Below are 144179 nucleotides of genomic sequence, written 5' to 3' on the forward strand. Positions count from 1 at the left end.
GATTGGTCATTATGAATTAATTGATTCATCAGTGGCATCAATCTATTCGCTAGTATCTTAGCAAATATCTTATAATCAGTATTTAAAAGCGATATTGGCCTATAATTCTCTGGTTTAACACCATCTCGATCTTCTTTAGGTATTAATGAAATAAAAGCTGTCCTCCATGAAGGAGGAGCTTCTCCTCCCCTTTGTATTCTGTTAAATAACTCCTTAAGTGGTACAATCATCTCATTTTGTAAATTTTTATAATAAGTAGTTGTCAAGCCATCTGTACCTGGTGCTTTATTCGCTTTAAGCTGCTTAATTGCAAACACTATTTCCTCTGAAGAAATTAATTGATTCAACTCTTCCCTTTGATCTACTGTAATTTCTAAAATACCGTGGCCCTGTAAATATCTATCTATATCTTTATCACTAATCACATCTCTAGAATATAACTTAGTATAATATTCTAAAAAAGCTTTTTTAATCAAATTTTGCTGATATACTTCCTTACCTCTATATTCTATTTTATCAATTATACGTCGTTTCTGTTTCTTTCTTAATAAATATGCTAACCACCTTCCAGGTTTATTAGAATTATTAAACAAATTATGTCTTACATATTGTAAATTAGTTGCCACCTGATCTGCCATTAACATATTAAATTGACCTCTTAATATATTTATTGACTCTTTTGTTTTACTATCTCCTGGATTGCCTACCAATAACTGCTCCTTCCTTTTAATTTCCTCTTCTAGTTCTTTTCGCCTTTTGTGCAGTCTATTTCTATATTTATTATTCATCTCTAATAAAATTCCCCTCATATAAGCTTTACTGGTGTCCCAAACTATCTCTATAGGTGTCCCTTTATCCATGTTCAAAGAAAAAAATTCCTTCATTAGAGTTTTACATTCATTTACATTTTGTTCATATTTAAACAAGTTCTCATTCATCCTCCACGACCTCCTGGCCTCTTTTTCCCGATCTAACTCAATCCATACCGGGCTATGATCAGACAAGGTTCTAGAACAAATTTTTGTCTTCTTCACTCTGAAAAACAAATCATTAGTAATTAAAATGAAATCAATCCTAGAAAAAGATTGATGTCTGTCAGAAAAAAATGTAAAATCTCTCTCTTTTTCATTGCGTTCTCGCCATACATCTCTCAATTCTAAATCTTCCATCAAATCAAAGAATGCCTTTGGCAGTTTTACACGATTGGAAATATTTCTAAGACTTCTTTTATCTTTCTGGGTATCCATCACTCCATTCCAATCACCCATTAATATATAAGTTTTATAATCCCAAGATGTTATTCTTTTATGTAAAAACTTATAAAATTTTTCTTGTTGTTGATTTGGTGCATAAACTCCTATTAAAAGTATTTTTCTCCCTTCCAATAAAAGTTCAATAGCAATATATCTTCCTTGATTATCCGCTTCAATTAATGTTGCAGATAAATTACTCTTTATATAAACAACTAGTCCATTCTTCTTTTCTGTAGCAGATGCAACAAAATGTATTCCCAATTTCGAATTTATCAAATATTTCTGGTCTAATGTTCTAATATGTGTTTCTTGTAAACATACAATGTCATTTTTAAATTGCTTCAAATAATGAAATATCTTTCTTCTCTTTTGTGGTGAGTTTAATCCATTGACATTCCAAGATAAAGTCTAATTGCCATTATCAGCAATCGAACTTTTGAAGCACCAGCAAATCATATCTTTCTTTGGGCCTTGCTCCTCCACTGTTTCCGTCTTGGTAATAGCAGATTGAGCCTGTTGAGCCTTTTCTTCTTGTTCCTTGCTTTGACAGCTGCTCTTGTCATCCTTGGCTCTTTGGAATCTCTGATCCCATCTTAGACACATCCAACGCTTGTAAACGGCTCTTCCATTACTATCACTTCTTTTCTTTAATTTCACCTTCCTTTCTCCTACCATCCGGAGATGGTGGACTTCAGCCAAGCACATAAGCATAAAACTCTTGTGCTTTACTGACTGTATTAAGACGATGTGCTTTCCTTCATAGTAAACTATTATACCAATTGGGATGTCCATCTATACTCAATCTGGCGTTTTTAAGTTCGTTCACCAAAAGCAAACTCCTTCCTACCTCTCAACATTTTGGGGGGAATTTCCTTTAGTATTAAAATGTCTTGGCCGGCCGCTTGAATCTTGTCTCCTTTAAAAAAAGCTTGTAAAATCTCATTTCTCACTGTTCTAGTAGTAAAATAAATAACAATGTCTCTGGGAAGATTTCTTTGTCTTGCTATCCAGGAATTCACACGATAAATTTTATCAATATAAAAGGCCACATCTGCTGGCCGAACTGCCAAAATCTCTGCAAAGGCCTCCGAAAAAATTTGCTTCAAATTCTCATTTTTACATTCTTTAAGTCCACGGATTCGTAAAGCAAGTTCCATAGCTCTATATTGTACCAAAACAATTTCATCATCAACTTTATCCATTTTACATTGAACTGCCTCAATCTTATTTTCCAATTTTAAATTAACTTTCTTTATTTCTTCTACTTCCTGCTCCAATAAAATCACTGTACTGCTGACACCAAACCTTCTTTAACTTCTTTATTTCCAGTTTGAATTTCTAACATCTGTTTTTTCATCTCTGACATTTCTTCTGTAATTAATTTAAACTTATCCTCTATCTGGGAAGTTTGCCAATTCATAGCATCTTTAAGAGATTCTTTCATAAATTCTTTCAGGTTATCCTGAAGTGCTTCCAAATTTAATGATTTTGTATCTGCTGTATGTGCTGGAGAGACTCCCGGTGTTAATGTTCCTGGGGTTTTTGTAACAGTTGACTTTAATTGTTTTGCTGCCATCTCTTAAAATTTCTCTTTAACTTAATATTACGTATAAACCTTTTAAGTCTTTTTTTTTTCCAGTCTCAGTATCTCTTCTCCCTTCTCATTACAATGTTTAAAAAAAAAAAAATTTTTTTTTTTCCAAGCTGGCCTCAGCTATAAACAACAGACAGTGAGACTTGTAACACTTTCGTTTTCAACTGTGTAGCTCATTAAAGAACGATCGGCATTTTCACTTTGAAATCAGATCCAAAACTTAAAAAAAAAAATAACAGGGAATTGATTGATTACTTGCTTTTATAATTAGAGCTCTCCTGTTTCTGTTCAGTCCGGTATTATCTTCTTTAAGTTAAAATTGGTCCCGGCTAATATTACGTATAAACCTTTTAAGTCTTTTTTTTTTTAAATCAGTCTCAATATCTCGATTTCTTCTCCTTCTCATTACAATGTTTAAAAATTTCCAGCTGGCCTTCAGCAATAAACAGTAGACAGAGAATTGTAACACTTTCGTTTTCAACTGCGTAGCTCATTAAAGAACGATCGCCATTTTCACTTTGAAGTCAAGTCCAAAACTTTAAAAAAAATAATAACAGGAAATTGATTGATTACTTGCTTTTATAATTAGAGCTCTCCTGTTTCTGTTCAGTCCGTATTATCTTCTTTAAGTTAAAATTGGTCCCGGAAGTTGGTCGCGGCAATTAGGTCTGCGGAGCAGGAAAAAGCCTCAGATCTGGAGCACTTTGAAGTTCTGAGGGGCTTAACCCTCTGAGCCCCTGGTATCTTCCAGGAGCTCTAGGGAAGCTCTACCTCTGCTTCCTTTTGCTCACCACCACTTCTTCTCCCGAAGAGGGGGGTTTCCGAACTGCTGGACAGCTGATTGTCGCTGTCTTAGCAGTCCAACATGATCCAGAGGTTGGTGACCAGAAAGATCACCTCCATTGCCAACGGAGCCAACCAGGAAGTCGAGAACGGCCTTTATTTCGTTGATTCCGAAGGAAGAACAAGATTGCAGTAAACCAGAAAATTATAGGCCAATATCGCTTTTAAATACTGATTATAAGATTTTTGCTAAGATATTAGCCAATAGATTAATGTCAGTCATGAGTCATACGATTCATAGTGACCAATCAGGGTTTATCAAAGGGAGACAAATGAGATATACTATGAGACAGATTGTAGATCTATTGGAATATTTAGAAAGGAATAGCCAAGTCCCCGCAGCATTCTTCTTTTGGATGCTGAAAAAGCCTTTGATAGATTGAACTGGCAATTTTTATTTAAAGTTATAGAAAGGATGCAGTTTGGAGACTATTTTATACAAGCAATTAAAGCAATATATCAGAAACAAACAGCACAAATAATAATTAATGGTAGTTTAACAGAATCTTTTAGAATTGAAAAAGGTACAAGGCAAGGATGTCCCTTGTCTCCATTATTGTTTATTTTAACTTTAGAAATTCTATTAAACAAAATACGTGGTTCAAATCAAATAACGGGAATAAAAATTAGACAGCAGGATTATAGATTAAGAGTGTTTGCGGACGACTTGGTTATTACTTTAACCCAACCTATTCAGTCAGCTATATACTTAAAAGATATAATTAATCAATATGGTAAGGTATCTGGCTTTAAAGTTAACCAACAGAAGACAAAGATGATAACTAAAAATATGAATATACATCAAAAAGAAGAATTAGAAAGAGTTACAGGATATGAAATTGTTAAAAAAGTTAAATATTTAGGAGTATATATTACAGCCTCAAATGTGAAATTATTTAAAAATAATTATGAGGTGTTGTGGCAGAAGATACAGAAGGAAATGGAGAATTGGAAGAAATTACAATTATCTTTGCTGGGAAGAATAGCAGCAATTAAAATGAATGTTTTGCCTTTTTTATTCTTATTTCAAATGATACCAGTACTTAAAAAGGATGTAAATTTGTGGGAATGGCAGAAAGGGATTAGCAACTTTATTTGGATGGGTAAAAAACCGAGAATAAAGCTAAAAATAATGCAGGATATACATGAAAGAGGGGGGTTAAAAATGCCTAATTTGAAATTATATTATGAAGCAGTTGTTTTGTCACTGATTAGTGATTGGTTTAATTTAACAGAAGAAAGAATTTTGAATATAGAAGGTCATGATTTGTTATATGGATGGCATGCTTATTTAGTATATGATAAGAAAGTAGATAATACTTTTAAAAGTCATATCCTCAGGAATGCTTTGTTAAGGGTTTGGAAAAAGTATCAATATAAATTAGACAATAAGATACCTATATGGACAATAACCAGACATGCGATAGAAAATATAAATATAGAACAAAAACAAGAGGGGATTGCATATAAAGAGCTTCTTTTTGTGGAAAAGGGTAAATTACAACTAAAATCTTTGAATATATTGAAACAAGAAGGGAAAACTTATACATGGTTTCATTATGGACAATTGCAATCTATATGGAGTATAGACCAGAAAAGTGGTATTGCGTTAACTGAGGAAAATCTGGTAAAACAAATTAGAGATCAAGGCCAAATGCATATTAAAAGGTTATACAATGCTTTGATAGAAATAGATTCAGAAACGGAATTAGTTAAAGATTATATGATAAAATGAGCACAAAATATACAACAACCTATAATGCTGGAAACGTGGAAGGAAATTTGGGTTAGGAATGTTAAATTTACTCAAGCACAAAATTTAAGAGAAAATTTTTATAAAATGTTTTATAGATGGCATTTAGACCCTAAGAAGTTGGCATGTATGTATCCGAATACGCAACCTAAATGTTAGAGATGTGATTGTGAAGATGCTACTTATTATCATATATGGTGGACTTGTAAAAAAATCAAATCGTTTTGGATTAAAATATGGTGGATTATGCAGAATATTTTGAAAAAGAAGATAAAGTTTATGCCACAACTGTTTTTATTAGGTATAATCACAGATTGTACAGTAATAAAGACTAAATTATTATTGAACTTAATATCAGCAGCAAGATTTTTGGTGGCGCAATATTGGAAGAAAGAAGAATTACCTACAATTGAAGAATGGACACTTAAAGTTTCAAATTTAGAATTAGAATTAGAATTAGAATTTTATTGGCCAAGTGTGATTGGACACACAAGGAATTTGTCTTGGTGCATATGCTCTCAGTGTACATAAAAGAAAAGATACGTTCATCAAGGTACAACATTTACAACACAATTGATGATCAATATATCAATATAAATCATAAGGATTGCCAGCAACAAGTTATAGTCATACAGTCATAAGTGGAAAGAGATTGGTGATGGGAACTATGAAACGATTAATAGTAGTGCAGATTCAGTAAATAGTCTGACAGTGTTGAGGGAATTATTTGTTTAGCAGAGTGATGGCCTTCGGGAAAAAACTGTTCTTGTGTCTAGTTGTTCTGGTGTGCAGTGCTCTATAGCGTCGTTTTGAGGGTAGGAGTTGAAACAGTTTATGTCCAGGATGCGAGGGATCTGCAAATATTTTCACGGCCCTCTTCTTGATTCGTGCAGTATACAGGTCCTCAATGGAAGGCAGGTTGGTAGCAATTATTTTTCTGCAGTTCTAATGATCCTCTGAAGTCTGTTTTTCTTGTTGGGTTGCAGAACCGAACCAGACAGTTATAGAGGTGCAAATGACAGACTCAATAATTCCTCTGTAGAATTGGATCAGCAGCTCCTTGGGCAGTTTGAGCTTACTGAGTTGGCGCAGAAAGAACATTCTTTGTTGTCCTTTTTTAATGATGTTTTTGATGTTAGCTGTCCATTTGAGATCTTGCGATATGATAGAACCCAGAAATTTGAAGGTTTCTACTGTTGATACTGTGTTGTCAAGTATTGTGAGAGGTGGGAGTATGGAAGGGTTTTTCCTAAAGTCTACCACCATTTCTACGGTTTTGAGTGTGTTCAGTTCCAGATTGTTTTGGTTGCACCACAAGGCTAGTCGTTCGACCTCTCGTCTATATGCGGATTCGTCATTGTCTCGAATGAGACCAATCACTGTTGTGTCATCTGCGAACTTCAGTAGCTTAACAGATGGATCATTGGAGATGCAGTCATTGGTATACAGAGAGAAGAGAAGTGGGGAGAGCACACAGCCTTGGGGGGCCCCTGTGCTAATTGTACAGGTATTTGATGTGATATTGCTTAGCTTCACCTGCTGCTTCCTGTTTGTTAGGAAGCTTGTGATCCACTTACAAGTCTGTTCCGGTACCTGTAGCTGGTTTAGCTTAGTTAGAAGAATGTCTGGAATGATGGTATTGAATGCTGAACTAAAGTCTACAAAAAGGACCCTTGCATAGGTCTTTGGAGACTCAAGATGTTGTAGGATGTAGTGCAGAGCCATATTAACAGCATCATCTGTTGATCTATTTGCTCGGTATGCAAATTGCAAGGGGTCTAACAGCGGATCCGTGATGGTTTTCAGGTAGGAAAGCACTAGCCTTTCAAAGGTTTTCATGACTACAGATGTTAAAACAACTGGTCTGTAGTCATTCAGTTCCTTGATGGTGGGCTTCTTCGAGCGTTTGAAGCAAGAAGGAACATAACACATCTCTAGTGATTTATTGAAAATATGGGTGAAGATGGGGGCCAATTGGTCAGCACAGACTTTTAAGCAAGAAGGAGTTATCTTGTCTGGGCCTGGAGCTTTTCCTGGCTTTTGTCTGTGAAATAGGTCCTGCACTTCCTTTTCTGTGATCACTAGGGGTTGTGAACCCAATGAAATGGGGTCAGTTGTAGGAGGCTTGGCTGTTGTTGGTGTGTCTGAGATGGGGGTTGTGGAGATAGGTGGCTGTAGTTTCCTTTCAAACCTGCAGTAAAACTCATTCAGGTCATCTGCCAGTTGTTGATTACCTTCAGCCTGGGAAGGAGGTTTGCCATAGCCGGTGATATTTTTAAGAGTTTTCCACATGTTTGCTGGTTCATTTGCTCTAATCTCCCTTGTTAGTGCATTTCTGGCCTGATTTTTATCACCTTTTCTGTAGGCTTCCTCTTTGGAATGTCGTAGCTGCTTAAGTTTAGGTGTAAACCAAGGTTTGTTGTTACTGTGTATTCGCAAGTTCCTTGTAGGTACACATAGGTCTTCACAGAAGCTGACATATGATGTTACAGTATCTGTGAGTTCATCCAGGTCTGCAGAGGTATCTTTAAAAATATTCCAATCAGTGCAGTCAAAACATGCCTGTAGCTTTAATTCTGATTCCTCCGTCCAGGTTTTCACTGATTTAATTATTGGTTTTGTGGCTTTAAGTCTTTGCCTGTAAGCAGGTACAAGGTGAATCATGCAATGATCAGAGTGTCCTACAGCTGCACGTGGTAAAGACCGATAGGCATCTTTTAGTGTTGTGTAGCAGTGGTCTAGAGTATTCTTGCCTCTGGTGGGACAATTGACATGCTGAAAGTATTTTGGTAGCTCTTTCCTTAAGTTTGCCTTGTTTAGATCTCCCAAAACAATGGCCAGTGAATCAGGGTGTTTGGCTTCAGCCTCCATGATTTGGTCAGCTAGAGTTCGTAATGCCTTGTTTACACAGGCTTGTGGTGGGACATAAACAGCAATTAGAAGAAATGAGGAAAATTCACGAGGCGAATAGTAAGGTTTGCAGTTGATAATTAGAGTCTCTAAATTGTTGTCACAGAATTTGTAAATTATATTAAAATCTTGACACCAGGTTCTATTAATATATAGGCATAAGCCTCCTCCTTTCTTTTTACCAGATGTTTCTGGAATCCTGTCTGATCGTTCAATTTGAAATCCTGGAATGTTCAGGCTGCTATTTTCAATTGATTCATTTAACCAGGTTTCAGAGAAGCATAGGACTGCTGAATTGTGAAAATCAGAATAGTATTTGTTTAAGAGGATTATTTCATCCATCTTATTTGCAAGAGAGCGTATATTTGTTAGGAAAATTGAAGGCAGAGGAGTTTTAATGCGACTTCTTAATCTGTTTAAGATCCCAGATCGCTTACCTCTTTTCCTTCGTTTCCGTCGTTTGGTTTTTTTAGTAATCCATGGCTCCGTGGGAATTGCCTCCTCCTGTGTTAGAATCTCCTCCGTGTTTGTAAAGACAGGCGGGGGTGAGATTAAAGAAAGCTGCTCCTTAAAGAAATGTTCCTTAATTTTCAGCAGATGGTCTCGTGAGTAGGAAATCCGTAGTGAGTCACAGAGAACAATTAGAAATAAAGAAACAATTAGAGAGCATTTCACCGAGGCAGCCTTCGCCGGCGCCATCTTGTGAAGAAAAATGGCAAAAATTTCTGCGTATTTGAAAGACTATTCACAAGAACGATATATAGTAGAATGGAGAAAATGGATTGATTATATTCAACAAAAGTATCAGACCAAAAAGTACCAAACAGCTTATGAGTGATGGTAGGGAATATATTATATTTGTGTATTTGTTTAAAAGGGGAAAGGGGAGTTAAGGGATTAATGGGGGAGAAGGGATTATGGGATATGGTTTTTGTAGTATTTTAGCGTATGTTTGTTAGATGTTATACCCTGCATTTTGCTCTGGGAAGTCTCTGGGGGGGGGAAGGGGGAGGGGGACGGAGGGGGGGACGGTGAAGGGGAATTTTTTTAAAAAAAAAACTTGTTTGTTGTAAAACTTTTTCAATTAAAAAAAAAAAGATCTGGGCCTAAAGAGGATTCCTTCCTGAAAAAGGGTTTGTTAATTGAGTGATTTTCCCAATGATAACTTTTTTTTTACTAATTGCTGCTACTGTTTGGTTCTGAAGGTGGAGTTTATAGTAGCATTCATCTCACTATTGAATAAAATATGTAAAAACTTCAGAGTCATTCCTTTATTAAAGCAGAAGAGAAACCTAGGAAATAAATCAACAAACAATTGTTTCCCCCCAGTTCTTATAACTGCTTCTTAAGCCACTTACATAGCATTCCCAATCCCAATCTTTTGTCATTATGCTTTGATCCTTATTTTCCTAGTAATAATATTTAACACACTGACATATATGCACTAAAGTGTATATAAAAGGGACAAAAGAGAGAAGTGCTGTTTTTTACTTAGGAAACAAAATTCAGGCACATAGATATAGAATGAAAGATATCCATTTTTGTAATTATATAATTTTGTAATTTATGAAAAAGAACTTGGTGTAGCCACTGACTGCTCATTCATTGAATGGAAATCAAACGTAATGTTCTGCTCAACATAAAAAGGAATTTTAAATCTATAATCATTCTACTTTTATTGTGCACAGTTCTAATCGGTATACTTTAAAAAAGATGTAGGCAAATTGAAACAAGTTCAGAGAAAAAGGGTATGAGGATGATGAAGGGACTAGAGAATTAGCCCCATGAAAAGAGATTGACAGATTGATTTTCTTTCAGAAGACAAGGTAATACTGTTGAAATATTTAAAACAACATCCCCAGAAAACTTGTTCTCTATTTTTTCAGAGTATGGGACATCGAGTAATAAATTCAAATTACAGGAAGAGGAAAAAATAGTTTCTTTCATGGCTGGGATTAAAATTGTTAATGATGACTGTGCAGTTTTGCCTTTAATATTCTAGGTCTGCTGTTATGTTAAAAGCTGGCATTATAGATATAATTCATTCTCAATATAAAATAACTCAAGTATGTTTTACCTGGGAAAATTAATTAGTAAGACATATTCACTGCAAGTCCTGCCCCAAAGGACATAATTTCTGCCCTTCTTTTGTGAAATAATTACATTTAGATTAAGGTGAACAGCTGGAAATTCTTAACTTCAAACATATTTTTTTGCAACTTGTTTTTTTTTTATTGTGCTGTCATTGTGTTCTGTTTTTTTCTTAGGTCAAACAGATTCATTATTGGCCTCAAAATAATGATTTGTCAGAATGTAACAGGTTATGACATATTTCAAGGAAGGAAGGAAGGAAGGAAGGAAGGAAGGAAGGAAGGAAGGAAGGAAGGAAGGAAGGAAGGAAGGAAGGAAAGATTACATATCATTGTTCAAGTATTACATAACCAGATTCTTTCCATAATAAATGAAGGTCTATTTTATTAGACAGTACTGGGCTTTTACTCATACCAATTTTTTCTCATCTCAGTTGATGAGGTGCATGAAGGTCAACTCATAGTCTTAAAAGATGAATTGAATCAATTTTCTAATGTTCCCTGAACTTTATGTTCAAAAGAAGCATCAGTTTGCCACTGAAGTGTTTATTGCTTACATGACATCTAGTGTGCCTCTCAGCCAAATTGGAATCATTCTCAAACAAGTACTGTGATACAATCATACTCCTGAAAGTGTTCAGTTTGGGGTTTTGTCTGAAGAAATTGATAAAGAAATGAATGCAGCCAAATTAAAAAAGAAAAATGGGTGGGTAAAGAGAACAAAGTTGGGGGAGAGTGGAAAATGGATTGATTTCAAAACTCTGAAAATTGATTTAAGTCCTACTCGAGATTCAAAAGCCTCCTGGGTATATTAAAAAAAGGAATGATGAAGAGGCATGACAATCATTACAAATTAGGATAGAATGAATGTCTGAAATATCATGCATAAGCAACAAACTATTTGGACTTTACTATCGTGTAAATGTTTTTGTTTTGTTTTACTTTTGTTGTTGTTGTTTAATTTTAAAAAGAGATTGCCTAATTCTAGACAGAATTAGCACTACCTGCGATAAAATGGCAAGAAATGTGCAAGACTTGCAAAGAAATATTACTTTGTAGAGAGCCCCCGATCATTGTTTCAGAAGTCATCACCTATATTAGTAATGACGAACCTTTTCGGCACCAAGTGCCCAAACCGGAATGCACGTGCACCAGGGGTGAAATGCTCCCGGTTTGGACTGGATTACCCGATCTGGCAGCAATAGTGGCGGGTGATTTGGAGAACCGGTAGCAAAAATCCCTGCCCCCCCATGCCCAGCTGAGGCGCAAAATCATCAGAGTTTTTTTTTCTTTACTTTTAAAAGCATTTTTTCTTCAGCCAAAAAAATGCTTTTAAAAGGAAAAAAAAAGTTGGCCATGCCCACCCAGTCACATTACCCCACCAGCAAGCCACGCCCATAAACTGGTAGTAACAAATTTTACATTTCATCCCCTGGCATGCACATGCATATGTGCACACCGGAGCACTGGAAACCTGAAGACCAGCTGGCCGGTGCGCGCGTGCCTGTTTTTTGGCCATTTTTCAGGCCATTTTCAGACCATTTTCCAGTGCTCCAGCACCTGTGAAAACTAGCTGGCCAGCATGCATGCGCTTGCCAGAAACCAGAAGAGCAGCTGGTGATGGTGTGTGTACCCACAGAGTGGGCTCTGCATGCCACCTTTAGCACGCATGCCATAGGTTCGCCATCATGGACCTATATCATTCTGCATCCTATTCAAGTCCATTTTCCTTTCAAGCCAGCTGGTTTTCTTCTATAATGGTCAGTCTGAACTTACTAAATACTCAGCCTCAATACGCTTGTCTTCTTAAAGTGTCACTTTTGTCCTAAAGATTTTGCTTTACAATTCTGCAAAGCTCAGGTTTTAATAGCATTTATATCCATCCTATAATTAAAGAGGGTACACAGCAACTATGTAAAATTCCAAACAAATCCACCCTTGATACTTGGCTATTGGATCTTCTGTAGCCCTGTGCTCTGGCTGCTGCTGAATGCAAGGTTGGCTTATAACAAGGCTGTTAATTTTTTATCATATCAAATAATACGGCATGTGATATTGCTGCTTTACAAGCCGCACTAGTTGCCAGTAGGCAATTCAGGGTGATGGTTATCTTCCATAAAGCCCTACATGGCATAGTCACTAGATATATAACCACCCTTCTCTCATGATTTATGCCCATATGGCGAGAGCCAACCAAGTGACCATGCTCTGGGTCAGTTGATCAAACAGGGTCTCTTTCTGTCATCACAAGAAACAGTATAGAATTCACTGAAATGAAAGGAAAAAACAGCGCAAGGAGTGCAGAAAGTTCAAATACACTCTATATAATCATGATTGATCTGTGTCCCTGTCTGTCTGATTCCATTGTTTCTCATTTCTGCTACATTTTCTGTTGAGTTACAAGTCTCTGTGTTGGGTCATTTGAAGGCTCATTATAAAGAGCTTTATAGATTTGGATGTCTTGTGCCTGGAATCATTAATGTTATTATTTTTTTATTATTATTATTCATACTTTTATACCGCCCTATCTCCCTAGGGACTCAGGGCGGTTTACAGCCATATAAAAAACATAAATATATACAGAGTAAAACATTAATTTAAAAAACTTATTACATAGGCCGAATATTTAAAATAGAGATATAAATAATAAAACCCCATTTAAAACCAGATTTAAAATTTAAACATTTAAAAATTTAAAATTTTAGTCCAGTCCTGCGCAGATAAATAAATGTGTCTTAAGCTCGCGGCGGAAGGTTCGAAGGTCAGGAAGTTGGCGAAGTCCTGGGGGAAGCTCGTTCCAGAGGGTGGGAGCCCCCACAGAAAAGGCCCTTCCCCTGGGTGTCGCCAGTCGGCACTGCCTGGCTGACGGCACCCTGAGGAGTCCCTCTCTGTGAGAGCGCACGGGTCGGTGAGAGGCATTCGGTGGCAGCAGACGGTCCCCTAAGTAGCCCGGCCCTATGCCATAGAGCGCTTTGAAGATCATTACCAAAACCTTGAAGTGCACCCGGAAGGCCACAGGCAGCCAGTGCAGTCTGCGCAGGAGAGGTGTTACATGGAGCCACGAGGGGCTCCCTCTATCACCCGCGCAGCCGCATTCTGAACTACCTGGAGTCTCCGGGTGCTCCTCAAGGGAAGCCCCATGTAGAGAGCATTGCAGTAATCCAGATGAGACGTCATGAGAGCATGAGTGACCGTGCATAGGGCATCCCGGTCTAGAAAGGGGCGCAACTGGCGAACCAGGCGAACCTGGTAAAAAGCTCTCCTGGAGACGGCCGTCAAATGGTCTTCGAAAGACAGCCGTCCATCCAGGAGGACGCCCAAGTTGCGCACCCTCTCCATTGGGGCCAATGACTCGCCCCCAACAGTCAGCCGCGTTGGAGGTATTATCCCAAATATTTCTCCTTATTTCTATGTGGAAATTCATTCTCTTTTTTAATAAAGTGTTTTATTTTTTTTAACACACATACAACAACATACAATGCATTTTTTCTGAATAGAATATTGGCCAGGTTTCATATTCATTCAACTTTTAGTTCTTTTCCAACACACCTTACATGCTTTCATTAATATATTTTCTCTCATTTTTATTTTCCTTCTTTTATTTATATTGTATATCTAATCTTACCCTCACCCTAAAATTTTAAACTTTTATCAAACTTTTTCTCCCCCCCCCCTTCTTACTCCCATTATACTAGACCCTTTTATTCCCATTTAATATTTGTAACCTTTTATATATTCTACTTATCAAAAGAAAAGAAAAAAAAGTAAAACTCAGTTTTTCTTCATAGTATCATTACCAACACTTTTAGTAAATTCTATAGTAACCTTTAAACACTTTTTATAACTTCAAATTCTATTATAACATTTAAATCATTTAATATATTGCCAGCTCATTTTTGTGCTTTCAAGTTTCATTATTAGTGCTTTAACCAATTACTATATTCTCAATCATTTTTTATTTTTCCTCTTTTTCTCTTTCTCTTTTTTTCCTTTTTCTCTTAAAGTTCTCTGCTCTTTTGCTTGTCCTGTATTTCCATCTGCTCTCCTCCTCCCCTCTTCCCCCATTTTTATCTTCTCTCTTTTAGTCCCAATATGGTCCTTTAGCTTTGTATTTTTTCCCTCCCTTCTTTCTTTTTCTCCTTGTCTCTTCCTTCCCTCCTTATTTATATTTGCCCTCCTAGTTTGCAATATTTTTCCAGTTACTCTTCTTGTTCCCCTTTTAAGTATTCCTTTTTAGCCACTGTCAATCCAGTGTAATCTTTTAAATTTTTTGTGCTTTTTCTCTTCCCTTCTTTCTCCTTTTGTCTCTCCTCCTTCCTCCAGAGCTGGTTGCAATTGATGTGGTTGAAGGAAGAGAACCAACCCAAGACCCTTGGTTTGTGGGATGTGTTACAGGTCAATTCTCTCCCAGCTATATTTAAGATCCATGTGAAACCCCTGGGTGAGGTCATCCATGGCAGAATTTAGGTATTATTAATATGCTAATTATGCTCAGTTATATATTTTAATCCTAGGCTGGCTAAGTGATATTTTTAAGATTCTGTCTCAGTAGCTAGAACTTCTTGGCAGTCTGGATGGGGCAGAACAGGTTTAGGCTCAACACTATGCAAGACTAGATGTGTGTAGATATTGGAGCCACCTGGATCTGGAAACTTAACTTTTTGAACACTATTCAAAACAGAATTTGTCACAATCTGGAGTCCTTCTTGACCAGGGGTGTCAAACTGACGTCATCACGGCATCATCACGTGATGTATTGGGACTTCCCCCCCTTTGCTAAACCGGGCATGGGCGTGGCCAGCACGTGACGCATCCGGCCTGTGAGCCAGGAGTTTGATAGTCCTGTTCTAGAATCTGCTAAAAGAATAGGTGGCAATCATGTCTAAAAGAAACTTTGTACAAATCCTTTGCACCTATACCTGAATTTGGGAGCCCTTGTCATTGCCTCTCATGCCGCAACTTGTATCTTGGCCATACCATGCACACTACCTATGTCTACTTTTGAAAATTATTTGTACACTACTAGTCCAGGATGAACTGATGCAAGCAGTTACGGGCTATGTGACACTGCTACTATTCTAACTCAACTAGTGGTTAGGTGGCTTCTGGCAATTCAAGGTGTTTGTGTTCATGTTATAGTCCTCCAAGGCATAGGACCTGGCTATTTGCAAGACCACCCATCTCCAATTGCTGGTCCCAATCTGTTAAGATCTGATAGGTTGATATGCTCTAGTTGTATCACATAAGCAGTGTCATCTTGTAGGACTCAACAATTGTTTTTTCAGTTGCCACACCTAATATTTGGACAGCATTCTCCTCAGATAGCTTTCACTCTGCTTTAAAAAGGCCTTCAGTTCTTGTTTCTTCCCTAGGCAATGTTTCAGAAGGATAGGCAAGATTATTATTATTATTTTTTTATTCAAAAAGTTTTACAAAAATTTTTTCCCCCTTTCCCCCCCTCCTCTCCCCTCCCTTCACAACCCCCCTCCCCCCCCCAACTTCCCGGAACGGGCACAAGGTATAGTTAAAATAAAACAAACATATGCTAAAAATTTCATCCCAACTTAATTATACCCTACAATCATCAATTCCTAACTTCCCCAAAAGCAATCAAAATAATACATCATAATCATTCAAAAACAGTCTGATAACTCTTAGTCTGATATCTACGTTGAATATAGTCAATCCATTTTTTCCATTCCTTTAAGTATCTTTCTTGCGTATTGTCTTTCAAAAAGGCTGATATCTTCGCCATCTCAGCCAAATTGGCAACCTTCAATATCCATTCTTCTATTGTAGGTACTTCTTTTTTCTTCCAATATTGTCCTATTAGTAATCTTGCTGCAGTTATTAGATTTAAAATCAATTTAGTCTCAATTACTGTACAATCCGTAATAATTCCCAACAAGAAAAATTGCGGCAGGAACTTTATCTTCTTTTTCAAAACATTTTGTAGAATCCACCAAATTTTTATCCAAAAGGCCTTTATATCCTTACAAGTCCACCAAATGTGAAAATATGTAGCGTCATCACAATTACATCTCCAACATTTTGCTTGCATATCTGGATACATACACGATAATTTTTTAGGATCTAGATGCCATCTATAAAACATTTTATAAAAATTTTCCCTCAGATTCTGTGCCTGCGTGAATTTAACATTTCTAACCCAAATTTTTCCCCAAGTTTCCAATAATATTGGCTCCTGAAAATTTTGTGCCCACTTTATCATACAGTCCTTTACCAAGTCCCTTTCAGAATCTATTTCAAGTAACACATTATACAATCTCTTTATATGCTCCTGAGACTGATTTCTAATTTGCTTTACCAAATTTCCCTCGTTCTGCTCTATACCAATTTTCTGATCTCCCTTCCATCTAGCACGTAGTTGCTCATATTGAAACCAAGTATAATTTTTCCCTTCCTCTCTTAATACTTGCAGAGATTTTAACTGCAAATTACCTCTTTCAGTATACAAAAGATCTTTATATGTAATCATTTCCTGATTCTGTTCTATGTTTATATTTTCTATTGTATGTCTAGGACTTGCCCATATAGGAACCTTATAATTTAGTTTATAAGAGTATTTTTTCCAAACACATGAAGGGCATTTCTTAGCACATGATTTTTAAAGGCCTTATCCACTTTTTTGTCATAAATTAAATATGCATGCCATCCATATAGCAAATCATAACCTTCTATATTCAAAATTCTGTCCTCTGTTAAGTTAAACCAATCACTTATTGCAGAGAGCAGCTGCTTCATAATATAATTTAAAATTAGGCATTTTAAACCTCCCTTTCCGAGAATCTTGTATTATTTTCATTTTAACCCTAGCTTTTTTACCTTCCCATATAAATTTGTTAATTCCCTTCTGCCATTCCTCAAGATTCTTATCTTTCTTAATTATTGGTATCATCTGAAAGAGGAATAAAAATCTAGGTAAAACATTCATTTTAATAGCAGCAATTCTCCCCAGCAAAGATAATTGCAATTTTTCCAAACAATCAACTCCTTCTGAACTTTTGCCATAAAACCTCATAGTTATTCTTATACAATTTCACATTTGATGATGTAATATAAACCCTAAGTACTTAACCTTCTTTACAATTTCAAATCCTGTTACTTCCTCTAGTTTTTCTTTCTGTTGTCTGGCCATATTTTTATTATCACTTTTGTCTTTTCTGATTTACCTTAAACCCTGAAACATTCCCATATTGATCAATTATTTCCAACAAAGATTTACTAGAATTTATAGGGTTTGTTAAAGTAATCACCAAATCATCTGCAAAAGCTCTTAACTTATATTCAAACTGTCTAACTCTAAATCCTCTATCTCCTTTACTTCTCGTATTTTATCCAATAATGGTTCTAGAGTTAAAATAAACAATAATGGTGATAAAGGACATCCCTGTCTTGTTCCTTTCGCAATCTTAAAAGGTTCTGTTAAGCTACCATTGATTATAATCTGTGCTGTTTGCTCTCCATAAATTGCCCTAATTATTCTTAAAAAACCATCTCCAAATTGCATCTTTTCTATTAATTTAAATAAAAAATCCCAATGCAATCGATCAAAAGCTTTCTCTGCATCGAGAAAAATAAATGCTGCTGGAATAAAATTTTTCTTTTCTAAGTACTCCAGTAAATTAACAATCTGCCTAACATTATTCCTCATCTGTCTCCCTTTTATAAATCCAGATTGATCATTATAAATTCTTAGCTGCAGAATCAACATTAATCTATTAGCTATTATTTTAACAAAATCTTATAATCATTATTTAAAAGTGAGATTGGCCTATAATTCCCAGGTTTAGAACAATCCTGTTCCTCTTTTGGTATCAATGAAATAAAGAGGTTCTCCATGAGAATTCCCCCTCCTAGTTGTATCTGATTAAATAATTCCTTAAGTGGACCTAACATCTCATCCTGTAAATTCCTATAATAACTAACTGTGAGCCCATCCGTACCAGGAGTTTTCCCCATTTTAAAATGTTTAATTACCAAAATAATTTCTTCCGAGGTTATAGGCCGATTCAGTTCATCCGTTTGTTCTAAAGTTAAATTTTTAACCTTATATTCCTTCAAATAATTATCAATATCCCTATTCAATATATTATCTTTAAGATATAAATTTGTATAATATTCTAAAAAAGCTTTTTTAATTTTATCCTGTTGATATCTCTCTTTACCTTTATATTCTATTTTTCTATAGTACGTTGTTTTGTCTTTTCCTTAAAGTGTATGCTAACCACCTACCAGGTCTATTTGCATTACAAAAGTATTATGTTTGGCATATTGTATATTTGTTGCCACCTGATCAGCCATTATCATATTAAATTGATTCTGTAGTAACTTTATTGCATCTTTAAGTTTTTGATCATGTGGTTATGTATTAATAATTGTTGTTTCTTATAAATTTCCTCTTCTAAATACCTACGCTGTCTTTGTTGCTTATTTCTCTGTCTATTATTAAGATATATTAATACCCCTCTCATAAAAGCTTTACTGGAGTCCCAAACCATTTCTATCGATGTTTCATTATTCAAATTATAATCAAAAATTTCTTTCATCTGCTTTTTACATTGATTTACATTATCCTGATATCTAAACAAATTTTCATTTAATCTCCAAGTTCTTCTACCCTCTTTTCCATATTGCAATTCCATCCAAACAGGACTATGATCAGACAAACATCTTGGAAATATCTTAGTTTTCTTCACCCTAAAAAGCAAATCATTAGAAATTAAAATAAAATCAATACGTGAGAAGGATTGATGCCTATCAGAGAAAAAGTATAGTCTCTTTCCTCCAAATTCCAGTCTCCATACATCTCTTAACTCAAAATCTTCTATCATATCAAAAAGGATTTAGGCAGCTTTGCATGTGCAGGTATCTTCTTGGAAGAAATTCTCTTGTCCTTTCGTGTATCTATTACTCCATTCCAATCTCCCAATATAATACGATTTATAATCCCATAGAATCAACTTATCATATAACATTCTATAAAATTTTCTTGTTGCTGATTGGGTGCATATATACCAAGCAAGAGAGTCCTTTTGTTTCTATTGTAAGTTCAATAGCAATATATCTTCCGTGAATATCTGCCTCTATTAACTTGGCTGGTATATCTTTTCTCAAATAAACCACTATGCCATGTTTTTCTCCAAAGCTGAAGCAACAAAATGTTTACCTAACTTTGAGTTTATTAGGTACTTTTGATCTGATAATTTAATATGCGTTTCTTGTAAGCAAATAACATCATTTTAAATTGTTTCAAATAATGAAATATTTTCTTCTCTTCTGAGCTGAGTTCAAACCATTGACATTCCAAGTCAAGATTTTATTTGCCATTACTGGGCTGCTGAAGCTTTTGAGCAATCAACTGAAGATCGTCCTCCCGTATCTTGACGTGCTCCTCCACCGCTTCTGTAGCAGAATCCTGAACTTTACTTTGAGTTTGTTGCTCCTTTTCTTTACGCTTAAGGGCTCCCCTCGTCAGTCTTTGTTCTTGTGGTTGTTCCTCCGATGGTAACATCACTGGAATCACCTCAGCTTCCACACCCATTTGAGTCTCTTGAATTCTTTTTCTATTATTTCTATTTCAAATTTCAGCACTGTAGAAAGAAAATCTTTGGCCTTAAGCACTGTGTCAATACGATATCTCCTTCCTTGATAATACACTGTCAAACCAACTGGAACCTCCCATCTAAATTGAATCTGGTATTTCTTAAGTTCTTGTGTAAAAAATGTAAAGTCCTTTCTATCCCTTAACATCTTGGGAGGAATCTCTTTCAAAACCTTCAACTCCTGTTCTCCTATTTTCAAGTTTTCTGAAAAGCAACTTGCAAAATTTGATTCCTCACTGTTCTTTTCAAAAATAAACCACAATGTCTCTAGGAAGTTTCTTTTGCCTAGCAATCCAAGAATTAACTCTATAAAATTTTGTCAATTTGATAAGCAACCTCTTGTGGATCAAGTTCAATAAATTCAGCCAGAGCTTCTGATAAAATTTTTTAAATCTTCCCTTTCTCCTCATTCAAACCCTAATTCTCAGAGCTCCTTCCATCATTCTATACTGCATCACCACCACTTGATCTTCATTTTGTCCAATTTGATTTGCATTCCCCCCATTCTATTTTCTATTTGTTGATTTGACTGAACAATTTCTTGCACCTCCTCCTCCACCACCTCCAGTCTTTTTGCCAAACCTTGAAAAGCCATCAAGATATCTTCTCTTATTTTTTTATTATTCTTTTATTTCTTCTCTTATTTTCTCATTATTATCCATAATCTCCTTAAACCTTTCTTCAGACACTTTCCCTTGCTCTTTAATCAGATCTTCTAAAGCTGGTTCAGAACCCCTTCTACCCCCAGTCTTAGGTGGTTTAGTAGCCATTTCAGTTTTTAAAATTCACAAAATATAAGTCTAGAAACTTCTCTTTTCCCCTTTAAGTATAGGAGAGCTCACTTCACTTCATTAAAATCCACACATAACATTTCTTATCTTCTTAGTTACACAGACTGTTTGAAATTCCATTCGTCACTTTCACTCCCGTTCAGGCGCCATCTTTAAGAGTCAATTAAAACAAAGAAAAAAAAGTTTCTCTTTTTTAAAAGGTAGAAGTCAGGAGATCAAAAATACTTGCAATCCAGTAATTGTCCGCTCGCACTCATTCCGTCTGCTTAAAGAGATCCATAAAGATAAGACAATTAGCAGAGATGGACACTTTCTTCTTTTCCTGCTTTTGCAGGCACGCACTGAAGTCGGAGCATGGCAGGAATATTTATGGGACCGTCGACCCTTCAGGGCTCTGCTTAATTAAAAACAAAGCCTCTGGGGAGGTCTACCAACACTTCCCTGCTGCTCTTATCTTTTCCCTTTCATCCAGGGAAAGAGATTAAAGCCGGCTTTTCCTGGCTTTTACGATGTTCAGTGCGGAGCCCCTTTAATTAGGAGCTCAGCGAAGAGGTGGAGCCACCGGAACGATAGGCAAGATTATTTAATTACCTGAATATATGAACTGTCTTTGTGTGATGTCTTATAATGCTTTATTTTATTTTCTGTTGTATTTAGTTTTTGGCATCTGCTCTGATTTACATGGTAAGTTAGGGAGTTGTGTAAATCAAAATAATAAAGAAAAATGCATTTGTGCTATTTAGGATAAGTTACAATGTGATGAGACTCTTTAACTTTGCAATGATAACTTTTCTTTTCAAATCTGTCTATCCCTATACATACATACATTTTTGAGGTTGTGTACTCTCATATCAGGTAATGCAATACATTCCAAAATAAAAAAACATGTTCCACTTCAAAACCTTCCTTTTAAAATATTAATTTGATATAAGTATACGGGAGCAACTAAGGTCATTTCCCCACTAGTGACTTATAGAATTTTCTACAATAGAACTGACCAACATGCACCCAATCAAGCAATCTTGTTTGGCCCTCAAAAATCTTTTGAAAAATGGCCAATCTATTGCCATCAAACATAATTGAGGATACACAGATCTTTGGAGCCACCCAATGCTTTCAAGCCTCATTGACACTGCAAACTGTATTGCTTCCACAATACTGCTGAGTAGCTGGTTGGTGTGCCAGCTACTCCTTTGAGCTCCACAATTATTTTTGAGGTATTAATCCTCTATACAAGTTGTACAGCCCTGCTCTAGAGTCATCTCACCATTGTTGGGCCACAGTAGCAATAGTGGTCACGGGCTTTCTATTGCTTCAGCAATGGCTGGCTGTTGCTATGAAGAAGTTGCTGTGAAGATGTCCCACTAAATAGGGAAATGGCTTGGTCTCTGCCTAGTGTTACCTCCATCATGGGTGGGGAAAAGACCAGAAGCAGACAGTCTCCAATTGAAGGCATTTTAATTTCAACACAGATCATTACTAGGAAAAACCGGATGCTAATCATTGTTGAACTGTAATTCTTCCTAATTTATGGAAAAGTTAAACCTTCCTAACCTTTGTAAGATAGTCAGGATCCTATGAATTTCATTGAAAGGAAGAAAAGTGAGCATCATGCAAAAATAAATACTGGTTATTTGCTGTAATTAGAGAAGATAAAGCACTAGTTTCTATTGGGCTGTGAAACTGACTAAAGCTGATTATGAAAATAACTAAATTGCTTGGTAAGTTTATTGTGAAATAGACTTGAGAATGGGCATTTTGGGAAATTAATGGAATTTACAACTCATTTGGTACCCATGCTTTTTCATAAATAAGGCTATCTGCAGTCCTAAAACCCTGAATTATAGGACCTTTACAAAAATGAAAATGGTGGAAAGATAAAATTTATTTATTATTTATTTATTTTATTTGATTTTTATACCGCCCTTCTCCCGAAGGACTCAGGGCGGTGTACAGGCATAATAAAACCGACAATACAATATACAAGTTTAAAATACGATTTAAAAAACTTATTTTAAATTAGCCCAATGATTAAAATTTACCATACTAAGAAAACCCCATTTAAAATTAATAAATTTAAACATTAAAATCCCAATTTAAGCCAGCCCTGCGCGGATAAAAAGATGAGTCTTGAGTTCGCGACGGAATGTCCGAAGGTCAGGTATTTGACGTAGACCTGGGGGAAGTTCGTTCCAGAGTGTGGGAGCCCCCACAGAGAAGGCCCTTCCCCTGGGGGCCGCCAGCCGACATTGTTTGGCGGACGGCACCCTGAGAAGTCCCTCTCTATGGGAGCGTACGGGTCGGTGGGAGGCGTGTGGTAACAGCAGGCGGTCCCGTAAGTACCCAGGTCCTAAGCCATGGAGCGATTTAAAGGTCATAACCAACACCTTAAAGTGCACCCGGAAGGCCACAGGCAGCCAGTGCAGTCTGCGCAGGAGCGGTGTTACATGGGAGCTAGCGTAGCTCCCTCTATCACCCGCGCAGCTGCATTCTGGACTAACTGAAGCCTCCGAGCGCACTTCAAGGGGAGCCCCATGTAGAGAGCATTACAGTAATCCAAGCGAGAGGTAACGAGCGCATGAGTGACTGTGCATAAGGCATCCCGATCAAGGAAGGCGCAACTGCGAACCAGGCGAACCTGGTGGAAGGCCCTCCTGGAGACGGCCGTCAAATGGTCTTCAAGCGACAGCCGATCATCCAGGAGGACACCCAAGTTGCGCACCCTATCCTTTGGGGCCAGTAACTGCCTCCAACAGCCAGCCGCGGCTGCAGCTGACTGAATCGGGTGCCGCATCCACAGCCACTCCGTCTTGGAGGATTAAGCTTGAGCCTGTTTCTCCCCATCCAGACCCGTACAGCTTCCAAACACCGGGACAGCACTTGACAACTTCATTGGGGTGGTCTGGGGTGGAAAAGTACAGCTGGGTGTCATCAGCGTACTGCTGGTATCTCACCCGAAACCACTGATGATCTCACCCAACGGCTTCATGTAGATGTTGAACAGCAGGGCGAGAGAATCGACCCTGTGGGACCCCACAAGTGAGGCCCCTCGCGGTCGACCTCTGCCCCCTGTCAACACCGTCTGCGACCGGTCGAGAGATAGGAGGAGAACCACCGATATACGGTGCCTCCCACTCCCAATCCCCCAACCGCGCAGCAGGATACCATGATCGATGGTATCGAACGCCGCTGAGAGGTCTAATAGGACCAGGGCAGAGGAATATCCCCTGTCCCTGGCCCTCCAGAGATCATCCACCAATGCGACCAAAGCTGTCTCCGTGCTGTATCCGGGTCGGAAGCCGGACTGGAACAGGTCTAGATAGACATCTTCATCCAGGTGTTGGGGCAGCTGTCGCGCCACGGCACTCTACAACCTTCGCAACAAAGCGAAGGTTGGAGACTGGACGATAATTACCCAAAATAGCTGGGTCCAAAGAGGGCTTCTTAAGGAGGGGTCTCACCACCGCCTCTTTCAAGGCGGCAGGGAAAACCCCATCCAACAAAGAAGCGTTGATAATCCTCTGGAGCCAGCCTCGTGTCACCGCCTGAGTGGCCAGTACCAGCCAGGAAGGACACGGGTCCAGTAAACATGTCGTGCCGTGAAGCCTCCCCAACAACCTGTCCACGTCCTCGGGAGCCACAGGGTCAAACTCATCCCAAATGTGCTCAACAAGACGTGCCTCCTCTCCCTCGCTTGGATCATCCCAAATTCGGTCCAGACCGTCCCTCAGCTGAGCGATTTTATCGTATAGATAACCACTAAACTCCTCGGCTCGTCCCTGCAAAGGGTCATCCCGCACCTCCTGATGTAGGAGAGAGCGGGTCACCCGAAACAGGGCGGCCGGGCGGTTATCTGCCGACGCAATGAGGGTGGAGGCGTAGGAGCGCCTCGCTTCCCTCATTGCCACTAGGTAGGTCCTAGAATAGGTCCTAACTAGTGTCCGATCAGCTTCGGAGCGACTGGACCTCCAGGTGCTCTCTAGGCGTCTTCTCCGGCGTTTCATCTCCCTCAGCCCCTCGGAGAACCAAGGGGCCGGACGAGATCTACGCCGGGTCAGAGGCCGCAAAGGCGCGACACGGTCCAGGGCCCCGGCCCGCTCCCAGGCCACGACCAGTTCCTCAGTCGTGCCGTGGGCCAGATCCTCAGGGAATGGCCCAAGCTCCGTCTGGAACCTCTCAGGGTCCATCAGGCGCCTGGGACGGAACCACTGTATAGGTTCCGTCTCCCTGCGGTGGTGAATGGCGGTTCGGAAGTCTAGGCGAAGGAGAAAATGATCCGACCATGACATTGGTTCTGTTACTAAATCGTCTAATAACAGATCATTTAACCACTGTCCAGAGATATAAATCAGATCCAGCATGCCTCCCCCCATGTGCGTAGGGCCATCATTTACTTAAAATAATGAATTAATTAAAATAATTAATTATTTTATTTAATTATTTAAAATAATGCATTAATGCAAATGACCATTAAAATGATTTACAAAACCACACAGTAAAATAGATTAAAGTTCTATAATGTCCAAAATTCAAGCAAGCAGATAGTAACTGTAAAATTTAGGAGAACATGAAATGGACAACAGGATGCATGATCACGATGCCTTAAAATATTGCAAGAAAGATTCATACTGTATGCCAATTATGAGATGAGAATCGATCCTGCTAGCACGCATGCACCAAAAATTCTGGATTGTTGATACAATGACTGTGATTTTATTTGTAGCTAATAGTAGACAGTAACTGCCTTAGCAAATACCACTTTTCTGTTTATACAAAGTATATGAAATAATGGGTATCCAATTGGGGACCTTCAGTGCAAATGCAGAATTGTTCCAATTGTTCAATCTTAATAGTTCCATCCAGTATTGCATCTATTATCTTAACTGTATCATCTTAGTCACAAATGTCACCTGATAGAAGTGCACAGATTGCAGGGACTTTTGCACCATGCAAAAGTAAAAAAAATGGATCCAGGTTACAATGATTTCTTGATGCAAATAGATTTAATCTGTGATTGTGCAGTTCCATGAGGACCTTTGTCTAAAATTCCTATTTTTGCCTCATACTTTGGCACAAAATTGTAAGGGTTGTGGTTGTGGTGGTTTATTACATAGCCAGCTAAACTCTGTAATATAATGGTGGTTTTATTTATACTCTGTTTAAACGTCATTTGGATTGATACTATGAGGTTCTCTGTCTCATATCTTCAGTCTTGTGTCTTTTTGACATTTGAATCTGTATTTAAATAATGGATGCATGTGGACACTATATAAAACAGTGGGGAAATCAAGGGGATCAATCATTGATCATTAAAAGGTTCTGGCGACCAGGCAACTCAGCTGGGATTGTCAGAACCCTTTAAAAGCATTTTTTTCTATAATCCCTTCAGCTGAAGAGGCTGTAAAAAATGCTTTTAAAAGGTTCTGGCGATCAGGCAACTCAGCTGGGATCATCAGAACCCTTTAAAAACTTTTAAAAGGCTCCTCTGGCAATCCCAGTTGAGTTGCCTGATCATCAGAGGCTTTTAAAAGCATTTTTTCTATAACCTCTTCAGCCGAAGAGGTTGTAAAAAGTGCTTTTAAAAGTAAAAAAAAAAGTTGGTCACGACCACCCAGTCACATTACCCTCAGCATCAAGCCACACTCACAGAACCAGTAGTAACAAATTATATATTTCACCCCTGGATCAATGTCTTAAATCAGTGCCCATTCCCCAACCTTTTAAGCACCAGGGACCAGTTCTGTGGAGAGTATTTTTTTTGTGGACCAGGGGGCGTGGTTCACATGTGGGCCTTGGATCCCATGCATGCGGGGATGGGACTTCACCCGGCCTGGCTCCTGATAGGCTGCACACTGGTGCCTTGGCCATGAACCAAGGATTGGGAACCAAGGATTGGGGACCCCCCCTTAAATCATTTTGTGTTTCATGGAAAATAAAAAAGTCAGATCATGATTTTAAGCATGCACTCCATACTGACAAACACATGCTCTATTTTCAGATCTATTCTATGTAAAATTAATTTCAAGAATCTGACATTTATCAGAAGCACCAGTTTAGCTTCCTTCTCTCTCCAGATGAGAGTTGCTTTCACAGAAGGTTGAACAGAGTCCCCAGACTCAACTCCAGAAGCATGTCAAGTGCTTCTAAATCCACCAAACTACATCTACTAAGAAGAGCAGCACGGGGGGAAAGTGATCGACGCTATCCTACGCGCTCTTAGTCTCGCAGGACTCAAGCGCAGCCAGAAATGCATTGCTGTCAAAAGTTGGGGATTGGCCAAACGTCCTTGGGAAGGGACCGAAGAGGGAGCTTTTGGCAAGAAAAACGTATTTTCGCCATTCGAAGAAGATCCTGCTCGGGACTGCTAGAAGTTTCTCACCTTTTTCCCCCTGAAGGAAACCCTGAGAACGACGTCTACCTCTCGAGGCTGCCCTCGTGCCACTCGTCCCGCCCCTTCCCCAGAGGGGGTGAAAAGATGGGAGGAGTGATGTGGTGGGTCGAGCCGGGCGGTGCGATCCACGAACTGGCGACTAGAGAAAGCGGACGCCTCCTTTTCTGCCGCCACCATCGCCGCACCTGATCGGCTGGGGCTGGTGGAGCAGAAGCCGCCTCCTTTCCTCTGGCTCCAGCAGGTCGCCAGGCTACCCGAATCGCTTCCCCATGGCTTCAACTGGCAGTGGCGTGGAGGAGGTTCGCGTCTCGGTGTTGACCCCGCTTAAGCTGGTGGGGCTGGTATGCATCTTCCTGGCATTGTGTCTGGATCTGGGAGCCGTACTGAGCCCGGCCTGGGTGACGGCCAATCACCAATCTTATCTGTCCCTCTGGGAGTCCTGCAACAAACTCGGCAACCCGGAGACCTGGCGCTGCAAAACTACCTTGAACAGCGGTGAGAGAGACCCCGTTAAATCCAGATTGCTTTGGGTGGCTCCCCATTCTTCCCCTCCGGCACCCCAAGCCCTAGTCTTTCGGACCCCACCCAATTCAGCAGCGCTCCCCCTCCGACGCCTGGCTGCGGTCACCTTTCCTGCTGCCGCTGCCGGGGTGGCCCCACCCCGGCATCTTCTTCCCCTCCCTTCTTCGCTTTTACCTCTAATCCTTACTTCTAACTCTTGTCTTCTCTCAGAAATGACTCTCCCCACGCGCTCTTCTCGCAATCTCTTTCTTCCCAAGGAGCTGTTCCTCCCACCTTTTAGCACACGCCCAAGCTTCCCGCTGCTCGGATGGGCTTCCATAGCTCCGCTGGCTGTTATGACCCTCTGCAAGCTTCCTCTTTACCCCGCCATTCGGCTCCAGCACTCGGTTGCTAGCCTTGCAAATTACCGGCGCAGCATCGCCTGTTTGGCAAGACCTTCTTCATTGGGTAGCCAGTTTAGAATTAGGTCTGACTTTGACACGAACACACCTTTCTTGACATTATGGCTGAAGTCTTGGGATTCGAAAAATTCTTCTCTCATCCCAGATCCTACATAGGATACGCCCTTTATTTAATGAAGCAATTACTTTATTTTTGTTTAAGTATTATTAAACAATCTTACCTTACTTCCTAACCAACTTCCCTAAACTCAATTTTCTATTCTAATCCTCTAGTGCTTCCTTCTGGATTTAGGGTTTCTGTCTTCTTATTTTTTCAGCAGTTCTCCCATCTTTATAGCTCCAAGTGAAACGGGGAAAAACCACATTTTTAAAAAAACGGATACTTTTGGAAAACATCTGCTTAAATAGATTTACTATATCATATAATCTAATAATATAGCATACTCTCTTTGTCTCAGAAATAAAAATGTTGAAGAGATTTTGAGGGGAAAAATAAAGTTTGCAAATCCTTTATATCAGGCGATCATTTGAAATACTTCATTTGCATATTTAATTATGGAATGTGTTTGAATCCTGTCTGATCAAGTGTGCAGGTCTTTGAAACAATATTTGGCTGTTATTTCAATTCAGGTCAGCGTTTGTACCTAGCACCTGTTTAACAATTCCTAAACCAACTGAAGGCAAAGTTTTGGCATTCAGCTTCCTTATGTAGCCAACATAAAGTCATATTTGATGGTTTTTTTCTGTCCATGTATGACCTCTTCTGTGCCTCATTTCTCAGTATTCTCTCCCTCCCTCACCCCCTCTCTCTGTGTGTATCTGTCTCTGTCTTTGTTGGCTGATTAGTATTTCTCGTATAATATTTTCTTCAGGGCATCCATGGGTGGAGGGAGAAGTAGGGGGACTGTCCCAGTGTAAAATCTCTGCCGTTTCAAAGGGTAAGGTTGATTTCTTCTCCCCTTCAACCAAATACATGGTTTGCTCAGTCCGCAAAACTGTAGTTTGGATTGTTTTTAATTTTCCACCGTATACAACAATTTTCATAATTTTTGAAAATATTTAGAAGTTAAATTGTAACCCATATTTAGTAAGTCTAACTCATGAGTTATCCTTAAGTCTCATTTTATTTAAAACCACATCATTATACAATAAAATATGGGTTTCCTATTGGTCCAAATATGTATCTTACATTTTGTTCTGGCACAAATGGAAATTCTTTGCATTGTTCTAAAGAATTTTGCTTGGAAACTATATTGGGAGTCATTTTCTTTTATTTATATCTGTCACTAGGCCCAAAACATTTGGTCTGAGGTGTCTTTCTATTGGGTCCATAAGAATATACATATATTTGAAAGAGGTATCTTGTACAGTTACTGGGGAGCCAACTTTGTATGAAAGGGGGTTTTTTCTTTTCTTTCTTCTCTCTCTCTCCCTCACTTTCTTGCCCTAGTCTACCCCAACACTGAAATTTATGTAGGAATGTTATCCCAGACATCTCCTTAGCAACAGGGTTTCTTTGCCCCATTTTTTCTCTCCTAAATAATATCCCCTTGATTGCACAAATCTTTCAAAAGAATTGGTTGCAAATGTGGTGGGGAGGGACTGAGTTTCAAATCTAGCATTCCTTTTCCATCCCCCATATTCTTTTCTTATCTTTAAATAGATTAGTAAAAGCTAAATAGTGATTAATAGAGTGTTAGGAAATGTTTTATTTCCTAACTGCTTCTGATAATCATCCACCTTTTTAGCTGAGGAACTGAAGGTGGTAGCTATGGGTGGTAGATACAGTTATGGGCTCATTCCAATTTTTCAGAATCTGAAATTCTCTTAAGTTATATTGTGGAATGATTGTACTTATGTTTGTTTTGTTTTTAACATATCCTAGGATTTACAAGTTATTAGGAATGAATATTGAAGCTAATTGAATAAAACTGTTCATTGTATTTTGGCTGAAAGTCAGGCTTTGATAGCACTGTACAATCTGTGAATCTGCTCAGTTGACACATCCACATGCATATACGCATATGCTCACCCTTCAAGGACACTAAATCCTGTCTATGTATTGGTAAAGATTCTTATTGCGCTTGGTGAGTAATGGTTCAGGTCCATTATGCTTCATTAGGTTAGTTTACATTGATGCTTATTCTTCATTATTACATATTCTATTTTCTCATCCCCCTTCCTGCACAGCCTATTTTGCATATCAAACCTCTTTCCAGGAAGACATTGTAAGTTGTATAACAATTGGATATGCTGGAAAGGAGCAGAGGTTTTCTGTGAAAATGCTTTTTAATTAAGGCACAGAAGCAAGCAATATTGTGAGTGGAAAAACAGAACCAACCACAGGGCTCTACCTTAAAATATTTGCTTTGTTTTCTCTTGAAAAACAGCAGCACAAAGGACATTATCAAGGATAGGAATACACTAGAGCCTGCTAAAGCATATCAAAGCTTTAATTGGAAAAAAATCCTCTCTTAATTAAACTTGAAGCCCTGATTGCTCACAGAGAGGGCAAATCCATTGTTTTGAATCAGAAATGGTTTTTGTCCAGGTTTGCAATTCTCTAAGTAATAAACTCTGATTTTACAGGGTTTTTTTATAATGCAGACTGCACATCAGTATATTTCTATTAATACAGAAGAGGTGGTTGTGTATATGCTTTAGAAGTTTAAATAATTTAGGAGAAGACCAGTTATAGTTTATTTTCCTGAGAGTAAGAATGACCTATTGCTGGCACTGGTGGATAGGAATATTTGATAGATTAGTAAAAAATACAATCCCATTTTAATATACCATTTAAAACAAGAAAAATATACCAAAAGGTTTTGATGAAAATCATGTATCTTTTAATTCAGAGCAGCCTCTTGATACCTGTGAACTATAACTGTAAATGAAAATCACTAATTAGGATTTGATGCAATTGAGAGCAATAAGATTGTCCACAGGATCCATTCCTATGTTACAATTGAATGCCTGTACATTTTCTTTCTTGCAGCATTTAAAATGTACATAATGTAGTCTGGGTAGCATAATTGTACAACACTGTTAAATCCTACGGTGCAGAATCCTACATTTCTGAGTGATGCTTAGTGTCTTATATTATACATCAGCTATCCAAACTTTGATGTATCAAGAATAATTACAATGATTAAATGTGGTCTTTCCAGAAACGATTATTTTGGTGTAAATACATATAAAAAGTCTATAGTATGCTAAACTGACAGCATAAAATATGCAATAATAAACAATAATAAATAGTATGATAACTTTTTATAATACATTGTTATTTGGAGTGGGTTATCTTGTGTGTTATTGTACAATGTTTATGCAGCATTTAGATTTCTAGAAATACATTTCTTATTTTTAAGAAGTTGTACTGTGCAAACATATATCAATGAATACTTTAAATGTGGTAAATTAAAAAAATCTTAATTATTTTTGATTAATCATTGCAGCCAATTATTTCTTTAAAATAGTGGAATGTGAAATATTTCAGATTCAACTTTCATGGGTATTATAATACAACATGGATTATACCTGTTGGTATAAGTTTCTGTAAGTTTCTGTTTGTATGTGTATTTATGAAAAAGATTTTATATTTTAAATACCTGATCTATTATAAAGTAGGTATTTATACATCACTCTGATTTTTACCATTCATAGTTAGCAGGAATCCTTGTTTTACATGAGACCCATTACACAAAAGCAAAATTGATAATACAAAGCAGTTCCCTTCTCGATGAATAGATGGCAATGGATGGCAATGGATATTTGCAAATAGCTCAGCAAGACTGGTAGTCACTCTACATTGCTCTTTCCTGCTTACTGTAAAAATCTTAAAAAATGTAAATTAAATTTTGTTAAGGCTGAAATATAATACCTAGGAAAAACAGAGTTAATATAAAAAACCCCAAAGCATCTGCTATATTTAATTTTAATTTTTATAGTTTTTTTAAAAAGCTTTCTAGAGCATAGTATATGTGTGCGCACGCACACACATATACACAAATGCACAAAAACACACACACACATTCCCATATACATGCCTAAATCAATCAATTTGATGGTATGAAATGTACTGTATGATGGTTTTTGCGCTGAAGGCCATGGACTGTAATCTATAATGCTGGTCTAGTGAGGTAGATTTTTCTCATCTTTCCAGTCTAGGACTGAAGGAAAGTCAACAGCTCCAGTTTGTCTAGCCAGCTTCTTTATTTAAGATAGGATTAGACTTTGATATCTCTCCATTTGTAGTACAACAAAGAACTGCCAAACTATTGTTTTTTGTTAATGATATATATATATATATATATATATATATATATATATATATATATATATATATATATATATATATATATATATATATATATATATATAGGTCTTTGGTTATTCGTGTTTTCTCCCACGTAAAATTAGAAGTGTCTTGGCGACGTTTCGACAAAGTCTCATTCGTCATCTTCAGGCTTCAGCTTCGTGTTCCTAGAAGCATGAAGCTGAAGCCTGAAGATGACGAATGAGACTTTGTATATATATATGTATATATATATATATATATATATATATATATATATATATATATATATATATATATATATATATATATATATGTGTGTGTGTGTGTGTGTGTGTGTGTGTGTGTGTGTGTGTGTGTGTGTGTGTGTGTGTGTATGTATGTATGTACATACATACATATATATATATATATATATATATATATATATATATATATATATATATATATATATATAGATCTTTGTTTATTCGGGTTTTCCCCCGTGTAAAATTAGAAGTACCTTGGCGACGTTTCGACAAAGTCTCATTCATCATCTTCAGGCTTCAGCTTTGTGCTTCTAAAGCTGAAGCCTGAAGATGACGAATGAGACTTTGTCAAACGTCGCCAAGACACTTCTAATTTTATGTGAGAAAACCCCAAATAACTAAAGACCTATATATATATATATATATATATATATATATATATATATATATATATATATATATATATATATGTGTGTGTGTGTGTGTGTGTGTGTGTGTGTGTGTGTGTGTATATGTGTATATATTTGTGGATGTGTGTGTGTATGTGTGTGTGTATGTATGTATGTATGTATGTATGTACATACATACATACATACATACATACATACATACATATATATATATATATATATATATATATATATATATATATATAGATCTTTGGTTATTCGGGTTTTCTCCCGCGTAAAATTGGAAGTGTCTTGGCGACGTTTCGACAAAGTCTCATTCATCATCTTCAGGCTTCAGCTTCGTGCTTCTGGGAGCAATGTGTGATTGCAGCTGTTTCTTCCTTTTTAACTGCTAGTGGGGGTTTGAACTGATTGGGTGGGAGCTTGGCTGTGCTCTGATTGGATGAGGGTTTTTTGTGCTCTGATTGGCTGGGGTGTGTGTCCTGTTTGGGTGGGGGCTTGGTTGTGCTCAGATTAGTCTGAATTGCAGGGGGATTTGAGCTGGTGAGCTGCATTGCTGTTGTTTGGCTTCGTGGTCGTGGTCATGCTACATCTTCATAGTGGGTATCAATCTGCTGCATGTATGGATTGGAGGGGTTTGAAATGGCTAATGTTGCAGCTGCGGTCTGGCTTCTGGTCCTTGGTCGTGCTTCATGATCAGTGTGGGTTTGGGTCTGCTTTCTGGGTGGATGTGTGGTGGTGACATCCTGTGTGGCCCTCGTGAGTGTGGGTCTGGTGTCATTCCTCATGTTAGGGACTCATTTGTCAATAAGGGCGGGTTTCCAAATGGCTGGTAGGCGGGAGGTATCATCTCATTTGTTCATGCTGTGTGGGCGTTTTTCTATCTCGATGGCTTCTCTGATTATTCTGTTGTTAAAGTGTTCAGTTTTGGCGATAGTTCTGGTCTTTTTAAAGTCAATATCGTGTCCTGTGGCTTTAAGGTGTTGGAACAGGGAAGAAGTTGGTTCCTCTTTTTTGACTGAGTTCTTGTGTTCTTCAATGCGTGCACTTATTCTTCTGTTGGTTTGTCCAATGTATGTGGTGGGGCAGGCGGTGCATGGGATTTCATATACTCCTTGATTTTCTAACTCAATTTTGTCTTTGGGGTTTCTTAGGATGGTGGATATTTTTTGGTTTGTGCAGAATGCTGTCTTGATGTTGTGTTTGTGGAAGATCTTGCTGATTCTGTCTGTGGTGCCTTTTATATATGGGAGGAGGGCTGTGCCGTTTTCTTGTTCTCTGTCTTGGATTTTAGTGGGGGGTTCTTTTTGGATTAGTTTGGTAATCTTATTTCTCTGGAATCCATTGGATGTTAGTATGTTAATGAGAGTGTGTAGTTCGGTTTTTAGGTGTTGTTCGTCAGCTAAGCGTTTTGTTCTGGAGATGAGTGTCTTGGCTACGGAGTTGATCTGTGCTGGGTGGTGGTGTGAGAGTGAGTGCAGATAGCGGTTTGTGTGTGTTTACTTCTGGTAGATGGTGTGTCCTAGGGAGCCATTGGGTTTCCTGTAGACTAAGACATCTAGGAAGGGAAGTTGGTTGTTAACTTCTGTTTCCATGGTGAACTGTATTTTGGGGTGTAGGCTATTGAGGTGTGTGAGGAAGTTGTCAAGTTTTTCTTTCCCGTGTGGCCAGATTATGATGGTGTCGTCTACGTATCTGAGGCAGAGTTTGGGTTTCTGATCAGATTTTTCTAGAGCTTGGGTTTCAAAGTGTTCCATGTAGAGGTTGGCAATGACAGGTGAGAGGGGTGATCCCATGGGTGCTCCTTCTATTTGTTTGTATTTTTGTCCGTTGTAGATGAAGTATGTGTTGGATAGGCAGTGGTTGGTCAGATCTAGGATGTGCTTGGGGGGGGTTATATTTGTTTTGGATAGCTGTCAAGGCTTCTTTGACACCCACTATGAAGATGTAGCACGACCACGAATCCAAACAACAGCAATGCAGCTCACCAGCTCAAATCCCCCTGCAACTCAGACTAATCTGAGCACAACCAAGCCCCCACCCAAACAGGACACATCCCCATCCAATCAGAGCACAAAAAAAGCCCCATCCAATCAGAGCACAGCCAAGCTCCCACCCAATCAGTTCAAACCCCCACTAACAGTTAAAAAGGAAGAAACAGCTGCAATCACACATTGCTCCCAGAAGCACGAAGCTGAAGCCTGAAGATGACGAATGAGACTTAGTCGAAACATCGCCAAGACACTTCCAATTTTACGTGGGAGAAAACCCGAATAACCAAAGACCTACATATATATATATATATATACACACACATATATATACATATATATATACACACACACACACTCTTAAAATTGCAAAAAATCCCAATTTTGTACCATGCACAAAATAATGTAACATTTGTAAGATTGCTTACTCTCTTTAGTCCAAAAAAAGTAAACTAAATATGGCTTTTTGAATTTTTTTAACCTCTCACTGCTAGTTGGGTATAAAGACTATATATAGCAGGAGTCCCCAACTTCTGGTCCATGGACTCGCACTGGTCCCAGGCATGCCAGAAACTGGGTAGGGCAAACAAGTGAAGCCCTATCTGTATGATGCAAGTAGCACACAAAACCATGCCCCCTCATGTCCATGAAAAAACCTCTCTCCATGGAACCAGTCCCTGGTGCCAAAAAGTTGGGGGAGGCTGATATATATAGCACCTGGGAAAAAGATGTTGAGACTCCAGAAAGAGTGCAGAAAAGAGCAACGAAGATGACTAGGGAACTGGAGGGTAGTACATATGAAGGACTGTTGAAGGAATTGGGTATGTCCAATTTAATTAAAAGAAGGGTTGGGGTGACATGATAGCAGTGTTCCAATATCCAAGGGGCTGTCTTAAAGAAGAAGAGATCAACTTACTCTCCAAAGCACCAAAAGGCAGGACAAGAAGCAATGGATTGAAACTAATCAAGGAGAGAGCCAACCTAGAACTTAGGAGAAATTTCCTTTCAATTAAAATAATGGGTTGAACAACTCCCCTCCAAAAGTTGTAGGTGCTCCAACACTGGAGTTTTTAAGAAGAGATTGGAGAACAATTTGTATGAAATGGTATAGGATTTTCTGCTTCAGAAGGTGGTTGGACTAGAAGACCTCCAAGGTCTCTTCTAACTCTGTTGTTCTGTTATGAAGTATCCTGACCTGCATTTGTGTCATCAGCTAGAGGGAATTACTTGATGAGCTTATAAAAATGTTCAGAGGAAAAAATAGGAAAAAAAAGTAATACCAATGGTTGTTATTAGTATCTCTAATCAAGAAAACCAAGGTTAGAAAACTCTAGAGTCAATGATAACTTGGCTTTTATTGGTAAATTAAGGAATGTAGATACTGATCAGCAGTTGTTGTAGTCCTGAGTATCACTGTGAAATGTTATGCGATGGCACAAGCAAATCATCCCTGTCATCATCAGGATCATCACCACCATCATCTCCAATGCCCAAAGTTCATTTCAGCAAGATCTCTCAAGATTTTGCTCAAGTCTCCCAGAGTCTTCCTATATAAGATTATTATACATGGCTTATCAGATTTAGAAAACTGGTAATTTTTATTATTATTTGAGGGAGCATCAGATAGATGCCATAACATTCATAAGTACTATATTGCCGACTTCTGAAAAGTGGTATAACTGTATTTCTTGATCCAATGAATAAATACAGTATATACACACATAGGAGTAAGAGATGCAGGAACTTCCTGTGGTTTTTTGCACTGAAAATATTTAACGCTAAGCTCCAGCATAATTTTGAGAGAATATACTGTAAGCAGTGCTTTGCTGGACTGGACCCCTGGTCTATCTAGTCCAACAATCTATTCTCACAGCGACTACCAACTAGTCCACTTGTCTCCCAGCAGAAGGTCTTCATAGTTAGTTACACTGCCATCAAGGTTATAGCCATTCTCCCATGACATCCATGTACGTCCAACCTTTCCTTAAAACCAATCAAGCTAGAAGCTAGCACTACTTTGGATAAAAATTTCCAAAGTCAGTTTCATTGGGTGACCATTGGCTCTATTATTCTGGAAAGGAGAAAACAGTTTTTCCTTGTCCACTTTATAAAACCATGCATTGTTATGTACACCTCAATCATAGCTTCTCATTCTACTCCTTTCTGTATTAAAAATGCCCACAGTTGATACCTTCATTGAACAGTTGACATTTAATCCAAGATCTAGTCACAATTTTTATCTAATGATTAAGAAGAAAGAATGAATAATCAATTACAACAATAGTACCTTCTTCAAATTAAGTAATTATCTTTTACAAATTCAGTCCCTTAGAATGAACAGCATAGGACCATCACTGCTCAGTCCTTCAGGGTTCAAAGCTATTCTTCATTTTCCCATTATAAAGAAAATTGCTCTCTCATAGCATTCATAAGAAAATGTACAACCATGGTTATGGTTTGGTTACACAAACCTTTGAAGCAGTTCAGATTACAGTTTTAAAGAGCTTGCTCCAAGTATTCCAATGGGCCTCCAACCACATGATAAAATTAGAATCTTCATTAATATTCCTAGGGTACAGTATGTGACTCTGCAGATAAAATGGTGCATCCAGATATAGTTATCTAATAATGTTCTGATAGCAAATTATCTCATCTTACACACAACTGCATGTTCTTTTAGAATTAAGTGATCTTGACAGATATAAAATATTGTGACTTTTGATCTTATTATCCAATCTTGCTTAGTTAAGAAAGAGATTGGTTAGATTTAAAACAATATGTTCAACATTTTGTGGTATACTATGTGTCTGTTTGGGAGCTAATTCTTCAGGAGAATACTTAGGAAATATACTTTGCCAATTCCATTAGTGAATCTTCATCCTTGCTTGATTTAATGTTTTGCATTTCTCAGTTTCAGTAGCAAGATTTCCAGTGACTCCAGTTCAGATATGACTTTGGCCAAACTCCTTAGAGAAAACAGAAACAGTTTTTTATGCAACAGTTCTTGGGCAATGCTTTGTTGTATTATGTGCCCTATTGCAGTAACAGGATAAGGCAGAGTGATTAACGTGGAGGGTGGAGCTAGTAGTGAGATGCTGTAATGCTAGTTTTGTCATTTTAACAAAGGCAACAAGAACCTATGAATGACTATCATACTAACTTAATAATTAGGCTTCTGATGTACAGTCATGATAGACTAGATGAAGAGATAAGCTTCCTCTTTTTAGATGGCAGACTGGCAGATATATCAAAAAAGAATTGCAAAATATTTTGTAGTTTCTACCACTACAGCATGATTGTCTAGCAATCTTGATAATGTTTTTTTTCTTTGACCCAATTTGCTTCCCCCTCTTTTTTAATTCATTTCTTACTGTTTTAATTCCCTTTGCTCTTTCCTAATTAGCATCTACTCTTTTATAATTGTTTCAGACTATGTATCTCTTGCACATGTTGTACATCTCCCTGGATTGTTCATTTTTGGCTGTTTTTTATTCAGAAACAATTAAACTACTTGAAAGCATATTTTTAACAAATAGAGGAATCTTCAGTGAAGTGTATACCAAAATAATTTATTTTGTTGGAATTGCTGCTGTGTAGCAGTTAAAATTTTAATGCCTCCTACACCTTTAAATACTTTTTAATTGGACTTCCAGAGTTTAAAAGATGCTTTTATTGCTAGTGATAATATAACTAGACTAAATATTTTATGCAGTTTATATTTAGAACCAAGTAGATAGTAACCTTGACTCACATTGTGTTTTATCTTTTGCAAAAAGATGATACAATATGATTTCTCTTCATATTAAGTCATAAAAGAGATTTGCAGCATCATATTATTTTATATAACTTTGCTTTCTTCAGTAACATAAGGAATGGGGATTATTGAATCGTAACAGGTGACATTCTGCAGTAATCCCAACAACTTTTCATAAATGAATCTAATATCTAATCAATGCATATAATATGAATTCAAATCAGTCTAATGAACATTTTTCAGTTGTACTGATTATGATATGGTAAAATTGTATTTCACTGAAAACAATGGGATTGAGGAAGTGAACTGACAGGAAAAACTTTGGTCACATATCCATGCTCCATATGTGGACAGTGGAAGGCAGAGGCTAAAAATAAAATAGAACACAATAGAACAGAACAGAATAGAATTTTTTTATTGGCCAAGTGAGATTGGACACACAAGGAATTTGTCTCTGATAACATAAGCTCTCAGTGTACATACAAACAACAAAAGTGATAGGTGATAGATCATAAAGCATAGTTGCCATTAATCATAAGATACAAAAACAATCATCATCATAAGATACCAAGAGGAAAAGGTAGTAGGAAAGATGAGAAGATGAGTGAAAAAGAGAAATGAGAAGATGAGGAAGATGAAAAGAATAATATAGAGCTTACTACATGGATAAATATCTTTAGGCCTAAGACAGTGTTATGGGAATTACCTTATTTTTCAGAGTATAAAATACACGTCCCCCCAAAAAAAGTGGATGGAAAAGTCTGTGCATCTTATACAACAAGTATTGTGGGGGGAGGGAGTTGGTGCAGTGCTAAACAGGTGTTCTAGAATGAGCCACGGTTGTGAATGGGTTGTAACGGTGGCGGTGAACAGACCATGGCGAATGGGCAGCGGAGAATGGGTGCAGCCAAACAGGCCCCAGTGAATGGGCAAACAGGCAGTGGCAGTAAATGGACCGTGGTGAAGGGCTGCGGTGAACGGACCAGATGAATACCCGATGGATGCTGGGAAGCAGAGGCAGATTTTTTTCCATGTTTTCCTCCCCAAAAGCTAGATGCGTCTTATAGACGAAAAAATACGGTATATGTTCAGCAGAGTGATGGCAATGGAAAAAACTATTTTTGTGTCTTGTTGTTTTGGCATGCAATGCCCTATAGCAGTGTTCTAAGAAGAGAAATTGTGAAGCAGTTTATGTCCAGGATGTGAGGGGTCTGTAGATATTTTCTCTGCCTCTTTCTGCTTCGTGCAGTGTACAGATCCGCAGTAGAAGGTGGGCTAGTTGCAACTGGTTTTTTATGAGTCAGGGACAGGGGAGGCAACACATAAAGGGACTTGAGAATCAAAATCTTTAAAAAAACAACATACAAACATAAAAACATCTTCCATTTGAATTTCAATACAATGTGTCGGTGTGTGAATTACATTTTTGGTGCAAAACAACAATTATCTATCATTAACTTATTTAATCATCCATTTTATCATCTAACTGTAATCAAATATTTTAATCAATTAATTTCTGAATAATCGTTCTGCAACCAGTATTTTATCACCCTATTATATCCATCATTTTAAAACAATTTTATCATTCATTTATATCCAAGTTATTATCATCAATAGTTTTTAACTTATTAAAAACTAAAATCTTCTTTATCATAATTTCCTTTCTAACCATTGGTAAAATAAGTCCCATACTTTATAAAATTGCTTATCTTCCTGTTCTCTAATTTCAAACATCAATTTACTCATTTCTGCACAGTCCATTATTTTCTTAATAATTTCATCTTGCAATGGCAGTTTCTCATTTTTCCAATTCCTTGCAAATACAATTCTAGCTGCTGTTATTACATTCACAATCAAATATCTCAATTCTCTAGTATAGGTTTCAGGTATAATTCCCAGTAGAAAAACTTCTGGTTTAAAGTCTATATGTTTCTTTATCATTTTCTCCAACCATGTATGTATTTTAGTCCAGTATCTTTTAGCTTCTACACAAGTCCACCACATATGGTAATAGGATCCATGTATCTGTTGACATTTCCAACATTTTTCAGATTTATTCTTGAACATTCTAGCTATCCTTGTCGGGGGTAAGTGCCACCTGTAAAACATCTTATACAAATTTTCTTTATATGCAGTAGACATTGTCATCTTATAATTTTGTCTCCACAGTTTCTGCCATATTTCTAAATCAATACCATGCCCAAAGTTTTTTCCCCAAGCTATCATAGTCTCTTTTACTTGTTCTTCTAATTTTATCTCTAATAGATAGCTATATAGCTTTCTAATTAGATTATTATCCATACCTGTTAGAATTTTATCTAGGTTGGTCAAATTATTATAGAAACCTTCTATTTTTGTATCTTTATTATATCTAGAGCGTATTTGCAAATATGTAAACCAATTCAATTTTATACCTTATGTTTCTAGCTCCTGAATTGTTTTTAATTCACCCTTTTCATTCAGTAGTTCATTATAGCCAACAATTTGTTCCTTTCTAAATATTAATGAACATGAAAATGCTCAATCGTTGATACCCAAAGTGGATTTTTTAAATAATGGTCTTTCTTGATTCTTTCCCAGTTTAATAATAAAGCCTCTTTTATAAAATGTCTTCTGAAATACCCTTGTAATTTAGCTTCTCCATACCATAAAAATGCATGCCAACCCAGTAATAAATCATGACCTTCCAATGTAAGAATTCTAGAATTTCCTAAATTTATCCATTCTTTTATCCATATTAAACTTGCAGCTTGATAGTATAACTCCCAGTTTGACAGACCAAAACCACCTCTTAACCTTACATCTTGCAACAATTTTAATTTTATCCTTGCTTTCCTGCCCTGCCAGATATATTTCATTATTATCTTGTTCAGTTCTTCAAAATAACCTTTTACCCAACTTAATTGGAATAGTCTGAAACAAATATAAAATTCTAGGCAATATATTCATCTTAATTGTTGAAATTCTTCCAGTCAATGATAATTGCAAATTCTCCCATCTTGCCAAATTAGATATAATTTGTTGTTTTAATTTATTATAGTTATTCTCTTTAAGTGTAGTGCATCTTGCTGTCAAATATATTCCAAGGTATTTAACCTTGTTTGCAATCTGCATCTCCGAGTGTTCTGCCAACTCAGTTTTTTGTTTTATTAACATATTTTTTTGTTAAAGGCTTTTTTTTTCTTTATTTATTTTCAGTCCGGCCACTTTACCATATTCTCCTATCTTATCTATCAATCTAGTTATAGATTCTAATGGATCTATTATGGATTTTAATCCATAATAAAGACTAAATCATCCACGAAAGCTTGTAATTTGTATTCTTCTTTTTTATTTATTTATTTGCATTTATATCCCGCCCTTCTCCGAAGACTCAGGGCGGCTTACACTATGTTAGCAATAGTCTTCATCCTATTTGTATATTTATATACAAAGTCAACTTATTGCCCCCAACAATCTGGGTCCTCATTTTACCTACCTTATAAAGGATGGAAGGCTGAGTCAACCTTGGGCCTGGTGGGATTAGAACCTGCAGTAATTGTAAGCAGCTGCTGTTAATAACAGACTGCATTAGCAGTCTGAGCCACAGAGGCCCCTTTTTGAATTTTCATGCCCTTTATTTCTTCATCCTCTCTTATATTAAACTTCCAGTGTTAAAATAAACAGTAAAGGTGACAGCGGAAAGCCTTGTCTTGTGCCTTTTTAAATTTGAATTGAATCTGTCAGTTCCCCATTAATCATTATTTTAACTGATTGTTTCTGGTATATGGCTTCTTTAGCCTTGATAAACTTTCCACCAAAGCCCATTTGCTCCAATTGCAAGAGCATAAAATGCCAATTCACATTGTCAAATGCTTTCTGTGCATCAAGAAAGATCAAGGCCATCTGTTTTTCCGGGTGGGCCTCATAGTATTCTAATGTATTTAAAACTATCCTCATATTGTCTTTAATCTACTGCGCATGCCCAAGATGGTGCCGCGTTTTTGCTGATGGGGAATGGAGCGGCGACCCTTCCCAGCTGGTCCGGGCCAGGGGGGACCTGTTTGACATCTTGGGTCCCCGACCTGGCTGGGGGAAAGATTTTGCAGCCGAGGGGAGTGTGGCCAGCTTCGGATGGCCCTGGACGAGGTCAGCAAGGAGGGGTAGTTTCCAGCGGCCTAGTCATCGGCCTGGTCAGCCTGGTCGGGCGTCCAGGCAAATGGCGCCAACGGCGGCTGCGGCGGCATCGATAGGGGGCGAGTATGGTGGCAGCGGCGGGGCGGCGTCCCCGATGGCGGCGACACTATGTTTGGCTGTGGTGGTGCTGCGGCACTCTGCGTGCCTTCGTGGTCTTCGCCGATGGCGGAGCCGGTGGCGGTGGCGAGGTACTCCTTCCGGATAGTTGGATGGTCGGCTGGGCCGGGCCAGGCAAATGACATCGACATCGATGGCGGCATCGGCGGCGGGGAGTGGTACTGGCGGTGGCGGTGGCGGTGGCGGCGGGGGGGTTGTTGCCCCCAATGGTGGCGGCGTTGCTTCCCCGCTGCTGCTGGTCCTCAGTTGACGACGGCGATGGTGGCGACGGGATCATCCTTGTGGAGCCCATGGATTTTACGGGCTCCCCCCCTCCCACGGACCACCCATGGACCCCCACAGAGCCTCAGGTTTTTCCATCGGCGGCGTGTTTGCGACTGCGATTTACCGAGGCAACAGTGGTGGTGTTGGTGATAGTTGTGGCTGTGGTGAATGGCTGGACTAGGTGGTGGCTACTGTAAACATCTCTTCCCACCCGAGACTGAATTCCATCATTGTTTCCTAGCCGGAGATCTGGCGATTACCATCTTGACCAGTTGAGACGGGACTATTCAACACTCTCCGAAATGCATATGTACTCGGTGGCGGATCTTCTTGGTCTGCGAGACTCCCCCCTCTCGCAGATTTGGCCCTCCACGTTATCGAGGGCCTGCCTCGATGATGGATTTTGGAATCCCGAGAGGTGGCATGCAGCAAAGAAAGAACTTAGGGGCTTTTTAAAATTGCGTTTTAATGGGAGGGGAGGGAGGGGGAGGTTGGGTTTTGGGGGAAACCCACCAGGGATAGGGATTGGGGTTGGGATGTGGCCAGATTTTGCGAGGGCTCGCGTCGTCGACATTATAGGTTCGGAGGCGAAGGTGGAGGCGGGTGCTCGATTCCACGAGGGCCATTCCATCAGCATGGTAATTGGGAGGGGCAAATATGGTGGAAGCGGGGGACCATATCATGTTCGGGGAGTGCGTGAGTGTTATTTGCGAACATTCTCGCACTCCGGTCCCTCGGACTTTTCCCGTTCCCCGGGTGGTTGGGATCCTCAGAGCCTGGACCTTTGGCTGATGTTGTGTAATGCCAGGTCCATTGTAAATAAAGTCCCCCTTATTTACGATCTTATACAAGAGGGAGGTACGGACTTGCTGGGCATCTCGGAGACCTGGTTGGGCACGGAAGCGGGGGGGTGCCCCTAGTTGAAATGTGCCCACCAGGTTTCCGTGCATTTCATCAGCTGAGGGCCCAGGGTAGGGGTGGAGGGGTGGCGGTTATTATTAACGAGGTTCTGTGACCAAGGGAGGTCACTGTATCTCAGATAGCCGGATGTGAGTCCCTCTTTGTGAAGTGGGGTCAGGGGATACAGGTGGGTCTGCTGATTATGTACCTGGCTCCCTGCGGCGTGACAGCAGCCCTGCCCGAACTGCTGGAGGTGATAGCCGACCTGGCAGTTGATACCCCAGACTTATGGTTATGGGGGATTTCAACCTGCCATTGCTCGGTGAAGCATCTGCTGCAGCTCGGGAGTTCATGGCTTCCATGACGGCCTTGGACCTGACCCAATTAGTTGATGGTCCCACTCACATTGGGGGAAACACTCTGGACTTAATCTTTGTCTCCAGACAGTGGCTGAATGATCTTTTTTTTATTTATTTATTTAATTTTGTCATAATAGTATACATAAACATAATCATAATAATGATATAATAATCATAATCATAATCATAATCATAATCTACATAATAATAAACATAATCTAGAAGTAAGGGATTTAGTCACTCAACCCTTGTCATGGTCTGATCATTCGCTCCTTCGGCTGGACTTTCGAACCACCAACCCACACCGCAGGGAGATGGAACCGAGGCGTTGGTTCCGTCCCAGGTGCCTAATGGACCCGGAGAGGTTTCTGACGGAGCTTGGGCCATTCACTGAGGACCTAGCTCACGACCCGGCTGAAGAACTCGTCGCCGCCTGGGAAAGAGCCTTGGACCACATCGTGCCTTTGCGGCCTCTGACCCAGCGCCGATCTCAACCGGCCCCTTGGTATTCTGAGGAGCTGAGAGAGATGAAGCGCCGGAAAAGACGCCTAGAGAGTGGTTGGAGGGCCAGCCGTTCTGAATCTGATCGAACACTAGTAAGGTCTCATATTCAGACCTACCTAGTGGCGATAAGAGTGGCGAAACGGGAGTATTTTTCCACTCTTATTGCATTGGCAGATAACCGCCCAGCAGCCTTGTTTAGGGTGACCCGCTCCCTTCTTACCCAGGGAGCTAGGGAGGACCCCTTAAAAGGTCGTGCTGAGGATTTTGGACAATATCTGCACAATAAAATCGCTCAGATCCGGGATGGGCTGGACACAGATTGGGTAGATTCGGACGGGATGACGGAGGTGGATCTTGAGGTTGTCACCTGGGAGGAGTTTGACACTGTGGCTCCCGAGGACATGGACAGGATACTGAGGAGGCTGAATGCAACCACATTTTTTTTGGACCCATGTCCCTCCTGGTTGGTACTGGCCACACAGGAGGTTACACGAGGCTGGCTTCAGGGAATTGTTAACACTTCTTTGAGGGAGGGTGTCTTCCCCACTGCCTTGAAAGAGACGGTGGTGAGACCCCTCCTCAAGAAGCCCTCCCTGGATCCAGCTGTTTTTGCAAATTACCGTCCAGTCTCCAACCTTCGTTCTGTGGCAAAGATTGTCGAGAGTGTGGTAGCACATCAGCTCCCTCAGTACCTGGATGAAACTGTCTATCTGGACCCATTCCAGTCCGGTTTCTGGCCTGGGTACAGCACAGAGACGGCGTTGGTCGCGTTGGTGGATGATCTTTGGAGGGCCCGGGACAGGGGTTGTTCCTCTGCCCTGGTCCTATTAGATCTCTTAGCGGCTTTTGATACCATCGACCATGGTATTTTGCTGCGATGGTTGAAGGGGTTAGGAGTGGGGGGCACCGTTTTTCGGTGGTTCTCCTCCTTCCTTTTCGACCGGTCACAGACGGTGTTGGCAGGGGGGCAGCGATCGACCGCGAGGCGCCTCTTATGTGGGGTGCCACAAGTGTCAGTCCTCTTGCCTCTCCTGTTCAACATCTCTATGAAGCCGCTGGGTGAGATCATCTGTGGTTTTGGGGTGCAATGTCATCTGTACACTGATGATACGCAGCTGTACATTTCCACCCCTAACCACCCCAACGAAGCCGTTGAAGTGATGTCCCGGTGTCTGGAGGCCGTGTGGGTCTAGATGGGGAAAAACAGGCTCCGACTCAACCCGTCCAAGACCGAGTGGCTGTGGATGCCGGCATCCGGGTATAATCAGCTGACTCCATCGCTGACTGTGGGGGGCGAGTCATCGGCCCCCACAGAGAGGGTCCACAATCTGGACGTTCTTCTGGATGCATGGCTATTGTTTGAAGAGCATACGATGGCCGTTGCCAGAGGAGCTTTTTATCAGGTTCGCCTGATGCGCCAGTTGCGTCCCTACTTAGACCGGGATTCCCTGTGCACAGTCACTCACGCTCTCATCACTTCCCGCCTGGACTACTGCAACGCTCTCTACATGGGGCTCCCCTTGAAGAGCACCCGGAGGCTCCAACTGGTTCAGAATGCAGCCGCACGGGTGATAGAGGGAGCGACACGTGGCTCCCATATAACACCTCTCCTGCGTAGGCTGCACTGGCTACTGGTGGTCTTCCGGGTGCAATTCAAGGTGTTGGTTACCACCTTTAAAGCGCTCCATGGCATAGGACCGGGTTATCTACGGGACCGCCTACTGCCACTGATAGCCTCCCATCGACCTGTGCGCTCCGATAGGGAGGGTCTCCTCAGGGTGCCCTCAGCCAGACAATGTCGGCTGGTGAACCCCAGGGGGAGGGCCTTCTCTGTGGGGGCTCCAACCCTCTGGAACAAGCTACCACCAGGGATCCTCCAACTCCCTGATCTCTGGACCTTTCGACGCGAGCTGAAAACGTTTTTATTCCATCTTGCAGGATTGGCCTAATGGTTTTTTAAAATGGGGTTTTTTATTGGATTTTATAGTTTTTAGCCAATTCGAATCTTTGTCTTTTAAATTTGCTCTTAATTTTTGTATCTCGTTGTTTTTACTCTGGCTGTAAACCACCCTGAGTCCTTTGGGAGAAGGGTGGTATAGAAATTAAATAAACTTAACTTAATGTGTCTCTTGGGCAGAAAGCCATTTTGGTCAGAATGTATAAAGTTATTTAAGTATCTTTTAAGTCTTTCCGCCAGTATTAAAGCAAAGATTTTGTAATCTGAGTTTAGCAAAGATATAGGTCTATAATTCCTAATTTGCTGCAAGTCCATCTCCTCTTTTGGAATAAGTGTTATATAAGCCTCAGTCCATGTTTCCAGTCCATGTTTTCTTCAACATTACTTTATTCATGACTTCTAGTAATGGGAGCCCCAATGACTCCTGAAATGTCTTGTAGTACTCTGCTGGCAATCCATCAGGACCTGGTGCTTTCCCCTTTTTTGACTTTTTAAGTGCTTCTGTCAATTCCATCATCTGTAAGTATTGTTTTACTTTTTCTTCTATATTTTCTTGTTCATATAGCTTCCTATAAAATTCTTGTACATTTTTTTTCTTCTAATCATTCCCATATCTGAATTGGCCTTGTTCATCCGCTAGTCATATAATTTTCTGGGATTCTCTCTCCTTTTTCAGTTTATAAGCTAGCCACCTACCCGGCTTGTTAGCATTTCCAAAATGATTCTGCTTTGCATTTCTAATTTTTTGTGCGAGTTCTTCTTTTTCAATTAAAGCCGTTTTATGTTTAAATCCATTTTCATTTTAATATATTTTTTATCCGAAAATTTTTATAAATCTTCCTCTAATTTCTTGTGGTTGGCTTCCAATGTTTTATAAGTTTGTCTTTTCATTGCGTTTCTTTTCCTTATGTACTTTATCATTAAACCTCTTGTGTAGGCCGTCATTGTATCCCATCGGTTCTGTAGTGTTGTGTCCTCTTTTTTATTTTCCTTGAATAAATAGTCCAATTCATTCCCCATTTTTTGTACAAATTCCTTATCTTTAAGTATTGTAGTATTTAAGGTCCATCTAGTTCTTATTCTTTGGCTTTTCCATTTCATTGTTATAGGATTATGATCCGACCATGTGCTAGTTTCTATATCAACTTCTTGAATATTGAGAGTCAATTCCATTGTCATCCATATCATATCTATCCTGGACCATGATAAGTGTCTATTCGAATAAAAAGTATATTGTCTATTTGTTGGGTTTCTTTCTCTCCAAACATCCTTTAAGTTTATTTCCTCCACCATCCTAAAAAAAGATTTCAGAAGGGTTTTCCTACTTTTTTCCTTGTCTTTTGTGCTCTATAATCAACATTTCCATGAACTACCTCATTAAGATCTCCCAACATGCAGACATTTTCATAATCCAATTCTGTAATTTTCCTATGAAGTTTTCTATAGAAGTCTTCTTGATTATCATTTGGCGCATATACTGCTACTATAAGTATTTTCGTATTGTTTTCTATTATTTCCACCATCAAAGTTCTACCATTTTTATCAGTGTATATTTTCTTCGCCCCAATCATATATTTTATATATAAAGCTATTCCCCTTTTCTTGCATTGTGGCAGTGAGGTAAGTACTTTCCCCAACTTTGGATGTATCAATAAATGTTCATGTTGTCTTTTAATGTGTACTTCTTGTAAACAAATTATATCTACCTTCAGTTTCTCTAATTTGTGAAATATTTTATTTCTTTTAGTTGCTGAGTTAAGTCCATTTATGTTTACTGATATCCATTTTCTCTCTTCCGTATTACACTTTGTAGTTAGGATTTATCGCTCTAGTTGATCTTGGTTCACGTTGAGGTCTAGCTTCCATCTTACTGCCCACTGCTCCTTGTTCTTTTCCAAGCAACACCAACAATTCTGTCTCCTGTAATTCAATCAAAGAGTACTTCTCTACTTGTATCTGTTTCTGTCTCCTTAAGGTATTCTGCATGGAATTCTTTAGCTTTATCTAGTGAATCAATTCTATGTTTTTGCTGTTGCCAAGTAAACATCAGTCCTTCTGGAACCAGCCATCTATAGTTCACGCCTTTCTGTATTAAAATTTTAGTCAAAAAAGAATACTCTTTTTGCATCTCTCTCACTCTCCTTCGAACTTGTTTCAGAACAACAATTTCCTTGCCTTTGTATTGCAATGGCTTGTCTCTCGCTGCCTGTAATATTTGCACTTTAATAGACTTTTTGGTGAATCTGATATGAACCTCTCTTGGAAGATTGTGCCTTGTTGCATATCTTGTGTAAACTCTAAAAATCTCATCAGTATTATCCATCATCTTCTGCTTGTCAATTTCCAAATCCTCAGACAAGATTTCTATCATCTTCTCTGCCAAATTTTCTCCCCTCTCTTCTTCAATATTTTGAAATCTAAGATAAAATTCCGCTCTATCCATCTCTCATCCTAAAGCTCCACTCTTATTGACCATCAATTGTGTTGTAAATGTTGTACCTTGATGAACGTATCTTTTCTTTTATGTACACTGAGAGCATATGCACCAAGACAAATTCCTTGTCCAAGACAATCACACTTGGCCAATAAAAAATTCTATTCTATTCTATTCTATTCTATTCTATTCTATTCTATTCTATTCTATTCTATTCTATTCTATTCTATTCTATTCTATTGTCTCTTTCGACCTCTTCCAATCTACTATCAGTGTCTCTGACATTTTTGTCTCTTTGTTCCTCTCTTTCTTCAATCCCCCTCATATTTTTTCATCATTTGATGTATGTTCTCAACTTTTTCATCTGTTTTCTCCATTCTTTGTTCAATTGTTTGTGTTCTTTGCTCATTTTTTTCTACTTTTTGTTCAATTTTCTCTGATTTCATTTCAATATTTCCCACGTCTGACTGCCACTTTTGGATTCCCTGCCAAATCGTTTGAAGTGAGATTTCTTTTTCCTGTTGAAGCATTGTTTGTATCAAACGTTGACTACCAGATGGTGAGAAAGCAGGTCCATATGTTGTGGCTTTCCTGCTCATTGTGATATAGAAAATATCCAAGATGAAGCCAAAAAAGGAAAAAAAAACAGAGGCAGGCCCAAAAAAAGAGAAAGAAGGGAGATAGAATGATGAAGAAAAAAAAAGGGAAAAAAATACAAAAATTTCAATAAGGGTTCTTCAGACTCTTGTATATCTTAATCCAGTAGTCTATCCCTATCACAGAAAGGGGAGAGGAAACCTAAATAACAAGCCATTGTTATTTAGTTATTTAATTAAAAATTAAAAAAACAGAAAATTGTCAATTAAAAAAAAAAAATCCACTAAAAAAGAAAAAACCCAAGTGAGGGGAGGACAAGAAAAAAGCAGAATCTCTCTTTTAACAATTCACCAATGTTTAAGAAACAGCTTTCTTCGTGAATCACTGTGTTCTTTGGAAGTAAGTCCTTTTTTTTTCAGGCTCTTACCACTAATAGTATCCGGTGGAGCACCTGTATAAACAATGTTTCCCAACAATGTTTCTTTGAAGCTCTACCCACTATCTAAATATAACAAGGTATCGAGCCCTCCAAGGTTAGTATACAAATTTATAAAATAACACAGAGAGATAATAAAAATAAAATAAAAAATTTTCAGGCCAGTAGATGGCAGTATTGGTTCATTCTTCATTGTTCCCCTCCCTTAAAAATTTATTACTTGCATAATAAGGCAAGAAAAAGAATAGAAAAAATAAAATAAAATATAAGAATTAATCCAAGAAGAGCTTTAACTGTCATTAATCCTTAAAAATACAAATTACAGTTCTAACAGACTTCAGTCTAGTTTCCATATTTTCTCCAATATGGGCATTCTCTCCAGAAAAATTTTTTTTTTAAAAAAGGCAGGATAGTAAATTTTTCCTTCAAAATCTTAATTTCGCTGCTCACTTTCTTTTTCCTCTATTTTATCTCCTTCTTTAATTCTCAGAGTGTTTCAAAAAGAAAAGTTTTAATAGAAAAATCTCTCACCACATCGGCACATTTACTTCCGTCTTTCTGTCAGGGAGCTGTCCCCACTTCAGCAGCTTGTTGAGCTGGATCTACTTCCCCGGAAAAAAGGGCTTTTCCTGGGTCCACCGGGGGGTGGGGTTTGTGGTATCCCTGGGGTCCAGAGGAGGTGCCCTAAACTATCACTGTCCCGACTGGATAGTGAGGTCCGAATTGGACCATCTGGATGAAGAGAATATCGCTGGTTATCCCGGAGCAACCAGGAAACCGGACGTGTTGCAACGACGTCAGCTCCACCTCCTCCTGAACCAAAATCTTAAATATACTGTAAATATGATACTGGTACTTCAGAATTCAAAGTTAGCTTAGTTACTCATACGTGACAACAGAAGGTTTGGGAAAGAGAAATCGGGTGGGTGAGAGAGAAACAGACTTGATTCAGATGTTTCATAACCACAGCTTTTTGTGTACTTTTTAAACAAACTAAAAGCAGTTCTTACACATTTTATGTTTTACCTGCACAGTAGCCCTCCACTTACAATCACAATGAATCCAAAATTTCTAACGCCAAGAAAGACAGTTGTTAAGCGAATTTTGTCCCATTTTAGAATCTTTCTTGCCACAGTTGTCAAGTGAATCACTGTAGTTATTAAGTTAGTAACACAATTGTCAAATAAATCTGCCTTCCCCATTGATTTGCTTGTCAGAAGGTTGCAAAAGGTGATCACATGGCCTGGGCTATTGCAACTGTCATAAATGCATGCCAAATATCTGAATTTTGATCACATGACCATGAGACGTTACAACTGTCATAAGTCACTATTTTTAGTGTTATTGTAACCTTGAATGGTCACTAAATGAATGGTTGTAAGTCGAGAACTTTGCCAATCTCACCATAGTTTTTTCTAATTTACAGAAACAAAGGATATCCTTTTGTGGATTCCTACCTCATAACTCATTTGATCAAAGTCTTGGGATGTCTCAATATGTCAAATAGAAAACGGCAGGTACTCTAAATCTACTTTCTGTTAATATTAAATGAAGAAGAATATAGATACAAGTAATAAAGATTAAGAAACTTTAGTTATGTGTGGTAAACAGAACTTTAAAAAGACACACAAAAAGAAACTTAAAAACTAAATTCATCTGCCTTGCTTTTTAACAGTTATTTAGCCTGTTTAGATTTACTGATTAAGGTTTCAGATCAAATGAAAGACAAATTCAGTTTAGAATAATATTGTGCCAAAAAAGTGTTCTGTCTCTTCCCACCATTCTCATTTCAATTGGAATGAAAAGAAACTGCTCTTTATTTTTATTTTTGTAAAGAAGAAAATTTTGTGAAATTTGAATCAGTGAAGATATAGTTTTTACCTTCTCAGCTGCAGTTAAATCTCAAAAGAAAAAAATTATGAACATATTCTTCTCAAAGATTTATTTCAAATAAATATATATTTAAAAAACATAAAAGTTAAGTTCATTTTAAGTTCTATTTCACTAGAATATCAGTTAGGAAAAGATGGTCTATTTTAGAACATGTGGAGTAAGACACATGGATACTTCATTTTTCAGTAAATCAGTATATCTGTTTAAAGGCAATATTGTTCAAGGATAGATAATGTACTAGTAGACTTGTCTCACTGTAACTCTCCTTTCTTTGTATAATTTTAAGGTTACTTGTTCTTATGAATTGTGGAATAAATGCCTACTAAACGTTCATTGAACTTTGGAGCAATTTCCTATACTCAGGAGAGGCAATACATAATATCATGTTGCATTCATTCTTTGTGTGAAGAATTATAGGCAACATAATTTGCTGCAGTGCTTTACTTCTCTTGTTAAATTGTTTTATAAACATGATATATAAAAAACATTATTTTATAGCATAAAAATTACAGTAAATGTTTTATAATTTTTCAAATGTTGCCAGGCCTATTATTTAGGTTATTTTTATGTTTACATCCTCAGATTAAGTTGTGCTTCAATATCAAATGTTACATGTATATACACATAAATTTCCAGATTCTAAATAGTCAGTTATTGATTACTCTGCATAGACTATATCTATATATCATAACTATATATATCTATATTCAAAAATCTATATCTATATTCAAGAGTAACATAATAATTTCTTCCAATACTTTTCACACTATGCTTCACACTTCACACAACTCAAACTTGGTCAGAAAAGCTAACTATTAACTATTTAATTTTTATTTTTTTATTACCCAGTCCCATTTAGGATTGTGTTATATGAAATGTAGCTGCTAAAAACAGTATATTTTGCTTTAATGCATTGGAATGAAAAGTAATGGCTGCTTATTGTAGAAAATATCCATATGAAAAATAGAGTAGAACAATTCATGCTTTTAAGAAAAATCCATAATGCATGTTATTCTAAGAAGCATTGAAACTGAAAAGATAAGAGATGAACAATTTAAGTTTCTAAAAGGAAAGAAAGGTCATTACTGAAGCATTGATAAACCAAAGCTTTGCAATAGAAGAGAAGCAGATCCCAGTTCATTTGATCAGTCTTACAAAATAGAATAGAATAGAATTTTTATTGGCCAAGTGTGATTGGACACACAAGGAATTTGTCTTGGTGCATATGCTCTCAGTGTACATAAAAGAAAAGATACCTTCATCAAGGTACAACACTTACAACACTTTTTTTATAAAAAAGTTTTATTTTTACATTCATATCCAACAACTCATCCAATGTACAGTCATATACAATTAGTCGGGCTTGCCCAGTCACCACCCCCTCCTTTTAACTCTCTTCCCTCTTCTCCCTTCTACTTTCCAGAGTTTCTCCCCTTCTCTTATCTACATCCTCTCCTCCCTCCACCCTACACCTTCCTTCTCCCTCTTCTACCCCTCTTCCTTCCTCTTCTCCCTCTTCTACCCCTCTTCTCCTCTTTCCTACCTCCTACTCTCTCCTCCTTTCTCCCTCCCCACCATTCTAAAATGGTAGCTGGACAGACCCGACCCTACATTAATTATATTTATACATCTTCAATAATCCCTGTACATTAACCATCACTCTATTCTCTACCCTCATCCCCCCCAGTTCCCTCCCCCTTGCCCCCCCCCCCGACTTCCCAGAACAAAATGCAGGGTATCAAAACTAACAATCATAATCCAAAATAAATCTTAAATTATAATCTCTAGTCACTCCACACATAATCACACTCTCAATTCCCCTCTCCTTCAAAAATATATCTAATACAAAATATTTCCTAAATTTACTCATATGCTATTCGATATTTTTTTATCTGATACTTATTTTGAATATAATCAATCCACATTTTCCATTCTAAAATATATTTTTCTTGTGTATAGTCTTTCAAATAAGCAGAAATTTTTGCCATTTCTGCCAGATTTGATACTTTAAGTGTCCATTCTTCAATTGTAGGTAATTCTTCTTTCTTCCAATATTGAGCAATCAAAAGTCTTGCGGCTGTTATTAAGTTCAAAATCAATTTAGTCTCTATAGCTGTACAATCCATAATTATTCCTAGTAGAAAGAACTGTGGAGTAAACTTAATCTTTTTCAGAATGTTCTGCATGATCCACCATACTTTAATCCAAAATGCTTTAACTTTTTTACAAGTCCACCATATATGGTAATAAGTGGCATCTTCACAATCACATCTCCAACATTTAGCCTGTACATTAGGATACATACATGACAACTTTTGGGGTCTAAATGCCATCTATAAAACATCTTATAAAAATTTCTCTCATATTTTGCGCTTGTGTAAATTTAACATTCCTCACCCAAATTCTTTCCCAAGTTTCCAACATTATTGGTTGCTGAAAATTTTGTGCCCACTTAATCATACAATCCTTAACCAATTCAGTCTCTGAGTCTATTTCTACTAATACATTATACAACCTCTTAATATGCTGTTGACCTTGATCTCTCATTTGTTTTAACAAATTATCCTCAGTTTGCTTAATACCTATTTTTTGATCTAATTTCCATCTAGCTTGTAATTGTCCATATTGAAACCATGTATAATTTTTCCCTTCTTCCCCCATCTTTTCTCTGGATTTTAATTGTAATTCCCCCTTTTCCATACAAAGGAGTTCTTTATAAGTAACTACCTCCATCTTTTGATATATATTTATATTTTCTATCATGTGTCTCGGGATTGCCCATATTGGAATCTTTCCATCTAATTTATATTGATATTTCCTCCAAACCCTCAATAATGCATTTCTAATTATATTATTTTTAAATATCTTATCAGCTTTCTTATCATATAATAAATAGGCATGCCACCCATATAACAAACCATAACCTTCTCTAATTCAAAACTCTTTCCTCAGTTAAATTAATCCAATCAGTAATTAATGATAAAACAACTGCTTCATAATACAGTTTTAAATTGGGCATTTTAAGACCCCCCCTTTCCCTTGTGTCCTGCATTATTTTTAATTTTATTCTTGTTTTTTTGCCCATCCATGCAAAATTATTAACCCCGTTTTGCCATTCCTGTAATTTAAAATCGTTCTTAAGTATCATTTGAAACAAAAATAGAAACCTGGGCAAAACATTCATTTTTATAACTGCTATTCTTCCCAGCAAGGATAGTTGTAACTTCTTCCAATTCTCCATTTCTTTCCATACCTTCTGCCACAATACCTCATAATTATTTTTGTATAATTTGACATTTGAGGCTGTAATATATTCCTAAATATTTAACCTTTTTAACGATTTCAAAACCCGTAGTTCTTTCTAACTCTTCTTTTTGTTGTATATTCATATTTTTAGTTATCATCTTTGTCTTTTGCTGATTCACCTTAAATCCAAATACTTTACCATACTGACCAATTATTTCTTTTAAACCAGCAGCTGAATATATTGGTTGAGATACAGTAAACAACCAAGTCATCTGCAAAAGCTCTTAATCTATAATCTTGATGTTTAATTCTAATTCCCTTTATTCGATCAGAACCACGTATTTTGTTCAAAAGAATTTCTAAAGTTAAAATAAAAAGTAATGGAGACAAGGGGCATCCCTGTCTCATCCCTTTCCCAATTTTAAAAGTTTCTGTTAACCCACCATTTACTATTATTTGTGCTGTTTGCTTCTGATATATTGCTTTAATTGCTTGGATAAAATAATCTCCAAATTGCATTTTTTCTATTACTTTAAACAAAAACTGCCAATCCAATCTGTCAAAAGCTTTTTCAGCATCCAGAAAAAAGAGTGCCGCTGAGACTTGGTTGTTTCGTTCCAAATATTCAAGTAAATTTACAATTTGCCTCACATTATATCTCATCTGCCTACCCTTAATAAATCCTGATTGATCATTATGAATTATTTGATTCATCACTGGCATTAATCTATTAGTAAGTATCTTAGCAAATATCTTGTAATCAGTGTTTAAAAGTGATATTGGCCTATAATTCTCTGCTTTAATACCATCTCGATCTTCCTTCGGTATTAATGAAATAAAAGCTGTCCTCCATGAAGGGGGAACATCCCCTCCCATTTGAATTTTATTAAATAACTCTTTAAGTGGTTCAACCATCTCATTTTGTAAATTTTTATAATAAACAGCTGTTAAACCATCTGTACCTGGTGCTTTACCGATTTTAATTTGCTTAATTGCTAACAAAATTTCCTCTGAAGTAATTAATTGATTCAATTCTTCCCTTTGATTTTCTGTAAGCTCACAAATATCTTGCTGATGTAAATATCTTTCTATCTCTATATCATCAATCATATCCCTAGTATATAACTTTGTATAATACTCTAAAAACGCTTTTTTAATCAAATTCTTTTGATACACTTCTTTGCCCCTATATTCTATTTTATCAATCATTTGTGATTTCTGTTTTTTCCTTATTAAATAGGCAAGCCATCTTCCTGGCTTGTTAGCATTATTGAACGTATTATGTTTTACATATTGTAAATTAATTGCTACTTGATCTGCCATCAACATATTAAACTTCCCCCTGGTTTACGTCAATTACCTGACCTTCGGACCTTTCGCCGTGAATTGAAAACGCACTTGTTTATCCAAGCGGGACTGGCTTAATTTTTAAACTTTTTGAATTTTAATAATTTTAATTGGGGTATTTTTATGAATTTTATGGGTCAAATTTGACGATTTTAAATTTTCGGCCATTTATAGAATATGTTATTTTAACTTTTGTCTTAATTTGTACATTGTACTGTTTTTATTCCGGCTGTACACTGCCCTGAGTCCTTCGGGAGAAGGGCGGTATAAAAATCTAAATAATAAATAAATAAATAAAATAATAAAAAACTGACCTTTTAATATATTTATTGATTCTTTTATTTTACTATTTCCTGGGCTATTTATCAATAACTGTTCTTTCTTTTTAATTTCCTCTTCCAATTCCTTTTTCTTTTTCTGCAGTTTATTTCTATATTTAATATTCATTTGTATAAGATTTCCTCTCATATAAGCTTTACTAGCATCCCAAATCATCTCTATAGATGTCTCTTTTTTCATATTCATAATAAAAAATTCTTTCATTTGCTTTTTACATTCATTTACATTTTGTTCATATTTAAACAAATTCTCATTCAACCTCCATGATCTCCTAGCCTCATTTTCCTGCTCACATTCAATCCAAACTGGACTATGATCAGATAGAGTTCTTGAACAAATCTTTGTCTTCTTCACTCTGGAGTACAAATCATTAGAAATCAAAATAAAATCAATCCTCGAAAATGATTGATGCCTATCAGAAAAGAAGGTCAAATCCCTCTCTTCTGTATTATGTTCTCTCCAAATATCTCTTAATTCCAAGTCCTCCATCATTTCAAAAAAAGCCTTTGGTAATTTCGGCCGGCTTGAAATCTTCCTTAAACTTTTTTTGTCTTTTCGAATATCCAATACACCATTCCAATCACCCATTAATATATATGATTTATAATCCCAAAATATTATTTTTTTATGTAAAAACTTGAAAAAAATTTCTTGTTGTTGATTCAGAGCATAAACTCCTATTAATGATGTCTTCTTTCCCTCCAACAAAAGTTCAATAGCAATATATCTTCCTTGCTTATCCACCTCAATTAATTTTGCTGATATATCCTTCTTTATATATATAACTAAACCATTCTTTTTTTCCAAAGTGGAGGCAATGTACTCCCAGTTTTGAGTTTATCAAATATTTCTGGTCTAAAAATCTAATATGTGTTTCTTGTAAACAGATAATACCATTTTTAAATTGTTTCAAATAATGAAATACTTTCCTTCTCTTCTGTGGTGAATTCAAACCATTAACATTCCAAGATAATAGTTTAAGTGCCATTATCGGCCAAAGGAAACTTTTGGAACACCAGCCGCAGATCACATTTTACTTTAGGCCTTGCTCCTCCCACTGTTTCCGTTGTAGTAGTTGCCAGTTGTTGTTGTGCCTTCATCTCTTGTTCCTTGCGTTTAGCAGCAGCTCTTGTCAGCCTTTGGTCCTTTGGATCTGAACCCGTCATAGGTATTTCCAACACTTGTAATAAATCTTCTTCCATCACAATCTGTTCACTTCTCTTTCCTTCACTTCAGCCTCCCTTCTTCTAGCTTCCAATGGGGGAAGACTACCAGCTTTTAATGCCTCAACATAAAATTGTCTTGCTTTTCCAACTGTATTGAGACGATGTGCTTTTCCTGCATAATATACTATTATAGCAGTTGGAATATCCCATCTATATTCAATCTGGTTTTTTTTTAAGTTCATTCACCAGGAAGGCAAATTCCTTCCTAGCTCTTAATATTTTTGGTGGAATTTCCTTTAATATTAAAATATTTTGACCAGCAACCTGAATCTTCTCCCCCTTATATGAAGCTTGCAGAATTTGATTTCTCACTGTTCTATTTGTAAAGTAAATAACAACATCCCTTGGCAACTTTTTTTGCCTTGCTATCCAGAGTTCACACAATATATTTTGTCAATTTGATAAGCCACATCTGCTGGACGGGCTACTAATATCTCAGCAAATGCTTCAGTCTCAGCAAATGCTTCAGGACACTTACAACACTTAATGATAGTCATAGGCTACAAATAAGCAATCAGGAAACAATATCAATATAAATCGTAAGGATACAAGCAACAAAGTTACAGTCATAAGTGGAAGGAGATGGGTGATGGGAATGATGAGAAGATTAATAGTAGTGCAGATTTCGTAAATAGTTTGACAATGTTGAGGGAATTATTTTTTAGCAGAGTGATGGTGTTCAGGAAAAAACTGTTCTTGTGTCTAGTTTTTCTGGTGTGCAGTGCTCTATAGCATCGTTTTGAGGGTAGGAGTTGAAACAGTTTATGTCCAGGATATGAGGGATCTGTAAATATTTTCACAGCCCTCTTCTTGATTTGTGCAGTATACAGGTCCTCAATGGAAGGCAGGTTGGTAGCAATTATTTTTTCTGCAGTTCTAATTATCCTCTGAAGTCTGTGTCTGTCTGTCTTGTTGGGTTGCAGAACCAAACCACAGAGTTATAGAGGTGCAGATGACAGACTCAATAATTCCTCTGTAGAACTGTATCAGCAGTTCCTTGGGCAGTTTGAGTTTTTTGAGTTGGTGTAGAAAGAACATTCTTTGTTGTCCTTTTTTGATGATGTTTTTGATGTTAGCTGTCCATTTTAGATCTTGTAAAATGGTAGAACCTAGAAATTTGAAGGTTTCTACTGTTGATACTGTGTTGTCTAGTATTGTGAAAGGTGGAAGTATGGAGGGGTTTCTCCTAAAGTCTACCACCATTTCTACAGTTTTGAGTGTGTTCAGTTCCAGATTGTTCTGGTTGTACCACGAGGCTAGTCATTCAACCTCCCATCTGTATGCGGATTCATCATTGTCTTGAACGAAACCGATCACTGTTGTGTCATCTGCAAACTTCAGTAGTTTGACAGATGGATCGTTGGAGATGCAGTCATTGGTATACAGAGAGAAAATGATTCTGGAAATGTAAAGCTTATCAAATAAAATAAACTTCAAGAATAAAAGTCATCAAGATGATTAAATATTGAGCAATGTTAATTTGCATATTACCAAAAATACTCAAAACGTATCTCTGAAACATATTAGTTTACAGTTAAATCAAAAATGCAGAACAATGTGGTTGTGGGAGTTTCATCACTTGAGACTTTCAAGAAGAGATTGGACTGCCATTTGTCAGAAATGGTGTAGGGTCTCTTGCTTGAGCGGGAGGTTCGACTAGATGACCTATAAGGTCTCTTCCAACTCTGTTAATCTGTTAATATGTATACACTGAAAATAGTGGGATTTAAAGCATTCATTATGTCTATTTCCTAATTAAGTCTGATCAGTACCTTTGAATATTTGAAAATAATTTGAAAATGAGCACTGCATCTTAATTTCATGTAACATGCAGTGTCTTCAAGTATTGATTAGGTATAAATCTACTTGAAATAGTGTTCAAATGTGTTCTAGAAGATTCAGATTATAAGTATATTCCCCAACTTTTGAGACCTAAACGTGCAAGGAAGGTCTACATATTACATCTACAACCAACTTCCTGGTTTTTTAAAAAATGTTTAAAATCTTTCCAAAATTTCAGCTGTGAAAATGTGAAATTAAATAATCTTTCTAATAAAAGTACCATATTTTTTGCACGATAACATGCACTGGACCATAAAACGCACATTAGCTTTAGAGGAGGAGAAAAAAAAAATCTGCCTCTGCCTCCTAGCATCCATCCAGTATTCATCTGGCTAGCGTCTTTGCAGCAAGCAGCAAACAACCTGGTCAGCTTCAGCACATTATTGCAGTACCAGCATGTGGCTTATCAGGGCTCCAGTCCATTGCTCCCACCACCGGTCAACAGAGCTGAGCTGCTGCCATCACCAGGGAATGCTGGAGCCTTCGCTGCCGAGCAGCTGATTGGTGGTTGGATTGGCCTCCTGGAATACCACTGATCAGCTGTTCTAGGCAGCAGGCATCGCCCCTGCCGATCACTGCCATCTATCTTTGCCATTCACCGCCGCCATTTGCTGCCACCAAATGGTGGCAATTGGCAGCAGTGGTGATGCCCATTGCCTAGAACAGCTGATCGGCGGTATTCCTGGAGACTGATCCAACTGCCGATCAACTGCTTGGCAGCGAAGGCTCCAGTGTTCCCTGGCAGTGAATGGTGGCAGTGGTGACAGGCGACAGTGACAGTTCACTGCCACACCAACCGCCCTCTCCCAACTGCAGTATTCGCTCTATAAGATGCACAGAAATTTCCATCCAGTTTTGGGGGAGGGGAAAGTGTGTCTTATAGTGTGAAAAATATGGTTGGTGTTCAAGTGAACAACCAAATATATAGTATAATTCTTTGGGTGCATCAGAAAGAGTAAGTGAAATAAAATTAACAATTGAAAGAATTTGCTTATTTGTGCCTTTGAGTCAGTTTTTAGGTCGTATTGGCTACCTGAATAAGTCCCTGCAGTTTTCTTGGCAAAGTTTTTCAGAAATGGTTTGCCAATTCATCTTTCTAAGAATTGAGAGAATTATTGGCTCAAAGTCACCCAAGTGGCTGTGTTTAAGGTGGAACTAGAATTCACAGTCTCCTGGTTTCTGGCCTTGCATAAGTTAAAGTGCTTTGTAAAAATTATACTTAGTCTGATATTCCTAAAAGAGCTAATTTCCTTCTGGAAAGTGTTAATTTGAATTATAGAACTCAATACACCTGTTGCGTCATCTTTTCAGAGAATTTTCCTTACCAGATTCCTCCACACTTTCAATAAGGCATTGGGAATTATACAGAATTGGCTATAAAATAGGCAGATATATGAACATTTTAACTAAATAAACAATGGTAGAGCTTCTAATGTTCTGGAAAAGTTCTTAAAAATTCACCAAGATATTCAGAGATCTGTCTGAATATCCCATACTAAACTCTATAGCACAGTCAATCATCAGAAGCTGACTCGGGGAAATGTTTTGTGACATTTTTATATCATAAATGTTTGATAAAATTTGCCAAATTTCAATTCCACAGAAGTCATGGGTTCCAGATTTTGATCTGATTTAAGTATGTTGATTTTCATGGAGTAAAGTAGAAACTCTAGAAACCAACTTCATCTTGAATAGTTTTTATAATCCAATGAAAGACAAAAGAGGCAATTCTGATTACAGCCTTATACCTGTATAATCATTTTGGCATGAACCTTTCATTATCCTTTGGCAATAGGAATATAATGCTTTGGATATAATTTAAAACAACCTTTTAAATAGGCTATTCTTTGATTAAACCATTGCAAATCAAATGAAGCTCCATTATGTAACTGTTTTAAGACGCATTGTCAGATGATTGTGGATAATCACAACATAAAGTCTAGAAGCCTTTTAGGAGAGAGCAAAAAATTTGGCAAAATATTTTTTAAATTAGGAACATAATTGCTTTGAAAGCTTCTGATTAGCGTTGTTACACTTGCAAATGTTGGCAAGTAAATGCATGATCACAAAAGTGCTCAGGGCAAACACAATAACATTTTCAAAAGCATGCTATCGTGTCATCTTAGCTCTAGAAATTTCGTACCTCTGTCCATGCATTTCAGTTAAATTAATTAGCCATATCTTTTGCTAGCATATTCTACATCTTTACTTTGTAGTAAATTTCCTGTGCCTGCTGCCTCATTTTATTTATTTATCTAAATATTTTAATACTTCAGAGTTCCCCAATAACTTATTTACTTTCTAAAAGAAATAAGTAAAATGGCATTCATGTGGTGTTATAACATATTAATTGCCCATTATTGTATGAATCTTCACTGAGGTGTACTATAAATATTGAACTGAATTTTTATTTGTTCATCTCATTTTTAAAAAAACATTCACTCCATAAACAATTGAAATAGAGAATCAATCAAAATGACAAAAGTCAATGAAATGGTTCCCAAATCTGCATTTTGATCTAAGATAGGTTTTTAAAAGTGTATAAATATAGAATATTTATAGAATAATATAAATATAGTATAAATATAGAATATTAAAAAAGCTTTCCTCTAATATAGCAGAACCCCTAAGCATAATCTTTGGAAAAACCTTCACGACCAGTTTATTTATTTATTTATTTATTTTATTTATTTATTTAATTTTTATACCGCCCTTCTCCCGAAGGACTCAGGGCGGTGTACAGGCAAAAGTAAAACAGGTAATACAATGTACAATTTAAAATGCAAATTAAAAAACTTATTTTAAAACTAGCCTGAAAAGTTAAAATATATAAAAAACTAAAACCCCATTTAAAATTAATTAATAGAGAAATTTAAAATTGATAAAATTCAATTCAAGCCAGCCCCGCGCGAATGAAAAGATGTGTCTTCAGTTCGCGACGGAATGTCCGAAGGTCAGGTATTTGGCGTAAACCCGGGGGAAGCTCGTTCCAGAGTGTGGGAGCCCCCACAGAGAAGGCCCTTCCCCTGGGTGGCGGACATTGTTTGGCGGACGGCACCCTGAGAAGTCCCTCTCTATGAGAGCGTACGGGTCGGTGGGAGGCATGTGGTAACAGCAGACGGTCCCGTAAGTACCCAGGCCCTAAGCCATGGAGCGCTTTAAAGGTCGTAACCAAAACCTTAAAGTGCACTCGAAAGGCCACAGGTAGCCAGTGCAGTCTGCACAGGAGCGGTGTTACTTGGGAGCTACGAGTAGCTCCCTCTATCACCCGCGCAGCTGCATTCTGGACTAACTGAAGCCTCCGAGTGCACTTCAAGGGGAGCCCCATGTAGAGAGCATTACAATAATCCAAGCGAGAGGTAACGAGCTCATGAGTGACTGTGCACAAGGCATCCCGATCAAGGAAGGGGCGCAACTGCCGGACCAGGCGAACCTGGTGGAAGGCCCTCCTGGAGACGGCCGTCAAATGATCTTCAAATGACAGCCGTTCATCCAGGAGGAGGACACCTAAGTTGCGCACCCTATCCTTTGGGGCCAGTAACTCGCCTCCAACAGTCAGCTGCGGCTGCAGCTGACTGAATCGGGATGCCGGCATCCACAGCCACTCCGTCTTGGAGGGATTAAGCTTGAGCCTGTTTCTCCCCATCCAGACCCATACGGCTTCCAAACACCGGGACAGCACTTCAGCAACTTCATTGGGGTGACCCGGGGTGGAAAAGTACAGCTGGGTGTCATCCGCGTACTGCTGGTATCTCACCCCGAAGCCACTGATGATCTCACCCAACGGCTTCATGTAGATGTTGAACAGAAGGGGCGAGAGAATCGACCCCTGCGGCACCCCACAAGTGAGGCACCTCGCGGTCGACCTCTGCCCCCCTGTCAACACCGTCTGTGACCGGTCGGAGAGATAGGAGGAGAACCACCGATATACGGTGCCTCCCACTCCCAATCCCCCCAACCGGTGCAGCAAGATACCATGGTCGATGGTATCAAAAGCCGCTGAGAGGTCTAATAGGACCAGGGCAGAGGAATAACCCCTGTCCCTGGCCCTCCAGCGATCATCCACCAATGAGACCAAAGCTGTCTCCGTGCTGTATCCGGGTCGGAAGCCGGACTGGAACGGGTCTAGATAGACATCTTCATCCAGGTATTGGGGTAGCTGTCGCACCACAGCACTCTCTACAACCTTCGCAACAAAGCGAAGGTTGGAGACTGGACGATAATTACCCAAAATAGCTGGGTCAAGGGAGGGCTTCTTGAGGAGGGGTCTCACCACCGCCTCTTTTAAGGCGGCAGGGAAAACCCCTTCCCACAAAGCGTTGATAATCCTCTGGAGCCAGCCTCGTGTCACCTCCTGAGTGGCCAGTACCAGCCAGGAAGGGCACGGGTCCAGTAAACATGTCGTGGCGTGAAGCCTCCCCAACAACCTGTCCACGTCCTCAGGAGCCACAGGGTCAAACTCATCCCAAACAGACTCGACAAGATGTGCCTCCTCTCCCTCGCTTGGATCATCCCAATTTCGGTCCAGACCGTCCCGGAGCTGAGCGATTTTATCGTATAGATAACCACTAAACTCCTCGGCTCGTCCCTGCAAAGGGTCATCCCACACCTCCTGATGTAGGAGGCGGGTCACCAAACAGGGCGGCCGGGCGGTTATCTGCCGGCGCAATGAGGGTGGGCGTAGAACGCCTCGCCTCCCTCATTGCCACTAGGTAGGTCCTAGAATAGGACCTAACTAGTGTCCAATCAACCGGGCGACTGGACCTCCAGGTGCTCTCTAGGCATCTTCTCCGGCGTTTCATCTCCCTCAGCCCCTCGGAGAACCAAGGGGCCGGACGAGATCTGTGCCGGGTCAGAGGCCGCAAAGGCGCGACACGGTCCAAGGCCCCAGCCGCGGCCTGTTCCCAGGCCACGACTAGTTCCTCAGTCGTGCCGTGGGCCAGATCCTCAGGGAATGGCCCAAGCTCCGTCAGGAACCTCTCAGGGTCCATCAGGCGCCTGGGACAGAACCAACGTATAGGTTCCGTCTCCCTGCAATGGTGAGTGGTGGTATGGAAGTCTAGGCGAAGGAGAAAATGATCGGACCATGACATTGGTTCTGTTACTAAATCATCTAATTCCAGATCATTTAACCACTGTCCAGAGATATAAATCAGATCCAGCGTGCCTCCCCCCATGTGCGTAGGGCCATCATTTACTCGAAACAAGTCCAAGGCCGTCATGGAGGCCTGGAACTCCCGAGCTGCCGTCGATAACAAGCCAGCTGATGGCAGGTTGAAATCCCCCATGACTATAAGTCTGGGGGTCTCAACCGCCACAGAGGCAAGTACCTCCAACAGCTCAGGCAGGGCTGTGGTCACGCAGCAAGGAGCCAGGTACGCGATCAACAAGCCCAACTGATTCCTATGGCCCCACCGCACATAGAGGGATTCACAGCCGGCAATCTGAGGAACAGTGGCCTCCCTCGGCTCTAGATCTTCCTTAATGACAACCGCCACCCCCCCACCCGTACCTTGGGCCCTCGGCTGATGAAATGCTTGGAAACCTGGAGGGCACAGCTCAACAAGTGGACCCCCCCCTCTGGGCCCAACCAGGTCTCCGTAATGCCCATAAGGTCCGCGGACTCCCCCTGAATAAGATCGCAAATCAGGGGAGCTTTATTAACCACGGACCGGGCATTACATAACATCAGCCGAAGATCCAAGCTCTGAGGATCATGGCCGCCCGAGGAACGGGTAGGGACTGGGGGGCCGGAGCACGTGATCGCTTTCAGACATCGAACACGTGCTCCCAACTCTCGATACGCCCCCCCCCGCCATATCTGCCTCTCCCACTCACCGTACAGATCGAACCACCCTCTAGTCCTGGAACAACGCCCTCCCCCCCTGCCTTCAGACCAGATGGAGTAGTGCCGCGAACAAGCACAGGGGCTGGATCCCTCCCCGACGGGTTCTCACCCCCACCCGTCAAATCCCTCCCCCCCTTAAAAAACCCTTATTTAAAAATCTATTTAAAAACACCCACAAATTCTTCTTGGCCGCATGCCACCTCTCTGGGTCCCAAGACCCTTCGTTAAGGTAAGCCCTCGATAACTTGGAGGGCCATTCCTGCCAGGCGGGGGAACCTCGCAGTCGTAATAGTTCGGCAGACGAGTATCTCATGGAGAAATGGTCCGTATAACCGCAAGAGAATGTCCATCCTTAGCCGTCGGAGATGTTACAGTCGTATCAGTAGATCGCCAAGACCCAACCTTAGATAGTCAGCCGTATGGGTCCTAGTCCGTAGGAGTCCGTGGGACCACAAGGATAAAAAGGTCTCCCTCTGATTCCCGGCAGCGCACCATCACGGGACAAAAACCCGTGCAGTACGATAATTGATACGACACTGCCAGTGCCATCAACGCCATCCATGCCACCACCACTAAGCCGCCAGATTATACCTCTGGGCCCAATATGGCCCCGGCGTGCCGCTGTGCCGCTGTTGAAATTGTCTAGGCCAAGCCACCTCTCAGTCGCTGATGGAAAGAGCAACTCAAAGAGAGGTAAGCCGCTGATGGTAATTGCGGTATTTAGGCAGGCCATGGCAAAAGTCAGCTGTGGGGAGAGAACGATGTTCCAGTCCATGAAGGGAGGGGAGGGGGCGATGTTCATGCCTGTGCAGATCCCAATCCAGCAACCAAAGTTAACTGGGACCCAAACACATGGTGTCCATACCACTATCGATGTCCTCCATCGGTGTTCAGGACGCTCCTCAGCTTTTGTTGACATCCACGGCCAAAAATGGCCGGAAAAACAGCTGAGTCATGCCGGGCGTCTCCTCATGCCCCCCCAACATGGCCGCCGCCATCCGCTGCTTGTAAACAAACTCCGGCTCCGTACTCGGCAGCCGAGAGCTCAATGTGGCCCAAAGACCTCGCTCTCGGTGGCCGGGAAGATCGCAAAACCGGAGCCAGAGAGCAAGCAGCTAGGCGACCGGCAGAACGGCATTGCGGCCCAAGGACTTCCAGCCGCCGTCTCCGCAGAACTCAGAACGCCGCCATAACGCGCGCATGCGCAGAAGAAAGGTTCCCTTCCCAAACTTTGGTCACTAGCCACAGTCATCCCTATCTTCAAAAAGGAGACCCCAGCTTAGTTGAAAATTACAGATCTATCTCTCTATGCTGTGTCACCTGCAAAGTAATGGAATGTATCATCAACCAATCCATTACCCTCCACCTAGAAACAAACAATCTACTCTCTAATAAACAATTTGGTTTCAGAAAAAAATTATCATGTAACTTACAACTTCTTCACTGCAAAAACATATGGACTACAAACCTTGATCAAGACAAAACAATAGATGCAATTTACATAGACTTCTGTAAAGCTTTTGACTCAGTGGTACATGACAAACTTCTCCTAAAACTAAAATCCTACGGCATCTCTGGATCCCTCCACAATTGGATAACAGCATTCCTGTCTAACAGACAACAAGCAGTCAAAATAGGCAGTGCCATATCAAATCCTGTTCCTGTCAATAGCAGCGTTCCCCAAGGCAGTGTTCTTGGACCAACACTCTTTATATTATACATTAATGATCTCTGTGACCATATTAAAAGTAATTGTGTTCTCTTCGCTGACGATGTCAAAATTTTTAACACTACGAACAATACAGCTACCCTTCAAAAAGACCTTGACTTTGTGTCAGAATGGTCAAGAACATGGCAACTCCAAATTTCAACCAGCAAATGCTCTGTCTTACACATTGGAAAAAAGAATCTAAACACTAAATACAAACTCGATGGACATTACCTTACAGATGACCCCCACCCTGTTAAAGACCTTGGAGTTTTCATATCCAATGATCTAAGTGCCAAAGCCCACTGCAACTACATCGCAAAAAAGGCTTTAAGAGTTGTAAACCTAATCTTACGTAGCTTCTTCTCCAGAAACACTACACTACTAACCAGAGCTTATAAACATTTGTTAGACCAATTCTTGAATACAGCTTGCCTGTCTGGAAGCCATACCACATTTCAGACATCAATACAATTGAACGTGTCAAAAAATATTTTACAAGAAGAGTTCTCCACTCCTCTGAATACAACAAAATACCTTATGCCACCAGACTTGAAATCTTGAATTTAGAAAACTTAAAACTCCGCCGCCTTTGACAGGACCTGTGTTTAACTCATAGAATCATCTGTTGCAATGTCCTTCCTGTTGAAGACTACTTCAGCTTCAATCATAACAATACAAGAGCAAACAATAGATTTAAACTCAATGTTAACCGTTTCAATCTTGATTGCAGAAAATATGACTTCTGTAACAGAGTTATTAGTGCTTGGAACGCACTACTTGACTCTCTGGTCTCTTCTCAAAATCCCCAAAGCGTTAACCAAAAACTCTCTACTATTGACCTCACCCCATTCCTAAGAGGTCTATAAGGGGCGTGCATAAGAGCACAAATGTGCCTACCGTTCCTGTCCTATTGTTTCCTTTCATTATATCCAATTAATACAGTTATCACATACTTATGCTCATATATATGATTATATATTATATAGTTATTTTCATGCTTATGCTGATATATACTGTTGTGACAAATAAAATAAATAAAATAGAATCTACTTACAGGTCAGTAGAAAACCTGGCAGATGATTTATTAATTGCTATGGTTTAAAAAAAGAAGAATAATTCAGCTAATTTAGATAAAGGTATTTGATTCAGGCCAGTATTTTTCAAACTTGCCAACTTTAAGATATATAGATTTCAGCTTTCAGAATTCCCAAGCCAGCAGTTCTGAAAGTTCAAGTTCATACATCTTAAAGTTGCCTAGTTTGAAAAACAGTGATTTAGACTGAACTGTGCTAGTCACCTCTTTTTTGCAGAATCAATCCAGCTATATCCATTCAATTAAGATATAAAAACTATTAACATATGTTTTTGGGATAGTAGTCTTGTCATCTTTTGATCATGGGACAAAACATGAAAAGAAAAAACATTTCACAGAAGAGATCATTTGTTTTTCATCTTAGAAAATAAAACCTACCTGCAAGAGAGGCCCAGCAGTTCAGTCTTCCTCTCTTGAACATTCATATTTAAGAAGGGCATATTGGACAGCTTAGATTTTATGGGGGAAGAAGCACTGAGGTAGCCTACAATCCTTGAACTTCTTTGTGTGATTAATGCATATCACTGTTGTTGTTGTTGTTATTGCTATCAACTATACCAGTGATGGCTAACATTTTTGTTGTCGCGTGCCAAAAGTGGGGGGAGAGTGGGAGATTGCACACGTGCCCACACCCATAATTCAATGCGACCCCCCCCACATGCACACGTGACCCTCCCACACTCCCCACGCTTTTGGCATGGTGGGCCCAGTAGGCCTGTTTTTCACCCTCCCCAGGCTCCAGAGGCTTTCTAGGAGCCTGAGGAGGGTGAAAATGGCCTTTCCCACCCACTCAAAGGCCCTCCGGAGACTGGAAACGGCCCATTTCTCGACTTCCAGTGGGCCCAGAAGGCCCAAAAATCAGCTGGCTGATGCATGCATGCATGCTGGAGCTGAGCTACAGCAACGCTCGCATGCCCACAGATATGGCTCCATGTGCCACCTGTGGCACCCATGCCATCACAGATCTATACATTGGAAGTGACTTTTGAATTGGGCCTTTAGAGTTACACAGAACATTAATTTGTACATATGGGTTGGGAAAATTTGACCCAGCATCCCTTGACCATAGATAAGTTAGTATAGGTCACTTAGAATTGTAGTTTTAAGGATTGAATGGGCATCTTAATTTGGGCAATGAATTGATGTCAAAGGGAACGTTTAAAAAACTGAAATGTCCTTTGTTACCACTTGGGAAGACTTTCAGATGCAAAATTCTGCCTTGATCCCCTCTTTCCCCTAAAATTCATAAAGGGCACTCCTTACAACTCAGAATACCCTATTCCTTCTCTCAATTTGTAGGACATATGAAAGCCCAATCTTGACTATATAGCTCATAATATGTTCCACAGGGTCAGATACCCACATTTCACTCTGAAACAGTTTATGTCTGTAGCTTTCCTTAATATGATAACATGTTTACATACTTAGATCTTCAGATTGTAAATTATTTGAAGAAGTTTCAATTGGTCCTGACTTGTCATTTCATGGTAAGAATTTTATATTGCATTTAGGGGAATGAGCTATCAATGTTTATTTTCCAAAAGTTTCAATTAAGAGGCTGTTCAGACATTCCCTTTGTATTTTCAATCCAATATGGAAATGGTGAGCAGTCCATTCCTTTTTCTAATCATACTAGTGTTAGAAAAAGTATCAGGTCCAAATCCAAGCTGGGAGAAAGGTACTGGAGATAAAATGGAGGCTGATTGGAAAGAAAGGTTCTCTTTATTGATGAAGCAGAACCACCAACCATATGTGATTCTGGACAATTGACAAAATGGAGTTGAGTGTGGGTGGGGTTTTATACCTTCTTTGGGCTTTGCATTTAAGTTTCCTGCTCCTTTGCAAGAACATGTCCTTTAATATTCTATTGGCTGTTGTCAGATTCCTATGGGATTATGGCTGGCAAAAGGGGAAATGCAAATCCTAGGTGCTGTCTGAGCTAATTTTGTCAACCTTTTGTTTGTTGCTTATCTGAGTTTCTATCTTGATCCAGTTTCTGAATGGATTACCAAATCTGCATTTCTAAAAGCTGGCCTCTTCAGTTTCTGCTTGGGACAGGGAAACGGGGGCTGGTTTCTGCCTCTTTTAAGATTTTTTTCCATTTGTTCTTTAAGAGAAATATTCTATCCAGCCTTGTTTTTAATTTCCAAAAATATTTCATTCTTCTGGGATGGAGGGCTTCCCACAATAGTGATATACACTAATTGCAACTATAGTCTCCTCGGTTAGAACATAGTTATTTGCAGCTTCTTATAAAAAAACTTTTGATAGTGGAGAATGCCAATCTCTGTTTTAAGCAATGGTATTTTGTAATATCAATTATCAAGACAGCTAGGACTTGAGGAAATTATTCTCTGCCCCTGAATTAACTTGAATAGAAATTAACTTGAAAGAAACATTCTACTATCCAGAAAAATTGAGACTCACAATCTGATAGTAGGTACTGGACAGAGAAATGCATAATTTTGTGACTAGTGTTAGGGGAACCTTTCACTAAATTGTTATTAAGTGTAAAAAAGGAGGGATAGAAAATTTTAAAACCTCATTATTCTCCAGCGCGCTACTTGGAGAATACAAGCATAGGTTGTTCCTTGTCTATTTGCCAGAGACTGAGTGTAGATTTTTTTTCCTTTGGTGACCACGCCTCCTCTGCTTGGCTGAGCCTCAGTTTTGTTCACTCAGTCTAGAGTGACTTGTGTTTTATTGCTCTGACAATTAGGCTAGGTTTCCAGCTTGGAATTTCCAAGGATCAGAACTGAAGATTAAATTTGATTTAGGGAGGATTTTGACAGACATCTTTTTGGGCTGTTTCCTACCTCCCTTGCTGCCAGTGGTATGTTAGTCATTCCTGAGGCTCCAGCTCAGCTGCCACCACCTCAGGATATCATTGGGCAGCTTCCGGAGTTCTGTCCCTCCCTGGGTGGCTCTTTCCCCACTTGTAATTACCGCCAGTGTGTGCGCTGGTTTCCTCAGTCCACTGGCACAATTGCAACCACCTTACAGCTCCAATTTATCAGGTTGGCTCTGGAGTCGCTGCCCAGTTCACTGCAGCAAACTCCGACCACACTGGTAAGGCTCTGCAGCACTGGGAGAGTGTATTGACTCTTGTGCCACCAATTTGGCTTAAAAAGACTGCGGAGGCACTTGGAGAGTCGGTTTCCTGCTATCGCACCATTTTAGGAGGAAGTTAGGTGCGGTGGCACCAAGAGAGCCTAATTTCGCTCTCACACCATTTTTTTTTTTTTTGCAACAGAGGCAGCCACATATGCGTTTGCAGAGCGATTTGATTGCTCTCACACTTTGAAGTTGCAGCTAGTAGTGGAGCAGTGGAGCAGCGCTGTGGGAGTTGTTTTGTCACTCTCGCACCAAGGAATACTGGATCACCCTGATCTACCATTAGCAGGGCAAATTTTTTATTGCAAGAGCTTGCACTCTTTGAGGAATTTGGAAGAGCTAAGAAGGGAATTATCTCTTTGTGTTAAACTTTGCTGTGGCTGAATGAGTCTGTCAGCTCCAAACTAGCCAAGACAGCATTGAAAGAGAGTTAATACCTTACTCTCACACCACTTCCTCTTCAATTTATCAGGAGGGCTGTTTCCTGACAGATTGACATTCTGGCCTCAAGTTTCTGTTGCCTGGCTCCTCCTCGTGGACCAGTACTGGTCTGAAGGCTACTGACTGGTCTGTATTACTGGGGCAGGGTTCAATGGCAGATCCTGATATGTCTTTGGACATGGAACAGGCTGATAGCACCCCCAGAGCTTGCAGAGCTCAAAAGCCTGGGTCTAAGAGTGCCAAGGCACCCACTAAGAAGGCTACAGGAAAGGACAGGCCTCCAACCCCTATGCCTGCAATGGGTTCCTCTGCCTGTGACAAGGATGCTAGTAGACATCATAAGGCCTTAGTAAAACAGTTTGCTAAGGCTTATCAGAAAGCCCAATCTAAGGGCCAGAGTGCTTCTCTCTCAGAGGCAGCCTTTCCTGGTTCAGAAAGATCAGTAATTCTATCTCAACCAATGGAAGGAGAGCCACAGACTTTGTCACCAGATGCTTCTGCTGAAAAATGCCAATTCCCTAGTGAATGTCCCCAGGAAGGGCCTTTTTCTTGGTCCTGTATGACTGTTCCTGAGCCTCGAGCAGCTCCTTCCGCTCGATGTATGCTTCCTGAAGTGACCTTCACCCTGACAGCAGTGGAACTCCACCACGGGGAGGGTCAAGGGGCAGGACTGACCATGGATATTCAAAGTATAATCTCGGAGGCGATCTCTAACGGAATCACTGAGGTCTTTTGACAAAGAGGTCAATTTTCCTCCTTGCCGGCCAACTTTCAAGATCAGGCCTATTCACATTGGGCTCATATGCCAGATTCTTCCTCTCATCAGGATTCAAGTCATAGCACAGATTCCTTCTTAGGGGATGTTGATCAAAGGGATATACAGTTTTCAGATGATGAGAGGATGCCACTGGACAAAACGGCCTTTACAGGCCTTTTCTGCCCCTCAATCTTTAAGTTGTTACTTCATAAAGCCAAAGTAAGAACCAATATGGGGGTTGTAGTGAGCCCAACAGAACACCCCATGAGGACCTGTTCACAGTGCCAACAACCAAACAGGAGGTCATACCTTGCCTGAAGCTTTTTGCTGATGTGATTCAAAGACAGGGGTATCAGCCAGGTTCTCTGGTTGCAGCCAGTGGGCATGATAAAATTGTACAGCGCCAGACCTCAGAGACCTACTCCAGCTTCCTTCAGTGGATGCCCCAGTAGCAAACTTAACCTCTTCTGCTATCCTTACCAATGACATAATGAAAGAATTAAAAACGGAGCATAGGAAAGCTGAAGTTTCCTTCAGAAAACCCCATCAAGCAGCAGCTGGGCTATTAGAGCCACAACATCAGCTTCATTTTTTAATCGTGCCTCCTTGATCTGGCTTCGCCAATTAGAGGAGAGATTGTCACCAGATGATACTAGTCTGTACCAGGACATTAAAAAATTGGTGGCAGCCACAGAATATTCGGCCAACGCATCTCTGCATGTGGCAAAATTTGCTTCTCGAACCTTGGCATCTTCTGTGACCTCCTGCCAACTTCTATGGCTCCGCCATTGGAAGGCAGATATGAAATCAAAGTGGAGGCTGGTGTCGGCTCCATTTAAGGGATCTAATCTCTTTGGAGATGCATTAGATCCAATACTGATTGAAAACAAGGATAAGAAAAAGGTGCTGCCCTCTTCCTATTAGGGTGGACTGCAGGTATTTTCCTTATTCCCAAAAGCAGCCCTTTAGGTCTGATCGTGGACCTAGTAGGTCCCACTTTCAGAGGCCCTATTCTCAAGGATTCAACAGACCATCAGACAGGTCATTTCATGACTGGGGCAGGTGCCAACCTCCAAATAAGAGACCGTTTCAAGATTCTGGCTACAGACCATTCAGGCGGAGCAAGTTATTACCACACCACCTTTCCCATTGGCGGCCAACTACATCATTTCCACAGCCAATGGGAATCATCTGCAACAGATGCCTGGGTTCTCCAGACAGTGAAGCTAGGCCTTACCTTGGAATTCCGCTTCAGCTCTCCCAACCACTTCCTCCACTGCCCGGTATCCAGGAATTGAGACAAAAGAGAATTGCTGGAGAAAGAGATCCAACACCTATTGGACATCTGTGCCATCAAGCCGGTGCCCACAGAGCAACACAGAACTAGGTTTTACTCAATTCTCTTCCTAGTGTCAAAGAGTTCCGGGGGCTGGAAGGAGATACTTGATCTAAAGCATCTCAACAACTTCATTGTATACAGGCACTTCAAAATGCACTCCCTCAGGTCCATATTGGAATCCATAAGGGAGGGCAACCTGATGACATTGGATCTCAAAGAAGCATACCTACACATTCCCATTAATCCCAATCATTGATTCACTATACTAGTCGCCATTTTCAGTATCATGCCATGCCGTTCGGCCTATCATCGGCCCCAGGTCATTTACAAAACTGCTAGCGACCGTGGCAGCTACCATCAGATTGTTCTCCTGTGCGCTGCTTGGAGAGTCCAAGCATGGGTTTCAATTTGTCTGATTGGCTAGAGACTGAGTTGGAAATCTTTGGCCATGCCTCCTCCTCCCGGCCGAGCCTTAGTTTTTTCAACTCAGTCAGATAGAGAGACTTATTTGAGTTAGCTCTTCAAATTGTTGTTTAGATTAGCTTGAATTGGTCATTTAAAAAAAACAAAACAAAACACTGCCAAAACAAAAATTATGCTGGCAGGGACTGCTCCAGGAGGAGAATCAGTGCTGAAGGCTGTGTTACAGTAGCGATCGGCAGCATTACCACGTGGACCAGTTTTGCCTGGTGAAAGTGGCCTACTGCTTTAAACTGCTGGGGCTGGGAGAGCCAAAGCTGCTTCGGTTCTCTTTATTTTGGCACGGAGGAGTCACGGCTCAGAAGAAAGGTGCTAATTGCCTAGTGAGGAGGCAGGTGATTTCCACAGCCATAGCTGCTGCTGGGAGAGGCTTCTGTTTTTCCTCTTTATTTTAGTGCGGAGGAGCGCTGACTCAGCAGGAAGGCACGCTGATCGGAAAACTGATAGTTTTGTGAGTGGTGGCCATTTTGTCTGCAGCTTTTGGAGCAGTGAGGAGAGATTCAGATGGTCAGGCAGCAACATCGCAGAGGGAATCACCTTCCTAGAGCCTGGACATTGCTGAGGAGCCATCTGAAGCACAAGTGAACCATGTTGCCAGTTTCTAGGCACTATTTCTGGCGTTTGTGACTGTGTTGCCAGTCTCATGCCTTGCTAGCACACTCGTGCTTTGCTGCTGCTGCTGCTGATGGTGGTGTTGCTGTGTGCAACATTACACGCAATACAAACTGTGTTGCTGGCTTGGCGTGATTTCTTGGGACCTGATCTGCACAGTGAGTAAAAAGTCTAGGATTTCCTAGCACATTTACCTCCAAAAGTTTTCTGAGTAATCTAGCCTAGTATTTTACTTCAATAATGACTAATACTAGTGATTCAGAAGGGTCTTTTTCCAGTCACCATCAGGCAGGGTGTTCTGCCCGTAAGAAGCCTAGATTACATTCCACCAAGGTTGCTGCCAGTACCAGGCCAAGCAGGCAAAATCCTCACCTGCAACAACTGAAAAAGATGCTCAAAGAAGGCAAAAGGCCTTGGAGAAGCATTTTGCAAAAGCCCAGAAACTGGCTGGGGCTCCTTCATCCCCAATACCTTCTGGGAGCCAGAGTGAGCCTGCTAGGGAGTTAAATCCAAGTATGCCAGCACTAGTGGCTCAGCCTAACTGGTCTCCTAATTTGCCTCAGGAGTCACAGGAATTTCATGCTGTTCCTTTCCAGGAAAGGGCTGATCAAACTTCTTTGGTGTCTACTTCAGGTTCAGTACCTGTACCTGATAACAGGCATTCTGCTCCATCTGCCACGTTTACGTCCACAGCAGCCGGCTATGCCCCCAGGGCAAGGGTTACCTACAGAATTGCATTTTGCTATAGTGCATACTATTACTCAAGGTATTGATGAGGCAGTTGCTCAAAGAGGGCTGTTGGCTTCTTTGCAGCCAGGATCTTCAAGGTCTGAATCTCTGCATCATCATAATTCTCATAGAGACAGGGGTCATGTTGAGGAATCCCATTACAATCCCCAATCAGATTATAGCGAGGCCTCATTGGAAGGAGAAGAGGAATTGGGGGATTTTGAATTTTCAGATGAAGAAGGGATTTCCCCAGATAAACCCACTTATTCGGGTCTATTCAGGCCCAATCTCTTTAAAACTTTGTTGCTTAAGGCCAAAGTGACAGCTAATATGGGTAGGATGGAGAGTTCTGCCACAGATCCTATGGAATCTCAGGATCTTTGTGCTAGCCTTTTTACAGAGCAGGTCACTACTCAGGAAGTTATTCCTTCCCCAAAAATTTTTGTTGATGTTATTCAAAGGCAATGGGAGCAGCCTGCTTCAGTCCCTGCACACAGTGGCATGGATAAAAATATGTACACAGATGAAAAGGAGCTTCTTCAAGTTCCAGCTGTAGATGCTCCTTTGGCAAATTTGGCTTCGGCTGCTTTTCTTCCTTCTGATACCGCTGAAGGGTTGAGAGCTGAGGTTAAGAAAGCAGAGTTAGCTACACACAAAACTCACAAGCTGCGGCTTGGACAATTAGATCTGCCTCAGCAGCTTCATTTTTTTTCTAGAACAACACTTCTATGGTTAAAGCAGATGCAGGCCAGGGTGTCTCCTGAGGACACCCGCCTCCAACAAGACATCAGTAAATTGATTGCTGCAACAGAGTATATGGCAGATGCGACTCTTAATGCAGCCCAATTTGCTTCTAGAGCTCTAGCACCTAATATCACCTCTAGACTTTTATTATGGTTACGCCAATGGCAGTCGGACATGAAGTCCAAATGGCGGTTGGCTGCAGCCCCCTTTAAGGGATAGCAGTTATTTGGGGAGGTGTTAGATCCCATCCTGGTAGAAGGGAAGGATAAACACAAGGTGCTGCCTCAGGCTTCTAAGAGATCAGACAGAAGATCTACTCCCTTTTACCTCAGGCAGCCCTTTCGGACTACTGAGGTGGGATTGTCCGCCTCCCAATTCCATCGACAGTATTCCCGCAGCATGGACAGATCACAGGACAGGTCAGCCTTTTGAAACAGAGCTCAGCAACTGCAATCTAGATGTCCCTATAGGGGCACAGCTGGGTGATCTTGCCGCCGTTCAAAGTGACTCATGGGCTCAGGCTCCCATTGGTGGCAGGTTATGGGTGTTTGCCAACCAGTGGCGGGTTACCACCACAGATGCTTAGGCCTTGCAGACTGTAAATCTTGGATTGACCCTGGAATTTTGTTTCAGCCCCCCCCACGACGATTCATTCAATGTCCCGTTCCCAGAGATGTCACCAAAAAGGCCATGATGGAGGTTGAGATACAGCATTTGCTGGATATCAAGGCCATAGAACTGTGCCAGTGGGGCAGAGAGGGTTGGGGTTTTACTCCATCCTCTTTCTAGTTCCCAAGAGTTCGGGCGGCCAAAGAGCTATATTGAACCTAAAGGAACTAAACGTTCGTATAAAGTACAAAAGGTTCAAGATGCAATCCCTTCAGCCGATCCTGGGTTGCATCAGATAGGGAGATCTCTTAACATCAATAGATCTCAAGGAGGTATACCTCCATGTTCCCATCAGGCTGTCCCACAGGAGGTTCCTGAGGTTTGCATATGCAGGCCACCACTGGCAATACCTTTGGCCTCTCGTCAGCCCCGTGAGCCTTTACCAAGTTGCTGGACGTAGTAGCAGCACATCTGCAGGCGCAACCTCTCCACCTGCAGTGTTATCTCGACAATGTACTAATTCAGTCATCATCCCTCAGGCAGGCAGAACTGGACCTTCAAGTCACGTTGCAAACGCTCCAGGAACACGGGTTTTCCATGAACTGGGACAAAAGCCAGTTGACACCATCCACCAGGCTTACTCATTAGGGGGCAGTCATCGACACTCAGTTATCGCAGGTCTTCCTATCCCAGGAACACAGAGACAGCTTGAGGGAGATGGTAGTTCAGGTCCAGTCCTTACAGCTAGTTCCCTGGTTGATTCTTTCCCAGTTATTAGGGAAAATGATTTCTTGCCTAGAGATTGTCCCGTGGGCTCATTTACATATAAGGGCCTTACAATGGCTCCTCCTGCCCAGTCAAAGATCAGGCGCAGCAACTCACTGGGCAAGATTAGGACTCCTCTACAGGTCATTCGCTCCCTGGATTGGTGGAAGTCAGCAGCTGTAGAGGAAGGTGTTGTGACCCAGGTTCCTGGACCCGGACTCCTGGACTCGGATGATTCAGAAAGTGAGGGAGAAGACCTGGCAAGCCCTGCTTCTCTTGAGCCCTCTCCCTCCCTGGCACCCACTCAAAGGGAGGAGGAGGGGCCGGCAAGGCCTGATTCTCTGGAGCCTTCTTCTGATTTGGCAACGCCCCAAGAACAGTTTTGGAGTGATGCAAGACTGCGCAGACGTGACTGGCGCGCGCAGCAGAAGCAGCGTTGGGATAAAGCCAAGTAATAATTGTCATGCAGTGACATCTGCAGAGACTATAAATAGGAGGCGGGACTTCCTGGTTTTTTGTCTTGGACAAAGCAATGAATTTGCGCGGGCAAACTGTATCAATGGAGGGAAGAATATATTCGTGAGTAATTCTGGCCTTATCTATAATTTCCTCGTTATCTCCAGAAACTTGGCAGGCCCGTGGGTAGACGTGGCCAGGACATATATCTATGTAAATAAAAGGAGAAAAGGAGGCCTCTGACTGACTCTTTGCTGGGAGTATTGGGGGGAGGGAAACAGAACATTTTGTCCAAGACCCCGACTAAAACATCTTCCACCAAAGATGGACCAGCAGCAGGTACAGCAGCAGTTACAGCAGCTACAAGCGGCTAATCAACAGCTCCAGCAGCAAGTGGCTCACTTGGCAGGCCAACTTGCTGCTGGGAATGTGCCTGCAGCCCCCCCCCGTCCTCCCACTCCTCCTCCTCGTCGCAAGTGCCCAATAACCGTGCCTGATAAGTTTTCTGGGCAGCCTGAGATGTTCCCGACCTTCTTGGGACAGTGCCAGCTCTACATGGCTATGCGGCCAGAGGATTTCCCAGACGACCGGGCTAAGGTGGCCTTCGTGATTAACCTTCTTTCCAGCTCGGCTGCTCGATGGGCCACGCCCCTCTTGCTCCAGGACAGCCCCCTGCTGGAGGACCAACAGCGTTTTTGGCAGCACCTGCGCACCATGTACGAGGACCCCGTTCGAATGCTGACGGCAACCAGGCGCCTTAAGGAACTCCGTCAAGGGAAACGCCTCTGCAGGAGTACATTGCTGAATTTCGTCTTTTGTGCCAGGACTCTGACTGGAATGATGCAGCGCTGGTGGACGCGTTCCAGGAGGGACTCTCAGAGGAATTGCAAGACGAGCTGGCCCGGGTGGAGGCGCCGTGGACCCTCGACAACTTGGTGCCCCTTTGTCTCCGCCTCGATGCCCGTCTGCAACGGCGACCGTCCCGTCGCACCCCCCGGGACCCGCCGTCGACATCTGCACCCCCACTTCCTGCACCACCAGCACCCCGGGTCGCCCCACGTTTTGTAACCGCTCCCATGGAGTTGGGAGCGGCCAGACCTCGCCTGACAGCCCAGGAGCGGAACCGGAGGCGCCAAGGGGGATTGTGCCTGTACTGCGGGGAGCCCGGCCACTTCGCCGCTTCTTGCCCCAGAAAGCGAAGTGGGGCATGCACGCCAGTCCCCGAATCACAGCGTGACCAATCGGGAAACGGAGCAGGCCCGATCTCGGGGAAACCCTAGGTCAGGCACGTACTAAGCCCCCACTGGACGTTGCGGAAGTAGACTCTGGGCCCCCTCGGCATCTGATTCTGGACACACGGATATGGTTGGGGAACCAGTCGGACGGGCTCCAGGCGCATGCGCTGGTGGACTCAGGGGCCACAACAAACTTTATGGACCAGGCCTTTGTGACCCAGTTTGCGGTCCCCGTGGTTCCGGTGGACCCTCCGATGCGGGTAGAGACAATTGATGGGCGAGAACTGGTGTCCGGCCCCATTAAATTTGCCACCCAGCCTTTGCGCCTGGCTATTGGGGACCATGAGGAGGCGATCCAGTTTTATGTCACGGCGGACCTTCATTTTCCCTTGGTCCTTGGGTTGGCCTGGCTTCGGACCCACGATCCTCAGGTGGCCTGGTCGCGGAACGCCATCTCTTTCCCGAGTCTGCAGTGCGTCGACCACATCCGCCACACCTGTGCCGGCCAGAACGTCCCCACCGCTGCCATCACCTTGCCTCCTGAGCTGACGGACTTCACTGACATGTTCAGCGAGAAGGAGGCAGACCGACTACCCCCGCATCGGCCCTACGATTGCCCCGTGGACCTTCTGCCCAACGCACCACTGCCTGTGGGACGCCTGTATTCCATGTCGGAGCCCGAGTTGGCCGCCCTCAGGGACTTCCTGGACAAAAATCTGGCCCGAGGGTTCATCCGGCCTTCAAAGTCCCCTCTCTCGGCCCCGGTCCTCTTCGTGAAGAAGAAGACAGGGGACTTGCGCCTGTGCTGTGATTACCGCCGGCTAAACGCCATTACGGTGCGGAATCGCTACCCCCTGCCGCTCATCCCGGAGCTGCTGGAGAGGTTGCGGGAGGCCACGATCTTCACCAAGCTCGATCTCCGGGGGGCCTACAACCTGGTGCGGATGCGAGAAGGAGACGAATGGAAGACGGCATTCGGCACCCGATACGGACACTACGAATACACTGTCATGCCATTTGGGTTGACCAACGCTCCCGCCGTTTTCCAGCACTTCATGAACGACGTGTTCCGAGACATGTTGGATCGGTTCGTGGTTATCTACCTGGCCAACATCCTGATTTACTCCTGGTCCAGGGAAAGCCACCTTTGACACGTCGGTCTGGTTCTGCAACGCTTGCGGGAGCAACAACTCAATGCGAAGCTGGAGAAATGCGTCTTCTTCCGGACTTCCATAGAATTCCTCGGGCATATCATCTCGCCCGAGGGCATAGCCATGGACCCATGCAAAGTAGAAGCTTTGTGTAGCTGGGAAGCCCCTCGTCGGGTGAAGGATGTTCAGCGCCTGCTGGGCTTCGCCAACTACTACCGGACCTTCATCCTGGGCTTTGCCACACTGACGGCTCCACTTACCCAGCTCCTCAGGAAGAAGGTTGTGTTCCGGTGGGGTCCCCCACAGCAAGAAGCATTCACCGCCCTCAAGAAAGCCTTCGTCACGGAACCCGTCCTGAGGCATCCCGACCCGCTCCGGCCTTTTGTGGTGGAAACGGACGCGTCCAATGTGGCTCTGGGAGCGGTGCTGCTACAGGCTCCGACGAATGGTGGCACACTTTTTCCCTGCGCTTACTACTCCTGGAAACTCAATCCTTCCGAGCGCAACTACACCATCTGGGAAAAAGAGTTGCTGGCTATCAAAGCTGCATTCGAGGCTTGGCGACACCATCTGGAGGGGGCCCAACATCAGGTGGAGGTCCGAACGGACCATCGGAATCTCGAGCACCTCACCACAGCTCGTAAGTTGAACCAGCGGTAGATCCAGTGGTCATTGTTTTTTGCCCGGTTCAACTTCTGCGTGACCTACATTCCCAGCGGTCACAACCGGAGAGCGGATGCCCTGTCCCGCAAGCCAGAGTATTTCTGCGCCAAGGACCCCCTTCCTCCACGGACAGTGCTGCCGGGAGAAGCCTTGGCCGCAGCACGGGAACCAGTGGACTTGCGGGCCCAGGTGCGAGAGGCGCAGCGCCAGGACGCCTGGTCGCAGCAAAGGAGAGCGGAGGTGGGCCCCGCGTCTCCTTGGACCTTGGAGGAGGACTTACTCAAGTTTCAGGGGCGATTATATGTGCCCACAGGACCACTCCGAGCCCTCGTCATGACCCAGTGCCACGACAACCCTGCAGCAGGACATTTTGGGTTCTTCAAGACCCTCCACCTGGTGACACGGACCTTTTGGTGGCCCCGAGTGCAGCATGATGTACATGCCTACGTGACATCCTGCGTACCGTGCCGGCAAGTCAGGGCCGCCACGGGGGCCCCTCCCGGGCTCCTCCAGCCCTTGCCGACACCCGACAGACCCTGGGGGGCGATCTCCATGGACTTCCTGACGGACCTGCTGCCGTCCTCTGGGTTCACCACGGTTCATCCCATGCCGCGGACTGCCCACAGCTGCAAAAACGGCCCGTCTCTTTCTGCAGCACATCTTCCGCCTCCATGGTCTACCGGACAGGGTGGTTTTGGACCGTGGAGTTCAGTTCACAGCTCGCTTCTGGAAGAGCCTGATGGCCGCGTTGGAGGTGCAGGTGTGTCTGTCGTCATCGCACCATCCGGAGACCAACGGGGGTACAGAGAAGGTCATCGGTATCCTGGAACAGTATTTCCATTGCTTCATCAACCAGCAACAGGACAACTGGGCCGATTACCTGTCCCTGGCGGAGTTTGCTTTTAACAACTCTCAGCACACCTCTACTCAGATGACCCCGTTCTTTGCCAATGTGGGGTACCATCCGCGGCTCTTCCCTCTGGCACCACCGGATTCTCCTGTTCCCGAAACGCAGACCTTTCTGACGGAATTGCATGCGGTCCAACAGTTGGTACGTCAGCAGCTGGATCGGGCAAAGGAGGACTACAAACGATCCGCCGACCGCTCCCGATGGGCAACACCCCCGCTGGCAGTTGGAGACCGGGTGTGGCTCTCCACCAAACACCTCCCGTCCGACCGCCCGGTAAAGAAGTTGGACCACCGATTCATCGGCCCGTTCCCTGTCGAGGCAGTCATCAACCCGGCAGCCTACTGACTGACCCTGCCACGATCCATGCGGATCCACCCCGTCTTTCACCGGTCCCTTCTGGTTCCTGAGGCCACACCGAGTCCCCTTCGGTGCCGAACAGCACCCGTCACTGTCGCCGAGGACGGGTCGGAGGAATACGAAATCCACAGCGTACGAGACTCCCGCTGGCTGAAGGGTCGTTTCCAATATTTGATCGCGTGGAAGGGATACGAGACTGATTTCTCCTGGGTAGATGCCTCCGACGTTCATGCCCCTGACCTGGTGCAGGCCTTCCTTGAGCAGATCCCAGCCCGACCGCATCCTGATCGTCAGCCCCAGGGGAAGGGCCCTGCGGTGAGGGATAGTGTTGTGACCCAGGTTCCTGGACCCGGACTCCTGGACTCGGATGATTCAGAAAGTGAAGGAGAAGACCTGGCAAGCCCTGCTTCTCTTGAGCCCTCTCCCTCCCTGGCACCCACTCAAAGGGAGGAGGAGGGGCCGGCAAGGCCTGATTCTCTGGAGCCTTCTTCTGATTTGGCAACGCCCCAAGAACAGTTTTGGAGTGATGCAAGACTGAGCAGACATGACCGGCGCGCACAGCAGAAGCAGCGTTGGGATAAAGCCAAGTAATAATTGTCATGCAGTGACATCTGCAGAGACTATAAATAGGAGGCGGGACTTCCTGGTTTTTTGTCTTGGACAAAGCAATGAATTTGCGCGGGCAAACTATCAATGGAGGGAAGAATATATTCGTGAGTAATTCTGGCCTTATCTATAATTTCCTCGTTATCTCCAGAAACTTGGCAGGCCCGTGGGTAGACGTGGCCAGGACATCTATCTATGTAAATTAAAGGAGAAAAGGAGGCCTCTGACTGACTCTTTGCTGGGAGTATTGGGGGGAGGGAAACAGAACAGAAGGATGCCTATTCCGAGAGCCTCCCAGACTGGTGATGACATCAGATGCAAGCCTGTTCGGCTGGGGAGCCTATCTGTATTCCAACGTGGTGCAAGGGAGGTGGTCCCAGAAGGATCTACTCAACGACATCAGTTGGTTGGAGCTGAGAGCGGCTCATCTGGCACTGCGCCACTTTCAGCCCAAGTTGTCGAATCATCATGTGCTGTTGCTGACAGACAATGTCACCGCCAAGGCACATGTCAACAGGCAGGGAGGCACCCGATCCAAAGTTTTCATGCGTGAAGTGAGGACTTTGTGTCTCTGGGCGAAGAAACATCTGCTGTCATTGTGAGCGGAGCACATTGCCGGGACATCCAATTCCATGGCGGACTGGTTGAACAGGACAACCATTGATCAGTCCAAATGGCGGCTCCACCCGGACCTCTTCCATTTCATGACAGCTCAATTTGGGAGACCGGTTCTAGACCTGTTTGCCAGTCCGCAGAATGCTCAACTGCCCCGGTTTTTCTTCCAGTTCTGGACACTGGCGGCCGAAGGGGTCAATGCCCTTCAGTGCCTGTGGCCGGCCGGTCTACTATATGCATTCCCTCCCATTCCTCTGATCCAGAGAGTCATACGGAAGATCTTGGAGGAAGAAGCAAAGGTGCTGTTGGTAGCACCTCACTGGCCACGGCGTCTGTGGTTTGCAGATCTGATGTCACTGTCCGTTTCCCATCCCTGGACAATACCACTACACAGGATCTCTCTCAGCCAAGGGACCCTCCAACATCAGGACCCTCAGTGGCTCAAGTTAGCAGTTTGGTCTTCCGAAAAGGACAATTTTCACCGACACTAATTTCTACCATTCTTGCTTCTAGGAAAGCTTCAACGATTCAGATTTATGATGATACCTGGGCATCTTTCTGTCGTTGGTGTACCAAAAAGAGCTTGGTTCCTACATCTGCGATGGTTCCACGAGTTTTAGATTTTCTTCAACAGGATCTCGAGAAAGGATTGTCCACCAATACATTGTGCTGTCAGGTTGCGGCCTTGGCAACCATTCTACCTGGTGAGGGAGCACTTCCACTTTCTCAGCACCCAAAGGTCCGCACCTGTTTGAAAGGGGCTACCAACCTGTTACCACCAATGATCCACAGATATCCGACTTGTGATCTGTCTGTGGTTTTGCAAGCGCTCACCTTACCTCTGTTTGAGCCCTTAAGGACTGTCACTCTCAGACTGTTCACGTTCAAAGTTGCCTTTTTAGTTGCGATTACATCTGCATGCAGAATATCAGAGCTGGCTGCCCTTTTGGTGCGTCAAGATTTGTGCATCTTTCACCCGGACAGAGTAATTCTTGGTTTGGACCTGACATTTGTGCCAAAGATAAATACCTGGTTCCACAGGGCTCAGGAAGTTATTCTACCTGACTTCTGTCCAAAGCCGAGACATCTACATGAAAAATGTTGGCATACTTTGGATGTACGCAGAGCTCTGAAGAGATACATTAAGCGTACAGCATCCTTCCGGCGTACGGAATCTGTTGTGACCCAGGTTCCTGGACCCGGACTCCTGGACTCAGATAATTCAGAAAGTGAGGGAGAAGACCTGGCAAGGCCTGCTTCTCTTGGGCCCTCTCCCTCCCTGGCACCCACCCAAAGGGAGGAGGAGGGGCCGGCAAGGCCTGATTCTCCCGAGCCTTCTTCTGATTTGGCAACGCCCCAAGAACAGTTTTGGAGTGATGCAAGACTGCGCAGATGTGACCGGCGCGCGCAGCAGAGGAAGCGTTGGGACAAAGCCAAAGAATGATGGTCATGCAGTGACATCTGCAGAGACTATAAAAAGGAGGCAGGACTTCCTGGTTTTTTGTCTTCGACAAAGCAGTAAATTTGCGCGGGCAAACTGTATCAATGGAGGGAAGAATATATTCGTGAGTAATTCTGGCCTTATCTATAATTTTCTCGTTATGTCCAGAGACTTGGCAGGCCCGTGGGTAGACGTGGCCAGAACATTTATCTATGTAAATAGATTAGAAAAGAAGGCCTTTGACTGACTCTTTGTTGGGAGTATTGGGGGAGGGAAACAGAACAGAATCTTTGTTTGTGTCTTTTCAGCCCACGTCTATGTGGAAGAAGGTGTCACCCTCTACCATTGGACGTTGGCTCAAGACTTGTATTGCTTTAGCCTATGAACATCAGGGCCATCCCGTACCACGACGCATCATGGCGCATTCAATTCACAGTGCGGCCACCTCAGCAGCCTGGGCTATGCAAGCTTCGATTCTGGAAATATGCAGAGAAGCCACTTGGGCTTCTCCTTCTCCATTTGTGAGGAACTACAAGTTGGACCAGTCTGCTTCTGCAGAGGCAGCATTTGGGAGATGTGTGTTACAGCGAGTCCTGCTGGCCGAGGGGACCCTGGACCAATCTGTCTCCCACCCAACGACAATTTAGTTTGGGTATATCCCATGCTTGGACTCTCCAAGGAGCGCACAGGAGAAGGAACGTTGGAGTTACCTTGAACATTCTTTCTATGTTTGCTGCAGGAGAGTCCAATCCCACCCTGGCATGTTGTGGTCCAGGGTCCAGGAGTGGTCGATTCTTCAGATGGACTGCGTCTTCTCCAATTCCTGGTCTTTGTTGAAAAAACTAAGGCTCGGCCGGGAGGAGGAGGCATGGCCAAAGATTTCCAACTCAGTCTCTAGCCAATCAGACAAACTGAAACCCATGCTTGGACTCTCCTGCAGCGCACATAGAAAGAACGTTCAAGGTAAGTCCAACATTCCATCCCTTTAAGGATCCAATGTTATTTAGATGACATTCTAATTAAGTCATCCTCCCAGTCGCAAGCACTAACAGACCTCAACACTGTAATCCGAATTCTTCAACAACATGGCTTTTCCCTGAACTTGAAAAAAAGCTACCTTCAATCTACCACCTGCATCCCTCATCTAGGAACAGTGATAGATTCTTCCAGGGGGCAGGTTTACCTGTGCAAGGATTGACAAATCAGCATCAAGTCCTTGGTGACTCAGATCACTTCCTGCAGGTCAGTTCCATTGCTTCTGTTCTCCCAGTTGCTTAAGAAAATGATCTCCTGTATCACCATCATGCCCTGGGCAAGTTACATGCGCGGTGTCGTGTCCCACTCCTCCTCTGACGGCCAGGTCTGGGAAGTCTGTATCAAGCGTGGCCACGAAGCCTCTGCAGCTTTGCCAAATTCCTGTCAGAGTTCTCAGGGCAGGCAGGAATCCAAGGTGTGACTTCAGCAACCAGATGAGACTTTGCCTGACTCAAGGAATGCCAAAAAGCAGATCCTTTATATAGGCCATGGGGTGTGGCTCCATGACTCAGCACTTATCCAGGCCTGCCCCTCCCTTCCTTTTGCTGATGTCGCTTGTCCATTCTCCGGAAGCAGGGATCTGTCCATTGTGTCTTTTCGTCCTCCTGCTCAGCTGCCGGCAATTCTAGCTTGTGGCTGGCTTCGTGCTCACACGCTGTAGGGAGGTTTGTTTGATCAGTCTGTCCGGGCATGGTGCCAGGGCTGGGGGCTGGAGGCATGCCAGGCCATTCTTCTTCACTATCAGTCTCTGGCTCAGATAGCAGGAGATGGGAGGGGCCCAGCTGAGGAGAGGAGGGCGGGCAAGGCACAACACCCGGCCTAAACAGTGATACTTGCTACAGGCTGCAGCAACTCCAGGACCAGGGTTTGAATGCCTCCAAAAGTCTGGCTATCTCTCCACTCTCTTCGGCAATATAGAGGGGATGTGTGTTCCAAGAGCCTTGATAGCTAACTATTCCCTGTCAGTCCGTCCATCCTGTTCCAGCCAATCCGATTCCTTCGACATTCTGTTCCCTTTCCAGTCCTCCGGCTCCACTGCCACCTCAGCTGCCTCTGGGCCCTCTTCCTCCAAAGGGGTACCTCACAGAGCCCCCGCGCCCGAGTGTACCACATCCAAAACCTGGTCTTCCTCTCAAGACTCTTCCCCTCATCAGTCTTTGTGGGCAATCTCTCTGCCAATGGCCTTCTACTCCACAGTGGGCACATTGGTTCGGCCCTAACACCATGCCACCTTGCAATGCCACCACTAACAATTCTGTCTTCTTGTGCATCCATGCATCTTTTTCCTTCTTCTCTACTTTATCCCTATTCACATATACTTTTCTCGCCACTTCCAACAATTTACTGGTATTCTTTCCTAAGGCTCCTTCCAACTTCTGCAATTTCTTTCTAATATCATCATAACTCTGTGCAATGAATCTCTCATTTAACATTCTCACATTGTCTGCATGTCTCGGGTCTACTTGTGTGTACAATTCGTAAGCCTCAATCAATCTTTGGAGGAAACTTTCTGGACTCTTGTCGGCTCTTTGTGTCACCAAGGAGGGCTTTGACATGTTCACCAGAGGCTTTCCTGCCTTACGGAGCACCTCTACCGTCAGGTTTTGGTACTCCCTCAACTGCGTCCTCTGGTCTTGTTCTATGGAGTTCCATCTGGGTTTTTGCTCTGGTGCCCTGTTCTGCAGTTCTTGCTGTATATCCTGTACGTTGGGGAATATATCTCTCACACACTTCCTGACTGCTGCTCTCCACTTCTCCTTTTCCTCAGGGGTCAATAACGTGTTTAGCAACTGCTGTATGTCTTGCCAATTTGGGTTATACGTTTGCATAATGGTCTGAAACAAGTCTGCCATCTCAGTTGGTTTAGTGGTCAGGGGCCCATAATATTGTCTCCAATTTAGGAGCTCAGTGGTCGAAAAGGGGATGTATTGAAAGCAGGGTCTATACTCCAACTGCCCTTGTGGGTTGACCACTTGCTGATCCATCTGCTTCAAGGGGGCCATGAAGTCCCGCTTAGCAGCTGCTTCCACTCTTGCAGCAGCTGACCTAGTCATCACCTCCACAGAGACGTCCATTCCTACAGCCCCTTCTTCCTCCTCTTCTTCGCTCATCTCACCACCTTCACCATCGTCCTCTGCTTTGGGTGGTATGGCCTGTTTCTTTTTCTTCTTTTGTCGCACCACTGGGTTGGCATCATCTATCACAGCTGCAGCTGCTTCAGCTTGTCCCCCATCTTGATCGTCTGCAGCTACTGCCACTGGCTGGGGCAAAGGGGGCGGTACTGGCGCATATGGTGGGGGTCTCAAAATCACTTCCTCCTCCTCAACTAATATTTCCTTCTTAGCATCGGATACCTTGGTCTCCGATACCTTCAATCCTTATATCTTTTTGACACAACTCTAAGCTTGTTGCCCCTGGGCCTAGCCACACATAAGCGTACCATTTCTGCCTGACACTGCAGTAAGTCATCTGCCCTTTCCTCTACCACTGTTGACCACTGATCTATATACTGGAATTGATTAGGGTATTTTTCTTCATTCGCGGCTATCAAAGTCAGAAGGTCATCTATGGTTTGGAAAGTTCCCTCAGGGGGCTACCCAACCTCCATATGTGGCCACTGCTCCTCACAGAAAATCTCTCCTTGGTGGCTTTAGGGTAAGGGACCATATACTGGGCATGGTTGAAGTAGTCATCAAAAACTTTTAGCATGCATTCCAGTGGTGTGCTGGGAACGCTACTACGCCCCCCCCATTCTAAGGACACTGCCACTGACCTTCAGAGCCGGACGTTCCAACAGTCACTGAGAGGAACTGCGATGGCTTAACCTCCCACACAATCTAACACGGACTTCGTTAGGACAGTCATCCCAAGTCCAGGGGAGTGATCAGGCCCCCTCTTCTATCTTCAAGTGAGATAGGTACTTTTCAATTTTAACACATACTTGCCTGAGGCGTCTTCACACTCATCCTGGCCAGGATTCAGTTCAGACCTCCTTTCCTTCTCTCAAGGGTTCTTGGACTGGCTATCAGCACCATCGGCCCCGCAGAGATGTCACTGCCATCTCCCGGAGGTTTGCTCCCCCATGGCACCTGGAAAATGTTCAGGAGTGGCCTCTCGTCTGGTCCAAGGGGTCAAGCCACCCTCAGCAAAATATCGCCTCGCCCTAATGTCCCATCTGGGGTGCTACTGAATCTGTGGTAGAAAGATGAGATTCGAGCCAACTCTTCAGGGAAGAAAAGGTTTATTGCACTGGTTCAAAGCAATGCAAAAAGCCTGAACCCCGAGGGGCGTACAGAGAGACATATTTATACCCTGTCTTATGTACACATTTCCTGAATAAGCATAATTCCATATATGGTTATATTCTAAACATTAGTATTTTGAGGAACTGGAAAAGTACAAGACAGACCGTTAAGGGAGGTTGCCATAATGTATGCAGATGAGATAACAGGATGCGGCTATCTTGGTCAGCATGTTTTGGTTGTATACAGTGTCTTGCTAATACAGCAGTTTTCCTAACTAGCACAACTGTCTTGACCAAGAATTGAGGCCTAGTGATCAGAACCAAAGTCAAGGCCTATTTTAACAGGGGTTGCTTTATGCCTTTCCCCCTCTTTCCCTCATCCTGAGGGTGATTCAGAAGGTGTTAGCTGTATACGCAGAGGTTCTTCTGGTCACCCTGAAGGTCACCCTGCATTAGCCATGGCGTCCCTGTTACACAGATCTTGAAAGTCTGTCCATGTCCCATCCCTGGAGGATTCCCCAGGAAAAGATCTCTCTCATCCAGGGTGTCATTCTACACTCAGAGCTTCAGTGGTTCCAGTTGACTGTCTGGCACTTGAGAGGATCCTCCTGGGGAAGGACAATCTCTCAGGGAGGGTGATATAAACTATACAGACTTCCAGGCATTCCTCGATAAACAGGATTTACAACCTTTTTATTCTGCTTAAATTTCATTAGACTACAGTCCCAAAACTACAATTTAGATCTCTAATTTTTAATCCTCCATATGCAAAACACTGGCTTTTAAAATCTCAGCTCAGAATTATTTGGCTATTATCTGATTTTATGCCATCAGTTGTAAATCTTGACACTCTATTATCTTTGCTTAACCATCCTGTTTTATATAATATATAACTGTCTGATTGGATAGTGCACAAAACAGTTTTAAAAACTGGTAATTACATTCAATTTAAATAAAACCCACTGGCTCAGACCCGAAACTGATAAAAGTCAAAAGGTTTAATTTTTTAATAGTAATTTTATTATAGATTACAATTACAACAGTAAAAACTAACATAGTACAAAGTATAAAAAAGAAAAATAGAAGGTGTAGAAAAAATAAGAATATAGTAAAGAAAAAGAAAAGAAATATATGAAATAGTGACTTCCCACCTTCATCATAAGTATGAAGTATTTTACCACTTTCTTTTAAAATACACCAAAATATACTTCTTCCCTGATCCCATTTCTTATAGAGTCTATAGGGTATAGTGCAGACACTATTAAAACTAATTTCTGAGACGATTGTTCAAAAATATACTTCAGTATATCAAGGGTGAAAAGTAAAATTTGTTACTATTGATTCTGTGGGTGTGGCTTGGTGGTGGGTAATGTGACTGGATGGGCATGGCCAACTTTTTTTTTTACTTTAAAAGCATTTTTAAGCTGAAGAGGTTGTAGAAAAAATGCTTTTAAAAGCCTCTGATGATCAGGCAACTCAGCTGGGATCGCCAGAGGAGCCTTTTAAAAGCTTTTAAAGGGTTCTGATGATCCCAGCTGAGTTGCCTGATCACCAGAACCTTTTAAAAGCATTTTTACAGCCTCTTCCGCTGAAGAGGTTGTAGAAAAAAATGCTTTTAAGAGGTTCTGACAATCCCAGCTAAGCCGCGCGATTGTCAGAGGCTTTTTCTTTTTACTTTTCAAAGCATTTTTTTGGCCGAAGAAAAAATGCTTTCAAAAGTAAAAAAACAAAACAAAAACCCTCTGATGATTGTGTGGCTCAGCTGGGCATGGGGGGGGGGGCAGGGATTTTTGCTATTGGTTCTCCGAACCACGTGCCGCCATTGCTACCGGATCAGGCAATCCAGTCTGAACTGGGAGCATTTCACCCCTGAGTATATCCAACTTTAAAATATTTTGCTTCATAATTGTGATTTGAGTTTGAGTGTTCTTCCCCTTTAATTATAATCTTTAGTTCTTCTAGTTCCCTCTAGTGTCTAATTTAAAGTCCTATATATTTTTTTAAAAAAATTCAAAACGCATAATCCCATGGGTAGCATTTTTTATCATTAGTTCCAAAATCTTATTTCAAATTTACCTTTGTGAAGTGCAATAATAACTTTCAATTTATAATATGCCTAGTAGTTATCAATCTTTGCTCTGTTTCCATTCTTAAATCATTTTTTCAATAGAAAATAACTTGAATTGTTATTATATGTCAGTCCAATAGAAATTGAAATCCCCAGCTGAACAATGCCTATAATACAAATAGCCAAAATGGCAAAAAATAGTGGATAATGTGAGAAAAACTTTTCTGAATTCTTCAATAGCCAACAGATTACAAAAAGTGAGAAATGGGGACATAAGGAAATTGATATCAAGTCCAGATGTTCCCTGATGTCTGCAATGCAAAATCAGTCTCAAAATGGAGATTATAGAATAAGTGTATTTGGTAGCATATTATTGTTAATTTTCTTCTAACACTCAGGGAGAAAAAAACCTGGTTTACTACCACAACTCAGAAAATACAAAGGCTGGTAGTTCTTAATTTGTGTCTTGTCCATGGGGACATAAGATCAGAAATAAACATTTGAAGTCTGTATGTTAGCAAAGCTGGGAGAAATATTATGTGATTAAATCAAATTGCATACTGGTTGAAGGGCTTGCAACCTCAAATTACTTTGCCCTGGGTTGTTGAAAACCTATTTCTTTGGAGACACCATTTTCTCTGTTTCATTAAAAAAAAAACTACCTTTAAGAGCTCAGGGTTAGGGTTTCCCTGGTTAGGACCTGCCAATGTGGAATTAATTAATTTGCAGGATTCATATATTTTCATTTCATAAAATAAAATGTGATTGTATTTTTTTTCCTATGGAATGTAGGTCAGACAGACAAATGTCAATCTTAAATGAAAAGCTTATAAGCTCTGTAAAGAGTGTATTTAGAGTTCTGCTGTCAAATAATAAAGAAGTTTATTTATTTCATACTTTTTATTTATTTCTATTCCAGTGAAGATCTCTTTATTTGAGTTATTGTCTAAATTAAATTCCCATCTTGTTACTTTTTCTTTATAGATTGGCAGATTGCTACTCTTTCTATGCTGTTGGGTGGTGCCGCCATAATTCTTATAGCTTTTTTGGTTGGACTAATTTCTATTTGTGTGGGATCACGGAGGAGGTTCTACAGGCCTGTTGCTGTCATGCTTTTTGCAGCAGGTAAGTTAACAGCTGCTCTGAAATATGTACAACATTAATAGCTGTTACTTGCTCAAAAGTAAAGATAAAACATCTCTGATAATCCAAAAATAATTTCTTCATTTCAGATTGTTCAGCTTTTGTTTGGCCAAGAAATCCCAAGATTTTCCTTCCAGGCCAACTCTTTCTACTATTTAAAGTTTGAAGAACATTCTTTATCAGCAGGCCAAAATCTCAGTGGCAACTAAATGAAGGAGTGCTTCTGCACCTATTTTTTCAGCCTAGATGTCATCCCTTCAATCTTAAGCATTACAAGAAATAAAGCACACATTGTTACTTGATAATAGTAGTATCTTATCTCCTCTGGCATTGCTTGCTTGACATTTTTAAAACAGATTGTAAGTTATTATAACAGATACCATTTCAGGTCTTTGTAGAAACTTAAGGGACTTTATTGTTCAAGGTACAATGTCAGTGTTTTTTAGCATTAGTTTTGGAAATAATTCATATAAAAACAAATAGGACTAAACTCATATGTGTTTATATATTTATGCTCCACAGAAAGCCTTACTTCCATTGCGTCAGCTTTGTCTATTGTTATTTATTTCAATAGACTTCATAGTATATAAATCCCTTATTTTTCAAAGGAAAGGGATTATATGAAGAAATTATTTTTAAGGTTCGTATGAAAACTCAAGGATGTTCTTTAGTGGAATATACTGTATAACAAAATCACCATTTGATAGGGATTTGAATATCCATTAAGTTAGCTAATAATAGTTTTCCCTTCCTTCTTGCTAAGTTTTCTAGCTGCAGCTTCCTTTCTGTCAATCATGTTTTTGCTGGCACTGAAATAGTAAGCTTGTCTGATATACCATAATAGAGAGAATGACAGAACTATCTAGTCTGCTAGGTGGATTTTTAAAAAGCAATTTAAAAGGAGGTAGAATCCAGATTCTTAGTATTTCAAGGATGAATATACCGTATTTTTCAGACTATAAGACACACCAGTGTATAAGATGCACCAAGATTTTTTTTTATTTTATTTTGTCACAACAGTATATATAAGCATAAGCATGAAAGTAATCATATAATATATAACCATATATATAAGCATAAGTATGTAATAACTATATTAATTGGATATAATGAAAGGAAACAATAGGACAGGAATGGTAGGCACGTTTGTGCTCTTATGCACGCCCCTTACAGACCTCTTAGGAATGGGGTGAGGTCAATAATAGAGGTAAGTAAGAAAAAAAAGGTTTTTGCCCTCCTCAGCCCCCAAGAGCACTCTGCAGGCCTCCCAAACCCTTTGTGTGCTCTGTTTTTTGCAAAAACAGGCCCCTGTTTTTGCAAAAAATTGGGCGAAAAACAGGCTTGAGTGGCTTCAGGAGGCCAAAAATGGCTGTATTCAGTGTATAAGATGCACCATTTCCACCCTCTTTTAGGGAGAAAAAAGTGTGTCTTATGCTCCAAAAAATACAGTAATTATAAGGAAAAGAATCCTACTGCTCTCTTCAGTTTCCATTATTTTAGTTAGATCATTTTAGAAGAAAAGGAATACATTAGGGTATCATTATATTAAAGCTGTACCTTTCCAATTTTCAAAACTATTTGCAAGGATTGCTTTGATCTTTGTTCCATTCACTGGGGAAAAAAGGAAAGAATTGTTTATTGAAAACGTATTTTATTTTAGTTGTTTTACTTAAAAATTTATAGTTCTTCAGCTGCTTTCATTCAGGCCATTGTATCTCATGTGCTTTGAAAAAAGCTTCAGTTATCTGACAGAACAAGGTGCATGAGAAGGATTATACTAGAGCAGGGGTGTCAAACTGGTGACTCATGGGCTAGATGCACAGATGCACCTAGCATAGGTTATGCCTACTCCAGCTCTGCAAAGGCAAAAAAACATAATGAATCATCGCAATACATCACATGACATGATTGCCAAACCTAAATTTGATTGGGGTGTGGGATTGTTTGTATCCTTAGGTACTCTGACATGAATTCAGTTTGACACAGTTTGGAGCTGAAGGGGAGAGCCGAGGAGGATAGAGCCTTCAGCCAAAACAACATAGCTAGCTGATCAATCAAGTACATTCCAACAACTGGCTGACCGGAGGAGGAGGAGAGAAGTTGCTAAGCAACCAGCTCTCATTGTGATTGGACAATGTGACAATTTGTTTTGGAAAATTGAAAAACTATTACTTATATTGGGGTGGAAAGCACGGGAACTTTCAGTATTGGCTTTCTACCAGTAGTGCCAAGATAATGTATCTAAATAAATTTGTTCTTTGAGGAAATGCAATGCCTCGGAGTTCGATTTGTTTAACATCCGTCTACTAGAGGAAAAAGTAGACTTCTCTTAAGCATTTGATTGATAACACAAATAATTCTAAACATTCAACAACTATAAAACTTGTAATAAACAATGCTGCAGAAGCTAGAAAAGAAAATAAACCATTTACTATCACATATTTGTTAAGAGTAAAAAGAGTGTGTGAGAGAAATTGATTCAGTGATGCCAAGAATATATCAGAACAGAAGTTAGATTGCTATTTTCTCTTGTTTTAGAAGTCCTACAGAAATAAATGAGACTGCCATTAACAATAGAAATTTGTTAACAATAAAAAATGCTTCAGTGCCTTGAGATAATTGGATTTCTGCTAATAAACAAGAACTGTGTTTTTTTTTCAAAATGTTTATTCAAATGTCTAAATTTGCATTTACCATCAAAGTGTTAATAAAAACCTAAAAGTTCAGGAATCCCTCCAATAGACTAACTTTCACAAAAGCTTGATTTTATAATCAAGAGAATAAAATGTTTTCTCCTGCAAAAAAACTGTCTAGAAAAAAAATAATGTTTTAGAAAAAATAACTTTGACTACTGCTGTGAAGGAAATGAAATGAATTACAGATATAGAATTAAATAATTTGAAAAGACAATTGAAGTCATTAATTCCCTATTCAGTGCAGGGATCTAAATGAAATCATCCTCAAGAGATTGTTGTTCAGCCTTTGACTGTGCTCACCCACAAAGAGAAATTCACATTTCCTTGATAAATGAATTAATTGTTCAAATGCTGTTTCCACTTAGAAGTGTTTCCTAATATTTATTTCTATTCTATGTTCCTAGTACCATACTTAATAATACTTTCCTGTATCATGCATTATGATGATAAGAACTTTTGACATCTTCCTGCTCCACCTACTCCCTTTCTCCTCCCCCTCCTCTGCCCCCTCTTCCTCCTCCACCTATATTTATGATTACATCCAAAATTACATTTGCTTTTCTAGCAGCCACACTATATTATAGTAATAAGCTTTTATTCTAGTATCTTTTCACATTTATATTTTATTTCTTTTTTATAAATGAAGGACTTTGTATTTGTCTGCATTCATTTATCTTTTCAAACCTATCAATATCTTTTTGGATTTTGTTTTACATGTATGATATGAAATGTGACAATATTTAAATATTTATTTATATAAATATATAAATATTTATTTAATTCAAATCATAATGATAATTCTGCAGCACATTCATTTAATACACATATATCCACCCAATCATTTGATGAGACATTGAGGAATACTATTCAAGTACAATTTTTTGTTTAATGAACCTGCCATCTAGTCCATATTTAACTAGCTGGCTAATCAGAATTTCATGGGTCTTTTTATCACTTTCCCAATGTCAAAATATACATTTTTTTTTTTACATTTATATCCCGCCCTTCTCCGAAGACTCAGGGCGGCTTACAGTGTATAAGGCAATAGTCTCATTCTATTTGTATATTTTTTACAAAGTCAACTTATTGCCCCCCCAACAATCTGGGTCCTCATTTTACCTACCTTATAAAGGATGGAAGGCTCAGTCAACCTTGGGCCGGGCTTGAACCTGCAGTAATTGCAGGCTACTGTGTTCTAATAACAGGCTTCTTAACAGCATGAGCTATTCCGGCCCATGCTTTTTCTACAATTTTTCAAGATATTGATAATCATAATTAGTGGTTTCTATTTCGCCAAGTTCTTTCCCCACATCTTTCAAAGTTAGAGATAAAATGTGTCCTCATCAAACCATTTGATACTTTACTTATTCTTCATGATTTCTCAAAGTTAATAGACTGAGGTTTAGGTAGACCATCAGCAAGTTCTTCAGTTCTTTTTTCTTGGTTGGATGGTTGCTAGATTTAAAAAAGATTTAACCCCTTTTAACAGGAATGCAGATATTAGTTGTCAGTATATATAGAAGATTAATAAAATAAGATTAATAAAATAACCAAGAGCATAGTGAATTGATGTATAGATATGATTAAATATTGTGAATGATCAGCGTCACTTAGCCAAATTTAGTAAAAATGGATATTTAAAAAACATAAATATCTACACATTTTCATTATTAATCTTCTGAACAAATTTGTTTAAAATTGTTTAGGTTATAACATTTTAATTAAAGAATTCAAATTAAGATAATGGAAGTTATGTGCTTTTTCTACATATAGGTATCTCCCAAATTGTGAATAGGTATTCACAATTTAATTATATACATAGTTCCATAGGAATTATATTTAAGTACTAGTTAATATATTTAAGTACTAGTTAATACAAGCCATATGCGATAAATAAGCTTTGCTTGATTATATTATTCCACTAACTTCCCTTCTGTTATAATAAATATAATAAAGCACTAATTTTGACATCTGTATTCTTAGCAATTATCATAAAAGTCTGAATCATATAAACAGAAAAAGAATAATGGAAGGAGAACAGGGATTGTTGTTTAGAATCCTCATAAGTGCTATTTTCTAATAATATATGATTTATATATAATAATAATAATAATGATGATGATGATGATGATGATGATGATGATGATGATGTTTTAATTTGTATACCGCCCTTCTCCCGAAGGACTCAGGGCGGTGAACAGGCAAATAAAATACAAACAGAAACATACACAATAATTAAAACAACCCTTAAAAACCTGATTCAAATTTGCCAGAAAATTTAAAATAACATTACACCCCATAAAAGTACAGAAATTTAAAAACCATCAAAATTCAATTAAAATTTAAAATTTAGAATTTAAAATCAGGCCAGTCCAGCCATACGAAATAAATAGGTTTTAAGTTCGCGGCGAAAGGTCCTAAGGTCAGGTAGTTGTCGAAGCCCGAGGGGAAGCTCGTTCCACAGGGTAGGAGCCCCCACAGAGAAGGCCCTCCCCCTGGGGGCCGCCAGTCGACACTGTTTGGCTGACGGCACCCTGAGGAGTCCCTCTCTGTGGGAACGCACTGGACCCTGGGAGATAGAGGCCGGCAGTAGACGGTCCCGTAAGTAGCCCGGTCCTAAGTCATGGAGCGCTTTAAAGGTGGTAACCAATACCTTGAAGTGCACCCGGAAAACAACAGGTAGCCAGTGCAGTCTGCGCAGGATAGGTGTTAGGTGGGAGCTCCGAACCGCTCCCTCAATAACCCGTGCAGCCGCATTCTGGACTAGCTAAAGTCTCCGGGTGCTCTTCAAGGGGAGCCCCATGTAGAGAGCATTGCAGTAGTCCAGACGAGAGGTAACGAGAGCATGAATGACCGTGCATAGGGCATCCCAGTCCAGGAAGAGACGCAACTGGTAGATCAGGCAAACCTGATAAAAAGCTCTCCTGGAGACGGTCGTCAAATGATCTTCAAAGGACAACCGACCATCCAGGAGCACGCCCAAGTTGCGTACCTTCTCCATCGGGGCCAACAACTCGCCCCCGATGGACAGCCGCATCTGCAGCTGACTGTACCGAGGTGCCGGCATCCACAGCCACTCCGTCTTGGAGGGATTAAGTTTGTTCCTCCCCATCCAGACCCATACGGCTTCCAAACACCGGGACAGCACTTCGACAGCTTCGCTGGGGTGGGCCGGGGTGGAAAAGTACAGCTGAGTATCATCTGCGTACAGTTGGTATCTCACCCCAAAGCCACTGATGATCTCACCCAGCGGCTTCATATATATGTTGAACAGGAGGGGTGAGAGAATCGATCCCTGCGGCACCCCACACATGAGGCACCTCGGAGTCGATCTCTGCCCCCCTGTCAACACCGTCTGCATCCGGTCAGAGAGGTAGGAGGAGAACCACCAATAAACGGTGCCTCCCACTCCCAACCCCTCCAACCGGCACAGCAGGATACCATGGTCGATGGTATCAAAAGCCGCTGAGAGGTCTATGTCGTGTCCCACTCCTCCACTGACGGCCGGGTCAGGGAAATCCGAATCAGGCGTGCCTCTGCAGCTCTGCCAAAGTCCTAGCAAAGTCCTCAAGGCAGGCAGGAGACCAGCAAGATATGTTCAACTTTGCCTGACTCAGAGAATGCCAGAAAGCAGATACTTTATATAGGCCATGGGGTGTGGCTCCATGACTCAGCACTTACCCAGGCCTGCCCCTCCCTTCCTTCTGACGCCGCCGCCTATCAATTCTTCTGAAGCGAGGGTCACTCCAGTCGGCAGCTGTTGGTAATTGACCTCCCTCAGGCTCACATGCTGTGGGGGAGAGGGAGGGGTCTAGTTGCTCCGTTTGCCTGGGCATGGAGCCACGGCTGGGGCTGGGAGGTGCTTCCTTCTCCTCAGCCTGTCTGGGCATAGAGCCAGGGCTGGGGCCGGGAGGCATACTAGGACATTCCTCAGCATTCGGAAGCAGATAAGAAGGCCCCGGCTGTGGTGAGAGCGGGCAAGACACAACAGTCTAATAGGACCAGGGCAGAGGAATAACCCTTGTCCCTGGCCCTCCAGAGATCATCCACCAGCGCGACCAAAGCTTTCTCCGTACTGTATCTGGGCCGAAAGCCGGACTGGAACGGGTCTAGATAGACAGCTTCATCCAGGTACTGGGGTAGCTGACATGCCACTGCACTCTCTACAACCTTCGCCGTAAAGCGAAGATTGGAGACTGGCCGGTAATTCCCTAAAACAGCTGGGTCCAGGGAAGGCTTCTTGAGGAGAGGTCTCACCACCGCCTCTTTCAAGGCAGCAGGAAAGACCCCCTCCCACAAAGAAGCATTTGTAATCCCTTGGAGCCAGCCTCGTGTCACCTGTGTAGCCAGTACCAACCAGGAGTGGCACGGATCCAATAAACATGTGGTGGCATTCAGCCTACCCAGCAACCTGTCCATGTCCTCGGGAGTCACAGGGTCAAAATCATCCCAAACCACCTCAACAAGACGGGTCTCGGAACTCTCGTCTGGATCTACCCAATTTTGATCCAATCCGTCCCGAAGCTGAACAATTTTATCGTATAGATAACCGTTAAACTCTTCGGCACGCCCTTGTAGGGGGTCCTCCCGCCCCTCCTGTTGAAGGAGAGAACGGGTCACCCAAAACAGGGTGGCTGGGCGGTTATCTGCCGACGCAATGAGGGAGGAAACGTAGAAACGTTTCGCATCCCTCAGTGCCACTAGGTAGGTCCTGCTATAGGACCTAACTAGTGTCCGGTCAGCCTCAGAACGGCTGGATCTCCAGACACTCTCTAGGCGTCTTCTCTGGCGTTTCATCTCCCTCAGCTCCTCGGAGAACCAAGGAGCTGGTTGAGACCGGTGCCGGGTCAGAGGCCGAAAAGGCACAACACGGTCCAAAGCTCCAGCCGCGGCCTAGTTCTTCAGTCCACAACTAGTTCTTCAGTCGTGTTCCCAGGCCGCAACTAGTTCTTCAGTCGTGTTGTGGGCCAGGTTCTCGGGAAACGGCCCAAGCTCCGTCAGGGACCTCTCCGGGTCCATCAGGTGCCTGGGATGGAACCAACGCATTGGTTCCGTCTCCCTGCGGTGGTGGGTAGTGGTCAGAAAGTCTAGACGAAGGAGAAAATGATCTGACCATGACAAAGGTTCGACAACTAAATCATTTAAAACCAGATCATTCAACCACTGGCCAGAGATAAAAATCAAGTCTAGGGTGCCTCCCCCGATGTGGGTAGGGCCGTCAATTAATCAGGTCCATGGCCGTCATGGAAGCCATGAACTCCCGAGCCGCCGAGGATGCCACACCGGTTGATGGCAAATTGAAATCCCCCATGACCAACAGTCTAGGGGTTTCAACTGCCAACCCGGCCAGCAACTCCAACAGCTCAGGCAGGGCTGTTGTCACGCAGCAAGGAGCCAGGTACGTGATCAGCAAGCCCACCTGAGTCCTACGACCCCACTTCACGTAGAGGGATTCACACCCAGCTATCTGAGGCACAGTGGTCTGCCTCGGCTCAAGACTCTCCTTAATAATAACCACCACCCCGCCACCCCTACCCTGGGCCCTCGGCTGATGGAATGCTCGGAAACCTGGTGGGCACATCTCCACTAGGGGAACCCCCCCTTCGGTGCCCAACCAGGTTTCCGTAATGACCATAACGTCCGCGGTCCCTCCTGAATTAGATCTGAAATCAGGGGGGCTTTATTAACCGTGGAGCTGGCATTACATAACATCAGCCGAAGGCCCAAGTCCCGAGTACTCTGGCTACTCGGGTAACGGGAAAATCCGGGGGGGGGGCGGAGCACGCAATCGCTCGTAAGCAGTGAGAGCGAACCCCCGAAACCTGATGTGCCCCTCCCCTTCTGTCATATCTGCCTCTCCCACTTACCGTATTAATAGCTCGACCCTGACAAGCTGGAATGACACCCCTCTCCGCAACCTTCGGACCTATTAAGTTACCGCCGCGAACACATGGTGGACCTAGCACCCTCCCTGATGGGTTTCTCCCCCCACTCATCCACCCCCCCAACCCAAACCCATCAATTTCCCTCCCCCCCTTAAAATTCCCATTAAAACTCCCCGGGAAAAAGTGATTAAAACAGTTCGTTAAAAATTCCCTAAGCCTCCTAGATTTAGCATGCCAACTCTCGGGGTTCCAAAACCCATCCTCAAAATGTGCCCTCGATAGTGTGAAGGGCCAAACCTGCGAGAGAGGGGAATCTCGCAGGGCAAGAAGGTCTGCAGTTGAAAATCTTCGCATAAATAAAAAGTACAGTACGGTTAGCAGTCCATCCAAGCCGGTCAAGATGTCATTACAGCAAGACTAGGCTCCCTGGCTGGCGAGATGGACCGTGGACTTCCAGGATTCCGTGGGGCCGTTACTCTCCCCCCAAACCCAAACGGCCCCACTTGCCCCAGGTCCAGATGACCAGCCATTCTCCTCCAAACCAGTCCATTCGGCCTCGATGTTAAAAGTCGATATATGGGCCTTGATGTCAGGGACTCCATACCCGGCAACTCCGGCTCTTCGGGCCTGACCTTCGTAAGGGCCTCAACCCTTCAGAATAAACCCAACAGATGAAAAGGCCATTGCGCCGCCAACGGCTGGGACTCCAAGCCGCCACCGCTGCCGCCACCGCCATCTTGGGCAATCCTGGGCCGAACTGCAGAGGGTCTAAAAGAGGACCAGCCTCACCTCCAACTCCTCCTTCGATGAGCCGGACCCTCCAGATGACTCATCCGACCCTCTGCCTCTACCTCTCAGCGACCGATCTTCTCCTCTCTCCTCCTCTCTGGCATTGATGGAAAAAACCCTCAGACGTCGATAGAAAAGCCCTCAGCTCCTGGGAGTAGGGGGAGGCCGCCGGCCGCCGCTGCCACCGCCGCCGGAACCCGGAAGCCAAGCACGATGGCCCAACAAAAGGCCCAACAGAAGGCCGAAGGAAACGCTGAGGGAAGCACCGAGCACCGAGGGAAAAAAGTCCGGCCAGGCCCCTTCTGACATCGATGGAAAAAGTCCGGCCAGGCCCCTTCTGACATCGATGGAAAAAGCCCTCAGCTCCTGGGGGAGGCCGCCGCCGCCGCCACCAGACCCGAAAGTCATGCAGCGACCGCCGCGGCCGTGACCGCTGCCCCAAGCAGGCCGAGGGAGATGCCAAGGGAGCTGCAGAGCCGCAGAGCCTACCACTGAGTGACCGCCGCCCCAGGCAGGCCGAGGGAGACGCCGAGGGAGCCGCCAAGCCTACCGCCGAGCCTATCACTTGTCCCGAGGCTCTCAACTCGGCCGGCCTCATCTCAAACGCCGCATCTGATGTTCCCCCGGCAGGGTCTGGGACCAGGAGGGCTAAAAAACAACCCCCCCCCGGTCCCAGGCCCCAGGAAAGGCCGCTAACCGCTCCGCCGAAGATCTTCACCATGGCATCTTGGCGCATGCGTAGTTCACAAGCATCATATACTGCTGAATATTTGGATTGATGTGTTCTTTGTGGATTAAATATAACTCATTGTGGTAATCTAATTTCGGTGTTACTTAATATCGGCTAAACAAAATTTAGATTATATATTACTTTAAAATGAAACTCACATTCCCAAAGGATTTCTATGCAATATTTTTTAAATAATGTGAGTTGCTTGTGAGGATTTTTAAAAAGATTTTCTTTTATTCTCTTAATTATTTTTATATATAATTATTTTCTCCTATTTTCTCCACAACAACCCTGTGAGATGGATTGGGCTGAGAGAGTGAGTGGTTCAAAGTTACTCAGTTGGTTTTCATGCCTAAGGTTGGACTACAACTCACAGTCGTATGGTTTCTGGTCTGGGCATAAAACCTAGACCTTTTGAGTCTTTTCTCAGAAACTCTCTGAAAAGTTTTGTTTATAAAGAAGAAGCCAATGTTTATAAAGTAGCAAGTTACATTTCCTGAAATATGTCAGTTTAAGTGGCAGATGAAATAATAAATAATAGACTATTTATTTCATAAAAATTCAACAGCCATGGTTTGTTAGGGGGAGTGTAATGTTTTTGGTCCATACATCATTGGATCCAGTTTGAAAAGTTTTTCACTGCTATATTGAAATTATTTTATTGTGTTTTAATCTCCTTGTGTCTCTGCTTTTCTGTTTCTGTCTCTGTCTTACACCTCTGTATTGTACCTGCTATGTAGTATTTTTATGATAGGGCTAAAATCATCTGTTCCTTTTATTGTATGTATTTTTATGCTTCTTTCTACATTTGAAAGATTACTGAATAACAACAAATATTCTGGTCATTGGAGCCCACAAATCTGCTTTTTACCTAAGGCAGGGGTGGTATTACTTTATGGTATCATATCAATTTCTTTGGTTAGCTGAAATGCTAATATTGTAGCAACAGCAAATGCTGGAGTTTTTGTAAACAATTTAATGTCAGACAAGTGGTAGAAATTTCCCTCTTGCTGTTTATGTACAAACATGCCCTAAATGTTTGTCCTAAATGCAAGTCCTAAAGATGCTTACAAGACAGGGAGGGTGAATCAACATCCCCCTTTGGAATAATCATTGAAAATGCAGAGATAAAAGTATTTTAGCAAATAAGAATTTTAGATTGATCATTAGTCTGCATTAATATTAGTATTATTAGCATTAATTGAGAAAATAAGTTACTATCTTTAAAGTGTTAGTGAAAACAACAAGTAGCATGTACAAGAATAAAACTGCAGATCCTATGATTCATTAGGAATTTTTAATATCAATATTTAGGATTTTCAAATTATGTATTGCCCTAGTCCTCAGTACTCTTCAATAGTCAGAGTTCTGCATTTTTGTATCAAGCAGACATAACTTCTAATGCCATATGGATTTTTATATAGTTCTACTACACATCAGAAATTTTTATATTCAGCATTCCCTAAAATGCATTCTCCTTTGTCTGCAATCCGTTCCAATTATATCTGATTTCATACACAGACATTACAAATATATGAAGTTTTATAAATGATTTTCAATTAAGAATGGCATATGGTAATATATTTCATTGCTGATGATAAAAACAACTTTGCTGCTTTGTAAAAAGAAAATTTCTAATTTAGAACATTGAAATACATTGTTTCTAATCCAGTCCAGGAAGGTTACTTTTAAAATATGTCCTGAAGATTTTGTGTTGAATTTGTACTAGATAATTGAGACATGTTATATCTGACTCCCTCTCCTCCTCCTCTTTTTTTTCCAGTGGTTCTTCAGGTGTGCAGTCTTGTCCTTTACCCAATCAAGTTCATTGAAACTGTCAACTTAAGAATATACCATGAGTTCAACTGGGGCTATGGCCTGGCTTGGGGTGCAACTATATTTTCATTTGGGGGTGCTATACTTTATTGTCTGAATCCTAAGAACTATGAAGACTACTATTAAAGGAAACTTCTTCTTTTGTAAGGAAAGGAATAAAACAAGGATTGTCCTGTCTTTTATAAGTGTTTTTAGTACTTTTGTAGAGTGCCAAGCTGTCTACTCCATTGATTTATTAGCCAATTCTTTTTGGCTATAGCTACTGCAAATAGCTTTTTAACCTCTCTTTTAAAAAAACCTGATACATTACATCTGCTACATCTGTAGTGAAATGAAAGTGGCAGCTATAGTAAGGAAGGTAATGGATATGAGAAAAAGCAGTTGTATTTGTTATAGTCTATTAGCACAAAAAATGTGCAATTCCCTCTTTAGATCATACATGATGATATATTTTGAAATATGCTGAAGTTTACCAACTTAGTCTCCTGTCTTGTATTGGTCCTGGGACTCTTACACAAAATAAATGACTGAATGACTAGATGCTGAGAGAAGAGAAGACAACTGATTAGTACATGCATTCAGCAATTCTCAAACAAGATGAGTTTGTACATTTTTCAGCCAGCTGTGGTATGTCAGTAAGACAAAATTTAGAACATATTCTTCATTTTATGTGTTTGGACGTTCAGCCTCAGCTGTAACCAAGTTCTAGAAATAATGTGGAGAATAACACAAATCTATTGAGAATTTTTAAAGGTGTGGGGAACGGGGAAAATATGCACGAGCTACTTTTATCTTGATGCCATTTCATTTCTAAGCACCACAGTGAAGTTTTCATGAGCAGTGTTTGAAAATGCTTTATAGAAGGCTGTTATTGATATCTCTGTAATTATAGAACTATGGAGATAGAACCTGACACTCTAAGCTAATGATTGCAGGCAAGAAGTTCTTAAATGACTGTCAATTTGTAAGAGTTTTCTGCAACTATTGGTTAGGTTTAAAATAATTAATTAAAATTAATATTGCTTGTCTACAGTTTAAAATAACAGCAAATAAGTGCTTGAAATGGGATGAGAAGTCTTCATCATAATCATCAAAATCAATCATGGATTATTATGTGGCAAATGAGACACAATGAATTTCAGGTATGCATGGTACCACATTCCCATGTTTTACTCTGGGCATGATTATATAAGAGGATATACATGGGGATTTTTTTTCCTTAAGATTAATTGCAGCTTCCTATTTTATCCAAACTTGATAAACTGTGGTAAATATTAACAATTAACCAATTTAAAATTATGGATTCCGAAACTAGCTTTTGCAAACAAATCTTAGTTAATGTTAACTACATTTTTTCAACAATAAACATTTAATTTAGATAAGTGTGACATTATTTTGGCTTTAAGTAAAAGATTCTCTGAAAATATACTCTGAGCAACACTAGGAAGATTGGGATGTCTGTAAAAATTTAAGCATCTCACCTAGCTTAGCTCTTAAGATGATAAATAATAGTTTGCCACAATGTCTAATGCTGCTGAGTGTTTGTTTGCCATAAATAAAATTATTTTGCAGATAAAAACAAACATTTTAAATGGAAACATGCTTAAAAATTAAGGCAATATTAATATAAATATATATATAAATTTCTGAGAGCAGTTGTTAATCTAACAAGATATTGTCAGTCTTTAATGATATATTTTGTAACATATATGACCATGGCTGTAAAGCCATACTGATAAATATATTTCATTAAGGAGTGGGGAATAATATTACTTTTAAGCTCACTTGAAGTAAAACTAGAAAAAAGAATTATAACACAATTTAGACATTCTATCTGAAAAAAAGTGCTAATGTGACAAATCCCTCTTTGGATATATATATAACCAAAGTTAATTTGAGATGGGAAATTGAAATTGATTTACCCAGTATAACATTTATTTTTGTTTAGAAATGTCTTATTTGGATATTTTTCAATTCTGAAAATATTTTTATACAGTATATATGGTTCTAATACACATTTTAAAACAACTATTTTTGTTATATGTAAATTAGAATGCACCCTAGCCTGACTCTCCTTTAAAACGTGATACTTAAAACAATGGAAATGCTGCTCTGTGTTATTGCTCTGTAATGCAGAATTTATTAATTTGAAAACCTCAAAGTAATAGACAATTACAGAAAGAAAAATGGAGTGTCCTGCAAAATATAAATCTATTAATAAATATGTTTAAATGTATAATTATTAACAAACAGATGTGGGTTTCTTTTTTTAAAGATCTGAACTATGATTTTTTACCTCAGTCTAGAACATTTTTATGCTTTACACTTTCTGGGAAACCTCCACTCATTCACCCTATGTCACTGAAGCTTTAAATAGTGTTGCTGTATATCCAGGTGGAGTAACAACCTGCATATTCAGGAGCAGGAACAACTGCCATGCCTTTGTACTCTATGTAAAACAAATCATTGGTGTTATCTGCTTTTATTTATTCTGCACCCTAAATTGGGCTGGTAAGTAGCTGAGAAACAAAAGGAATATTTCTTTGGAATTCCATTTTGAACCATTGGAACCACTGTAGAGAATGTTAAGAAGTAAAGAGTAAATGGCTCAATGTTTTTCATATGTGACAAAATGTAACTAGCAGATTGAAAACCAAAATGTGCCGAGCTACCAGTGACGAAGGTTAAAGAAACCAAAGTATTGTGAAAAAGTTATATGTAATAGTAGTCCACTATTACAAGAGAAGAGATGGCATTCCAGGATTGTAGAGATGATGGCATGCAATTTGAAGTAGAAATCAATTATTTCCATGTTGGCTAATCTTTTCCAGAAGTGGATATATTTTAGCCTATACTGTAAAATAGAGCCATTTTAATGCACATTTCTGAAATTGCTGAATGGTAGTGAAGAAAAACCCGGGTTAAGTTACTAGCAGAATTCCCTGAAAATGATGGAAAAGAAATTAGTCTGATAGCTTGGAGACTTGCTCCCAGAACTGATATTGCTAGGCTAAGTATATTGAGGATCTGATTTGATATCATGCAATTTTGGTTTCTTTATGTACAGCCACCTTTGAGTGTGTATCATTTTGTTTTTGACTTTCTAATCCAGGGGTGTCAAACTGGCAGCCTGCGGCCAGATGCATCATGTGCAGGCCACGCCCACCCCTGCTCCACAAAGGCAAAAATCATGATATGTCACATGGCATCATGTGACACGATCGAGTTTGACATCCGTGTTTTAATCTATGTGGATATCACTGATCTCTTATATTTTTCACCAATGCTACAGCCTAGGAATCTTGCTCACTTTTAAATATGATTCCCATCGGAATAAAATGGAAATAACAATTACTGAATAAATTTAACTAATTAGATCAGAGGGAATGTCTGTAGATAAAAACAGCTTGACAGATAAATTATTATTCAGTTTAGGGACATGTTTGTTAAATTATATTTCCAGAATAATAAATTAGAAAAGGCCATTTAGGACATAGAAGCCACCAGAGGTGAAATGCTACCGGTTCGCTCCAGTTTGGGCAAACCAGTAGTGATAAAAAGTACCGGTTCGGGCAAACTGGTAATTTAAAAAAGCTACTGGTTCCTCCAAACCGGTATTTCTGACGATCAGCTGTACAGTGCGGTTTAGCTTTCCTAGAAAACAGGAAATCTTGTTTTCTAGCAAAGCTAAATTGCGCGCCACAGCTGATTCCCCTCTCGCTTTTCTACTTACCTTCCCAAGCCTCCTATTGGTGCATACTACGTGTGCACACGAACATAGCATGCGCCAAAAGGAGGCTTGGGAAGGTAAGTAGAACAGCGGGGGGGGGGATCAGCTGGGCAGCACAGTTTAGCTTTGGTAGGAAGCAGGAAATCCTGCTTTCTAGCTAAGCTAAATCACATGCCACAGCTGATCCCCCCCTCCTCTACTTACATTCCCAAGTTTCCTTTTGGCACATACTGCACATGCGTGTGCATGCAGAGTGCATGTTTGGTGTGCAGTGCGCATGCGGATGCAGCACACGTTTGGCACACAGCGTGCGTGCACAGCCAGAGAACCAGTAGCAAACTGGTTTGGATTTCACCACTGGAATCCACCCTTTGTTCAGCACATGAATCCATGTTTCTATACAATTCATTTGTTAATTAATGAATCTTTAGAATGGTACATTATAACACTGAAATTTCATAATTGCATCTGTTCAGTTGATCCTTAAACATCCCTGCTAATTCAGTGGGTGGTACTAAAAGTCAGCTTTTGTATTTCCCTGGTTCAAGTACATGAAAGAACAACTTCTAAGAACATTTATGTGAATGAAGCATTTCTCTAGATCAGTATTTCTAAACTTTGTCCACTTTAAGATCTGTGAACCTTTTTTTGAATTTCCCAGCTGGGAATTCAATTGGGAGTTAAAGTCTACACAACCTTGCTAAGGTTGACAAACATTGATCTAAAGCTTTAAATCAGTGGTATCTTCCAAATGTGTAGCTTGGTCACTTTAAAGACTTTATCAAATTCCCTCCATATATCTGTGAATGTACATATTTCACTTCATTAATAATACCAATGAAGTGTTGCCTCTACAATATCTCACACAGTATAGTCATTGTGGCCAGGGCTGCCAGCCCTCCTCCTAGAGCTACCACTTCAGCAAGTCTGGGCCCCTGGCAGAGGCCCATGAGACCCCAATGAGCAACTAGTCCAATTGTGGGTGCAGGCAGCTGGCCACATGTCCTCCCAGGATATCTTGGACCCATGCCATGGCCCTACTACCCTGGGCCTGGCTGGTTCTATAGACACTGGGGACCCCCACCTCCATGAGTAGATTCCCTGCTGATAAGAGCCCCCTTTGACAGAAGCACAGAGGAGCTGGTGTTCTTCCTGAACCATGTGTGGACCTACCTGGGCCGATTTGCTCTGGCCTATCTGGATGAGGTGGTGATGGTGAATGTCCTGATGGCCAACCTGAAAGAGAAGGCAGCGGAATGGGTGACGAGTTGACACAACGAAGACACAATGGAGCTGGGAAATATTGATGTCTTCCTGGATGAGTTAGAGGCAGGTTCTAAAACAAAACCCAAGCCCAGAAAGCAGAGTTGGAAATATGGGATGTTAGGCAGGGGAGCCAGCCAATAAAGGAGTATATCAGAGCATTTTGGAGGGTTGCCAGGAAGCTGAGGCACTGGCTGGAGTATTTGCTAGTTTACCACTTCAGAGGGGGCCTGAACCAGGAACTATTCCATGCCTGCCTATTCCGGGGAGTGCCGAGAGTATCCGTGAGTAGTAATGGATGGCATTGGTGATAGACATCGACTTGAGGGAGTATAAGAGACTTAGCACCTCTGAGTCAAAACTGAAAAGAAGTCAAGAGCAGCACCAGCTGGGACGAAGACCAATGTCCACCCCAGCGACCACCCTCTCAGCCATCCTGGCCCACGGAGCATTCCAATGCAGCCAGCAGGGCCATATGGTAGCCAAGTGCCTGGTGCCTGGTGCCTGGTGCCGACTCCAACCAAAAGGGAAAATGCTCACTCAGGCCAAACTGAAAAAGCTGCAGTGGAAGGGGCAAGAGAAGTCAAATGTAACACACCAGGTCATAAAATTCACCGAGGGAGATGGAACTTTGACCAAGGAGGACCAGCAACCAGCCTTTACAAGAGTGACAACAAAGGGGAGAGCGACCTGATGGTAAGTGGAGCCATCTGCCCCTTTTCCATTCTGGTGAAGATCATAGCACTCAAATTGGGAGCTCAGGGGGAGTTGGAGGCACTCATACACTCAGGCTGTACCCATTAACTAATGAGTATGCCGATAGTGCTGAGGCTGAGGATACAGGCAAGGAAATTGACCCAATCCATGAGGTTTGAACAAGTAGTTCTCTGATAGGGGGCTCCCCCACAACCCATCTAGTAGAACCTTTGTGGCTAGCAATAGGTCAACATCATGAGATCATCTGCTTCGTGAAAGTGCAAAAAATGATGGAGATGGTGATTCTGGGACTGTCCTGGCTAAACAAGTGGGGCCCTACCATATGGTGGCAGGAGAAAGGAAGAAGAGGCTAGGGAGAGAGCTTTCTCCCCCACCATAAGAAGCCTTGGAGGAGAAGCTGAGCAACAGAGAGTGGGGGGAGACAAGCATTTAAAGGCGCCTCAGAGCAGCTGCCCGGAATTCCACTCATTCCTAAAGATTACAGAGACCTTGCAGAGGTGTTCAGTGAAGAGTGCAACTGTTGTGATCCACCAGCAGCCTGCGGAGCTGCCAACGGAGTTGGATAGCGATGAGGCTGAAGTGAGGCCAGGACCATCGGGGAGTGAGGTGTGGACTCCAGAGCCTCCAGAGACTGATGTGAGGCAGAGGAAAAGGAGGAGCCTGTTCCTAATGCACGCATGAGAAGAGCTGCCAGAAGGCAAGAGCAGCTCAAGCAAAAAGGACAAGAGATGATTGGCCCCTCCCATAAAGCTTAAAACAGACCAGCAACGGCATTTGGGCTTTGCCAGAAAACAATGTAGGTAGTTTCATCTTCTGCTTCATCTACGTTTTGCATTTATTTTTGTGACTTCTGAATGTTTCCGCCGCGAGCTTAAAACATATCTATTCATCTGCGCAGGACTGGATTAGATTTTAAATTTATACGGGTTTTAATGGGTTTTATTATTTATATTGTTCTTTTTTAACTATTTGGCTGTGTAGAATAAGTTTTTTAATTGATATTTTATTCTGTATTTATATGTACCTTTTTATTTGCCTGTGAACCGCCCTGAGTCCCTAGGGAGATAGGGCGGTATACAAATACGATAAATAAATAAATAAATAAATAAATAAGGTCTTTCGCAGTTTGCCTAATTGGACCAAGGTTTGTGATAGGACTGAGGAATTTGTGTTGGGAGGAATTTGTTTTAATTTAGTTGAACAATGCTGGGAATAAAGTAATTCTCAGCTGTTTGAATAAAGTTTGTTAGTTTGTTTCATGGACTGAGTTTCCTACTACCTACTTGGGCCTGGGTCACAACAGCAATGTCCTACTCCCCCGCCCCACTGGCCTACCGATTGTGCTATCGAGATCCTGCCAGGAGCAAAGCTCCCTAAGCCGAAAATGTACTCTGTGAACCCAAAGGAGATGGAGGAGCTGAGGAACTACATTGTCAAAAACCTCGTCTGAAGCTTTATTCAACTGGCCAAATCCCACGTGGCAGAGTTGTTAAAGGAGAAGAAAGACGGGTTGATAAGGCTATGTGAGGATTTTAAGGAGATAAACGTGGTATGCATGGGAAACATGTATCCCCTCCCCCTAATGAATTCCCCAGCATTCACTGGAATTGAACTCCACACAACATTGCTAAAGTTGACAAACATTGATCTAAAGCTTTAAATCAGTGATATCTTCCAAATGCTTAGCTTGGCCACTTTAAAGACTATCAGATATAAAACATTTGCTAGACCAATTCTAGAATACAGCTCACCTGTTTGGAACCCTCACCACATCTCTGACATCAATACAATTAAACGTGTCCAGAAATATTTTACAAGAAGAGTTCTCCATTCCTCTGAAAACAACAAAATACCTTATCCCACTAGACTTGAAATCCTAGGCTTAGAAAACTTGGAACTCCGTCGCCTTCGACAAGACCTAAGTTTAACTCACAGAATCATCTATTGTAATGTCCTTCCTGTCAAAGACTACTTCAGCTTTAATTGCAATAATACAAGGGCAACCAATAGATTTAAACTTAATGTAAACCGCTTTAATCTAGATTGCAGAAAATATGACTTCTGCAACAGAATCATCAGTGCTTGGAATACTTTACCTGACTCTGTGGTCTCTTCCCATAATCCTAAAAGCTTTAACCAAAAACTTTCTACTATTGACCTCACCCCATTCCTAAGAGGACCATAAGGGGCGTGCATAAGCGCACAAACGTGCCTACCGTTCCTGTCCTATTGTTTTTCTTTTCTTCTTCCTATATATGTTTATATGTGTATATACTATATAATCTTTTTGTATGATGTTGTGACAAAATAAATAAAATAAAAATAAAAAATAAAAGATTTGTCTGTGAATGTATACTATTTCACTTCACTAATAATACCAATGAAGTATTGCCTCTACAATATCTCACACAGATAACTGGCAATACTAACACTACCAGAAAACATTGTCTATCACAATCATTTTCACCAAGGTGCTTCATAAAATGTTCTTTTCATAATGTACTAAATAACATTATGGTCCATATATTTGTATGATAAATGGTACATGTAGTGGAAATTGTAGGTAGAAAAGGTACTGAATGGGAATACCTAAAAGATTTTTCAGTTCAATGAAAATTAATGCTGTACCGTTAAATCAGGCTCACATACTTTGATTTAGATGAGTCAGTCTATTAAAAAATATAGCTTTAATTTGTAAATTATTTCATATAATAATATTTAGTACATCTGTTAAATCAGAGATGAGACTCCTAAAGTACATGTCCCTGTAGCTTTAGCAGCACAGCCAATTTTAAAAGACAATGCTAAAATTCTTTATGATTTGTAAAGTCTTACAAATTGATATATTATTAGAATTTATAGAAGCAGTTTATCACCTAGATATGACAAAACTCATTAAGTTAGATATAAAAAGCATTGTAAGATCCTAATTCTTGATTTTTAATTTTTAGTTCATTTTATTATTACCTTAAGTTCACATTTTCCTGCTCATTTACACCTTTTAAAGACCATTATTTTAACAATTTAAAAACTAAATATAAGTATGTACAATGTGGCATAATAAATATATTTTTCTATCTAGTGATTAAACATTTGTTTATGTGAAAGATTATATTTTGTGTATAATTATATTGTATTAAAATGTTGCACCAGCACTTCACTTTCATTTGGTCTCCTGTCGCCATCATAAAAATATGAATCACAAATAATTTGTTTTATATTGCACACACACACACACACATGCATATAAACTGTACTGTTATTATTAACATGCAATGAAATGGTTGAAAACTGAAATTTAATCTTAAAAATAATAATATCCAGACTGTATTTTTGTACAGAATATAGTACACACAAATATATTATCCCTTTATGTACTAAATAATACCTAAAACTGCCTGGAAATGTTATTTCTTTGCTCAATTATGAAAACTGAAATATTCTTCATGTTGTTGATGAAAACATTTTTTTAATTAATATTTTTATAACATATTCCAAAAAAGTCTTACAATTACTAAGTGATACATCAATCTTTGGTGTATCTAAGTTATGGAAAGAGATATAACAGAACTTTTTAAAAAGCAAAACTTAATAGCAGTATATTTTTTTCTTTTAATATTATAAATATTATATTACTATTTCACAACTTTTGTAGCTTACATTAAGTTGTATATTGAAAAAATTAATAAAACACTATTAAATGAATGTAATTCACCTTTTGCCTTGTGTTAAAATTTACATCCAGAGTAACAAAACTATCCCAAACAATAAAAATGATTTAAAGAAAATGGTTTGAAATAATGCCAAATGATTTTCAGTTATATTCTAGTGGTTGTTTCTTGATCTTCTAAAGTTAAAAAAATGTACAAACTCAATTTAAAGATTGTCAGGAAAGCCAAAATAACACTAAGTAATCCCTTTTTGATTTCTACATTTAAGGGTTCAGTTTCTTTCATCAAAAGACATAAATAAATACCCATATGGATATATGAAGACTGAAGTTTTTGAAAGTAGAGGGGAAGGTCCAGTGGTGAGATTCAGCCAGTTCACACCACTTCGGGAGAACCGGTTGTTAACGTTCTGAGCAGTTTGGTGAACTGGTTGTTGGAAGAAATCATTAGGACAGAGAACCGGTTGTTAAATTATTTGAATCCCACCACTGGGAAGGTCTATAAACATTTTCATTTAGCTGGATACAGCAGAAGTGTCTGTGAAATCACAAAGCTTATCCCTTTCCATAATTTTAATTCATGTATAGGGATAAATTCCTACATGATTATCTGCTTCATTAGTAATTATGTCTCCTTGGCTATTTGTGAATGGAGTTGTGCAAGGAATCATTTAGCCGAATATCATGCTTAGATTGTTGCTTAAAAACTTGTTATAGCTCATAACAAGTACTAGATTCACACACCCCTTATTTCCTCAATACCAACCACTACTAACCTTAAATGCAATCTAATAAATGCAAGAAGCATTGTAAACAAAATGTCTGAACTCCTCCTCTTATTAAATACTGCTACATTTGACATTATGTTTCTGTGAAACATGGCTAAACTCATCCCTCCCTGACTCCATTATCACAATAAGAAAATATCACGTTTACCGGTCTGATCGCAAAAGTCGCAGAGGTAGTGGAATAGCTATCTTCTACAAAAAGTCACTACACTAAACCTAAAAAATATTCAAGTTGCACATGAACTCGCTCTTCCAGAAACTATCGTCTGCGAACTGTCCTTAAACACCACACTTCTTACTATGTTAGATACTTTTTACTATGTTACAGAGCCCCTGACTACGACATCACACCTGTGAACAAGTTAACCACACTACTAACATGGGTAGCCTCTTGCCCATACCCTCTCATCTGGTTGACCTCAACATACCTCTTATTAATTAGACAATAAACAAATGTACAACTGAATCCATCCATACAACCCTATATAATGCTGTTACTAATCTAGGTCTAGCTCAACTAGTAACTAGCAACACTAGACTCAACAACTGCCTCGACCTCATGTTCTGTAACAGCTTAAATTCAAATTATGGACTACAAGTAAAAAAACACTTTTCCAACAGTAACCACAGCATGATTGACTTTTGTCTAAATATACACCCTTACAAAAATCACCATAATAATGGGATACCCAATTACAACTTCAAAAAAGCCAACTATGATCTCATAGACACCGACCTCTCATAATTGGCAAATTCTATTCTCTTGACCGTAACACTGCTGAAGATCATTATAACATTTTCTTGCTTGAAGTCAATAGAGTTATTAAACTATAAGTACCACTAATCACCACCAAAACCAAGAAAAACAAATTACCCATATCAATAAGAAAGCTTCAATCCAAAAAAAAAATCCCTCTGGTGAAAAAACAAAACTGGCTATGTAGCTAACTTTAAAAGCTGATACAAAAATATATGCCACCAAATAAAGACTGAATGCACCAATTACTACATCAAACAAGAAGAAAACATTCTGCGCACAAAATCCAACCGTGCCTTCTATAATTTTGTAAACAACAAACTTAAAGACTCAAGATCTATCCTGCCCCTAAAAGGACCTAATGCTCTGTCTTACATATTGGCAAAAGGAATCAGAACACAAAATACAAACTGAGTGGATGTGACCTTGTAGATACCCTCACTCTGTCAAGGACCTTGGAGTACTCATATCAAATGATCTAAGTGCCAAAGCTTACTGTAACAACATCACCAAAAAAGCATTAAGGGCTGTAAACCTAATCTTGCTTAGCTTCTTCTCCGATAATATTACACTACTAACCAGAGCATACAAAACATTTGCTAGACCAATTCTTGAATACAGCTCGTCTGTCTGGAACCAGCACTGCATATTGAACATTAATACAATTGAACGTGTCCAGAAATATTTCACAAGAAGAGTCCTCCATTCCTCTGCTCACAACAAAATACCTTATGCCACCAGACTTGAAATTTTGGGCTTAGAAAATTTAGAATTACACCGCCGTCAGTATGACCTAAGCATAGCTCATAAAATCATCTGCTACAATGTCCTACCTGTCAATGACTACTTCAGCTTCAACCACAACAATACATGAGCACACAATAGATACAAACTTAAGGCAAACTGCACCAAAACTCGATTACAGAAAATATGACTTCAGCAACCGAGTGGTCAATGCCTGGAATGCACTACCTGACTCTGGTTTCATCCCAAAATCCCCAAAATTTTAACCTTAGATGTGGTGGTCTCTCATGATATATGAGTCAAACACGCGTTCTTCCTCGGGATGAGAGCCCAGAGTCAAATCCAAAGCTCCCTTTTATTATAATTCATGCAAGGGGATACATACATGTAACATCATGATAGGTCAGTGAAGATGCATGCTTATACAGTGAAACAATATACGATTGGCTGAGGTGCTGCCTATTCAGTGAGTGCTAAGCTGAGATAGATATCTGCTATGATGAAAATGATTTCTGTGTTTTATCTGCTGGTAACAGTATGTGTCAGGTTCTTCCCAAGGGCAGAGATTCCTTGGGAATGAGTCATAGGCAGGAAACTAAAGTTCACATGGTTCAGCTGCTAACTAGTGGTCAGCCAACTAAACAACCTGCACGTATAATCTCTACATCTCCTCCTTTTTTATTAATTTTATTGATAATTGTAATCAAGATCTTCTTGATTTTTTAGGATTTTATAGGTGTACATAACTTCCTGCCGTTTTGGCAGTGATACTTATCTACACAAGGAAAGAAGTCCAGGCAGGCACTGTATACAGCAGCAAAACCCAATTAACAGGATAATAATCCCAATTGATGTTACAACCAATTGACGAACCCATCTTAAATCAGGTAACCAGGACCACAGCCAATCCCACCAAGTTCACAGAATCTATTTTTAATTGAGAAGCTAATTGGCGCAGACGATCAATTTGTTGTTGAACTGTTTTTGAGTCATCAGATATATTAAAACAACATAAACCTTCAAAAGACTCACAACCTAAATGTTGACGTAGCAGTAAATAATCAATGGCAGCTCAGTTTTGTAAAATAGCAGCGCGTAAAGCCGAAACTTCATGATTAAGAGCACTAAGGGCAGCAGATGTAGCATTGATAGTTTTTGCTAAATTACAAGCTACAGAATTAATATTTATATGTGCTCTAAGAGCTAAAGCAGGAACTCCAACCAAGGAAACAGCAAGAGAATGATATTCTGTGGAATTTAAAAGCGTTCGATCTGACTCACATGATTAATCTAATACCATAGCACGCTTATTCCGATTAGTTACATTAAACAATTGCTTACTAGGTAATACTGGAACTAATCTACTTATACAACAAGTGGCTTTACTCATATTAGCTGGAATATAATTAAATGTTTCACTCTCACAAGTAAAAAACCATCCTTTAGGTAATTGGGTATGACTCCATGCATAGCTTTGTTCTTCCATTGTAGAACAATTTAATTGTCCTTTGAATATTTGCTTACAATGATTAGTTGGTGTCTGAGAGCAGTTCATGATTGTTACACATGAGACATTTTCTGGAACTGCTACTACTGGTGTACCTAATTCCATAGCATCAACAGGAAGGATTTTAGAAGTAAGACCCCAATCATACATCGTATTATAAGAAAAGTTTTTTCCAAACTCAATATCTTTCAGTCCAGTTAAATTTTGTATAATCTTTACAGGAGTACAAACTGGAACAAAGCATGATGATAGTACTCCAGACATATCATATTCTTCAGATAAACAAAAGGAACTTGTCTCAGTTATATTTGCTAAACGAATCCAAATGTTTTATTTTAGTCTTTGTTCCCAAACATGGTTATGTCCTCCAATTGGGTTGCCAAGTCCAGGAGAAATAAACAACAAATATAAACAAATAACAATCATGGAATTAGCTGTTAAAACGGCAAAAATTGCAACATATAAATTTCTGCTGTCGGTTCTTGGTCTTGTTTCTCAACCAACTGCTGAGCTTGGGAGAATAAAGCTTTAATTTGACCCCAAGTTACTTGATGATGTTGCTGAGGAACCTTCCTCCTGTTCTTCATTGGATCAGGCTGCAGATGAAAATGTTGATTGAAATTTGGAATTGGATCCCTGAGACCTCGATGCCATTTTTCCATGATAGGGTTTTACCAGCCATCCAGGGACCCACAAAGGACCTGTAGGTGTAAGCACAGCAGCATATCCTCATCCCCATGTTATTAAAGGAATGGGACCTTTCCAATTAAGGTCGGGCAATTGTTTATAAATTACCATTGGTTTTTCTACATCTACTGATGTACCAAAATGTCTTTCAAGAGCAGAAATCAAATTTGAAGATAGATTTAAATGATTTAATGTGAATAAGGTCAAATTAATTTGTTCCTGTATCAATGCCAGATTAGGAGGGCTACTATGTCCTCCTTTTTTATTTGTTTGTTTAGCAAGGGCAGTTTTAAATGTTCGATTAGCTCGTTCAACAATTGCTTGTCCTTGGGAATTATAAGGAATACCAAATTTATGAGTGATGTCCCATTTGGTACAAAAAACATTAAACTCCTTACTGCAATAAGCAGGCCCATTGTCAGTTTTTATAACTTGAGGTTTACCCATTATTGCAAAAGTTCGAATACAATGATTAATGACATGTTTTGTCTGCTCCCCTCTTTGTGGTGTAACAAAAATATATGCAGAAAAAGTATCTACAGTAACATGCAAATATTTCCAAGGGGAAAAGGCCGAATATTGTGTGACATCCATTTGCCAGATTTCATTGGCATGAAGACCTCGGGGGTTAACCCCCATTGATGGATTAGCAGTTTGTTGTGCACAATCCATACATTGCTGAATGATAGCTTTAGCTTCCTGCATTGTTATTTTAAATTGTTTAACAAGAGCTTTTGCATTTTGATGATAATATGAATGACTTTCCCATGGAGAAGTAAAGAATAGATGCATATCAGATGCAACTGCATCCGCTACAGCATTACCTTCTGAAAGAACACCAGGAAATGGCTGATGACTACATATGTGCTCTATGTAAATTCCATCTTTACGATTCTCAAGTGCTATTTTAAGAGTAAGAAATAAAGATAAGTTTTCTTCTATCCCTGGTGAAAGATATGTTCCAGGAATATTTTTTACTACATTTGTCACATATAAACTATCTGATATAATGTTAAGAGGTTGTGTGGAAAATAACTGAAGAGCCAAAATCACTGCAGCTAGTTCTGCCCTTTGAGCTGATGTTTGAGGAGGGGTAATTTTTGTGTTCCATAGTCCTTTTTCTTCCAATGCAACTGCACCCCACTTTTTCCCTCCGTCTGTAAAGACTGTTAAAGCAGACACGAGAGGTGAGGCAGAAATAATAGAGTGCATTGAAATATGCTGCTGATTTAGCAGAGTTAACCCCATTGATGGATTAGCAGTTTGTTGTGCACAATCCATACATTGCTGAATGATAGCTTTAGCTTCCTGCATTGTTATTTTAAATTGTTTAACAAGAGCTTTTGCATTTTGATGATAATATGAATGACTTTCCCATGGAGAAGTAAAGAATAGATGCATATCAGATGCAACTGCATCCGCTACAGCATTACCTTCTGAAAGAACACCAGGAAATGGCTGATGACTACATATGTGCTCTATGTAAATTCCATCTTTACGATTCTCAAGTGCTATTTTAAGAGTAAGAAATAAAGATAAGTTTTCTTCTATCCCTGGTGAAAGATATGTTCCAGGAATATTTTTTACTACATTTGTCACATATAAACTATCTGATATAATGTTAAGAGGTTGTGTGGAAAATAACTGAAGAGCCAAAATCACTGCGGCTAGTTCTGCCCTTTGAGCTGATGTTTGAGGAGGGGTAATTTTTGTGTTCCATAGTCCTTTTTCTTTCCATGCAACTGCACCCCGCTTTTTCCCTCCATCTGTAAAGACTGTTAAAGGAGACACAAGAGGTGAGGCAGAAATAATAGAGTGCATTGAAATATGCTGCTGATTTAGCAGGGTTAACCTTGGATCTGGAGGGACGTGATAGGTGATTTTCCCAACATAATCAGTTAATGCCGTTTGTAAATCTTGTGAATTGCTCACCCAACATTCCCATTCCTTAAATGCCATAGGGACAATAATTTGGTCCAAATCTAACCCTAAAAGGGAAATACTTCGATGGCGTCCTTTGACTATCATGGATGAAAATAATGATGCCAATTTATTAATTGTTTTGGATTGTGTATGGCCTAAATGTAACCATTCTATTAATAACAATTTTTTGCCACCTACTTGCGCTTTAAAATGTCCAGGTTTACCACAATTAAAACAATTCCCTGTAGGTTTGCCAAACTTTCCCTTTTGAACGGCTTTGGCTAAAGCATTCATGTTCCATGCATTTGTGCCAACTTCTGCACAAGCTTTTAACATGTCTGCCAAAGTATAATCAGGTCTTGAAATTACACTTTGAAGTGCCTTTTTACAATCTGCATTACAATTTTCAAAAGCCAATCTACCTAACAATTCTTGTGCTGCATCAGGATTATCAGTTTGTCTTTTAACAGCTTCTTGGAGACGATCAATAAAATCAGAATAAGTCTCTGCTGGTCCTTGTTTAATACTGGAAAATGATTTTATAGGTTTTCCAGATTGCGGTACTTTGGTAAAAGCATTAACTATACGTCTGCCAATTACAGGATAGGCAGCTGCGGGAGTGCCCACTGCTTGTTGTTGAATTGTGGCAAATTGACCTGTACCATACAACTGATCAGGTATATACAATCCCCCAGAATTATTTCCTGCAGTAATAGCATTTCTCTGATACTCTGAATCCCACACAACATATTGAGCTGCACTTAACAGCATTCTCATCATATCCTTCCAATCTTGGGGAGCCATACGATATCCAGACACAATCCCTTCCACCAAGCCTTTAGTAAAAGACGATTGCATCCCAGTTTCCCCAATACTTTTCTGAATTTCCCTAAGAATTGAAAAAGGTAATGGTTGCCATTCATATTGAATATTTCCTTGCTGATCTTTTTGTTCTGTAATAGGGAATGCCTGCAGACAGTCTGAAAGTTCCTCAGGGGTTATATCACCTTTTTCTTGAGCTGTCTTAAATCCTTCTCTTACCATGCCTTTACATTGCAAATTTTGCTCAGTACTTAAAGAATTTGATACATTTGCAGAAGATGGGGTTTGTTTTGGAACACTTTGCAAAACAGTTGACTGAGGCTTAGGTAAGGCTATTTGAACAGAAGGATGATTAACATATAGTGGAGGGGCTGATGCCAGAGAAATATAATGTTGTTCCCCATCCGGATGACCACTAGTTTCTAAACTTTCTTTAATTGTTTTCCATAAGAGCAAATAATGTACAACTGCTCTAGGTTCTTCATGTAAAGACTTTCCTATTCTTATCCAAACATTGAGTTTTAAAGATCCCTTTTCAGGATACCATGGACAAGTTTTCCATACTTCTGACAACAAGGTTTCTATATCTGAAAGACTTGCAGAACAGGATCTACCTCCTGTGTTAAAAAACGTATTCCTAAGAATAAATCTCAACTCCTTTGCATGAACTTTCTGCATTGTTGAGAGTTCCCCTTCCATACTCACAAAAATTGAGTTGCCTTTGTCCTGCAAAGTCCAACTGAGGTGCACCAAACCTATTCCAGGCGATGAGCAGAGTGGTACTTCAAAATCACGTGGGGGTCACCACTTGTGGTGGTCTCTCATGATATATGAGTCAAACACGCGTTCTTCCTTGGGATGAGAGCCCAGAGTCAAATCCAAAGCTCCCTTTTATTATAATTCATGCAAGGGGATACATACATGTAATGTCATGATAGGTCAGTGAAGATGCATACTTATACAGTGAAACAATATACAATTGGCTGAGGTGCTGCCTATTCAGTGAGTGTTAAGTTGAGATAGATACCTGCTATGATGAAAATGATTTCTGTGTTTTATCTCTGGTAACAGTATGTGTCAGGTTCTTCCCAAGAGCGGAGATTCCTTGGGAATGAGTCATAGGCAGGAGACTAAAGTTCACATAGTTCAGCTGCTAGTCTGCCAACTAGTGGTCAGCCAACTAAACAACCTGCACGTATAATCTCTACACTTAGACTGGCTACTATTGACCTCACCCCATTCCTAAGAGTCTGTAAGGGGTGTGCATAAGAGCACCAGCATGCCTACTGTCCCTGTCCCAATGTTCCCTTTAATTGTATTCATTTTATGTATTCAGTTCATGTTTATACTTATATATATTATCTAATACATACTCGACAAATAAACTTTGTATATAATAATAGACTTTGTATATAATATACAAATGGATGAAGACTATTGTTTGACATAGTGTAAGCCGCCCTGAGTCTTCGGAGAAGGGCGGGATATAAATGCAAATTAAAATAAATAAATAAATAAAATAAATAAACATTTGCACAAAGATAGAGACTGTATTTGCCATTGATTATTTGTCATGGGAGCATATTCAAGAACTGAAAAAAGTCATTTGATGATTCAAATCAAATATCAAATTTCATGGAAAGTTTTATGAAACATACACAAAATCATTTTCCATTTAAGTTCCATTTTGAACTCTGAAGTTATAAGATGGCACTTGAATATAAAAATGGTTTTCAACAGATTTTAAAAAAAATATTTTGGCAGATTAAATTACATATTCTCTACCTCATTATTAGGTAGGCTTCAGGTGAAATTGAATATTGTAGAATTAATTATGTTTCCACTGTTGATTTGAATTCTCTGCTACCATGACACAGCTAAGTTCTTATAAATTTCTATATTCTGGTGAGAATAATGCAATTACATTTTTCTTATGGGAAAATTTTTTATATAATATATATTTATTTTAAATACAAATAATACAAACATAGTAAATATAAATCTAAATACAAAAAAGGGAAAAATATATAAATATTACAGTGTACATACCCCCTGGAGACAATTTTTTTCCTTATATTTCTTCTTCTATAACAACTAAAAGATATACAATATATTCCAATTGTGCCCTTAACCCCTCCAAAACAACATATATTCTTGAGTAGGTTTATTCCCTTTTCCTTCCACCAACACTGACTTTATAAAATCCCCCCATATTTCATTATAATTCTTTGCTTTGATCATCCCTTTTTAAAATTTAATTTCTGTTGTTAATTTATCATTTTGTTGCTATACTCCAAATTTCATTATACCACTAATTTCTTTGAATATTCCAATTTTGTCCCCAATATTAAACCATCACTAAACTAGCTGTCATTATCAAATTTACAATCAATTCTTTTTTTGTTTCATTTATATCCTGTTTTTCCACCAGCAACAGTAATGCAATCCTTGGTGACATATCTAAATTTACATTCAAAAGTGCTCTGATTTCTCTAAACACCATGTCCCATATTTTTTATGCACTGTCACAATCCCACTACATATGGTTATATGTTCCAACCTCTTTTTGCACCTCCAACAAATATTTATATATTTACTATCTATTTGATTTAATTTAAGTAATGTTAGGTACCACTTCCATATCACTTTATATCCATTTTCCTTAATTCTAACATACATATTCTTATATACTCTTCTATTCCAAATATTTTTCCAATCATTATCATTTATTTCTCCTAAATCTTATTCCCAAATTAATTTTAAACCTTTTGCCTGATCTTCTAATTCAGTTAATATTCTATATATTTTCCCAATTCTTCCTTTACCTATATATTCTTCATTCACCTCACATTCTTTTATAATCATTTCAAATTTTGTTAACTGTCTCCTTGAATCTTTTTTCCACTTTTTTTTAATTCAAAACGTTTTACAAAATTTTTTTTCCCCCCTTCCTCCCCAACCCCCCTTTTTTCCACTTTTATCCATTTCTCTAATTGTATTAAATTCAACCAATTAAATTTAATATCTGATAAAACATTCTTTAGTGGTGTTATATTCTTTATCTTGTTCTTCCAGTCTTCCCATTTATATATCTGATTTTCTTTTAATTTGCTAATCCATTCTTTCAATTCAGTCTTAGGGAATTTCTCCATTTCTACCACTGGTGTTAAAGGAGAAATTCCTGGCATTAACCGGCATCTCCATTTATTCCATAGTTCTATCAAATTTTTAAAAAAGGGATTTTGAATCATCCTAGCAATTTTTTAAATATCCTTTTTAAACCAATATGTTTCTATAGGATCACCTATTTCCCTTAATTCTTTCAACTCTATATCCCTCCATATTAAATCTCTAGTTAATATTATAATATCTGGGACGACCTTTAATTGATTAGCTACCCAATAATTTCTAATATTTGGAAGCCCCAGCCAACCCTTTTTTAATGATTCATAACATAATGCTTTACTTATTCTTGCTCTCTTACTTCCATTACAATACACCTCCAACAACCTTTGTATTTGCTTTAATTCTTGATCCGAAAATTTAATTGGGATCATCCAAAACAAAAAGTTAATTTTTGGTAAAACTTTCATTTTTATCATTGCAATTCTTCCAAACCATGATAATTTTACTTTTTCATATTTATCTATTTTATCTTTTATATCTTTCTTTAACTTTTCATAATTTATTTTCTTTAACTCTTGAATATTTTTTGGGATGTCAATACCCAAATATTTAATACTATCTACTATTTTTAATTTATATTTTCCTTTCAATACAATTCTTTACTATGGTTATATAACATCATTTCTGATTTTCCCAATTTATTTGTAGTCCACTATATTTCCCAAATTAATTCAGGTGTAAATATATCCTCTGCCTAATAACTACAGGATTTTGAAATGTTGATAATGTATCATCTGCAAATAACTGTATTTTAGTTTTCTTCTGTACACCAATTCCTTCAATCAATAAATCTTCCCTAATTGCATTTGCTAAAACACCCATCAATAATGCAATAATGCAAATAAGACTGGGGATAAAGGGGAACCCTGCTGTAAAAATCTTAGCGTCCTGATTAATAAGAGATATTGGCCTATATGAACCTTTATTTGTATGATCTTTACCTGGTTTCACTATTTGATAATACCTGGTATTATCAAATATTACTTCCAGGAACTTGAAATATTTTCCCTTTCCATTATTTTATTAAACATTATCTTCATCTTTGGCACCAATAGTCCTTTAAAATTTTTATAATATTCTAGGCCTAGTCCATCTAACCCTGGTGCCTTACCTATTTTCAATTTATTAATAACTTCCACTATCACTTTCTCTTCTATTTGTGATTCCATTATTTTTTTATCGCATACTTGAATTTTACCATTTAAATTCTTTTTTATATATGCCTGACTTTCATTCACATTTATGTCATTTCCCTTATATAACTTTTCAAAGAACTTCTGAAATATCAACAATTTATCTCTCATCATGTTACATTTTTCCCCTTATAGGAAAAATTATGAATTAGATTATTATTGGTTTTATTCAAAGCAAGTTTTTCTAAATAGCCTATGTTGTTCTCATAAATGATACATAAATAAATTGGAGCAAGCCTTATATTTCTCAAAGTGAAGAATTCACTCTGACCGAGGAGGACCAGCAACTGGCCCTTAAAGAGTGATGATGAAGGGGAGAGTGACCCGATGGTAAGTGGAGCTATCCACCCTTTCTCCATTCTGGTAAAGATAATAGTATCCAAATCGGGAGCCCAGGGGGAGTTAGAGGCACTCATACACTCATGCTGTACCCATTGCATAATGAGCAGGCCAACGATGCTGAGGCTGGGGACACAGGCAAGGAAATTGACCAAATCCATGAGGTTTGAACAAGTAGATGGTTCTCTCTTTTTTAAAAAACAAGTTTTATTGATTTTTTTTCTTCCACATATGTATTTTATGAACAGAGTATTGACCGAATCATATCTTATGCAACTTATCATATCCAAATACACTTTACATAGTTTCAATTTCTGGCAAAAATATTATTTTCCCTACTTTTTTATCATGTCTTAATACTTCTATAATTATATAAAAAATATCACCATCTGCGCTCAAATCCTAATTTCTTAACATTATTTTAATTAGTTATCTTATCCATTGTTAATCTTACATATTCTCTTAACTTTCATATTAGTTCGTTCTTCATCCTAATAAGTTTGACTTGGGGTTGCTCTTCTACCATTCCATCTCCCTTATTTTACAACAATCCTTCTTCTCCTTCTCCTCTCTTTCCCTTCCCTCCCTTTTTCTATCCTTTCTTACTTTCTTCTTTCCTCCTCTCTCCTCCTCCTTCTCTCCTTCCGCTTCCTTGCCCCCACTCCTCCTTCCTTCCTCCCTTTCTGACCTTCTACGCTTGTTTCCCCTCCCTTTCTTCCTCTCCTTTTCCCTTTCTTCTGTTCCTCTCTCTCCTCCTTCTTTTCTCCCCTCCTTCTATCCCTCTTTCCATTCTCTCTCCATTGTTGTATTCATTTTCAACTCAATATTTTCCAAAATTGTATCCAAGCAACCCCGATTTTTTCTCCATTTATTAAATATGTTTCTCAAAATCCCCATCACATTTTTTGATTAACAATGTATTTCATCTTATTCCATTTTTACATTGAAACCTCTTAACTTAATTAACCTTCCACCTCTTATTTTCCTTAATTCCTAATTTCTTATTCTATTCCTAATTTCTTATTCTTATTTCTTATTCTTATTCAATTAATTATTTTATTTCATCATTTACTAACATTTCAATTTTATTTCTTAATTTCAGTTATTTTCATAGTTAATCCAGATTACATTCCATATTGCAGCTGCTGATCCATTTTACAATAAACAATATACTTCATCTTATTTGCTTCTTACATAAAGTTTCTACTATTAACACAGTTCCCTTAAATCAACTAATAAATGCTTTATTTCCCTTCCTTCTCTCCATTATTCTTCTCCTTTTAACCATTTTCTTTTGGTCTCTCCAAAATTCCACTTCTTAATATTTTTCTCCCTTTATCCCATTCTCTTATCTTCTTCTTCTTCTTCTTCTTCTTCTTTTTATATTTATTGTATCTTTTCCCCTGAATCCTTTCTCTCACTTTTAAGACTTCTTGTTGTTAGTTACGAAGTCATGTCCGACCCATCGCGACCCCATGGACAACATTCCTCCAGGCCTTCCTGTCCTTTACCATCCTCTGGAGTCCATTTAAGCTCATGCCTACTGCTTCAGTGACTCCATCCAGCCACCTCATTCTCTGTCGTCCCCTTCTTCTTTTGCCCTCAATCTTTCTCAATATTATGCACTTCTCCGGTGAGTCCTCTTTCTCATTAGGTGATCAAAGTATTTCAGTTTCATCTTCAGGATCTGGCCTTCTAAAGAGCAGTCAGGGTTGATTTCCTCTAGGGCTGATTTGTTTGTTCACCTTGCAGTCCAAGGGACTCGCAGGAGTCTTCCCCAGCACCATAGTTCAAAGGCCTCAATTCTTTGGCGCTCAGCCTTTCTTATGGTCCAACTTTCACAGCCATACATTGCAACTGGGAAAACTATAGCCTTGACTATACGCACTTTTGTTGGCAGGGTGATGTCTCTGCTTTTTAGTACGCTATCTAGATTTGCTATAGCTTTCCTCCTAAGCATCTTTTAATTTCTTGGCTGCAGTCTCCATCTGTGGTGATCTTGGAGCCCAGGAAAATAAAATCTGTCACTACCTCCATTTCTTCCCCATCTATCTCCCGGGAATTGAGAGGGCCAGATGCCATGATCTTAGTTTTCTTAATGTTGAGTTTCAAGCCAACTTTTGCACTCTTCTCCTTCACCCGCATCAAGAGACTTTTTAGTTCCTCTCCGCTTTCTGCCATTAGAGTGGTGTCATCTGAATGTCTGAGGTTGTTGATGTTTCTCCCGGCAATCTTAATTCCAACTTTTGATTCCTCTAGCTCCGCCTTTCTCATGATGTGCTCTACATATAAGTTAAATAGGCAGGGCGATAGTATACAGCCTTGTCGGACTCCTTTTCCAATTTTGAACCAATCAGTGGTTCCGTGTCCAGTTCTCACTATTGCTTCTTGACCCGCATATAGGTTTCTCAAGAGACAATTAAGATGATCCAGCGTATGTTGGCAATTTGATCTCTAGTTCCTCTGCCTCTTCAAAATCCTGCCTGTACTTCTGGTAGTTCTCGATCCATATACTGCTGGAACCTAGTTTGTAGGATTTTAAGCATAACCTTAGTAGCATGTGAAATGAGTGCAATGGTGCAATAGTTTGAACATTCTTTGGCATTGCCTTTCTTTGGAATTGGAATGTAAACTGACCTTTTCCAATCCTGTGGCCACTGCTGAGTTTTCCAAATTTGCTGGCAAATCAGTGGCACTTTTACTGCATCATCTTTTAAGATTTTGAATAGCTCAGCTGGAATACTGTCACCTCCACTAGCTTTGTTGTTGCTCAGATTTCCTAAGGCCCATTTGACTTCACATTCTAGGATGTCTGGCTCAAGGTCAGTGACCACCCCATCGTGGTTATCAGGGATATTAAGCTCTTTCTTGTATAGTTCTTCTGTGTAATTTTGCCACCTCTTCTTAATCTCATCTGCCTCTGTTAGGTCCCTGCCATTTTAGTCCTTTATCATGCCCATCTTCGCATGAAACATTCTCTTCATATCTCTAATTTTCTTGAGAGATCTGGACTTAAAGGAAATAGTCATTGAACCTTTGTCATGGTCAGATCACTCTCTCCTTCGCCTGGACTTTCTGACCGCTACCCAACACCGCGGGAGGCGGAACCATTACGATGGTACCGTCCCAGGCGCCTGATGGACCCAGAGAGGTTTCGGACGGAGCTTGGGCCACTTCCTGAGGGTCTGGCTCACGGCACGGCAGAGGAACTAGCTGCAGCCTGGGAACGGGCTGCGGCTGGGGCTTTAGACCGTGTCGTGCCTTTGCGGCCTCTGACCCGGCGCAGATCCCAACCGGCTCCTTGGTTCTCCGAGGAGCTGAGGGGGATGAAACGCCGGAGAAGACGCCTAGAGAGTTCCTGGAGGTCCAGCCGTTCAGAGGCTGATCGGACACTAGTTAGATCCTATACTAGGACCTACCTAGTGGCACTGAGGGAAGCGGTTGCCTACGCCTCCCTCATTGCGCCGGCAGATAACCGCCCAGCTGCCCTGTTCCGGGTGACCCGCTCCCTCCTTCACCAGGGGGAGCGGGATGACCCGTTGTGGGGACGTGCTGAGGAGTTTAACGGTTATCTATACGATAAAATCGTTCAGCTTAGGGACGGCCTGGACCAAAATTGTGGCGATCCAGACGGGGTATCTGAGGGCGGTCTTGGTGATGTTGTTTGGGATGAGTTTGACCCTGTGACTCCCGAGGACATGGACAGGTTGCTGGGTAGACTGAATGCCACCACGTGTTTACTGGACCCGTGCCCCTCCTGGCTGGTGCTGGCCACTCAGGAGGTGACACGAGGCTGGCTCCAGGGGATTACGAGTGCTTCCTTGTTGGAGGGAGTCTTTCCGGCCGCCTTGAAAGAGGCGGTGGTGAGGCCCCTCCTCAAGAAGCCTTCCCTGGACCCGGCTGTTTTAGGTAATTATCGTCCGGTCTCCAACCTTCGCTTCGCGGCGAAGGTTGTAGAGAGTATGGTGGCATTTCAGTTTCCCCTGCACCTGGAGGAAACTGTCTATCTGGACCCGTTCCAGTCCGGCTTCCGACCCGGTTACAGCACTGAGACGGCTTTGGTCGCGTTGGTGGATGATCTCTGGAGGGCCAGGGATAGGGGTTATTCCTCTGCCCTGGTCCTATTAGACCTCTCAGCGGCTTTTGATACCATCGACCATGGTATCCTGGTGCGCCGGTTGAGGGATTGGGAGTGGAGGCACCGTTATCGGTGGTTCTCCTCCTATCTCTCCGACCGTCGCAGACGGTGTTGACGGGGGCAGAGGTCACCCGGGCGCCTGACTTGTGCGGTGCCGCAGGGGTCGATTCTCTCGCCCCTTCTGTTCAACATCTATATGAAGCCGCTGGGTGAGATCATCAGTGGCTTCGGTGTGAGGTACCAGCTGTACGCTGATGACACCCAGCTGTACTTTTCCACACCGGGCCACCCCAATGAAGCTATCGAAGTGCTGTCCCGGTGTTTGGAAGGGTCTGGATGGGGAGAAACAGGCTCAAGCTCAATCCCTCCAAGACGGAGTGGCTGTGGATGCCGGCATCCCGGTACAGTCAGCTGAGTCCGCGGCTGACTGTCGGGAGCGAGTCATTGGCCCGATGGAGAGGGTGCGCAATTTGGGTGTTCTCCTGGATGCGCGGCTGTCTTTTGAAGATCATTTGACGGCCGTCTCCAGGAGAGCTTTCCACCAGGTTCGCTTGGTGCGCCAGTTGCGCCTTTCTAGACCGGGATGCCTTGTGCACAGTCACTCACGCCCTTGTGACTCTCGCCTGACTACTGCAATGCTCTCTACATGGGGCTCCCTTGAAGGGCATCCGAGGCTGCAGTTGGTCCAGAATGCAGCTGGGTGATAGAGGGAGCCCTCGTGGCTCCCAGTGACACCTATCCTGCGCAGGCTGCACTGGCTACCTGTGGCCTTCGGGTGCGCTTCAAGGTGTTGGTGAACGTCTTTAAAGCGCCCATGGCATAGGGCCGGGTTACTTACGGACCGCCTGCTGCTACCGAATACCTCTCACCGACCCGTGCGCTCTCACAGAGAGGACTCTCAGGTGCCGTCCGGCGCGACAGTGTCGTCTGGCGACACCCAGGAAGGGCCTTCTCTGTGGGGCTCCCGCCTCTGGAACGAACTCCCCCCAGGACTTCGTCAACTTCCGGACCTCCGAATCTTTCGCCGCGAGCTCAAAACTTACTTATTTATCTGCGCTGGACTGGGTTAGTTTTCTTAAGTTATGGGTTTTTTAATGGGTTTTATCTCTAAATTTTAATTGTGGCCAATTCAAATAAGTTTTTTATTAGTATTTTAATTGTACAATGTATTTTCATTTTTACTTGGCTGTGAACCGCCCTGAGTCCTTCGGGAGAAGGGCGGTATACAAATTTAAATAATAAATAATAAATAAATAATAAATAAATAAAACTTTCACAGCCATACATTGCAACTGGGAAAACTATAGCCTTGACTATACGCACTTTTGTTGGCAGGGTGATGTCTCTGCTTTTTAGTACGCTATCTAGATTTGCTATAGCTTTCCTCCTAAGCATCTTTTAATTTCTTGGCTGCAGTCTCCATCTGTGGTGATCTTGGAGCCCAGGAAAATAAAATCTGTCACTACCTCCATTTCTTCCCCATCTATCTCCCGGGAATTGAGAGGGCCAGATGCCATGATCTTAGTTTTCTTAATGTTGAGTTTCAAGCCAACTTTTGCACTCTTCTCCTTCACCCGCATCAAGAGACTTTTTAGTTCCTCTCCGCTTTCTGCCATTAGAGTGGTGTCATCTGAATGTCTGAGGTTGTTGATGTTTCTCCTGGCAATCTTAATTCCAACTTTTGATTCCTCTAGCTCCGCCTTTCTCATGATGTGCTCTACATATAAGTTAAACAGGCAGGGCGATAGTATACAGCCTTGTCGGACTCCTTTTCCAATTTTGAACCAATCAGTGGTTCCGTGTCCAGTTCTCACTATTGCTTCTTGACCCGCATATAGGTTTCTCAAGAGACAATTAAGATGATCCAGCGTATGTTGGCAATTTGATCTCTAGTTCCTCTGCCTCTTCAAAATCCTGCCTGTACTTCTGGTAGTTCTCGATCCATATACTGCTGGAACCTAGTTTGTAGGATTTTAAGCATAACCTTAGTAGCATGTGAAATGAGTGCAATGGTGCAATAGTTTGAACATTCTTTGGCATTGCCTTTCTTTGGAATTGGAATGTAAACTGACCTTTTCCAATCCTGTGGCCACTGCTGAGTTTTCCAAATTTGCTGGCAAATCGAGTGTAGCACTTTTACTGCATCATCTTTTAAGATTTTGAATAGCTCAGCTGGAATACTGTCACCTCCACTAGCTTTGTTGTTGCTCAGATTTCCTAAGGCCCATTTGACTTCACATTCTAGGATGTCTGGCTCAAGGTCAGTGACCACCCCATCGTGGTTATCAGGGATATTAAGCTCTTTCTTGTATAGTTCTTCTGTGTAATTTTGCCACCTCTTCTTAATCTCTTCTGCCTCTGTTAGGTCCCTGCCATTTTAGTCCTTTATCATGCCCATCTTCGCATGAAACATTCTCTTCATATCTCTAATTTTCTTGAAGAGATCTCTGGTCCTCTCTATTCTATTGTTTTCTTCTATTTCTTTGCACTGTTCATTTAAGAATGTATTCTTATCTCTTCTAGCTATTCTCTGGAATTCTGCATTCAGCTGGGTGTATCTTTCTCTTTTTCCCTTGCCTTTCGCTTCCCTGCTTTCCTCAGCTGTTTGCACAGCTTCCTGAGACATCCATTTTGCTTTCTTGCCTTTCTTTTTCTTTGGGATGGTTTTAGTTGCTACCTAAATCCATAGTTCTTCAGGCACTCTGTCTATCAGATCTAATTCCTTAAATCTATTTGTCATCTCTACTGCATATTCATCAGGGATATGGTTTAGTTCATACCTGAGTGGCCTGGAACTTTTCCCTACTTTCTTCAATTTAAACCTAAATTTGCAAGGAGAAGCTCATAATCTGAGCCACAGTCAGCTCCTGGTCTTGTTTTTACTGACTGTATAGAGCTTCTCCATCTTTGGCTGCAGAGCACATAGTCAATCTGATTTCTGTGTTGACCATCTGGTAATTTCCATGTGCAGAGTCATCTCTTGGGTTTTGGAAAAGAGTGTTTGCTATGACCATTGTATTATCTTGACAGAATTCTATCAGCCTGTGCCCTGCTTCATTTTGTACTCCAAGGCCAAACTTACCTGTTATTCTGGTTATCTTTTGACATCCTCTAGCATTCCAATCCCCCATGATGATAAGGACATCATTTTTTGTTGTTCTATACGGTGCTGTAGGGCTTTTTTTTTTGTCATAACAATATACACAAGCATCAACATAAAATAACTACATATCATATAAGCATATATATGAGCAAAAGTATGCAATAACTATATTAATTTATATAATGAAAGGAAACAATAGGACAGGAACGATAGGCACTTTTGTGCTCTTATGCACGCCCCTTACAGTCCTCTTAGGAATGGGGTAAGGTCAATAGTAGACAGTTTTTGGTTAAAGCTTTTGGGATTTTGAGAAGAGACCACAGAGTCAGGTAGTGTGTTCCAAGTGTTAATAACTCTGTTGCAGAAGTCATATTTTCTGCAATCAAGATTGAAGCGGTTAACATTAAGTTTAAATCTATTGTTTGCTCTTGTATTATTGCGATTGAAGCTGAAGTAGTCTTCAACAGGAAGGACATTGCAATAGATGATTCTATGGGCTTCATAGAACCGATCAATTTCATCCTCTTCAGCACCAGTGGTTGGGGCATAGACTTGAAGTACTGTCATATTGAATGGTTTGCCTTGGATTCAAACTGAGATCATTCTATCATTTGGGGATTGTATCCCAGTATTGCTTTTCCTACTATTTATTGATTATGAAAGCTACTCCATTTCTTCTGAGGGATTCTTGCCCGCAGTAATATACCTGATGGTCATCTGAATTAAATTCACCCATTCCTGTCCATTTTAGTTTGCTGATTCCTAAGATGTCAATGTTCAGTCTTGTCATCTCTTGTTTGACCACGTTCAGCTTACCTTGATTCATGGATCTTACATTCCAGGTTCCTATGGAGAAAAAAATCTTTACAGCATCGGACTTTCCTTTCACCACCAGATACATCCACAGCTGAGTGTCCTTTCGGCTTTGGCCCAGTCGTTTCATTCTTTCTGGCGCTACAAGTACTAACCCTCCGCACTTCCCCACTAGCATATTGGACACCTTCTGACCTGAGGGGCTCATCTTCCGGCATCATATCTTTTTCCTTTTTGTACTGTCCATGGGGTTTTCATGGCAAAGATACTGGAGTGGGTTGCCATTTCCTTCACCAGTGGATCACGTTTTGTCAGAACTCTGCTATGACCTGTCTGTCCACAGGAGCTCTCTTTAGGGCATTCTCGATCCTGTAGAGATCGAGAAATAAAAGGGGAAGATCTGAAGCCCCCGGATGACACACAATCATTAGGGAGGAAAAGGATCAATCTCCTTAAATCCAGTGGAGAACAAGTCAGCCTGTACGGCTGACCAGGAGCGATGGCAGCCATATAGTGTGGAAGCAAAGAGTGGATATAACAGTTTCGAGTGGTGGACAAAGTGGAACCATAAGAAGGAGTTGAGAAGAAAAATGGAGAAACGGGTGCTTCCGGGTGGCTCCACCTCTTCGTTGAGCCCTAATTAAAGGGGCTCCGCACTGAACATCGTAAAAGCCAGGAAAAGCCAGCTTTAATCTTTTTCTCTGGATGAAAGAGGAAAGATAAGAGCGCAGGAATGTTGGTAGACCTCCCCAGAGGCTTTGTTTTAATTAAGCAGAGCTTCGAAGGGTCGATGGGTCCCATAAATATTTCTGCCATCTCCGACTTCAGTGCGTGTCTGCAAAAGCAGGAAAAGAAGAAGGTGTCCATCTCTGCTAATTGTCTTATCTTTATGGATCTCTTTAAGCAGACGGAATGAGTGCAAGCGGACGATTATTGGATTGCAAGTATTTTTGATTTCCTGACTTCTACTTTCTAAAAAAGAGAATTTTTTTTTTCCTTTGTTCTAATTGACTCTAAGATGGCGCCTGAACGGGAGTGAAAATGACGAATGGAATTTTAAACAGTCTGTGCAACTAAGAAGATAAGAAATGTTATGTGTGGATTTTAATGAAGTGAACTGAGCTCTCCTATACTTAAAGGGGAAGAGAAGTTTCTAGACTTATATTTTGTGAATTTTAAAACTGAAATGGCTACTAAACCACCTAAGACTGGGGGCAGAAGGGTTCTGAACCAGCTTTAGAAGATCTGATTAAAGAGCAAGGAAAGTGTCTGAAGAAAGGTTTAAGGAGATTATGGATAATAATGAGAAAATAAGAGAAGAAATAAAAGAATAATAAAAAATAAGAAGATATCTTGATGGCTTTTCAAGGTTTGGCAAAAGACTGGAGGTGGTGGAGGAGGAGGTGCAAGAAATTGTTCAGTCAAATCAACAAATAGAAAATAGAATGGGGAATGCAAATCAAATTGGATAAAATGAAGATCAAGTGGTGGTGATGCAGTATAGAATGATGGAAGGAGCTCTGAGAATTAGAGGTTTGAATGAAGACAAAGGGGAAGATTTAAAAAAAAATTTATCAGAAGCTCTGGCTGAATTTATTGAACTTGATCCACAAGAGGTTGCTTATCAAATTGACAAAATTTATAGAGTTAATTCTTGGATTGCTAGGCAAAAGAAACTTCCTAGAGACATTGTGGTTTATTTTTTGAAAAGAACAGTGAGGAATCAAATTTTGCAAGTTGCTTTTCAGAAAAACTTGAAAATAGGGGAACAGGAGTTGAAGGTTTTGAAAGAGATCCCTCCCAAGATGTTAAGGGATAGAAAGACTTTACATTTTTACACAAGAACTTAAGAAATACCAGATTCAATTTAGATGGGAGGTTCCAGTTGGCTTGACAGTGTATTATCAGGGAAGAAGATATCGTATTGACACAGTGCTTAAGGCCAAAGATTTTCTTTCTACAGTGCTGAAATTTGAAATAGAAATAATAGAAAAAAGAATTCAAGAGACTCAAATGGGTGTGGAAGCTGAGGTGATTCCAGTGATGTTACCATCAGAGGAACAACCACAAGAACAAAGACTGACGAGGAGCCCTTAAGCGTAAAGAAAAGGAGCAACAAACTCAAAGTAAAGTTCAGGACTCTGCTACAGAAGCGGTGGGAGGAGCACGGCCAAGATACGGGAGGACGATCTTCAGTTGATTGCTCAAAGGCTTCAGCAGCCCAGTAATGGCAAATAAAATCTTGACTTGGAATGTCAATGGTTTGAACTCAGCTCAGAAGAAGAAAAATATTTCATTATTTGAAACAATTTAAAATGATGTTATTTGCTTACAAGAAACGCATATTAAATTATCAGATCAAAAGTACCTAATAAACTCAAAGTTAGGTAAACATTTTGTTGCTTCAGCTTTGGAGAAAAAACATGGCATAGTGGTTTATTTGAGAAAAGATATACCAGCCAAGTTAATAGAGGCAGATATTCACGGAAGATATATTGCTATTGAACTTACAATAGAAACAAAAGGACTCTCTTGCTTGGTATATATGCACCCAACCAGCAACAAGAAAATTTTTATAGAATGTTATATGAAAAGTTGACCCAATGGGCTTACAAATCGTGTTTTATATTGGGAGATTGGAATGGAGTAATAGATACACGAAAGGACAAGAGAATTTCTTCCAAGAAGATACCTGCACATGCAAAGCTGCCTAAATCCTTTTTTGATATGATAGAAGATTTTGAGTTAAGAGATGTATGGAGACTGCGAATTTGGAGGAAAGAGACTATACTTTTTCTCTGATAGGCATCAATCCTTCTCACGTATTGATTTTATTTTAATTTCTAATGATTTGCTTTTAGGGTGAAGAAAACTAAGATATTTCCAAGATGTTTGTCTGATCATAGTCCTGTTTGGATGGAATTGCAATATGGAAAAGAGGTAGAAGAACTTGGAGATTAAATGAAAATTTGTTTAGATATCAGGATAATGTAAATCAATGTAAAAAGCAGATGAAAGAATTTTTTGATTATAATTTGAATAATGAAACATCGATAGAAATGGTTTGGGACTGCAGTAAAGCTTTTATGAGAGGTGTATTAATATATCTTAATAATAGACAGAGAAATAAGCAACAAAGACAGCGTAGGTATTTAGAAGAGGAAATTTATAAGAAACAACAATTATTAATACATAACCCACATGATCAAAAACTTAAAGATGCAATAAAGTTACTACAGAATCAATTTAATATGATAATGGCTGATCAGGTGGCAACAAATATACAATATGCCAAACATAATACTTTTTGTAACGCAAATAGACCTGGTAGGTGGTTAGCATACACTTTAAGGAAAAGACAAAACAACGTACTATAGAAAAATAGAATACAAAGGTAAAGAGATATCAACAGGATAAAATTAAAAAAGCTTTTTTAGAATATTATACAAATTTATATTTTAAAGGTAATATATTGAATAGGGATATTGATAATTATTTGAAGGAATATAAGGTTAAAAATTTAACTTTAGAACAAACGGATGAATTGAATCGCCTATAACCTCGGAAGAAATTATTTTGGTAATTAAACAATTAAAAATGGGAAAACTCCTGGTACGGATGGGCTTACAGTTAGTTATTATAGGAATTTACAGGATGAGATGTTAGGTCCACTTAAGGAATTATTTAATCAGATACAACTAGGAGAATTCCCCTCATGGAGAACCTCTTTTATTTCATTGATACCAAAGAGGAACAGGATTGTTCTAAACCTGGGAATTATAGGCCAATCTCACTTTTAAATAATGATTATAAGATTTTGTTAAAATAATAGCTAATAGATTAATGTTGATTCTGCAGCGAAGAATTCATAATGATCAATCTGGATTTATAAAAGGGAGACAGATGAGGAATAATGTTAGGCAGATTGTTAATTTACTGGAGTACTTAGAAAAGAAAATTTTATTCCAGCAGCATTTATTTTCTCGATGCAGAGAAAGCTTTTGATCGATTGCATTGGGATTTTTATTTAAATTAATAGAAAAGATGCAATTTGGAGATGGTTTTTAAGAATAATTAGGGCAATTTATGGAGAGCAAACAGCACAGATTATAATCAATGGTAGCTTAACAGAACCTTTTAAGATTGCGAAAGGAACAAGACAGGGATGTCCTTTATCACCATTATTGTTTATTTTAACTCTAGAACCATTATTGGATAAAATACGAGAAGTAAAGGAGATAGAGGAATTAGAGTTAGACAGTATGAATATAAGTTAAGAGCTTTTGCAGATGATTTGGTGATTACTTTAACAAACCCTATAAATTCTAGTAAATCTTTGTTGGAAATAATTGATCAATATGGGAATGTCTCAGGGTTTAAGGTAAATCAGAAAAGACAAAAGTGATAATAAAAATATGGCCAGACAACAGAAAGAAAAACTAGAGGAAGTAACAGGATTTGAAATTGTAAAGAAGGTTAAGTATTTAGGGGTTTATATTACGTCATCAAATGTGAAATTGTATAAGAATAACTATGAGGTTTTATGGCAAAAAGTTCAGAAGGAGTTGATTGTTTGGAAAAAATTGCAATTATCTTTGCTGGGGAGAATTGCTGCTATTAAAATGAATGTTTTACCTAGATTTTATTCCTCTTTCAGATGATACCAATAATTAAGAAAGATAAGAATCTTGAGGAATGGCAGAAGGAATTAACAAATTTATATGGGAAGGTAAAAAGCTAGGGTTAAAATGAAAATAATTCAAGATTCTCGGAAAGGGAGGTTTAAAATGCCTAATTTTAAATTATATTATGAAGCAGCTGCTCTCTGCAATAAGTGATTGGTTTAATTTAACAGAGGACAGAATTTTGAATATAGAAGGTTATGATTTGTTATATGGATGGCATGCATATTTAATTTATGACAAAAAGTGGATAAGGCCTTTAAAAATCATGTGCTAAGAAATGCCCTTCTCGTGTTTGGAAAAATACTCTTATAAACTAAATTATAAGGTTCCTATATGGGCATGTCCTAGACATACAGTAGAAAATATAAACATAGAACAGAAGCAGGAAATGATTACATATAAAGATCTTTTGTATACTGAAAGAGGTAATTTGCAGTTAAAATCTCTGCAAGTATTAAGAGAGGAAGGAAAAATTATACTTGGTTTCAATATGAGCAATTACATGCTAGATGGAAGGAGATCAAAAATTGGTATAGAGCAGAACGAGGGAAATTTGGTAAAGCAAATTAGAAATCAGTCTCAGGAGCATATAAAGAGATTGTATAATGTGTTACTTGAAATAGATTCTGAAAGGGACTTGGTAAAGGACTGTATGATAAAGTGGGCACAAAATTTTCAGGAGCCAATATTATTGGAAACGTGGGAAAAAATTTGGGTTAGAAATGGTAAATTCACGAGAGCACAGAATCTGAGGAAAATTTTTATAAAATGTTTTATAGATGGCATCTAGATCCTAAAAAATTATCGTGTATGTATCCAGAAATGCAAGCAAAATGTTGGAGATGTAATTGTGATGACGCTACATATTTTCACATTTGGTGGACTTGTAAGGACATAAAGGCCTTTTGGATAAAAATTTGGTGGATTTTACAAAATGTTCTGAAAAAGAAGATAAAGTTCCTGCCGCAATTTTTCTTGTTGGGAATTATTACGGATTGTACAGTAATTGAGACTAAATTGATTTTAAATCTAATAACTGCAGCAAGATTACTAATAGGACAATATTGGAAGAAAAGAAGTACCAACAATACAAGAATGGATATTGAAAGTTGCCAATTTGGCTGAGATGGCGAAGATATCAGCCTTTTTGAAAGACAATACGCAAGAAAGATACTTAAAGGAATGGAAAAATGGATTGACTATATTCAACGTAGATATCAGACTAAGAGTTATCAGACTGTTTTGAATGATTATGATGTATTATTTTGATAGCTTTGGGGAAGTTAGGAATTGATGATTGTAGGGTATAATTAAGTTGGGACGAAAACTTTTAGCATATGTTTGTTTTACTTTTAACTATACCTTGTGCTCGTTCCGGGAAGTCGGGGGGGGGAGGGGGGTTGCGAAGGGAGGGGGGAGGAGGGGGGGAAAGGGGAAAAAAAATTTTGTAAAACTTTTTGAATAAAAAAAAAAAAAAAGAAAAATGGAGAAACGGAGGCACAAAATGATAGATACACAGAGGGAGCGGACAACATAAGTCCAACAAAGTGGCAATGGAATAAATTGAGAGTGTGATGTGAAATAGATGGGAAAGAAAGTTAGTGTGAAAAAAGGAGGATCCCAGAGAGTGGAACAACAGACAAAGGGAAGATCTGTGGCAGAGATAGAACCCCTGGGACAGAAGGAAACGGGGAGTGGGAAAGTAAAAAGAAAAAACAAAACAAAACAAAACAGAAGTACTCAAAATTATCTTATGAGGCTAAGAAGAAACTTAGAAATTTAAATTTGGAAATGTGAAAAATTTAAATTGGGACTGGTGGCTGCTAAAAAACTGAGATATATAAATTAAAAAGAAAAGAAGAGTAACAGATAGATAGACTTGAGGGTGGAGCGAAGGAGGTGAAAAAGACTGAAAGAGACTGATGTAATAGCATGGCAGGAAACTACAGCCTGAAACTTAAAGTGTGAAGAGAGAAGAGTGACAAAGAAGTATAAAATAAAAATAAAAAATATATTGTGATATTTGTATGTATATGTATGTATGTATGTATATGTAAATATAATAAATAATTAAGTAAGGAAAAGTAAAGCTGTTAAACTTATAAGTAATTATTATATTATTCTAGATTGAAAGATTGATAGAGTGGAATGGTATAGAGCATAAAGAATTATTGAAGGAAAGAATAAGACATTAAGTGAATTATAGTAGTATAAAAATATATAAAGTAGTATATATAGTAGTACATATATAGTAGTATATAAGAAACAAATAGAAGTAGAAGAAAAGTAATTAAATAAATTGTACTGTTTAATATATTGGAAACTAATAGTTAAAAATGTTGTAAAATAGTTGAATTGTTGTTGAACAAGTAAGAATTATAGCAATACATGTATTATTAACGATTAATAATTATATGATAGTGTTGCAAAAGCTTACAAGTGTTTTAAAAATGTCAACCATACCAACCATAGCTAAAACAGGGAAAAAGCCAAATACAAACCCCATACCTACAGTGGCATCACCATTACATCAGAGTACAATAGATAATATGATAGGAAAAGAAAAAGAAAAACTGGAAGTGACAGTAAATAGCTTGCAAAACATGTTCGAGATGATTCAAGAAACCCTATTAAAAACACAAGAGAAAATTGCAGATAACCATTTAATGAAATGAAAATATTCCATAGAAATAAAAAATGAAATTGGAGAAGTAAGAGAGGACATTAAAATATGAAGGGTAAAATTGGGAACATTCAACAAACAATAACAGAAAACGAACAAAAAAAATGGAGACAAAAGTAGACCAAATAGAGATAAAGATGGAGACAAAGGAGCAAAAATCTTTCCAACTAAATAAAGAACTATCAGACTCGATAGCAATGTTGGAAATGGAGAAAGCTTCATATTTCTTGTGCTTCCAAAATATAGTAGAAGAGAAAGATGAAGATTTGGGAGAAAAGATTGTGGAAATAGTGCTGGAAATAATACAAAGAACTAAAACAGAAATAAGAGGACAATTAGATGAAATCTACTGAGTACAAACCAACTACACCAGAATACACTGACTGGCAAGGGAAATACATATTAGATTTGCAAAACAGACAATTAGAGATAAAGTATATAAAAAATCACGGAAGAAACACTGACCTATAAGGACAAAGAAATTACAGTTTTAAAACAAATACCATGAAGGATTAGGAATCAACACCAACAATACCAATTTCTAACGAATCAATTAATCAGATATAAAGTGATGTTTAGATGGCTGACACTGGATGGGATTCTGATAACATGGCAAGGCAAAAAAAATACAAAGTAGATACAATAGAGAAAGCAAGAGTATTTTATAATCTACACTTTACACAGGAAGAGGAACAGGAAAGTAAAGAAGAAATGGAAAACAAAAGCCAGGAAGAAGAACAAACAGAAGAAAGTGAACGAGAAAAATAAATAAGAGCCAGGAAAAATTACAAGATGAAAGAGAAGAGGTAAAAGTCAGACAATGGATGGAGACAAGGAATACAAAAATACAACAACAATGGAAGAGGCACTTAAACTTTTCTCAATAAACATAAATGGACTAAATTCGCCAAAAAAGAGAACACAAACATTCGCAAAATTACAAAGTATAGAAGTAGACGTGATATGTCTCCAAGAGGTACATATTAAAAAAGGATATAAGAAAATACTGGAGAATTCAAAATTAGGAAAATTATATACATCATTGGTACAAAAAAAGAAGAGGAATAGCATTCTATGTAAAAAAAGGATGAAATCAAAACTAATCCATGCAGACGAGGAGGGTAGAACAGTAATGATAGAATTAGAAATGGAAGGGAAAAAATATTATTAATAGTAATATATGCCTCTAACAAAAACCAACAGAAATTCCCCCCCCCCAAAAAAATAGTAGACATTAAAAAAGATTATAAGAGCAACAAGAAAAATAAAGAGGAAAGAAATACTACCAAAATAATTTTTCAAAATGCCGTCAGAATTAAATTTGAGAGATGTATGGAGAAAAACACATGAGGGAGAAAGTCAATATACATTTTACCCTTATCCACATCAATCTTGGACCAGAATCGATATGGCCTGGATGGCTGCAGACATTCGGACAGGTTTAGAATCAATAGAGATAGGGGTAAATGAATGGGCAGATCACAACCCAATCACCATAAAATGGAGGGGACAAAAAACACTTAGAAGATGGACAATGAACCAAAATATTTGCAGAGACAAAGAGTATAAAAAATGTTAGAAAAGGAATTGAAATCATTTTTCACAATAAATAAAAAAGAAGACACCTCTCTACAAAATATTTGGGACACCACAAAAGCATATATACGTGGATTAACTATAGCATATATAGGAAGAAAAAACAAGGAAAGGAGGCAACACCAAGAGAAATTATATGAAGGACTAAAAAAAGCAGAATATTATGACCCAGGCCCAAGTAGGTAGTAGGAAACTCAGTCCATGAAAAAACGAACTAACTTTATT

General features: G+C 40.2%; 1 protein-coding gene across 4 annotated transcripts; it reads left to right on the forward strand.

Moving 5' to 3' along the window:
* Positions 1–27352: 27352 nt before the first annotated feature.
* Positions 27353–107836, forward strand: TMEM47 (transmembrane protein 47). Of its 4 annotated transcripts, none has more exons than XR_009155489.1 (4): positions 27353–27746; positions 93516–93656; positions 93764–94033; positions 105558–105695. XR_009155489.1 is itself a non-coding variant. In XM_058186395.1 (3 exons), the coding sequence occupies exons 1-3, from the start codon at positions 27521–27523 to the stop codon at positions 105734–105736; spliced, it is 546 nt and encodes a 181-aa protein (XP_058042378.1). In that variant the 5' UTR covers positions 27353–27520; the 3' UTR covers positions 105737–107836. The 4 variants fall into 4 exon arrangements, 2 of the variants coding, with proteins under 2 accessions (XP_058042378.1, XP_058042380.1); XR_009155490.1 differs by lacking the exon at positions 105558–105695 and adding an exon at positions 95631–96393; XM_058186395.1 differs by lacking the exon at positions 93764–94033 and having other exon boundaries at positions 105558–107836.
* Positions 107837–144179: the final 36343 nt, after the last annotated feature.

The sequence above is a fragment of the Ahaetulla prasina genome, chromosome 5 (assembly GCF_028640845.1).
Source record: "Ahaetulla prasina isolate Xishuangbanna chromosome 5, ASM2864084v1, whole genome shotgun sequence".
In the NCBI taxonomy this organism is placed as follows: domain Eukaryota; kingdom Metazoa; phylum Chordata; class Lepidosauria; order Squamata; family Colubridae; genus Ahaetulla; species Ahaetulla prasina.

What these genes read in the sequence shown, in the direction of transcription:
- TMEM47 (XM_058186395.1), top strand. Translation starts at nt 27,521, where the DNA reads ATGGCTTCAACTGGCAGTGGCGTGGAGGAGGTTCGCGTCTCGGTGTTG. An exon ending in CAAAACTACCTTGAACAGCG is followed by an intron (nt 27,747 to 93,515) that starts GTGAGAGAGACC and finishes TTTTCTTTATAG; the next exon opens with ATTGGCAGATTGCTACTCTT. An exon ending in TGTCATGCTTTTTGCAGCAG is followed by an intron (nt 93,657 to 105,557) that starts GTAAGTTAACAG and finishes TTTTTTTTCCAG; the next exon opens with TGGTTCTTCAGGTGTGCAGT.